General features: G+C 47.7%; 1 protein-coding gene across 1 annotated transcript; it reads left to right on the forward strand.

Annotated features, from left to right (window-relative positions):
- The first annotated feature begins 65,901 nt into the window (after positions 1-65,901).
- Positions 65,902-70,259, forward strand: LOC147959145 (uncharacterized). Its single transcript, XM_087532510.1, has 3 exons — positions 65,902-65,952; positions 66,135-66,438; positions 70,023-70,259. Exons 1-3 carry the CDS (start codon positions 65,902-65,904, stop codon positions 70,115-70,117), a joined length of 450 nt encoding a protein of 149 aa, XP_087388636.1. The 3' UTR covers positions 70,118-70,259.
- The last annotated feature ends 73,920 nt before the right edge of the window (positions 70,260-144,179 follow it).

A 144,179-nucleotide genomic window follows, 5' to 3' on the forward strand; every position in this document is an offset into this window, starting at 1 on the left:
GAACGTTTCTTACCTACGCAAAACCACAATGTGATATGCCAATTGCTATTTACCCTTCATAAGGACCCTTTTCATCGAATCCGTTCCGACTAAAGTGGGAGAGACAGACACCCGCCAGCCACCTTATGCAACTAGTGCATGTCAGTCTGTGGAACCGGTCTCACGTAAGCGTACGTGTAAGGTTGGTCCGGGCCGCTTCATCCCACAATACCGTCTAAACAAGATTGGACAAGTAACGGTAAGCATATTGAACAAAATCAATGCCCACAACTACTTTGTGTTCTACTCGTGCATAGAATCTACGCAATAGACCTAGCTCATGATGCCACCGTTGGGGAACGTAGCATAAATTCAAAATTTTCCTACGTGTCACCAAGATCTATCTATGGAGTCATCTAGCAACGAGGGAGGAGTGGATCTACATACCCTTGTAGATCGCGCGCGGAAGCGTTCAAGAGAACGGGGTTGATGGAGTCGTACTCGTCGTGATCCAAATCACCGATGATCCTAGCACCGAACGGACGGCACCTCCGCGTTCAACACACGTACGGAGCAGCGACGTCTCCTCCTTCTTGATCCAGCAAGGGGGGAGGAGAGGTTGATGGAGATCCAGCAGCACGACGGCGTGGTGGTGGAAGTAGCGGGATTCCAACAGGGCTTCGCCAAGCGCTGCGGGAGGAGGGAGATGTGTCATGGGAGGGAGAGGGAGGCGCCAGGGCTTAGGTTAGGCTGCCCTCCCTTCCCCCCACTATATATAGGGCCAAGGGAGAGGGGGGGGGCAGCCTTGGCCCTTCCTCCAAGGAAGGGTGCGGCCAGGGAGGAGTCCATCCTCCCCAAGGCACCTAGGAGGTGCCTTCCCCATTTTGGACTCTTCCTTTCCCTTATCTCTTGGCGCATGGGCCTCTTGGGGCTGGTGTCCTTGGCCCATATAGGCCAAGGCGCACACCCCTACAGCCCATGTGGCCCCCGGGGCAGGTGGACCCCCTTGGTGGACCCCCGGACACCTTTCGGCACTCCCGGTACAATACCGATAATGCGCGAAACTTTTCCGGCGACCAAAACAAGACTTCCCATATATAAATCTTTACCTCCGGACCATTCCGGAACTCGTCATGATGTCCGGGATCTCATCCGAGACTCCGAACAACTTTCGGGTTACCGCATACTAATATCTCTATAACCCTAGCGTCACCGAACCTTAAGTGTGTAGACCCTACGGGTTCGGGAGACATGCAGACATGACCGAGATGACTCTCCAGTCAATAACCAACAGCGGGATCTGGATACCCATGTTGTCTCCCACATGTTCCACGATGATCTCATCGGATGAACCACGATGTCAAGGACTTAATCAATCCCGTATACAATTCCATTTGTCTAGCGGTACGATACTTGCCCGAGATTCGATCGTCGGTATCCCGATACCTTGTTCAATCTCGTTACCGGCAAGTCTCTTTACTCGTTTCGTAACACATCATCCCGTGATCAACTCCTTGATCACATTGTGCACATTATGATGATGTCCTACCGAGTGGGCCCAGAGATACCTCTCCATTTACACGGAGTGACAAATCCCAGTCTCGATTCGTGCCAACCCAACAGACACTTTCGGAGATACCTGAAGTGTACCTTTATAGCCACCCAGTTACGTTGTGACGATTGGCACACCCAAAGCACTCCTACGGTATCCGGGAGTTGCACAATCTCATGGTCTAAGGAAATGATACTTGACATTAGAAAAGCTTTAGCATACGAACTACATGATCTTGTGCTAGGCTTAGGATTGGGTCTTTGTCCATCACATCATTCTCCTAATGATGTGATCCCGTTATCAATGACATGCAATGTCCATGGTCAGGAAACCGTAACCATCTATTGATCAACGAGCTAGTCAACTAGAGGTTTACTAGGGACATGGTGTTGTCTATGTATCCACACATGTATCTGAGTTTCCTATCAATACAATTCTAGCATGTATAATAAACGATTATCATGAACAAGGAAATATAATAATAACCAATTTATTATTGCCTCTAGGGCATATTTCCAACACGGCCATAGGGTCTATCATGTATGCTATGCTGTGTACCAGACCTGATATAAACCTTGCCGTAAGTTTGGTAGGAAGGTACCAAAGTAATCCCAACATGGAACACTGGATAGCGGTCAAGAATATCCTGAAGTACCTGAAGAGGACTAAGGATATGTTTCTCGTTTATGGAGGTGACGAAGGGCTCGTCTTAAAGGGTTACGTCGATGCTAGCTTCGACACAGATCTGGATGACTCTAAGTCACAAACCGGATACGCGTATATTTTGAATGGTGGGGCAGTAAGCTAGTGCAGTTGCAAGCAAAGCGTTGTGGCGGGATCTACATGTGAAGCGGAGTACATGGCAGCCTCGGAGGCAACACAAGAGGCAATCTGAGTGAAGGACTTCATTACCGACCTAGGAGTCATACCCAATGCGTCGGGCCCGATGACTCTCTTCTGTGACAACACTGGAGCTATTCCCCTTGCCAATGAGCCCAGGTTTCACAGGAAGACCAGGCATATCAAGTGTCGCTTCAACTCCATTCGTGAAAGTGTTCAAAATGGAGACATAGATATTTGTAAAGTACATACGGACCTAAATGTGGCAGATCTGTTGACTAAACCTCTCCCTAGAGCAAAACATGATCAACACCAGAACTACATGGGTGTTCGATTCATCACAATGTAACTAGACTATTGACTCTAGTGCAAGCGGGAGACTGTTGGAAATATGCCCTAGAGGCAATAATAAAATGGTTATTATTATATTTCTTTGTTCATGATAATTATCTATTGTTCATGCTATAATTGTGTTATCCGGAAATCGTAATACATGTGTGAATACATAGACCACAACACGTCCCTAGTGAGCCTCTAGTTGACTAGCTCGTTGATCAAAAGATAGTCATGGTTTCGTGACTATGGACATTGGATGTCATTGATAACGGGATCACATCATTAGGAGAATGATGTGATGGACAAGACCCAATCCTAAGCATAGCTCTAAGATCGTGTAGTTCGTTTGCTATAGCTTTTCCGAATGTCAAGTATCATTTCCTAAGACCATGAGATTGTGCAACTCTCGGATACCGTAGGAGTGCTTTGGGTGTGCCAAACGTCACAACGTAACTGGGTGACTATAAAGGTACACTACAGGTATCTCCGAAAGTGTCTGTTGGGTTGGCACGAATCGAGACTGGGATTTGTCACTCCATATGACGGAGAGGTATCTCTGGGCCCACTCGGTAATGCATCACATAATGAGCTCAATGTGACCAAGTGGTTGATCACAGGATCATGCATTACGGTACGAGTAAAGTGACTTGCCGATAACGAGATTGAACGAGGTATTGGGATACCGACGATTGAGTCTCGGGCAAGTAACGTACCGATTGACAAAGGGAATTGTATACGGGATTGATCGAATCCTCGATATCGTGGTTCATCTGATGAGATCATCGAGGAGCATGTGGGAGTCAACATGGATATCCAGATCCCGCTATTGGTTATTGACCAGAGAGTCGTCTCGGTCATGTCTGCGTGTCTCCCGAACCCGTAGGGTCTACACACTTAAGGTTCGGTGATGCTAGGGTTGTTGATACATTACTATACGGTAACCGGAAAGTTGTTTGGAGTCCCGAATGAGATCCCGTACGTCACGAGGAGTTCCGGAATGGTCCGGAGGTGAAGAATTATGTATAGGAAGTCCAGTTTCGGCCATCGGGAAAGTTTCGGGGTCACCGGTATAGTATCGGGACCACCGGAAGGGTCCCGGGGGTCCACCGGGTGGGGCCACCTATCCCGAAGGGCCCCATGGGCTGAAGTGGGGAAGGGAACCAGCCCCTGATGGGCTGGTGCACCCCCCTTGGGCCTCCCCCTGCGCCTAGGGTTGGAAACCCTAGGGGCGGGGGCGCCCCACTTGGCTTGGGGGGCAATCCACCCCCTTGGCCGCCGCCCCCCCTTGGAGATTGGATCTCCTAGGGCCGGCGCCCCCCTAGGGACCCTATATATAGAGGGGGGAGGGAGGGCAGCCGCACCCTAGCCCCTAGTGCCTCCTTCTCCCTCCCGTGACACTCCTCCCTCTCCCTGAGCTTGGCGAAGCCCTGCCGAGATCACCGTTGCTTCCACCACCACGCCGTCGTGCTGGTGAATCTTCATCAATCTCTCCTTCCCCCTTGCTGGATCAAGTTGGAGGAGACGTCTTCCCAGTCGTACGTGTGTTGAACGCGGAGGTGCCGTCCGTTCGGCGTTAGGTCATCGGTGATTTGGATCACGACGAGTACGACTCCATCAACCCCGTTCTCTTGAACGCTTCCGCGCGCGATCTACAAGGGTATGTAGATGCACTCCTCTCTCCCTCGTTGCTAGATGACTCCATAGATTGATCTTGGTGATGCGTAGAAAATTTTAAAATTCTGCTACGTTCCCCAACACGCCTCACCACAGGCGGCGCCCATCGGTGTTGTAGCGGCCCTTTACCGACGCGTTGTTGGTGGAGGCAAGCTGCTCCTCATGGCGGCGGCGGAAGTACGCCGTCCACCAGGTGTGGTTTCCGGTGGCGTACTCCGGTAGGGCCCGCACCTCCTCCAGTAGGGACGCTCGAACGCGCGCGATCTCGACGTCGCGGCGGTCGGCGTCGGTCGGTGGCGGGGGGACGGGGACGCCTCCGGCACCGAGCTTCCACGAGGCCGGCATGCGCCTGTCAGCCGGCGTCGGGTAGTTCGCCTCGTGGAGGAGGTACGCCTCCCACTCGTGAAGGTGACAGCGGCCGAAGCAGTTGGCTGCTGCTCCGTCGCCGAGGAATTGATGATAGCTACAGATGAGGAGAGAGATGGGGCGTCGTCGGCGAGACAGGGAGAGAGATGCGGCGAGGGAGTGTGCGGCAGAGCGGTACTTATAGCAGCATGCGGGAGGCGAGCAGGCGGCAACCTTGTGAACGTGTGGCGGCGAGCCTTCGTTGCGCCGCCCGTGAGGAGTCAATGGAAGGCTGACCGACGACAGCCTTTGCATTGATTCCCTGCGGGGAACCGAGTTGATGAGGACGACGAGCACGCCTGGTTGCTGACTCAGCGGGCCTGCCAGGCTTTCGCGCTAAAACTGTTTCCGCTGGCTCCCCCAGCGCTCCGGATTCGCCCTGGGTCCGCCGACGCCAAATTCGGGTCTAACTGACGAAAACTGGGTTTTTGGGGACACGACTGGGCCGATTTTTCGTCGCCGGCAATAAAAATGGCCTGAAGGGGCTTGTTGGAGGCGCGCGTGGAAATGCTCTAACACCCTACGAGTCTATCAGGCTCAATCCATCATTAAATGTTCAAATGTACGGCTCAGATGGTTAGATTGCTTACGGTGGAATCAACCCATCATAGTTTGCTGGATTTATTTTTGGTTTCCTGTTAATGTTCATTTAGTGAGGGGCGACATTTTTATCGATTATAAGACACTTGTGATGGCTTTCTCAACTTTAAGATTTGCCGGCTCTGCCTCTTGAAGGTGCTTATAGGTGTAAGGCGTGCGTGTGCGTGCGTTAATAAAGGTAAATGTTCATGTGTATATGTGAGTGTGTATGTTATACTGTGTTTTTTCTAAAGAAAAGGTCTCCACTGTCTAAAGGTTGGGGGTTTCCAGAGGGTGCTACATTGCTTCCAAGCAAGATCTATTTTTGGCTTAATAACTATACATATCAAGTTAAAGCAGCATACAAGTGGACCTAATAACTTCCTTAAGTGCGAAGGCTGATCGAAAGAAAGAACCAACTTTTGAGCTTTCCTCGAATTAAACTATAGTCACCAGGAGATTCGTTTCCTACGTGCAGATTCCGCTGGCGATTAGATCACCTGTAACCATTTCTTTTCACGCTAACCAAGCCTTTTCTTTTCTTTTAGAAAGAAGGCTGACGCAATGCATCAATATACAACCACAGTGCATATACAAAATGTTCCATCTAATTAACACTTCCTCGATCTTAAAATAAGTGTCGCTGATTTAATACAAAATCGAAGGGAGTACTATAATTGCCGGATGCTACTAGTATATCTTTGAACCTGGCTAATTTCTTAACAAATTATGTGTGTGCAAATGCTTCCAACCTAAATTAAGTATTTAATTATCTAAACGTTTTTATATTTCTTGACGGGGAGTAGATTTTTATTTCCTCCGTTTCTTTTTAGTCTGCATATAAGATTTAGTCAAAATCAAACTTTGTAAAATTTGATCAACTTTATTGAAAAAAATATCAACATCTATAATACTAAAGTTATATGGTATGAAAAATAACTTTATGATGCATTTAACAATATTACTTTCATATTGTGAATCTTCATATTTTTCTCTATAAACTCAGTTAAAGTTGACAAAATTTGATTTTGATCAAATCTTATATACAGACTAAAAAAACAAAGGGAGTATCAACCAAGGGAAGCACAGCGTTGCCGACGCAGGTGCAGGTTGTGTGTGACGGGGAGAGCTCCTGCATGCCATGTGCTTGGGAGGTGAGGCGGTGAGCTATTTAACCAACGCACGTTCTTTGTTGGATTAGCAAAGCTACCAGTTGCTCATCCACTCTCTCTTTGGCTGCCGGGCACGGCAGGTTTACGAACGCCGTCCGACCTGCACATCCCTCCCAATTGCACGTACGTACACACTGTGGCATCGTCTCCCTCGCTTTGCAGTACTCAGGGGACAGGGCGAGGGCGACGGAGAGGCGGGGTGGATATGGATCGATCATGGACGAACTGCGCGGGAGGAGAGAGAGCTCCGAGAAGAAGAGGGGAGGAGAGACGGGTCGAGGCTGGAAACGTGGTGCACGTATGGTCGTATGCGGACGGCCCAGGGCGCACCGAGGAGGAAAGCAAAGGGGACACCATTATTTGGTCGTCAAAGCTTGCCGGCCGTGGTCGTGCCAGTGTGACCGGGGAGGGCTGCGCCGGTGCCCCGGCGTGTGTGCGTGCCCGCTGGACCAGCACTAGGGGCGCTGCGCTAGCTGCCGTGCACGCTGCACGGGCAGCAGGAGCCAGTGGTCTCCGAGGCGGACGGGACCCGACCCAGTCACCCAGCATCGGTGGGGCTTGGGTGTGACGACCCTGCGAGCACCAAGCGAAAAACCATCGGCTAGCTACCTGGATGCAGCTAAAAGAAGTGGTAAAAGGTGTTTTGAGTAGATGGAAACTTACCTCCAAAACCTAGTGCAATGTAATTCTTAGAAGAAGGAAAAAATCATGAGAGCATCTACAATCGGACTTCCCATACCTACATCAAACGTCCAGCCGGGCTGCCCGATCAGTTTTCAAAAAAAAACACCACCCGAGTCCCATATCCAACTCAACGTCCGGACTGGCCGGCACACCCCATGCCCGACCCATATACAAGCCGGATATGCAGACACGCGAACACGCCTGAACACGCCCGCCACATAGAACCGAGCCAATTCACACAAATCCGCCTCCCATCTCCTTACCCGAGCAGCCCTCTCCTCTTCTTTGTTCGTCCTCCTCCGCACAGCCGCCACGGGATTTCCGCCGCTATGTGTGCTCCGCCGCCATGCCCAGCTCAGGGCTTCGTCACCGGACGCCCCAACACACACTACCGCCGACCAAGCCACCACCAGACAAGGTTGCCGCCACCGGAGGCCGGCCCGGTACGTCAAACACCCGCATATTTTTCACCCTACGCTCTACGTGTTCGATGAAATGTTCGAGCCGGTTTTTTATTCTTTCGTTCATTACTTCTAGGTCATTAATGGATTCAGCATGGAATGATGGCTATGAAAACGATGATCTTGATGAATTCATATTCAACGAGTTCATCGCGGCGGCGGATTCGGACAATGAGGATGCCGAAATGATGATGATCAGCATCCAAGAGGAGTTCGAGAAGACAGAGGGGCACGTCCTAAACTTCAAGGGTTCCATCAAGGGCTGGAGAGTTATTCTTTGTGATAGAATTGCCGATACACGGCTTATGTACACGGACTACTTCACAATTGTCCCAACATTTCATGACACTTTCTTTCGTCGTCGCTACCGAATGAGTAGAAACTTGTTCTTGCTGGTAGTGGAAGGCGTGGAGAAGGCATATGACAACTTCAAGCTGAGGAAGGGTTGTTGCGGAAAACTTCCTTCGCTCCTCTACAGAAATGTATGGCTGGTCTCACGATGCTTGCTTATGGTAAAGCAACAGATGCCACGGTCTTGAACACCACAGTGCAATTTGCACACACTGTGGTGAAGGTGTTCAGACCAGAGTACCTGAGAGAGCCAACTGTGGAGGACACATAAATATTGTTGGCAATTGGAGCAACAAGAGTATTCCCGGGTATGCTAGGTTAGTTGATCGCATGCATTGACACTGAAATGCGTGGGCAATACCAAGCTCACATCAAAGAAGGCACCATCATACTTGAAATAGCGGCATCTCAAGACTTGTGGATTTGGCATGCTTTCTTTAGCAGGCCAGGTTCATGCAATGACATCAACATGCTCCAATGATCTCCGTTGTTCAAGAGACTCTGTGATTGGGAAGTTCCACCGTGCAACTACACCGTCAACGGACACAACTACACCATGGGGTACTACCTTGTCGATGGTATCTATCCTCAGTGGACGGCGTTTGTAAAGACCACATCTAATCCCCAAGGCAACAAACAAACCCGCTTTACAACAATGCAAGAGGCACCTAGGAAGATGAAGGAAATATGCCCTAGAGGCAATAATAAAGTTATTATTTATTTCCTTATATCATGATAAATGTTTATTATTCATGCTAGAATTGTATTAATCGGAAACATAATACATGTGTGAATACATAGACAAACAGAGTGTCACTAGTATGCCTCTACTTGACTAGCTCGTTGATCAAAGATGGTTATGTTTCCTAACCATAGACATGAGTTATCATTTGATTAACGAGATCACATCATTAGGAGAATGATGTGATTGACTTGACCCATTCCGTTAGCATAGCACTTGATCGTTTAGTTTGTTGCTATTGCTTTCTTCATGACTTATACATGTTCCTATGACTATGAGATCATGCAACTCCCATTTACCAAAGGAACACTTTGTGTGCTACCAAACGTCACAACGTAAATGGGTAATTATAAAGGTGCTCTACAGGTGTCTCCGAAGGTACTTGTTGGGTTGGCGTATTTCGAGATTAGGATTTGTCACTCCGATTGTCGGAGAGGTATCTCTGGGCCCTCTCGGTAATGCACACCACCTAAGCCTTGCAAACATTGCAACTAATGAGTTAGTTGCGGGATGATGTATTACCGAACGAGTAAAGAGACTTGCTGGTAACGAGATTGAGCTAGGTATTGAGATGCCGACGATCAAATCTCGGGCAAGTAACATACCGATGACAAAGGGAACAACGTATGTTGTTATGCGGTCTGACCAATAAAGATCTTCGTAGAATATGTAGGAGCCAATATGAGCATCCAGGTTCCGCTATTGATTATTGACCGGAGACGTGTCTCGGTCATGTCTACATAGTTCTCGAACCCATAGGGTCCGCACGCTTAACGCTACGATGACAGTTATATTATGAGTTTATATGTTTTGATGTACCGAAGGAGTTCGGAGTCCCGTATGAGATCGATGACATGACGAGGAGTCTCGAAATGGTCGAGACATAAAGATCGACATATTGGACGACTATATTCGGACTTCGAAAAGGTTCCGAGTGATTCGGGTATTTTTCGGAGTACCGGAGAGTTACGGGAATTCGTCGGGGAGTATATGGGCCTTATTGGGCCATACGGGAATAGAGGAGAGAGGCCAAAAGGAAGGAGGCCTGCGCCCCCCTCTGGTCCGAATTGGACAAGGGGTGCAGCCCCCTTTTCCTTCTCCCTCTCCTTCTCTTTCCTTCTCTCCTACTCCAACATGGAAAGGAGGAGTCCTACTCCCGGTAGGAGTAGGACTCCCCCCTTGGCGCGCCCTCCTCCTAGGCCGGCCGCCTCCCCCCTTGCTCCTTTATATACAGGGGCAGGGGGCACCTCTAGACACACAAATTGATCAAGTTGATCATCTCTTAGCCGTGTGCGGTGCCCCCCTCCACCATAGTCCACCTCGATAATACTGTAGCGGTGCTTAGGCGAAGCCCTGCGTCGGTAGAACATCAACATCGTCACCACGCCGTCGTGCTAACGAAACTCTTCCTCAACGCTCGGATGGACCGGAGTTCGAGGGACGTCATCGGGCTGAACGTGAGCTGAACTCGGAGGTGCCGTGCGTTCGGTACTTGGATCGGTCGGATCGTGAAGACGTACGACTACATCAACCACGTTGTGCTAACACTTCCGCTTTCGGTCTACGAGGGTACATGGACAACACTCTCCCCTCTCGTTGCTATGCATCACCATGATCTTGCGTGTGCGTAGGATTTTTGAAATTAGTACGTTTCCCAACAATGGCATCAGAGCCAGGTTTTATGCATTGATGTAATATGCACGAGTAGAACACAAGTGAGTTGTGAGCGATATAAGTCATACTGCTTACCAGCATGTCATACTTTGGTTCGGCGGTATTGTTGGATGAAGCGGCCCGGATCGACATTACGCGTACGCTTACGCGAGACAGGTTTTACCGACGTGCTTTGCACACAGGTGGCTGGCGGGTGTCAGTTTCTCCAACTTTAGTTGAACCGAGTGTGGCTACGCCCGGTCCTTGCGAAGGTTAAAACAACACCAACTTGACAAACTATCGTTGTGGTTTTGATGCGTAGGTAAGAACGGTTCTTGCTAAGCCTGTAGTAGCCACGTAAAACTTGCAACAACAAAGTAGAGGACGTCTAATTTGTTTTTGCAGGGCATGTTGTGATGTGATATGGTCAAGACGTGATGAGATATAAGTTGTTGTATGAGATGATAATGTTTTGTTGAAATTATCGGCAACTGGCAAAAGCCTTATGGTTATCTCTCTATTGCATAAGATGCAAGCGCCAAATAACTGCTTCACTTTATCGCTATGCGATAGCAATAGTTGCAAGAGCAATAGTTGGCGAGACGACCATGTGACGACACATTGATATAGATCAAGATGATGGAGATCATGGTGTCATGCCGGTGACGATGGAAATCATGACGATGTTTTGGAGATGGAGATCAAAGGCACAAGATGATGATGGCCATATCATGTCACATATTTTGATTGCATGTGATGTTTATCTTTTATGCAGCTTATCCTGCTTTAATTGACGGTAACATTATAAGATGATCTCTCACTAAATTTCAAGATAAAAGTGTTCTCCCTAAGTATGCACCGTTGCCAAAGTTCATCGTGCCCAGACACCACGTGATGATCGGGTGTGATAAGCTCTACGTCCATCTACAACGGGTGCAAGCCAGTTTTGCACACGCAGAAATACTCGGGTTAAACTTGACGAGCCTAACATATGCAGATATGGCCTCGGAACACTGGAGACCGAAAGGTCAAGCGTGAATCATATAGTAGATATGATCAACATAATGATGTTCATCATTGAAAACTACTCCATTTCACGTGATAATCAGTTATGGTTTAGTTGATATGCATCACGTGATCACTTAGATGATTAGAGGGATGTCTATCTAAGTGGGAGTTCTTAAGTAATATGATTAATTAAACTATAATTTATCATGAACTTAGTCCTGACAGTATTAGCATATCTATGTTGTAGATCAATAGCTCGTGTTTAGCTCCCCTGTTTTATTTTTGATATGTTCCTAGAGAAAACTAAGTTGAAAAATGTTAGTAGCAATGATGCGGATTGGATCCGTGATCTGAGGTTTATCCTCATTGCTGCACAGAAGAATTATGTCCTTAATGCACCGCTAGGTGGCAGACATATTGCAGGAGCAGATGTAGACGTTATGAACGTTTGGCTAGCTCAATATGATGACTACTTGATAGTTTAGTGCACCATGCTTAACGGCTTAGAATCGGGACTTCAAAGACGTTTTGAACGTCATGGACCAAATGAGATGTTCTAGGAGTTGAAGTTAAATATTTCAAGCAAATACCCGAGTTGAGAGATATGAAGTCTCCAACAAGTTCTATAGCTAAAAGATGGAGAAGAATAGCTCAAGCAGTGAGCATGTGTTCAGATTGTCTGGGTACTACAATCGCTTGAATCAAGTGGGAGTTAATCTTCCAGATAAAATAGTGATTGACAGAATTCTCTAGTCACCATCACCAAGTTAGTAGAACTTCATGATGAACTATAGTATGCAAGTGATGATGAAAATGATTCCCGAGCTTTTCATGATGATGAAATCGATGAAGGTAGAAATCAAGAAAGAGCATCAAGTGTTGATGATTAACAAGACCACTAGTTTCAAGAAAAGGGCAAAGGGAAAGAAAGGGAACTTCAAGAAGAACGGCAAGCAAGTTACTGCTCAAGTGAAGAAGCCCAAGTCTGGTCCTAAGCCTGAGACTAAGTGCTTCTACTGCAAAGGGACTGGTCACTGGAAGCGGAACTACCCCAAGTATTTGGCGGATAAGAAGGATGGCAAAGTGAACAAAGGTATATTTGATATACAGATTATTGATGTGTATTTTACTAGTGTTCGTAGCAACCCCTCGGTATTTGATACTGGTTCAGTTGCTAAGAGTAGTAACTCGAAACGGGAGTTGCGGAATGAACAGAGACTAGTTAAGGGTGAAGTGACGAAGTGTGTTGGAAGTGGTTCCAAGATTGATATGATCATCATCGCACACTCCCTATACTTTCGGGATTAGTGTTGAACCTAAATAAGTGTTATTTGGTGTTTGTGTTAAGCATGAATATGATTTGATCATGTTTATTGTAATACGATTATTCATTTAAGTAAGAGAATAAATTGTTGTTCTGTTTACATGAATAAAACCTTCTATGGTCATACACCCAATGAAAATGGTTTATTGAATCTCGATCATGGTGATACACATTTTTATAATATTGAATCCAAAAGATGCAAAGTTAATAATGATAGTGCAACTTATTTGTGGCACTGCCGTTTAGGTCATATTGGTGTAAAGCGCATGAAGAAAATCCATGCTGATGGGCTTTTGGAATCACTTGATTATGAATCAGTTGATGCTTACGAACCATGCCTCATGGGCAAGATGACTAAGACTCCGTTCTCCGAAACAATGGAGCGAGCAACAGATTTGTTGGAAATCATGCATACTGATGTATGTGGTCCGATGAATATTGAGGCTCGCGGCAGGTATCATTATTTTCTGATCTTCACAGATGATTTGAGCAGATATGAGTATATCTACTTCATAAAACACAAGTCTGAAATATTTGAAAAGTTCAAAGAATTTAAGAGTGAAGTGGAGAATCATCGTAACAAAAATAAAAGTTTCTACGATATGATCGCGGAAGTAAAATATTTGAGTTACGAGTTTGGCCTTCAGTTAAAACAATGTGAAATAGTTTCACTACTCACGCCACCTGGAACACCACAGTGTAATGGTGTGTCCGAACGTCGTAACCATGCTTTATTAGATATGGTGCGATCTATGACGTCTCTTACGGATTTACCGCTATCGTTTTGGGGTTATGCATTAGAGACAGCTACATTCACGTTAAATAGGGCACCATCTAAATCCATTGAGACGACACCGTATGAACTATGGTTTGGCAAGAAACCTAAGCTGTCGTTTCTTAAAGTTTGAGGTTGCAATGCTTATGTGAAAAAAATTCAACGCGATAAGCTCAAACCCAAATCGGAGAAGTGCGTTTTCATAGGATACCCAAAAGAAAATGTTGGGTACACCTTCTATCACAGATCCGAAGGCAAGATATTCATTGCTGAGAATGGATCCTTTCTAGAGAAGGAGTTTCTCTCGAAAGAAGTGAGTGGGAGGAAAGTAGAACTTGATGAGGTAACTGTACCTGCTCCCTTATTGGAAAGTAGTTCATCACATAAATCTGTTCCTGTGACTACTACACCAATTAGTGAGGAAGCTAATGATGATGATCATGTAACTTCAGATCAAGTTACTACCGAACCTCGTAGGTAAACCAGAGTGATATCTGCACCAGAGTGGTACGGTAATCCTGTTCTAGAGGTCATGTTACTTGACCATGACGAGCCTACTAACTATGAGGAAGCGATGATGAGCCCAGATTCCGCGAAATGGCTTGAGGCCATGAAATCTGAGATGAGATCCATGTATGAGAACAAAGTATGGACTTTGATTGACTTGCTCAATGATTGGCGAGCCATTAAGATTAAATGGATCTTCAAGAGGAAGACGGACACTGATAGTAGTGTCACTATCTACAAAGCTAGAATTGTCGCAAAAAGGTTTTTGACAAGTTCAAGGTGTTGATTACGATGAGAGTTTCTCACTTGTATCTATGCTTAAGTCTGTCCGAATCATGTTAGCAATTGCCGCATTTTATAAAATATGGCAAGTGGATAAACAAAACTGCATTCCTTAATGGATTTATTAAAGAAGAGTTGTATATGATGCAACCAAAAGGTTTTGTCAATCCTAAAGGTACTAACAAAATATGCAAGCTCCAGCGATCCATCTATGGACTGGTGCAAGCATCTCGGAGTTGGAATATACGCTTTGATAAGTTGATCAAGCATATAGTTTTATACAGACTTGCGGTGAAGTCTGTATTTACAAGAAAGTGAGTGGGAGCATTACAGCATTTCTGATAAGTATATGTATGACATATTGTTGATCGGAGATGATGTAGAATTATTCTACAAAGCATAAAGGAATGTTTAAAAGGAGTTTTTTTTTCCAAAGAAAGACCTCGGTGAAGTTGCTTACATATTGAGCATCAAGATCTATAGAGATAGATCAAGACGCTTGATAAATTTTTCAATGAGTACATACCTTGACAAGATTTTGAAGTAGTTCAAAATGGAACAGTCAAAGAAGGAGTTCTTGCCTGTGTTACAAGGCGTGAAGTTGAGTAAGACTCAAAACCCGACCATGGCAGAAGATAGAGAGAGAATGAAAGTCATTCCCTATGCCTCAGCCATAGGTTCTACCATGCTGTGTACCAGACCTATTGTATACCCTGCCCTGAGTTTGGTAAAGGAGTACAATTGTGATCTAGGAGTAGATCACTGGACATTGGTCAAAATTATCCTTAGTGGAATAAGGATATGTTTCTCGATTATGGAAGTGACAAAAGGTTCGTCGTAAAGGGTTACGTTGATGCAAATTTTGACACTGATCCAGATGACTATAAATCTCAATTTGGATACATATTGAAAGTGGGAGCAATTAGTTAGAGTAGCTCTGTGCAGAGCATTGTTGACATAGAAATTTGCAAAATACTTACGGATCTGAATGTGACAGACCCGTTGACTAAATTTCTCTCACAAGCAAAACATGATCACACCTCAATACTCTTTGGGTGTTAATCACATAGCGATGTGAACAAGATTATTGACTCTAGTAAACCCTTTGGGTGTTGGTCACATGTCGATGTTGTAGCGACCAGACCTCAAATAGTATGATCTTTGTGCTCAGGTGTCATCCCTGGATCAGTAATGCTGACACCACATAGTACTTGAAGGATTTATAACAGAGTAGCAATCACACACTTATTACATTGAGTGTCTCAATAGAGAACTTATTACAATAAATATGGCTTAAGGCCATCTAATAACGATAACAGCGGAAGGCTTGGAAGATAAGTGAGTCCATCAACTCCAACGGCATCAGTGAGTATAGAACCACGACCTAAAACTCCTTGATCGTCGTCTGAAAAGTCTACAACATTAACATTGCAGCCCGAAACGGGTCAGCACATGGAATATGCTGGCAAGGTAACACATAGAGAGTAATGGAATGAAACAGCTATACTATATGCATATTTGGCTGGTGGAAAGCTCTATGGTTACAGTTTTGCGTAAAGCTAATTTTTCCCTACTGCAAAGGAATAAATTTTATTTAACTATCATGGTAGTTGTTAAACATTGAGAATGGTTGACAGCATTCTCAACCCCAATTAAGCATCATCATTAAGCAAAACCCATCAAAATTAAATTTTAGAGTAACATGTTGAGATTCACATGATAATCCAAGTACTAGATACTCAAGATGTCCATAACCGGGGACACGGCTAACCATGATTAGTTTATACACTGTGCAGAGGTTTGCGCACTTTTCCCCACAAGACTCGATCGCCTCCGTTTGGTTTCTCGCACTACACGGTGTTTGAGAAACGGATGACCGAGACATAGTCTTTCAGAAGCACTAGCACCTTACGATGGATAGACCATTACACCTACTTTTCCCTACATCTGCTAGTCTACCCTGTAAGAGTTCGCACGACTTAATCAACTATGCTAGAGCCCATAATAGCTTGTGGCTGCACACGGAAGTTTCCAGTATGAAAAATCTCATGATCCCTTTGGGCCTGGGTGGCGGTCCATAAAGAAAAACAGGCAATCCTGGAATACCCAGGTGCCTCAATCCACCCAGATGTGTGTTTAAGTTGCCACCTTAGATAAACCATTAATTAACAAACTCACATATGTCATGGATATCACTCACCCAATCCACGTCTACTAGCATAGCATGGCAATAGTAAGCAAACGTAGAAGTAACTCCCAAAGGTTTGATAATACAATAGGTAATAGGTACTACCTCAACTACTTCCCATCCCACAATTTAATTAGATCCTAATCATGCAATGTTTGAGGATTGATCTAATGCAATAAAACTGGGTAGTAGGAGGTATGATCAAAGTGTTACTTGCCTTACTAATGATCCGTGAAACCTAGAGATTCGAAGTAACAGGCGGCGCACTCCGGAAATTCTATCGCAGACAAACAAACAAGCATACAATAAGTATTCAACTAATGCACAGGTAAAACTCAAATAAGAGATCTAACCAGAAGGTTCAGCTTAAGAACTCCGGTTGGCAAAAAGAATCAAATCAAATGAAGCAACGAAAGTCAAACGGCAAAAGAAACAGGCTTCGTTTACTATTATGGATCTAGGGCAATTTTTACAGTGGCAAAAACTTGTTTAAGTTGGTTAAACGGATAGAGGGTTTCGAGAAGAAACTCCACGCGCTTGAATCGCCTGATTCCGATAAACGAGCGAAAAGTTATACTAAAACGAAAATCGGATAAGGAATCGCGATCAGAAAAATTGCGGATTTAATCTGAGAAAAGAAAAAACGACAAACGTTCGCTAGAACGAACGAACGCTCGCTATTTAAATAAATCGGAAAAACCGATCTATTAAAAAAACCGAAACTTAAAAAAATGAACAAAACCATTGGAAAAAAGAATGGTTTTCCAGAAAAAAAATCGGCGTCTAAAAAAAAACTACCCCGCAACTCCGGCGAGGCTCCGGCAGCGGTCGGCGGCGGCGGCGCTAGGGCGGTGGCGGCGGCGCACTAGGGTTTGTGGAGCATCCCGGGCTGGGCTCCCCGGCTTATAAAGCCTAGACGGGCCTAGTGTCCGGGTCGGACACGGCCCGTAGGTCGGTTGCGTTTTTTTTAATTCCGCGCAGAAAAACAAATAAAAGAAGTACTAAACGGACTCCAAAAATCCCGAAATAAATTTTCCCCGGCTTCTAAAATCAAGCCGCACAAGGTGAACATTTATTTGGGGCCTAAATACAATTTTGAAAAACGCACATTTTTCCTAAATTCAAATAAAATATCGAAAAACTCCGAAATAAAATCTTATTTGATTTTATTATTAAATCCTCAATATTTCTTTATTTTGGGAAAGTCATTTTATTCCCTCTCTCATATTTTTGTAATAGAAATAATTGATGATAAAATAATTAAAATCAAATGATCCTATTCTCAAAATTTGAGAAAACTCAAATATGAAAATAATGAAATCCCCAACTCTCCCCGTGGGTCCGTGAGTTGCGTAGAATTTCTAGGATCAAAACCAAAAGCAAATAAATTATGATATGCAATGATGATCTAATGTATAACATTCCAAATTGAAAATTTGGGATGTTACAAACCTACCCCCCTTAAGATGAATCTCGCCCTCGAGATTTGGATTGGCTAGAAAATAGGTGAGGGTGGTCCTTGAGCAAATCTTCCTCTCGCTCCCAGGTGGCTTCATCCTTCGTGTGGTGGCTCCACTGAACCTTACAAAACTTGATAACCTTGCTGCAGGTGACTCGGCTGGCAAACTCGAGAATCTTAACTGGTTTCTCCTCATAGGTCAAATTGTTATCCAACTGAATTGCTTCCAATGGCACTGTGTCTCTCAAGGGTATGTCAGCCATCTCCGCGTGGCACTTCTTCAGCTAGGAAACGTGGAACACATCATGAACTCTTGACAATCCTTCGGGCAATTCCAACTTGTAGGCCACTTCTCCCATACGTTCCAATACTCGGTATGGTCCTACAAATCGTGGCGCTAACTTTCCCTTAACACCAAAGCGCTTTATTCCCCGAAGTGGGGATACTCGAAGATAAACTCTATCTCCGACTTCGTAAACTGTCTCCTTGCGTTTCGAATCTGCATAACTCTTCTGCCTGGATTGAGCTACCTTGAGCCTATCGCGAATCAATTTCACCTTCTGTTCAGACTCCTTAATCAAATCAGGTCCAAACAACTGACGGTCTCCAACTTCATCCCAGGACAATGGGGTCCTGCACCTTCTTCCGTACAAGGCTTCGAAAGGGGCCATCTTTAAACTGGATTGATAGTTGTTGTTGTAAGAGAATTCTGCATATGGCAAATTGTCGTCCCAACTAGATCCATAATCTAGCGCACAAGCTCTCAGCATGTCCTCCAAAATCTGATTGACTCTCTCGGTCTGTCCATCTGTTTGTGGATGAAAAGATGTGCTGAACTCTAGCCTGGTACCCAAAGTTTCGTGCAACTGATTCCAGAACTTTGAGGTAAACTGGGTTTCTCTATCTGATACTGTACTCCTCGGAACTCCATGTAAGCATACAATCCTGGTCATGTATATCTTTGCCAACTTAGCACTGGTGTAAGTGGTCTTTACCGGGATGAAATGAGCTACTTTCGTCAACCGATCAACTACAACCCAAATCGAGTCATAGCCTGAACGAGTCCTGGATAATCCCGTGATAAAATCCATGCCTAAGTTATCCCACTTCCATTCGGGTATCGGCAATGGCTGTAGCAATCCTGCTGGCTTCTGATGCTCTGCCTTTACTCTCTGACATACGTCACAAACCGCTACATACTCCGCAATATCTTTCTTCATTCCGGTCCACCAGAAAGTATCCTTCAAATCCAAATACATCTTGGTATTTCCTGGGTGAATCGAATATGGTGAATCATGTGCCTCTTGCAGAATCAACTTCCTGATCTCCGGGTCATTGGGCACATAAACACGGTCTTCAAACCATAGGGTGTCGTGCTCATCCTCACGAAATCCTTTAGCCTTTCCTTCGCTCATTTTCTCCTTTATAGAGGCAATCTCCTTGTCAGTCTTCTGAGCTTCTCTGATGCTATCCATCAAAGTTGACTGAATCTCCAATGCTGCTACATAGCCTCTCAGAACTATTTCCAAACATAGCTCATGAAGATCCTCGGCTAACACCTTTGGTATTTCTCCCGTCATTAGTGTATTGACATGGATCTTACGGCTCAATGCATCAGCTACTACATTAGCCTTTCCGGGATGGTAATGCAATCTCATATCATAATCCTTGATGAGCTCCAACCCTCTCCTTTGTCTGAGGTTTAACTCCTTCTGCGTGAAAATGTATTTCTTGTGATCCGTGTACACTTCACAATGATTTCCAATGAGGAAATGTCTCCATGTTTTCAATGCACGCACTACGGCTGCTAACTCCAAATCATGCATGGCATAATTCAATTCGTCGGGTTTCAGTTGTCGTGAGGCATATGAAACAACTCTCCCTTCCCGCATAAGCACGGCTCCAAGTCCTCGTCGTGAAGCATCGCAATACACCTCATAATCCTTGGTCTGGTCTGGCAAAATCAACACTGGTGAAGTAACCAAGCGTTTCTTCAACTCCTGGAAACTAGCCTCACACTCCTCAGTCCATATAAACTCGGTATCCTTCTTTAACAACTCCGTCATAGCTTTTGCAATTTTGGAGAAATTCTTAATAAATCTCCGGTAGTATCCTGCGAGTCCAAGGAAACTCCGTATCTCTCCAACTGTTGCTGGTGCCTCCCACTTGGTCACGGTATCAACTTTAGTGGGATCAACTGCTATTCCTTCTCCGGATATAACGTGTCCGAGGAATCCTACTTCCTTCAACCAAAACTCACATTTGCTAAACTTGGCATATAGTTGATGTTCCCTGAGCTTTCCAAGAACCAAACGCAAATGTTCCTTATGTTTCTCTTCATTCTTCGAGTAAAATAGAATATCATCAATGAACACCACGACGAACTTATCCAAGAACTCCATAAACACTTTGTTCATCATGTTCATAAAATAGGCAGGTGCGTTAGTCAGACCAAATGACATAACGATATACTCATACAGTCCATACCTGGTGGTAAAAGCTGTCTTAGGTATGTCTTGCTCTCAAATCTTCAACTGATGGTACCCTGATCGCAAATCGATCTTGGAAAACACTTTAGCTCCTTGCAATCGATCAAACAGATCATTGATCATTGGTAGTGGGTACTTGTTCTTGATCGTTACTTCATTCAACCCACGATAATCAACAACCATCCTTAACGATCCATCCTTTTTCTCCACTAGAAGTACTGGTGATCCCCAAGGCGACGAACTTGGGCGAATGTAACCTTTATCCAGTAACTCCTTAATCTGCTTCTTAATCTCCACCAAATCCTTTGCGGGCATCCTATATGGTGTCTTTGATATTGGCCCTGTGCCCGGCAATAGCTCAATCAAAAACTCAATATCTCTATCCGGTGGCATGCCTGGCAACTCTTGGGAAATACGTCAGGGAAATCCCTTACCACTGGTACTTCCTCCTGCACAACTCCTGATAAGGAATTTACTTGTGTCCTATTTGGCGCATGCCGTGATACATACTTGATCCTTCTTCCTTCTGGCGTCGTAAGCAAAATTGTCTTACTGGCGCAATCGATGTTTCCCCCATACATCGGCAGCCAATCCATACTGAGAATTACATCCAAACCTTGGGATTTCAGAATAATTAAATCCTTTGGGAAAATATGCCTTCCTATACTTAATGGCACTTGGAAACATCCTTGACTGGCCATATACTCCGCTCCTGGTGAGCTTACTAGCATAGGTGTTCTAAGAACCTTAGTGGGCAAGTTATACTTATCCACAAATCCCCTTGATATGTATGAATGCGATGCACCAGTATCAAAAAGAACGAGTGCAGTAAATGACTTAACCAAAAACTTACCGATTACTGCGTCCGGCTGCTATTCAACCTCCTCCACATTAACGTGGTTCACCTGTCCCCTGTTGAAAGGGTTCGGCTTCTTCCCAGAGCTTCCATTGCCATTCTGGCCTTCAGGACATTCATTGGCATAATGTCCGGTCTTCTGACACTTAAAGCAAGTGACTTGGCTCAGGTCTTTCTTGGCTGGGGTTGATGGGTTGGTACGGTTCTGGCCGTTGCTTCCTCCCTTACCATTACCATTCTTGGTGCCATTGTGATTGTGCGAGCTATCTCCTCCATGGGTATGCTGAAAATGTCCTCCCGATCTAGGGGTAAATCGCGGCTTCTGCTGAGCTCCTGAATTGTACTTTCCTTGTGCATACTTCCTCTTGCGATTTTCAATTTGCTGCTGCTTCCCTTCAATCATAAGAGCACGATCTACCAACTCCTGGTAGTTGGTGAAGGTTGCTACCATCAACTGCATGCTCAACTCATCATTCAGTCCTTCCAGAAACTTCTCCTGCTTAGCTGCATCCGTAGCAACGTCATCTGGGGCATAACGTGCTAATTTACTAAAGTCCTCCACAAACTGGCCAACTGGCCGTCCTCCTTGGCGCAAGTTGCGAAACTCTCGCTTCTTCAAGGCCATAGCTCCTGCTGAAACATGGGCAGTTCGAAAAGCCTGCTGGAACTGGTCCCATGTGACAGTGTCGACAGGGAAAGTGGCTGTGAAATTCTCCCACCATGATGCTGCGGGTCCTTCAAGCTGATGTGCAGCGAACTTCACCTTTTCCGCATCCGTGCATCCTGCTGTGGTCAACTCCCTAGCTGTCTTGCAGAGCCAATCATCTGCTACTATCGGATTCAGCCTAAGAAAACGGGCTAAGTGATCAACGGGTGGTGGTGGTGGTGGTGGGTTGTTGTTGTTGTTCCCCTGATTCTGATTCTGGACTAGCAACTGCATCAATGTGTTCTGCTGCTGGATCAACTGGGTGAGCTCCGGTGGGAAGGTAAATCCGGGGTCACGTCTCGGAGGCATGTGAGGGTTTAGAAAAGATGAGATTTAAGAATAGAGGGGGGGTCTAAAGAGAAAACACTACCCATATGCACATGAGGCAAAAGCAAACAATTCACTTTATTCAATCAAACAAGGGCATACAATCGATCTAACTATCGCAAAAGTGCTCGGTCTACTTGTTGGAAATATGCCCTAGAGGCAATAATAAAATGGTTATTATTATATTTCTTTGTTCATGATAATTGTCTATTGTTCATGCTATAATTTTGTTATCCGGAAATCGTAATACATATGTGAATACATAGACCACAACACGTCCCTAGTGAGCCTCTTGTTGACTAGCTCATTGATCAAAAGATAGTCATGGTTTCCTGACTATGGACATTGGATGTCATTGATAACGGGATCACATCATTAGGTGGTTTCCTGACTATGGACATTGGATGTCATTGATAACGGGATCACATCATTAGGATAATGATGTGATGGACAAGACCCAATCCTAAGCTTAGCTCAAAGATCGTGTAGTTCGTTTGCTGTAGCTTTTCTGAATGTCAAGTATCATTTCCTTAGACCATGAGATTGTGCAACTCCCGGATACCGTAGGAGTGCCTTGGGTGTGCCAAACGTCACAACGTAACTGGGTGACTATAAAGGTACATTACAGGTATCTCCGAAAGTGTCTGTTGGGTTGGCACGAATCGAGATTGGGATTTTTCACTCCGTATGACGGAGAGGTATCTCTAGGCCCACTCGGTAATGCATCATCATAATGAGCTCAATGTGATCAAGTGGTTGATCACGGGATCATGCATTACGGTATGAGTAAAGTGACTTGCCGGTAACGAGACTGAACAAGGTATTGGGATACCAACGATCGAGTCTCGGGCAAGTAACATACCGATTGACAAAGGGAATTGTATACGGATTGATTGAATCCTCACCATCGTGGTTCATCCGATGAGATCATCGTGGAGCATGTGGGAGCCAACATGGGTATCCAGATCCCGTTGTTGGTTATTGACCGGAGAGTCGTCTCGGTCATGTCTACATGTCTCCCGAACCCGTAGGGTCTACACACTTAAGGTTCGGTGACGCTAGGGTTGTTAGGAAGACTTGTATGTGATTACTGAATGTTGTTTAGAGTCCCGGATGAGATCCCGGACGTCACGAGGAGTTCCGGAATGGTCCGGAGGTAAATATTTATATATGGGAAGTTGTCATACGGTCGCCGGAAAGGTTCGGGGGCATATCGGTATTGTACCGGGGCCACCGGAGGTGTTCCGGGGGTCCACCGGGAGGGGCCACCTCTTCCGGAGGGCCTTATGGGCTGTATGGAGAAGGGAACCAGCCCAAGTGGGCTGGGGCGCCACACCCCCCTAGGGCCCATGCGCCTAGGGTTGGGGGAAACCCTAAGGGAGGGGCGTCCCCTTGCTTGGGGGGCAAGCCCCCCTCCCCTTGGCCGCCGCCCCCCTCTAGATCTCATCTAGAGGGGGCCGGGCCCCTTCCCCCTTCCCCTATAAATAGAGGGGTGAGGGGAGGACTGCATACAACATCCAAGGCGCAGCCCCTCCCTTCCCCAACACCTCTCCTCCTCCATAAGAGCTTGGCGAAGCCCTGCCGGAGTACTGCAGCTTCATCACCACCACGCCGTCGTGCTGCTGTTGGAGCCCTCTTCCTCAACCTCTCCCTCCTCCTTGCTGGATCAAGGCGCGGGAGACGTCCTCGCTCCGTACGTGTGTTGAACGCGGAGGTGCCGTCTGTTCGGCGCTAGGATCTTCGGTGATTTGGATCACGTCGAGTACGACTCCATCAACCCCGTTCTCTTGAAAGCTTCCGCTCATGATCTACAAGGGTATGTAGATGCACTCCTCTCTCCCTCGTTGCTAGATGACTCTATATATTGATCTTGGTGATGCGTAGAAAATTTTAAAATTCTGCTACGTTCCCCAACAGTGGCATCATGAGCTAGGTCTATGCGTAGTTACTATGCACGAGTAGAACACAAAGTAGTTGTGGGCGTCGATATTGTCAATTTGCTTGCCGTTACTAGTCTTATCTTGATTCGGCGGCATCGTGGGATGAAGCGGCCCGGACCAACCTTACATGTACGCTTACGTGAGACCGGTTCCACCGACTGACATGCACTAGTTGCATAAGGTGGCTGGCGGGTGTCTGTTCTCCCACTTTAGTCGGATCGGATTCGATGAACAGGGTCCTTATGAAGGGTAAATAGAAATTGGCAATTCACGTTGTGGTTTTGGCGTAGGTAAGAAACGTTCTTGCTAGAAACCTATAGCAGCCACATAAAAACTTGCAACAACAATTAGAGGACGTCTAACTTGTTTTTGCAGCAAGTGTTTTGTGATGTGATGTGGCCAAAGGATGTGATGAATGATATATGTGATGTATGAGATGATCATGTTCTTGTAATAGGAATCACGACTTGCATGTCGATGAGTATGACAACCGGCAGGAGCCATAGGAGTTGTCTTTATTTATTTATGACCTGCATGTCAACATAAACGTCATGTAATTACTTTACTTTATTGCTAAAGCGTTAGCCATAGTAGTAGAAGTAATAGATGACGTGACAACTTCAAGAAGACACGATGATGGAGATCATGGTGTCATGCCGGTGACAACGATGATCATGGAACCCCGAAGATGGAGATCAAAGGAGCAAATGATATTGGCCATATAATGTCACTATTTGATTGCATGTGATGTTTATCATGTTTTACATCTTATTTGCTTAGAACGACGGTAGCTTAAATAAGATGATCCCTCGTAAAAAATTTCAAGAAAGTGTTCCCCCTAACTGTGCACCGTTGCGAAGGTTCGTTGTTTCGAAGCACCACGTGATGATCGGGTGTGATAGATTCTAACGTTCGAATACAACGGGTGTAAGCCAGATTTACACACGCAATACACTTAGGTTGACTTGACGAGCCTAGCATGTACAGACATGGCCTCGGAACACAGAAGACCGAAAAGGTCGAGCATGAGTCGTATAGAAGATACGATCAACATGAAGATGTTCACCGATGTTGACTAGTCCGTCTCACGTGATGATCGGACACGGCCTAGTTAACTCGGATCATGTTATACTTAGATGACTAGAGGGATGTCTATCTGAGTGGGAGTTCATTGAATAATTTGATTAGATGAACTTAATTATCATGAACTTAGTCTAAAATCTTTACAATATGTCTTGTAGATCAAATGGCCCACGTTGTCCTCAACTTCAACGCGTTCCTAGAGAAAACCAAGCTGAAAGACGATGGCAACAACTAGACGGACTGGGTCCGGAACCTGAGGATCATCCTCATAGCTGCCAAGAAAGATTATGTCCTAGAAGCACCACTAGATGACGCACCTATCCCACAGAACCAAGACGTTATGAACGCTTGGCAGACACGTGCTGATGATTACTCCCTCGTTCAGTGCGGCATGCTTTACAGCTTAGAACCGGGGCTCCAAAATCGTTTTGAGAGACACGGAGCATATGAGATGTTCGAAGAGCTGAAAATGGTTTTTCAAGCTCATGCCCGGGTCGAGAGATATGAAGTCTCCGACAAGTTCTTCAGCTGTAAGATGGAGAAAAATAGTTCTGCCAGTGAGCACATACTCAAAATGTCTGGGTTGCATAACCGCTTGACTCAGCTGGGAGTTAATCTCCCGGATGACGCGGTCATTGACAGAATCCTTCAGTCGCTTCCACCGAGCTACAAGAGCTTTGTGATGAACTTAAATATGCATGAGATGGAAAAGACCATTCCTGAGGTATATTCGATGCTGAAATCAGCAGAGGTAGAAGTCAAAAAGGAACATCAAGTGTTGATGGTGAATAAAACCACTAAGTTCAAGAAAGGCAAGGGTAAGAAGAACTTCAAGAAGGACGGCAAGGGAGTTGCCGCGTCCGGTAAGCAAGCTGCAGGGAAGAAGCCAAAGAATGGACCCAAGCCCGAGACTGAGTGTTTTTATTGCAAGGGAAGTGGTCACTGGAAGCGGAACTGCCCCAAATACTTAGCGGACAAGAAGGCCGGCAACACGAAAGGTATATGTGATATACATGTAATTGATGTGTACCTTAGTAGTACTCGTAGTAGCTCCTGGGTATTTGATACCGGTGCGGTTGCTCACATTTGTAACTCGAAGCAGGAGCTGCGGAATAAACAGAGACTGGCGAAGGACGAGGTGACGATGCGCGCCGGGAATGGTTCCAAGGTCGATGTGATCGCCGTCGGCACGCTACCTCTACATTTACCTACGAGATTAGTTCTAAACCTCAATAATTGTTATTTAGTGCCAACTTTGAGCATGAACATTGTATCAGGATCTCGTTTAATTCGAGATGACTACTCATTTAAATTCGAGAATAATGGTTGTTCTATTTATATGAGAGATATGTTTTATGGTCATGCTCCGATGGTGAATGGTTTATTCTTAATGAATCTCGAGCGTAATGCTACACATATTCATAGTGTGAATACCAAAAGATGTAAGGTTGATAATGATAGTCCCGCATACTTGTGGCACTGCCGCCTTGGTCACATAGGTGTCAAACGCATGAAGAAGCTCCATGCAGATGGACTTTTAGAGTCTCTTGATTACGAATCATTTGACACGTGCAAACCATGCCTCATGGGTAAAATGACCAAGACTCCGTTCTCAGGAGCAATGGAGCGAGCAACCAACTTATCGGAAATCATACATACTGATGTGTGCGGTCCAATGAGTGTTGAGGCTCGCGGTGGCTATCGTTATGTTCTCACCCTCACTGATGACTTGAGTAGATAGGGGTATGTCTACTTAATGAAACACACGTCTGAGACCTTTGAAAAGTTCAAGGAATTTCAGAGTGAGGTTGAGAATCAACGTGACAGGAAAATCAAGTTCTTGCGATCAGATCGTGGGGGAGAATACTTGAGTCACGAATTTGGCACACACTTAAGAAAATGTGGAATAGTTTCACAACTCACACCGCCTGGAACACCTCAGCGTAATGGTGTATCCGAACGTCGTAATCGCACTCTATTGGATATGGTGCGATCTATGATGTCTCTTACTGATTTACCGCTGTCATTTTGGGGCTATGCTTTAGAGACTGCCGCATTCACTTTAAATAGGGCTCCGTCGAAATCCGTTGAGATGACACCGTATGAATTATGGTTTGGGAAGAAACCTAAGCTGTCGTTTCTAAAAGTTTGGGGATGCGATGCTTATGTCAAGAAACTTCAACCTGAAAAGCTCGAACCCAAATCGGAAAAATGCGTCTTCATAGGATACCCGAAAGAAACTGTTGGGTATACCTTCTACCTCAGATCCGAAGGCAAGATCTTCGTTGCCAAGAATGGGTCCTTTCTAGAGAAAGAGTTTCTCTCGAAAGAAATAAGTGGGAGGAAAGTAGAACTTGATGAAGTATTGCCTCTTGAACCGGTAAGTGGCGCAGCTCAAGAAAATGTTCCTGAGGTGCCTGCACCAACTAGAGAGGAAGTTGATGATGATGATCATGAAACTTCACATCAAGTTGCTACTGAACTTCGTAGGTCCACAAGGACACGTTCCGCACCAGAGTGGTACGGCAACCCTGTCTTGGAAATCATGTTGTTAGACAATGGTGAACCTTCGAACTATGAAGAAGCGATGGCGGGCCCGGATTCGGACAAATGGCTGGAAGCCATGAAATCCGAGATAGGATCCATGTATGAAAACGAAGTATGGACTTTGACTGACTTGCCCGATGATCGGCGAGCCATAGAAAATAAATGAATCTTTAAGAAGAAGACAGACGCGGATGGTAATGTGACCATCTATAAAGCTCGACTTGTTGCTAAGGGTTATCGACAACTTCAAGGGGTTGACTACGATGAGACTTTCTCACCCGTAGCGAAGCTGAAGTCCGTCTGAATCATGTTAGCAATTTCCGCATTCTATGATTATGAGATATGGCAAATGGACGTCAAAACGGCATTCCTTAATGGTTTCCTTAAGGAAGAATTGAATATGATGCGTCCGGGAGGTTTTGTCGATCCTAAGAATGCTGACAAGGTGTGCAAGCTCCAACGCTCGATTTATGGGCTGGTGCAAGCATCTCGGAGTTGGAACATTCGTTTTGATGAGATGATCAAAGCATTTGGGTTTATGCAGACTTATGGAGAAGCCTGCATTTACAAGAAAGTGAGTGGAGACTTATGCTGACAAGTGGGAGCTCTGTAGCATTTCTCATATTGTATGTGGATGACATACTGTTGATGGGAAATGATATAGAATTCTTGGAAAGCATAAAGGCCTACTTGAACAAGTGTTTTTCAATGAAGGACCTTGGAGAAGCTGCTTATATATTAGGCATCAAGATCTATAGAGATAGATCGAGACGCCTCATTGGTTTTTCACAGAGTACCTACCTTGACAAGATATTGAAGAAGTTCAAAATGGATCAGTCAAAGAAGGGGTTCTTGCCTGTATTGCAAGGTACGAGATTGAGCACGGCTCAATGCCCGACCACGGCAGAAGATAGAGAAAAGATGAGTGTCGTCCCCTATGCCTCGGCCATAGGGTCTATCATGTATGCTATGCTGTGTACCAGACCTGATGTAAACCTTGCCGTAAGTTTGGTAGGAAGGTACCAAAGTAATCCCGGCATGGAACACTAGACAGCGGTCAAGAATATCCTGAAGTACCTGAAAAGGACCAAGGAAATGTTTCTCGTTTATGGAGGTGACGAAGAGCTCGTCGTAAAGGGTTACGTCGATGCTATCTTCGACACGGATCTGGATGACTCTAAGTCACAAACCGGATACGTGTATATTTTGAATGGTGGGGCAGTAAGCTGGTGCAGTTGCAAGCAAAGCGTTGTGGCGGGATCTACATGTGAAGTGGAGTACATGGCAGCCTCGGAGGCAGCACAAGAAGCAGTCTGGGTGAAGGAGTTCATTACCGACCTAGGAGTCATACCCAATGCGTCGGGCCCGATGACTCTCTTCTGTGACAACACTGGAGCTATTGCCCTTGCCAAGGAGCCCAGGTTTCACAGGAAGACCAGGCATATCAAGCGTCACTTCAACTCCATTCGTGAAAGTGTTCAAAATGGAGACATAGAGATTTGTAAAGTACATACGGACCTGAATGTAGCAGATCCGTTGACTAAACCTCTCCCTAGAGCAAAACATGATCAACACTAGAACTGCATGGGTGTTCGATTCATCACAATGTAACTAGAATATTGACTCTAGTGCAAGTGGGAGACTGTTGGAAATATGCCCTAGAGGCAATAATAAAATGGTTATTATTATATTTCTTTGTTCATGATAATTGTCTATTGTTCATGCTATAATTGTGTTATCCGAAAATCGTAATACATGTGTGAATACATAGACCACAACACGTCCCTAGTGAGCCTCTAGTTGACTAGCTCGTTGATCAAAAGATAGTCATGGTTTCCTGACTATGGACATTGGATGTCATTGATAACGTGATGTGATGGACAAGACCCAATCCTAAGCGTAGCTCAAAGATCGTGTAGTTCGTTTGCTGTAGCTTTTCTGAATGTCAAGTATCATTTCCTTAGACCATGAGATTGTGCAACTCCCGGATACCGTAGGAGTGCCTTGGGTGTGCCAAACGTCACAACATAACTGGGTGACTATAAAGGTACATTACAGGTATCTCCGAAAGTGTCTGTTGGGTTGGCACGAATCGAGACTGGGATTTGTCACTCCATATGACGGAGAGGTATCTCTGGGCCCACTCGGTAATGCATCATCATAATGAGCTCAATGTGATCAAGTGGTTGATCACGGGATCATGCATTACGGTACGAGTAAAGTGACTTGCCGGTAACGAGACTGAACAAGGTATTGGGATACCGACGATCGAGTCTCGGGCAAGTAACATACCGATTGACAAAGGGAATTGTATACGCATTGATTGAATCCTCGACATCTGGTTCATCTAATGAGATCATCGTGGAGCATGTGGGAGCCAACATGGGTATCCAGATCCCGCTGTTGGTTATTGACCGGAGAGTCGTCTCGATCATGTCTGCATGTCTCCCGAACCCGTAGGGTCTACACACTTAAGGTTCGCTGACGCTAGGGTTGTTAGGAAGACTTGTATGTGATTACCGAATGTTGTTCGGAGTCCCGGATGAGATCCCGGACGTCACGAGAAGTTCCGGAATGGTCCGGAGGTAAAGATTTATATATGGGAAGTTGCCATACGGTCGCCGGAAAGGTTCGGGGGCATATCGGTATTGTACCGGGCCACCGGAGGGGTTTCGGGGGTCCACCGGGAGGGGCCACCTCTTCCGGAGGGCCTTATGGGCTGTATGGAGAAGGGAACCAGCCCAAGTGGGCTGGGGCGCCACACCCCCCTAGGGCCCATGCGCCTAGGGTTGGGGGAAACCCTAAGGGGGGGCGCCCCCTTGCTTGGGGGGCAAGCCCCCCTCCCCTTGGCCGCCCCCCCTCTAGATCTCATCTAGAGGGGGCCGGCCCCCTTCCCCCTTCCCCTATAAATAGAGGGGTGAGGGGAGGGCTGCATACAACATCCAAGGCGCACCCCTCCCCTCCCCAACACCTCTCCTCCTCCATAAGAGCTTGGCGAAGCCCTACCGGAGTACTGCAGCTTCATCACCACCACGCCTCGTGCTGCTGTTGGAGCCCTCTTCCTCAACCTCTCCCTCCTCCTTGCTGGATCAAGGCGCGGGAGACATCCTCGCTCCGTACGTGTGTTGAACGCGGAGGTGCCGTCCGTTCGGCGCTAGGATCTTCGGTGATTTGGATCACGTCGAGTACGACTCCATCAACCCCGTTCTCTTGAACGCTTCCGCTCGTGATCTACAAGGGTATGTAGATGCACTCCTCTCTCCCTCGTTGCTAGATGACTCCATAGATTTATCTTGGTGATGCGTAGAAAATTTTAAAATTCTGCTACGTTCCCCAACACTACTGTATTTACATGGTGGACTACTACTACTGATGAGGTGGTCTACTAGAAATATTCTTCGGTTGCAGACTCCATGATATCTGCTCCGGCTTCATCAACATAGTCATCATCGCTATTATATGGGTCCGAGTCGGTGTCGTCGATGATGATGTAGTCTTCTGGGTGAATCTCCTTTGGTTCTTCGTCTTCATCTACTGGTGTAGGGCCTCCCATAAATATTCCGACCTTCATTGTTAGGTCGGCATTCTTATCCACTAATACTTCTATTTCTTCTTCATAATCTTCACGTGTAGCCTTGAGTTCTTCCTCCAGTTTCTTGATTCTTGTCCTTGCATTCTTCAGGTCTATCATGTCGGCGCACATCTGGTTCTCCCGACGTCGAATGTGCTGGTTTAATTCCTAGATAAAAGCTGCAATTGATCTATCCTTTCTGGTGCTGCTCATCTCCCAGTGCTCATCTCGGCGCCCACAAATCTGATAGATAGTATCCTTGAGATCATTGTGGTAGACTTCTCCAATGCGTCCCATGGCGATATGAGCTGTCATGCTCTTTCCAAAACTCCAAGTTGGTGCATCAAAAGAAAACTCTATGGGCTCAGTGACTGGCATGAACGTTCTTCCTGGAATTTGAACTTGAATCATCCAGCACTCTTCTTCAGGTAAGGTGGCGTTGTAGGTTCCGGTGAAGCTTGGTACTCCTATGTTCAGGTATCTAGTGACTTCCTTCAGGTAACATCCAAAGGGTGTATCTTCATCCGGTTGCGTGAACTTGTTCCTTGCATCCGCCATCCTAAAGAGTAGAAAAGATGAGAGGTCAGAAGAGAAGAGAGTGAATAGTGATCTAGGTCTTTAACTTAGTGGTCATGTCCTACAGTCGGCGTGTGCTCTGATACCATCTTTGTAGCGACCAGACCTCAAATAGTATGATCTCTGTGCTCAGGTGTCATCCCTGGATCAGTAATGCTGACACCACACAGTACTTGAAGGATTTATAACAGAGTAGCAATCACACACTTATTACATCGAGTGTCTCAATAGAGAATTTATTACAATAAATATGGCTTAAGGCCATCTAATAACGATAACAGCGGAAGGCTTGGAAGATAAGTGAGTCCATCAACTCCAACGGCATCACTGAGTATAGAACCACGACCTAAAACTCCTTAATCGTCGTCTGAAAAGTCTGCAACATTAACGTTGCAGCCCGAAACAGGTCAGCACATGGAATATGCTGGCAAGGTAACACATAGAGAGTAATGGAATGAAACAGCTATACTATATGCATATTTGGCTGGTGGAAAGCTCTATGGTTACAGTTTTGCGTAAAGCTAATTTTTTCCTACTGCAAAGGAATAAATTTTATTTAACTATCATGGTAGTTGTTAAACATTGAGAATGGTTGACAACATTCTCAATCCCAATTAAGCATCATCATTAAACAAAACCCATGAAAATTAAATTTTAGAGTAACATGTTGAGATTCACATGATAATCCAAGTACCAGATACTCAAGATGTCCATAACCGGGGACACGGCTAACCATGATTAGTTTATACACTGTGCAGAGGTTTGCGCACTTTTCCCCACAAGACTCGATCGCCTCCGTTTGGTTTCTCGCACTACACGGTGTTTGAGAAACGGATGACCGAGACATAGTCTTTCAGAAGCGCTAGCACCTTACGATGGATAGACCGTTACACCTACTTTCCCCTACATCTGCTAGTCTACCCTGTAAGAGTTCGCACGACTTAATCAACTATGCTAGAGCCCATAATAGCTTGTGGCTGCACACGGAAGTTTCCAGTATGAAAAATCTCATGATCCCTTTAGGCCTGGGTGGCGGTCCATAAAGAAAAACAGGCAATCCTGGAATACCCAGGTACCTCAATCCACCCAGATGTGTGTTTAAGTTGTCACCTTAGATAAACCATTAATTAACAAACTCACATATGTCATAGATATCACTCACCCAATCCACGTCTACTAGCATAGCATGGCAATAGTAAGCAAACGTAGAAGTAACTCCCAAAGGTTTGATAATACAACAGGTAATAGGTACTACCTCAACTACTTCCCATCCCACAATTTAATTAGATCCTAATCATGAAATGTTTGAGGATTGATCTAATGCAATAAAACTGGGTAGTAGGAGGTATGATCAAAGTGTTACTTGCCTTGCTGATGATCCACGAAACCTAGAGATTCGAAGTAACAGGCGGCGCACTCCGAAAATTCTATCGCAGACAAACAAACAAGCATACAATAAGTATTCAACTAATGCACAGGTAAAATTCAAATAAGAGATCTAACCAGAAGGTTCAACTTAAGAACTCCGGTTGGCAAAAAGAATCAAATCAAATGAAGCAACGAAAGTCAAACGGCAAAAGAAACAGGCTTCGTTTACTATTCTGGATCTAGGGCAATTTTTACAGTGGCAAAAATTTGTTTAAGTTGGTTAAACGGATAAAGGGTTTCGAGAAGAAACTCCAGGCGCTTGAATCGCCTGATTTCGATAAACGAGCGAAAAGTTATACTAAAACGAAAATCGGATCAGGAATCGCGATCAGAAAAATCACGGATTTAATCCGAGAAAAGAAAAAACGACGAACGTTCGCTAGAACGAACGAACGCTCGCTATTTAAATAAATCGGAAAAACCGATCTATTAAAAAAACGAAACTAAAAAAACGAACAAAACCATTGGAAAAAAGAATGGTTTTCCAGAAAAAAAACCGGCGTCTGAAAAAAAACTACCCGGCAACTCCGGCGAGGCTCCGGCGGCGGCGGCGGTCGGCGGCGACGGTCGGCGGCGCGGGGCGGCAGCGGCGGCGGCGGCGAAGGCGGCGGCGGCGCTAGGGCGGCGGGGGCGGCGTGCCAGGGTTTGGGGAGGATCCTGGGCTGGGCTCCCCGGCTTATAAAGCCTGGACGGGCCTAGTGTCCGGGTCGGACACGGCCCGTAGGTCGGTTGCATTTTTTTAATTCCGCGCATAAAAACAAATAAAAGAAATACTAAACGGACTGCAAAAATCCCGAAATAAATTTTCCCGGGATTCTAAAATCAAGCCACACAAGGTGAACATTTATTTGGGTCCTAAATGTAATTTTGAAAAACGCACATTTTTCCTAAATTCAAATAAAATATCGAAAAACTCCGAAATAAAATCTTATTTGATTTTATTATTAAATCCTCAATATTTCTTTATTTTGGGAAAAGTCATTTTATTTCCTCTCTCATATTTTTGTAATAGAAATAATTGATGATAAAATAATTAAAATCAAATGATCCTATTCTCAAAATTTGAGAAAACTCAAATATGAAAATAACGAAATCCCCAACTCTCTCCGTGGGTCCTTGAGTTGCGTAAAATTTCTAGGATCAAAACCAAAAGCAAATAAATTATGATATGCAATGAGGATATAATGTATAACATTCCAAATTGAAAAAATTTGGAATGTTACAGATGTGAACTATGGGTGTTAATCACATGGTGATGTGAACTATTGATATTAATTCACATGGCGATGTGAACTAGATTATTGACTCTAGTGCAAGTGAGAGACGTGAGGAAATATGTCCTAGAGGCAATAATAAAGTTATTATTTATTTCATTATATCATGATAAATGTTTATTATTCATGCTAGAATTGTATTAACCGGAAACATAATACATATGTGAATACATAGACAAACAGAGTGTCACTAGTATGCCTCTACTTGACTAGCTCGTTGATCAAAGATGGTTATGTTTCCTAACCATAGACATGAGTTGTCATTTGATTAACGGGATCACATCATTAGGAGAATGATGTGATTGACTTGACCCATTCCGTTAGCATGACACTTGATCATTTAGTTTGTTGCTATTGCTTTCTTCATGACTTATACATGTTCCTATGACTATGAGATTATGCAACTCCCGTTTACCAGAGGAACACTTTGTGTGCTACCAAAAGTCACAACGTAACTGGGTGATTATAAAGGTGCTCTACAGGTGTCTCCGAAGATACTTGTTGGGTTGGCGTATTTTGAGATTAGGATTTGTCACTCCGATTGTCGGAGAGGTATCTCTGGGCCCTCTCGGTAATGCACATCACCTAAGCCTTGCAAGCATTGCAACTAATGAGTTAGTTGCGGGATGATGTATTACGGAACGAGTAAAGAGACTTGCCGGTAACGAGATTGAGCTAGGTATTGAGATGCCGACGATCAAATCTCGGGCAAGTAACATACAGATGACAAAGAGAACAACGTATATTGTTATGCGGTCTGACCGATAAAGATCTTCGTAGAATATGTAGGAGCCAATATGAGCATCCAGGTTCCGCTATTGATTATTGACCGGAGACGTGTCTCGGTCATGTCTACATAGTTCTCGAACCCGTAGGGTCCGTACGCTTAACGCTACGATGACAATTATATTATGAGTTTATATGTTTTGATGTACCGAAGGAGTTCGGAGTCCCGGATGAGATCGGGGACATGACGAGGAGTCTCGAAATGGTCAAGACGTAAAGATCAACATATTGGACGACTATATTCGGACTTCGGAAAGGTTCCGAGTGATTCGGGTATTTTTCGGAGTACCGGAGAGTTACGGGAATTCGCCGGGGAGTATATGGGCCTTATTGGGCCATACGGGAATAGAGGAAAGAGGCCAAAAGGAAGGAGGCCTGCGCCCCCCTCTGGTCCGAATTGGACAAGGGGTGCAGCCCCCTTTTCCTTCTACCTCTCCTCCTCTTTCCTTCTCTCCTACTCCAACAAGGAAAGGGGGAGTCCTACTCCCGGTAGGAGTAGGACTCCCCCCTTGGCGCGCCCTCCTCCTAGGCCGGCCGCCTCCCCTTTGCTCCTTTATATACAGGGGCAGGGGGGCACCTCTAGACACACAAGTTGATCAAGTTGATCGTCTCTTAGCCGTGTGCGGTGCCCCCTCCACCATAGTCCACCTCGAGAATACTGTAGCGGTGCTTAGGCGAAGCCCTGCGTCGGTAGAACATCAACATCGTCACCACGCCGTCGTGCTGACGAAACTCTTCCTCAACACTCGGATGGATCGGAGTTCGAGGGACGTCATCGGGCTGAACGTGTGCTGAACTCGGAGGTGCCGTGCGTTCGGTACTTGGATCGGTCGGATCGTGAAGACGTACGACTACATCAACCGCGTTGTGTTAACGTTTCCGCTTTCGGTCTACGAGGGTACGTGGACAACACCCTCCCCTCTCGTTGCTATGCATCACCATGATCTTGCGTGTGCGTAGGAATTTTTTTGAAATTATTATGTTTCCCAACAGAAGAATGTGGATAGGGCATTTTGAGTGCTCCAACCTTGTCGGGGGTATTGTTCGTGGAGCTGCGATGATGTGAGATGAGCGGCGCCACGTTAACGTCGAGATGTAAGGCACCGTACTAGCGGGGGTTCTGAGCTGCATGGCGGCATATTAGTACAGAGACTTGTAAGGCTCCAGTCACGACGCCATCTGTACCATGGGGGGCCTGTCTGGACGCGTCCTCCTTTGCCACCATGACCGCCACGCCCAACTCCACCACATGGCCCACCGGCGGTCAATCGCTTCTTGGCTTCTCCTTTGTGGCATTCGCCTTGACGCGGTGAGTTTGTCGCGTAGACAAGCTGATCTTCCGTGGGAGCGTGATGCTCGGATCCTCCAGCACCTCCGCCGCCTCCATCTCCGACAGGTTCTCTGATGGTCCCATGCGTCAGCAGCGGAAGGAAGAAGAGGGTGGGAGAAAATAACGGGAATTGTGCGGAGTGCGGCGGGTAATGGAAGAAGAGAATGAGGGATTTTGACGCAAAAACAGTGTTGGATGCTACAAAAGTGCGAGCTCCACCTTCCTTTTGGGTGGGCCGGGATGCTACAAAAGCGCGTGATCCGCCTTCCTTTTGGGTGGGCCCGGGATAGAGAGCGACGTTTCGCATGTCCGGACTCCCGCAAAGCACACCTCATGTTTTAACTTCGGTTTGCGAGAGAAAACACGTCCGCACCACACCGTGGACCGATTCAGGACAACGTTAGATGACTTGTGCGGTCCGGACAGCTGCGGGCAGATTTGCGGGTCGCCCGTTGGAGATGCCCTAATCCTCGGTTGCTTCTATGCAAATCATTTGAACCAAAGAGGCCCTGAGACATCAATTGAGATTTAAGAGTATCTCCATCGATCGAGTTAGAAAGAACTGACAATGAAAATGCGCCTACAAACTGTTGCCACCTAAGCGTGTCCTGAGCTGTGCTAGAAAGCAAAATTAACATAACAACCGAGATCCCAAGTATAGTAACGGAGGATCCACTATGGAGTGCTGGTTTACGCGGGACCCAGATTAGACTTGGGTGCCGGGGATTACTCAAAGATCGCGACTGGACGGCGGCGATTAGATTCGGGCCTCGCGGTGAGCCTCGGAAACGATGGTGATGCGATGTGAAACGGGTGGGGTGGGGGGACTTGTCGCCACCCGGTCTGGTCTCGGGACCGTACAGAGTTAGGTGCGCCCGGCGCAGGTTCGTCTAGTTTTCTCACGCCTCAGCGGCACGCCCCCCTATGGCGGCCCGTGCTCCCGCCTCCGTCGCTATGGACCGTGCCCACCGACCGCCTCGTCCAACCTCATTCCATCACATGGACCCGGTGCACCGTTGAATAGAGGAATCCTGTGCCTAGTACTCCTCCTAGGCCTGTGCCCGGCGCCGGTCCACGGACTCGACATTCCACGGCCGGCCACCGCGTTGGTGGAGCCAAAAGGCAAGGCAGGGCGCCTCGATGGGCGAGCCGGGCCGCTTCTTTTCAGATCGGTAGACAGATCGGCGCCAAAACCTACCACCACCCTCCCCCTCCCTCTCCTCTCTGACTCCAGCTTTCCAACTTTGTTCCTTCTCGTCTTGTTCCACTCGTAGTACGTGACCGCTGACTACACATATGGTCTCGCAGGCCATCATGCCGCCGTCCCCAGGGAAGATTTTCTCAACGGCGACGAGGCCTCATCATGATGTGCGTTTTTGGGGAGGGCACGGGATGGCCAACTTTTCCCAGGCGCAGGGCATTTGAGGGCGGACGGATGGGGACGTGGATTCTGATTTTGTGATGGCACGGGACACATGTCTTAAGCCTGACTATTCGTGCCCCTCCGCATGTTACCTTGCCGCCGGCCTGGTACACGTACGCAGAAATATCCACGGAGGGAAGGAAGCCCCATGTGCGACGTGAAGATCGGCTACTCCCACGTTACGGCCATCACATCGCCTGCTTGGCTACGTGTGGCAACGATCCGTCCACATGCTCGACCCCAAAACCTTTTTTTGCACGTCACCGCATAAACCCCCACGAGTAGGTGCAAGAAATTATCGCTCCATGCAGCAGCTTATCCATATCCAGGAGAAGAACAAGTTGCCGGGTGATGATCGCGTCCCAACGGCAACAACCGTTGATCATCAAGAGCGCACCGTCCGGAGACATCAATGCAATGCAGGCTGCCGCGACGCGCACCGACCTTGGGCGGCCGGGAGTGGACGTCGCCTCGTCACGTTGCACGTCTCCACTCGGCCTTAATAATGGCGCCGCAAGAGGGTACCCCTACCCCTACCCATACCCCGAATGGAAAGGCACACTTTACACAGCTCGACGTATTTTTTTTTTCATCTTCTTGTATGCCAACAAAACAGACAACAAATGGCTGGTTCAGGGAGCAGACCTGGCTCACAGGAGACGTCCCTTTCAGCTCCCAAGTGAAACGCAACAAAAAATGGGCATTTTGTGTAGTATCTACCTTCTTCAATATAATAATCTGCAGACTCGGTAGTAGCATAGTAGGTTGTGAGATACTGTGCGTACTTATATGTTCTTTTTTATGTGCATGACAAAAGCAATTTGCGCATTTTGTGCCTAGTGTTCCCATCAGTGCATTCGGCACGTTGCTCGATCTATTCAACTTATTTATGCATGACAAAACAAGGGAGATCTTTCAATCATTTGTTTACGCACGACAAAACAATTATGATCTTTTAAGTACCGGACACTTGCGCATTATTGCAGGACATGGATGATCTCTCTCATCAGCGGCAATATGTGGAAGCAAGCACGCCAGAGATCTAATTGCGACCCCCCTTAATCTACCAGCATTTCGCCATGCGCCAAAGTTGATCCCTCGGTAAGCTAGTTAATTAGGGTTCCTAATCCAAAGCTAGCCCCCCGAGTGTATACATCCATCTGCATGGCATTGCGATGAAGACTGTGCAGTCAAAGCATCTGCATGGCACTGGAACGGGGTATATACTCCCCAAACACCGCTAGAATCCATCAGCCCGATACAAAACGGATGAACTACTCTTGGTAGCGGCAGGATCTACGACCAGTAATTAATCCGGCGCGCAAGTTGGACCGATATTCCCTTTTGCTCTTGGGCGCATCCCAGCTTGCCATTTTCCACGAGCTCGCTTTCACTTTCACCCGCCCTGGAACACTTGTCGTGGCCCCTCTTGTCTCCACCCCTCCGGTGACCACCAGTACTAGCTAGCACTCCTGAGCCGAGACCACCGATCGAGGGGACCAGCCCAGCCATCGGCCGGCCATGGATGATGGATGGACCGATCGATGCATGTGGAGAGAGTGGTAAAAACAAGGACGGGCTCGGCTCGCACGCGTACAAGGCGATCCCGATGAGGAGAGATCTGGCCGTGTAATTTATGGACGTGGGGTTGGAGCGATCGATCTGATCACGCACGTCGTCGGCCGGATCGGGGGGATGCTATGCTGGGACATCGTCGTGGCCGGTTTCATGTGGTCTTCCGGTCGCCCCTTGAGAAGTTTCCGTAATAATGATGATGCCGGTGCGTGCTAGATCGTGTGAGCAATGTGGACACGCATTGAAGGTGCGCAAAGAGAACGGCGAGGAATAAGGTTCCATGTGGTGATGTGGATGTGGTTGCTCAAAATATTCAGTCAGTATGTGGGAAAATATGTTAAAATTACTAATTGGCGGCACAAATCTGCTTAAATTGAGTAAAAATGTGAGTAAATAGGACAATTGTTGTCATAGAGATGAAACTATGGGTTAAAATGTGAAATTAACTGCCGATTTAATTGCTAATTAGTCGGCCCTGATTGGACTGCACCGGAGCGGCCCAGGGCAGCAGCTGCACTGCACATGGAGCTGGAACTTGTCAAGGAGATTTCAGGCCAGTCAGATCGACTCATGGCGTCCTTCCCGGACCCGTGCCACCACCCTCTCCTCTCTACCAGCTTCATCATCAACAAACCTAAGACAGCGCCACGATTGACGTGATTGATGATTAGACGGATCGAGTTCGATCAACCAACTGGTCCAGGCGCTCATCATCGCTAGTACGCAGTAGGAGTGTACATTTGACGCCACTTTTGTAGTAATCCTACATGCGATCCCGCTTTCCTGAACACGGCGTTCGACCATCTGGCCAGTACCTAGGGCAACAAACCAAACGACAAGCAGGTAGAAACAAGAAAGCCGCTGCCCTCCCCCGGTCGATCAACGACGCACCGTACTCACACGAATATGGCTGCAAACAAAGGAACGGCCAACAATAACCTACCGGTGGCATTGTGCAGCGGAAAGGCGATTAGCTCGGCTGTTTTTTTCTCCGAGGAGGGCAGCAAGTCCAAGCCGTAGTGGTTGTCGTGGTACCGCAGGGCGATCGCCTTTCTCTTTGTCGAGGGAAATCGGGCATCGTTCGGCTTTGGGCAGCGGCTCTCTTGATCGACTGCCACGGTTTTGTTGTCGCGCGCGCCTTCCCCGCTTGTCTTTTCACCTGCTGCCGGTTGACGGACGGCGTCCTCTCCCTCTCCCTCTCCCACTTTTTCACGGTGTCACGGACGAGCGGCCGGCCGAGCAGAGAGAGAGAGAGGGGGGGATCTATCTCTGCATGCATCGCATGCATTGGCGCACGCGACATAAATTTGGCAGCACGGGAAGGCATGGCATGCCCGTCCGTCCGTCCGGCCGGCCATCGGTGCTCGTGCTCCTGCTTTGATTAGGGCACTCGATGCCCTCCTCAGCCAACTTCACCGCGCGACTCTATTTTATCCGCCTTCATCGGTTTGGAGTAAAAGGGACAAACGAAATGGCTCAACACGCGGCCGCAAACGGCCAAATGTCCGGATTCCGTCCGCATTTGTCGGACGCACGCGGACGGCCTCGACGCACGCCCTTGTCCTCCCGTGGCCCACCTGTCGGGGACACTAGCAGTCCCTCCGCTCCCAACGCTTCACGCTCTCTTCCCGTCCCGCCCCGCCGCCGGCGCCGCCGCTATTCTCCGGCTGCCTCCTCACCGCGCAGCCCCCCGCCGTCCATACCAAACCACGTCTCGACATGGCCGCCACCACGCCCGCGCTTCCGCCGTAGTTTTGGTCGTCGATCGGAGGAGGTTTGGCCGTCGCCGTCCTTGCCGGTGGCAGAGGGGACACGACTGCCGGCGACGTACCACGGCGGCCGAGGCAGATTTCGACGAGAGCTCCAGAGCGGTCTGTAGCCGGCCGACAACCACCCTGCTGCGTCGAGGTGATCATCGCGGCCTCTTCGCCACCACGACCGCAAGGTGTTCGACCTTTTGCCAACAAAAGTATGGACAGTGGAGACGAGTTTTTCTTCCATCACCTCCTTTGTTCATCGGACGATTCGTCGTCGGATGATGACGATCTTGTGGTGGCTGCACTGGTCGTTCACGACCATATTCAACGGCAGCTTCCTCGGTACAGGGGGTCACTCCCTGGCCGTGCTCCCAACCTGAACCGCAACAGGGAGAGAGGCCACGCCCTGCTCTATGCAGATTACTTTGCCAACACCCCGCTCTTCAGGCCGGATAAATTTCGTCGCCGTTTTCGTATGGCAAGGCATGTGTTCAATCGTATCCGAGAGGGAGTGGTTGCTCATGACCCATACTTCGAGTGCAAGACGGATGCCCTTGGCAAGCTTGGATTCTCCTCCTACCAGAAATGCACCGCGGCCATCCGCATGCTTGCATATGGAATTCCAGGCGATTTGGTGGATGAGTATGTGCGTATGAGTGAGACAACATGTCTGATGTCAATGTACAAGTTTTGCCAGGCTGTGATCGAGGTCTTTGGCCCATAGTACTTGAGGCAGCTAACTGCCGTTGATACAGAGAGATTGTTGGCGACCAACGCAGTTAGAGGCTTTCCAGGTATGCTTGTCAGCATAGATTGTATGCACTGTGAGTGGAAGAACTGTCCATTTGCTTGGCAAGGCCAGTACAAGGGGCATGTTAACGGGTGCACTGTCATATTAGAAGCGGTGGCATCACAAGATCTTTGGATATGGCATTCTTTCTTCGGCATGGCAGGTTCTCACAATGATATCAACGTGCTACAGTGTTCTCCAGTCTTCGCGAGGCTTGCAGAAGGCCACTCCCCACCTGTCAACTTTGAGATCAACGGCCACCCTTACAACAAGGGATACTATCTAGCAGATGGTATATATCCTCAGTGGTCAACTTTTGTGAAGACAATCTCGAAACCCCAAGGCGAGAAGAGAAAGAGATTTACCCAAATGCAAGAGAGTGTTAGAAAGGATGTGAAACGTGCTTTTGGTGTGCTTCAATCCCGGTGGGGTATCGTTCGAAACCCTGCACTGTCATGGGATAAAGGGAAGTTTTGGGAGGTGATGACTGCTTGTGTGATCATGCACAACATGATCGTCGAGGACGAGCGTGATGACAGTATCTTCGACCAAGGATTTGATTATCAAGGTGAAAATATTGAACCCCTGCACCAAGACCCGGCCGCATTTGAACAATTTGCCGAACTACACCGTGAGATGCGTGATTGGCACACTCATGTGAATCTTCAAAATGACTTGGTTGAGCACGTGTGGGATCACATTGGCAACCAATAGATGTATTTGTCCATTTTATGTTCAGTCAAGACAATTTCAATTTGGTTGTAAAACTATTTTATTAAAAACAATTTTAATTGGGTTGTAAAACTATTTTAATTTTCAGACAAAAATTTGGGTTCGAAACTAGTTTTAATGCAAATTTGGGCATTTCTTGGCCCTGACGGACAGGATGGGGCAAAAGGATGCGGCAGCGCGCTAGGCGCACGGCCACTGCATTCCAGGATAGGCCCGGACACGACCCTAAATCTCTACCCAAAGGGACAAAAACGGAACAAAACGGACGTCCGTTTGGTGTCGCGCGGTAGAGTTGGGCTCATACGTGAGATAGAGAGCACACCTCCATTTTTTGTACGTACAGACAGGCCACGGAGGCAGGGTGGTAGGGGTGGCTCGCTCTGTACCGTACGACGAGATTCTCCTATACGCTAGCGTGGTTCGCGGTAGTAGCCGGCTAGCCGCTGCCCGCGCTGTTCTAGCTTCTGCTGTTGCTGCTGCTGCTGCATGCAGCGTTGCGTTCCTGTCAGCCATGCTGCGTGCAGTGTCAGCCTAGTAGTACTACGTACGTTCGCTCTACCTCTACAGTGCCTCTCTCGTCCGTCCCGCCTTCAAGGATTCGACCTTCCCGCTATGCTCCTACCACTGCCAGGCACCGGCCTGCTCTTCTCGTGCACACCCACAGCTAAAGAGACATCGGGGCGCAGAGCGCAGGAGAGGCTCGGCTGCTTGCGGCCAGGCTTCCCTTCGGCGCGGCGGGCAGCGTCGATCGGCACGCCCCTCGATGCGTCCTCTTCGTCGTCCTCGTCGTGGGCTCGCCCCGCGCGTGATGCCCTTTTGCCGCGCCACCGCACGCTAAGACGACCAGCACATGGTGCTAACTCGATACCCCACCTGCACTTGGCCTTGCCCGCCTCCGTGACCCCGGATCAAAACGCCGTGCTTAACGCGAGGAAGCCCCAAAAAGAAGCGCCCGCGCGCGTGCCAGCGGAGCTCGGCGATCACGGTGGTATGATTACCTCGTAAGTGGCGGTCAGGCAGGGCAGCGCGTGCTCGCAAATGGCATGATGTTCTCGTAATTGGGCCTGCCTGCTTCGCTGTTCCCTTGCGTACTGTATCCGGGGGGACAATAGGAACTATACTCGGTACGTACTCCTCCAGCGGCCGTGAAGAGCGTAGTTATGGACTACCGGCCGGCGTCTCTCTCGTCGACTTGCAGCAATGGTTGTACAGTAGTACTGCATGCGAGTGTAGACAGAGCGAGCGTACCGGGGTTCCTGCACCGTGGGAGTGGGCCGGCGCCATTTATGTAAACCTTGAGGGAGGACGGGGTTAGGGCATCTTCAAACCTAACCCGCAAATTTGTTCCGGCATCCGTTCAGGCTAGGGTTCATCGCCGATCCAGTTGATCTGCTCCCTAAAGAGTCTTTTGCTTGATCATTTAATTTGATTTTTTTCTCTTTCATCAGTCACATTGACCGGTGTCTCCTTTTTTTTCGATCCAAGATCGGTCTGCATAGCCAGCCGCTGCCGTCGACCCCGCGCGCCTCTACTCTAACACTGGAGCGACCACCCGACCTCCGACCCAACGGCCTCACGCGATGAGGCGGTCCGTCATGGCCATTGTCTGCACGTTAGTCCCCAGGGGCGGATCCAGCCCAACCCAATGTCCCGGGCCCCCTTTGTATACTATAGCAATTGCGACAGTACTTTACTACGTGTTAGGCTAATATGTCACGTATCATGACATATCTCCTAATCCCCTAAATCGAGGAGTATTGATATTATTATGATCTCCCATTTATAGTTAGGATTATAAATATGTCTATATATTAACATGCAATGGAAAAGCCCAAGTGTGGTAAATATTCCTAAGTTTTTCATGGTATCAGCCTAAGCACATCCTCTCGCTTCTGCTCTCCTCCTACCCTAGCGCTGCTGGCCTCCGATCTCGCGGCGCCGGCCACCAACTCCCTCCCCTCCCATGGCGCCCTCATAACCTCCTCCCCACCCCAACGCCGCCCTTTGGGCACAGGCCACCGCTATCCAGAGTGTTCGCTCCCTCGTCCCCGTCGTCCTCGAGTTCCAGAGCGTCGTCTTCCCCAAGTGGAGGACCTTCTTGACCATCGCCGTTACCACCTACGCCCTCAAGGAACACCTCACCACCGGGACGCCTTCCACCGACCCCACGTGGCTCCGCCTCGACGTCATGGTGCTTATCTGGCTCTACGGCTCCATGGCCATGGACCTCGTCGACCTCGTCATGCCTACCGACCCCGCCACCGCCACGGCGTACAAGGTCTGGACCTCCGTCCTCGCGCTCTTCAAAGACAACAAAAAGAGCCGCAAGATTCATCTCACCGAGGAGTTCCACAAACAACAAGCAGGAGGATTGGTCCATCACCGATTATCTTCACCTGCAAAAGACGGCGGCTGGCGCCCTTGCCGAGGTCGGTGCGCCCATCTCCGACCCCGAACTCGTCACCAACGTCATCAAGGGCCTTCACGAGCGTTTCGACAGCGACGCCGACATCGCGCCTCCTCACGTCGTTCCCTACCTTCCTCAACTTCCGCAACATGCTGCTGCTCCATGAGATGAAGGCCTCTCGGCGCTCCAACAACACCTCGGCCTCCGCCTTCTATGCTGCCAAAGGACCCGTCCCCGCTCCTCCCAGCGGCGGCGATTCGTCCTCCGGGGCCAGGGGCGGCGTTCCTTCCGGTGCGGGCGGCGGACAGCCATGGCGGGCTCCTCCCCCTCCCACAACCCTCATGCCACCGGCTATGGCAAGGGGAAAGACAAGAACAAGGGCTACAGGCCCGCCGGTGGTGCTCCTCCCATGGCGACGCCCTTCAATCCTTAGACCGGCGCCATCCAGATGTGGCCCATGCAGTCCCGCTCCAACAGCCCCGGCGGCACCGACGGCATCCTTGGACGGGGTTCGGGATCACGCGCCCACGCCTACATGGCCGCTCCTCCGGCTGCTCTCGGCGTGCCCTACGACGGCTATGGTCCAGCCTCATACGGCGCCGTGCCGCCCTACGCCGCACCCACGACACAGGCACCATCATGGGACACCGCCGCTCTCGCTCAACACTTCACCAACATGACGCTGCAGCAGCCCGCTCCCGAGTGGGTCATGGACAGCGGCGCGACCGCCCACCTTTCCTCCGACGCCGGTATCTTATCCTCTCTTTCTCCTCATCCTATATATCGCCACGTTGTTGTCGGTGATGGTTCCACCATCCCCGTCACCACATCCGGCCATTCTTCCCTTCCCTCTCTTCTTCCCAACAGACCACTTCACTTACGTCATGTCTTAGTCACACCAAGCATGATCAAAAATCTCATTTTCGTTCATCAATTCACTACTGATAACAATTGCATCATCGCTTTTGACCCTTTTGGTTTCTCTGTGAAGGACCTTCATTCCCGGTGAGAGATCCGTCGGCGCAATAGTACGGGGGAGCTTTACACGTTTACATGCCCTTCGCCTCCTCGCGCCCTCGCCACGCTCACCGCCCCTCATAACGTGTGGCACCGTCTCCTTGGTCACCTATGACTTGATGATTACCGTCGCCTCTCGCAGCATATTTCCCTCCCTTACATTAGACAAATAAACCACACCACTTTATGTCATGCTTGTCAACTAGGACGTCATGCATGTTTGCCATTTTCTTCTTCTACTACTCGTACCACTCGTCCATTCGAGTTAGTGCATTGTGATCTTTGGACTTCACCGATTTTGTGTGTTTCTGGGAATAAATACTTTTTAGTCATTCTTGATGATTTCACACATTTTCTATGGACTGTTCCACTTCGCCAAAAGTCTGATGCTTACGCCTCGCTCTCCGCTTTTCGCGCGTTCGCTCATACTCAGTTTGGCTTACCTCTCGTGTCCATACAATGTGACAGCGGTCGTGAGTTCGACAATAACAAACTCCACTCTCTCGCCGCCACGCACGGTATTCATATTCTCTTCTCTTGCCCATATACATCCCAACAAAATGGTAAAGCTGAACGCATTATTCACACTGTCAATGACATTGTGCATTCTCTCTTATTTCAGGCTAGCTTACCACCTCGTTTTTGGGCCGAAGCACTTCACACCGCCACTCACGTCCTCAACCGTCTTCCCACAAAAACAATCGGCGCCCCTTCTCCATATTTTGCCCTTCACAACACCCATCCCAATTACTCGTCACTACGTTTCTTCGGCTGCCTATGCTATCCCAACACCGCCTCTACTGTGCCTCATAAATTGTCGCCGCGTTCAAGTGCTTGCGTTTTTCTTGGCTATTCCTCTCATCATAAGGGACATCGGTGCATGGATCTCACTACCCAACGCATCATCATCTCTCGTCACATTGTCTTTGATGAGATGACTTTCCCTTTTGCCTCCCTACAGCCTACTGACGCCGCCACGTACGACTTTCTTGCCGACGATGACAACCTACCCATTGTTGTCCCACCCATTCCGATCACCACCCCTACACCTAACGCACCACCCTCCCATCCTCCCGCCCTCCCTCGCCGAGCGCCCCTCGTGCACCCACTCATCGCACGCGCAGCACCTCCGGCATCCACAGGGCCCTCGCGAGCGGCTTAACCTGCATGTTTCCTCTGCCAGCAGGTACTCCCCGGTTCCCACCTCCGCACGTGCAGCCCTCACGGATCCCATCTGGCTCGATGCTATGACTGCAGAGTACCGTGCTCTCCTCAGCAACAACACTTGGGGTCTTGTGCCTCCTCCTCGGGATGCCAACATCATCTCCGTCAAGTGGGTTTTTCGCCACAAGCTCAAGCCCGATGGTTCCCTCGATCGCTACAAAGCTCATTGGGTACTTCGGGGTTTCTCTTAGGAGCCGGGTGTCGACTTCGACGAGACATTCAGTCCGGTTGTCAAGCCGGCCACCATGCGGGTCATCCTCTCCATCGCGCTCTCTCTTAATTGGGAGACTCGTCAGCTCGACGTCAAGAACGCCTTTCTGCATGGCACACTTGCTGAGGTTGTCTACTATCATCAACCCATCGGCTTCATCGACTCCACTCGCCCCGAGCACGTCTGTCGGCTGAACCGTTCGCTCTACGGTCTCAAGCAGGCTCCTCGTGTGTGGTACCATCGCTTCACGTCTTTCATCACTTCGACCGGCTTCGTGTGCTCATGCTCGGACACCTCGTTGTTCGTCCTCTGGTGTGCGGAAGGCACGACCTTCCTCCTGCTATATGTGGACGATATCGTCCTCACCGCCTCGTCGACCGGCTTGCTCGACAGGATCACAACCTCTCTCCGCGCCGAGTTCGCCATGACGGACATGGGCAACCGCCACTACTTCCTCGGCATCGCGGTCACCCGGTAGCTCCTTCGGCATGCATCTTTCGCAAGCCAAGTACGTCGCGGAGATTCTGGACAGGGCCGGCATACTGCTTGCAAGTCGGCCACGACACCAGTTGACACGTCGTCAAAGCTTGCTGCTACTGCCGGTCCTTCAGTGGCCGATCCCACAGAGTACCGGAGTCTCGCTGGAGCTCTCCAGTACCTCACTTTTACGCGCCCCGATATCATGTATGCCATTCAGCAGGTTTGTCTTCATATGCACGACCCGCGAGAGCAGCACCTAGCGGCCATCAAGCGCATCTTGCGCTACGTCAAGGGCATGCTTTCTCATGGCCTTCGGCTCTACTCGGCTTCGCTGGACTTCATGATCGCCTACACCGACGCCGACTGGGCCGGCTGCCCTGACACATGGCGCTCAACGTCGGGCGTCTGTGTCTACCTCGGTGACAACCTCATCTCTTGGTCATCCAAGCGGCAACACACGGTCTCTCGCTCTAGCAGTGAAGCCAAGTACCGCGCTGTGGCCAACACCATGGCCGAGGCGAGTTGGCTTCGGCAACTTCTCCAAGAGCTTCATCGGCCATCTCCTCCTGCGACGATCGTCTTCTGCGACAACGTCAACACCGTCTACATGTCCACGAACCTAGTAAAACATTAGCATACCAAACACATCGAGATCGATCTCCACTTCATTCGCGATCGTGTTGCCATGGGTCGGGTCCCAGTGCTTCATGTTCCCTCGTCACGCCAGTTCGCTGATATCTTGACGAAGGGAATCCTGTCACCATTGTTTCTAGATTTTCGGTCGAGTCTCAACGTCCGCTCTCCTCCCGTTGTGACTGCAGGGGAGTGTTAGACTAATATGTCACGTATCGTGACATATCTCCTAATCCCCTAAATCGAGGAGTATCGATATTATTGTGATCTCCCATTTATGGTGAGGATTGTAAATCTGTCTATATATTAACATGCAATGGAAAAGCCCAAGTGTGGAAAATATTCCTAAGTCTTTCACTACGGTCTGCAAAGGAAATGGGCCTCACGCCTCGGGCCTGCCCCCCAAGCCCGGGGCCTAGATCTGCCATTGTCTATCCCGCCCGTCGCTCTGTGCCAGTCGTCAGTGCCCTGCTCCAAACGGGGTTCCTTCATCATCACCAGCTTCCGCTGCGTATGTATGTCTGCCTTCGCACGGCGCTGCGTTTGCCACTCGGGTCTTGCCGCTTGGGCGTCGGTATTGCGTTCGTCGCTCGGGCTTCCCTTCCCGAGCGCCGATGCCGACGAGCTCATTCGCACGTCGTCCCATGCCAGTCATCGTCGCTGGCATCAGCTCGGACTCCACCGAATGGCGTCCTCGACATCACGCGTGATCGTATTGATCACCCGCCCGCCAGCGATCCTCCCCATTTGCGTTGGGTGACCGATCTGGTATGTCGGTTGCGCGCGCCTCCACATGTCCCGTGAAGATTGTCCCCAAGTACAACGCGCCCCTCCATCGATCGAGCAACGGGCTACCGCTGCGTCGCCCCATCGGGCCGCAGCGCCGCCGCCCCGTGGTTCTTCACACGGCTGCACTGATCCTTGTGCCACCGCTGCATCGCCCCTTCCGACCGTAGCGCTGCGGCACGCGGTCCACTCCATCGTCCTCGTGCGTTGACTTCTACGTGGTATGCGCCATGCCGCCTTCCTAGGCGCTGGAAGCCCACTGTCCATGTCGATCTTTGTCACGCTGTCGAGTTCTTCCTCGCCTACTTCGAGCACCGCCGCCGTGCTTCTAACTTAGCCGCTTCTGCTCTTCTTCCTCGCACCCCCGCTGCTGCTACCCTCGTAGCCGCCATCGCCGTCCACCTCTTCGTCTTCGTTTAGCACTAGCTCATCTCTAGGGTCACCATTATCTTCCCCGACCACTTCATCTACTCCGACAACCGCGGGCAACATCGGCCCCCACGTCGATTGGCGCCGCAACCGTCGTCGAGTCCTCCTCTACTAGCCCCCTTGACATGGTGTACAATTCATGCTGGTCCCCTTCTACGCATGACCGGTGCTGGCAAGACCGACACGTGCCTTCGTCCATAATGTGTCATGGGCCTGGCAAGCCTGGAGCGGCGCTTCGTCAACATTGACTTCGTCCGTCTACGTATGCCAGGTACTGGCAACATTGACATGTGCCTTTGTCCACGACGAGTCCCCAGGCTTGGCAAACCCGGTGCGACGCCTCGTCAACACCGTCTTCTTCCTAGCGCACCACTACGTCGACACCACTGTGCCCATGACTAACTTGGCGCCTCCTTGTGCTAGCGGCTCCACGGCGACTACCTCGACACCGGCGACCCCAGACTCGACATCGACCACAACTAGCTCGCATGGCTACCTCGACCACGGCTACTCCACCTTGCGCTCTTGACTACATCGACATCGAACAAAGGACTATCACCTCAGTTGAGCAACTCTTCAGCTTCCTCTGCAGTCAATGCATCCGCGACACGGAATTGTCACGATGCTCCCACTACAACTGCGGGGATGTGATCCTGCCAGCTTCTACCTTCGGTTTCTCTCCAATCTGACCGTCCGAGATGCTACCGCTACGACTGCGGGGGTGTTGGAGTATAGATTATGATAGGCTAGGATTTGTTAAGATTGGTTGTATTTTTTCCTATATGCTCCCATACCTTACCTCTAGGTGAGGCTTCTTACCCTCCAAGTCTTGTACTCTATATATACTTTCCCTCGAGGCTCAATAATACATCCACTGCATTATGCCAATCCCTCTCTATTCCTTCTACATTTTTACATGTCCGATCACAAAAGAATATCTGTCTGACAGTCCGTGCAAAAAAATTAGATTTTCTGCCCTGCCAGACTGGCAATCCGAGTTTCCACGGTCATGGTGTTGTCATCGCCGCGTAGGTAGACTCCGCCTCAGCCTTGTTTTCTGTTGCCTCCATGTCCTACTTGTCTGCTGCCTCCAACTCATCATTCTACTGCCGCAACATCTTGTAGCGGACGGCTTGCATGATCATTCTTATGTCAGCATCTAACGCATCCAAATCCAAGGTTAACATATTGGCATCCTCCGCATCGGCTGTGATCTTCACCCTTTTTTCTTTGAGCATCGCCTTCTTCTCCTCGAGCATGTCCTTCTTCTCTTCAGTCATGGCCCTCTTCTCTTTGAGCTTGAGCTTCTTCTCGGTCGCCTCCATCAACACTTTGAACCTCTCTGCCTTTCCCCCCTTGATATCCGAGCGCTTGACGTATGCTTCCTCCTTCATAAAGATGTCCTCAAACATGACCGTCATCCTGGCCGCCGCACCTTCTCTCTTCGCCCCTCCCCCTCCCACTTCTTTCCCCGAAACCCCCTTCTAACCTTCTTGGTCGGTTCTTTTGTCAGGTCAGTTGGCTCACCGGTTTCTTTCTAGTTGGCTTGGGCGGCGGTCTTGGCTATGAATAGGTTCCACTTCGGTTACCCACTCAACCACAACGAACCATGCATCATGGTTGAAAGGATCGATATGGTCGACTAGAGAGGGGTGAATAGGAGACTACAAATTTTAATCTTACTCATCAATTTTAAGGTTAAGCGGATAGATATGGTTCAGTAGATATGCAACTAGGTGAATACAACCTATATGACAAGCAAGCTTAAAGCTAAATATGCTAGACAACAATATAATTAGCAAGCCCACAAGCATAGAAAGAAAAGTAAAGTGTGGGAAAGGATTAAACCACAAGTGAGACGATGACAGATATTTTATCCCGAAGTTCACTCTTCCTTGGGGAAGAGCTACTTTCAATTTAGAGCGGTGCCAGAGCCAAAGCTTGCGGAATTCCATGGAAGGCTCACCATATTCTTTTTCGAGTCACCCCCAATGGATGAGCCTCGAATCACTGGGGGGTGCTCTTGAAGGTGACCACCACACCTTTACAAACTTCTCCGAAGCACACCACAAGCAAGGAAGCTTCCAGAGGAACCTCTAACCGCCTAGGAGCCCAAGCTCCAAGAGTAACAAGTCAATGATGGACAAATATTGTGGGGACACAGATTTGGATTGGTCAAAGTGTAGATCGGGTCTTGCTCTCCCAATTCCCAAAGTTTCAACAAGTTTGGGTGGAAGAATTGAGAGTATTGAGCAAAATGGAGTGTAGTAATTGTGGCGCGCAATAAGACATTAGTTTGGGGATGGAGGTGGAAGAAGATGCTCTTCTATAGTGTTCTTGGCCAGGTGGGCATTTCTTCTTGTTGGACCCCGTGTGCATGATCTAAGTCAGCCACGTGCACACAGGGTACTCAGAGACTAAAACCCAACACCGTGCGCACGGGGGTCAAAAGACCCCATGCGCATGGAGTGTCCAGAAAGTTTCCGACCAGCCCATGCGCACAGGGGTCAAAGACCTCATGTTCATGGGGTGTCTAGAAAATTCCCGTTGGCTCTCAACGGACACTTCGCCAAAGCACGCAAAAGACACATAGAAGGTGATAGGTGTAGGAGGGTTGGTGTAGATGTTTCAGAAGCATTCCTACACGACGCCTATCCATGACGAACCCTCTTAATAGTGTGATTTTTCCTATGACTCACATCGAACCAAACACAAAAACCTTCGAGTCGCCGGTAAACCACGCCTTTGATCTTTTTGAATTGGGGGGGTCACACTAATCCAATACAATCTTCATGGAACCAATATCCTGGGTGAAAATTAGCAACCGATATTAGTTCCTCTAACCACATTGTCATCACACCAAAATATAAATAGTGCCACATGCACTTTCAATCTCCATCTTTTTGGTGCACTGATGACAACATGGTTAGGACATGTCATAAAAGATATATCAAAGATAATAGCCATGAAACAATAATTGATCACGAGAGCTCCCCCCTATGTGTGTGCAAGGAAAGTGCTTGATTATGCATCAAACACCCGCATACGAGGTTCCCCTAGATCAATATTGTCATAGCATGTGATCAACAAAAAAACCTACATGGTGCCTAGATCACATGCAAGAGTGTGGCGAGCAAATAGAGTGAGACTATAACATAATAAGATGATCATACTCCGCAAGATAGACCAAAAATAAGCATAGATGATCCATAAAGCAAAAGAATTCTCACACACAGATATGGTAGCTCATGACCACACAACGAAAAGCAAAGCAAACAAAGAGTATCTCGAGCCAAATAACCACACCAAATAGAAACGAGGCCTTGATATCTTAACTCAACTACAGACACTCCTAATAGACCACTTCTCCCCATTTGTCATCAAGACAACAAAAAGAGAAAAGGCGATGCTAACGAGACTCTAGACAAGAGGAGACACGCTCGAAGCATCATTATCATCATCAAAGCGCCATCCTGCCATGCATGGGAAAGGAACAAGCTGTGTCCACACTCTCATTGTCCTCAGACCCTGGGCCAACCTGTTGCAGCATGCTCAACCTTCTTTTGACACCTCTCTATCTTGCACTGTTGGACTCCTTGATCTGACTGTTGGAAAATTAGGCAAGTTCATGATTAATTCCAGTAAATAATTCATGACTAGAAGAGATACTAGCATGCAAAAATCTAGCAAACTAGAAGAACAGCAAGACATGCATAACAGCAGCAAACACGTAACAGTAGCTGTAGAAACAGACATGAACAGAGGATGTTGGACGTACTGATCGTTAGCTATTATGGGTGCGACAGTGTTGATGACGATGTTGGCGACGATCTGCTGCTGACGGCGATGAATACGACGATGAGTAGCACCGCCCGACTTGGACGGAAGACGACCCGTGATGACGAATTTGAGCAGTCGCGCACAGCGCTTCCCAAAAACCTAATTCGTCCTCTCCCAGTGCAGGATCGCAAAGACGAACGGTTCCGGAGACCTGCTCTCCCACGCGCCGATGCACGCCGGCGTTTGGGATGGAGTAGACTACGATGGCGGCGCAAGTTGTGAGATGAGGCAAAACCCTAGGTGTTTTTCGGTATCTCTCTGGCCGCAGCCGGTAGCTGTATATATATTAGGACCAGAGGCGGTATTGTGTCGCGACCATAATCCCAAACCGACTCGGTTTCTAATTCGTATACTTACCGGACAAGAAATCAAAAAAACTTGTCTGCCAAGACATAAAAATAAAACGGCAAAAGGAAGCTGCGCTCCTGCAAAGAGACGGACCGGATTTCGGCGGACCATTCACGCGCATGTCGCATGTACGCGCCGCCTCGCCACGGCCCGGCCAGGCCAGGCCAGGCGAGGCGAGGCGAGCGAGCGCGCGCGTGTGGTTTTCCCTTTCTCTTCTCACACATCACTTAGAGTGGTAGAGAGAACCCACTATATAAAGAGGTCCAACTCTTCTTCAACTTCCAAGGTGGGACTAAACTTAGCACCACCACTTGCCATTTTACACATGGGCTTTGAGATTTCAGAAATTGCTATGGGCCTAGCCCATTAATTCTAACAATCCCCCACCAGATCTCAAATACCCATTTAGAGATTTGCCTTCTCTCACCACTTGTTTAATATACCAGTGTTTCAGCAGAGACTGTTAAGTTGAACTTCTGCCTAGAACTTTAAGCTACATCCATTCACAACTTGACAATGGACTATGCCTTGAATTGCTAGTTTTGTGTGAACAGGTTTCACTCAAAGTCTTAACCAGTACCTGACCGCCAGTAGGCTACCCCGCGGTTTGGAGCTTATACGTCATACTCCCTGGTCTCTTCGTGAGTTTACTAGAGATCACCCAAATCTCATAGACTGCGACGTTTACAGTCAGAACTCATATAGGTGTGTTCTTTCAAGACTGCTCTGTAGGATAGCATCTTCGCTAATTATAGCCAATAGAACCACATTAAGGCATGTTGCCGACCTGCCTTACAGATCTGAGCCTTACAGCTCTGAGAGTTTTGCATCATCACTTGGAGACGATCATAAGTTATTACTCTCCTCAGTTAACCAATAGCTTGTTCTTCCCAGATCCTAATTCACGGGATCTCCGATCACAAAGGTTGGGTTACTACTATGGTGTAACATCTATGGGTCTCATACCCATCTCCCTCGATGCAATATCTATCACATTTCGTGATAGTCCCTTTGTAAAGGGATCTGCCAGGTTTTTGTCTGTTTGTATATACGTAACAGTTATTACTCCGGAGTTTCTCAACTTCCTGACAGACTTCAAACGTCTTCTCACGTGTCTTGATGACTTTGCATTATCTTTAGAATTGTTCACTTTAGCGATAACCGTTTGGTTATCACAATTCATAAGAATAGCCGGTACAGGTTTTTCAACAACCGGCAAGTCCATCAAGAGCTCACGCAGCCATTCTGCCTCAACAGTAGCTGTGTCCAAAGCAGTTAATTCTGCTTCCATAGTTGACCTCGTCAATATGGTTTGCTTGCAAGACCTCCATGACACTGCGCCACCACCATGAGTAAATACATACCCACTTGTTGCGTAAAGTACATCAACATCGGAGATCCAATTTGAATCACTATATCCTTCTAGCACAGCAGGATGCCCTGAATAAGTAATTCCGTAACTCATAGTACCTCTCAGATAGCGCAAGACCCTTTCTAGTGCATGCCAATGATCATCACCCGGGTTGGACATGAACCTACTCAGTTTGCTCACAGCAAAAGAGATATCTGGTCTTGTAGCGCTAGCTAAGTACATGAGTGAACCGACAATTTGAGAGTATCTTAATTGATCTCTCGTTTCTTTCTTGTTCTTTCTGAGTGTCACGCTGGGATCATAAGGTGTTGGAGAAGGCTTGCTATCCATAAAACCGAATCGGTTCAAGACCTTCTCAACATAGTGAGATTGTGTTAATGTAATCCCACTCTCATCCTTAATAAGTTTGATGTTTAGAATTACATCGGCTTCTCCCAGATCTTTCATGTCAAAACTTTTTGATAGAAAAGACTTGACCTCATTAATTGCATTAATGTTTGTACCAAAGATCAGTATGTCGTCCACATACAAACATAATATGACACTATTGCCCCCACCATGGCGATAGTAAACACACCTATCAGCCTCGTTAATGACAAATCCTGCAGAAGTCAAAGTTCTTTCAAACTTCTCATGCCATTGCTTAGGTGCCTGTTTCAGACCATACAAAGATTTTAACAACTTGCACACCTTTCTCTCTTCACCCTTTACCACAAACCCGTCAGGCTGATCCATATAGATCTCCTCTTCCAACTCTCCATTGAGAAAAGCTGTCTTTACATCCATTTGATGAATGATAAGACCATAAGAGGCAGCCAAGGAAAGTAACACTCGAATGGTGGTCATTCTAGCAATGGGTGAATAGGTGTCAAAGTAATCTTCGCCTTCTTTCTGAGTGTAGCCCTTGGCCACTAGTCGCGCCTTGTATTTATCAATAGTACCATCAGGCTTTGGCTTCTTTTTGAACACCCACTTACAGCCCATAGGTTTACAACCATATGGTCTATCAGTTAGTTCCCAAGTTCCATTAGAAAGAATTGAGTCCATCTCATTATGAACAGCTTCTTTCCAATCATCTACATCCGGAGATGCATATGCTTCTGCAATCGTCTTGGGTGTGTCGTCCACAAGGTATACAATGAATCATCACCAAAGGATTTTGCAATCCTTTGTCTCTTGTTCCTTCTAGGAACTTCATTGTTATCCTTCTCAAGGACTTCCTCATGTGATTGTTCGAAATATTCATCAGTTGTACTAGATTCAGGAATTATCTCAGAAGAAAATCTAGCAATGCTATGCATATCTTTCATAGGAAATATGTTCTCAAAAAATGTTGCATCACGAGATTCCATTATAGTATCAACATGCATATCAGGTACTTCAGATTTTACCACTAAAAACCTATAAGCAATGCTCCATTGAGCATACCCTAGAAAGACACAATCCACTGTCTTTGGTCCAAGTTTGCGTTTCTTAGGAATAGGAATATTGACCTTTGCCAAACATCCCCAAGTGCGCAAATAAGAAAGTGATGGTTTTCTCCCAACCCACTCCTCATAAGGGGTTTTCTCTTTATTATTGTTGGGAACTCTATTCAGGACATGACATGAAGTCGATAGAGCCTCCCCCACCATGCCTTAGATAAACCAGCAGTGTCTAACATGGCATTCACCAAGTCAGTCAATGTGCGGTTTTTCCTCTCGGCCACTCCATTTGATTGAGGTGAATAGGGAGGCGTCCTCTCATGAATAATACCATGTTCCTCACAAAATTCATCAAAAACTTTTGGAAAATACTCTCCACCACGATCGGACCTAAGACGCTTGATCTTTCTCTCTAGTTGATTTTCAACTTCAGCTTTATAGATTTTAAAGTAGTATAATGCTTCATCTTTAGTTTGCAACAAATAAACATAGCAAAATCTAGTCGCATCATCAATCAAAGTCATGAAATATCTCTTTCCACCTTTTGTCAACACACCAGTCATCTCACAAAGATCAGAATGTATGAGTTCTAGAGGTGCCAAGTTTCTCTCCTCGGTAGCCTTATGAGGCTTTCGAGGTTGCTTAGATTGCACACAACTATGGCACTTAGGACCTTTGGCAACTGTGAAGTTCGGAATTAAACTCATGCTGGATAGCCGAGACATTAAACCAAAATTAATATGACATAAACGAGAGTGCCAAATACTTGCATCATCATTAACACTAGCACAAATTTGGTTTATTGACTTATTGCAAAAATCTGAAAGAGAAAAACGGAACAAGCCTCCGCACTCATAGCCTTTTCCTATAAATTGTCCAAATCTTGACACGATTACTTTATTGGACTCTAAAACTACCTTAAATCCATCTCGACATAGAAGGGAGCCGCTAACTAGATTCTTGTTCATAGTAGGGACATGCTGCACGTTCCTTAGTTGCACGATCTTTCCCGAAGTAAACTTCAGATCCACCGTGCCAATGCCACGAACAGAAGCATGTGACCCATTCCCCATTAGGACAGAAGAATCCCTTGCGACCTGATAAGAAGTAAACAGGGAGATGTCAGCACACACATGAACGTTAGCACCCGAATCAATCCACCACGAAGATGATTGAAATACTGAAAGCACAATAGGTAAATTACCATACCCATCAGTATTGCTAGCGGTCACCATGTTGACAGTCTTGAAGCTTGTTTTCCCTCTGCGGTCTGCACGTTCAGGGCATTCCTTGGAAAAGTGTCCAGGCTTCCCACAGGCGTAGCACTCTAGCTCAGCCTTGTTGAACTTCTTCTTCTTGAAGGTAGTAGTCTTGGTAGGCTTGTTGACAACAGGTTTGTTCTTCCCTTTGTTCTTGTTCTGTGGGTATCTCTGCACCATGTTAGCAGTAGGCTGAACCTCACCTCCTTTTTCAGTGGTATCTTTAGCCCGAGCTTTTTCTTCAACATCAAGAGATGCAATCAGATTTTCAACTGATATCTCCTGTCTCTTATGCTTCAGAGTTGTGGCGAAATTCCTCCATGAAAGAGGCAACTTTGCAATCATGCACCCAGCCACGAATTTGTCGGGTAGAACACATTAAAGGAGTTCAAGTTCCTTCACAATGCACTGTATCTCATGAGCTTGTTCAACCACAGAACGGTTATTCACCATCTTGTAGTCATGAAAACTCTCCATGATGTACAGTTCACTGCCTGCATCTGTTGCACCGAATTTTGCATTCAGTGCATCCCACAGAATTTTTCCGTCGTTTATGTGCATGTACACATCACACAGACGGTCAGCAAGAACACTCAGAATGCATCCCACAAACATAGTATTGGCTTCCTGGAATTTTCTCCGATCTTCGTCGGTCATTCCCTCTGGAGCACCAATACTAGCGTGGAAAACTTTCAGAGCAGTAAGCCAGAGCGTGGTCTTCACCTGCCACCTCTTAAAATGCACACCGGTAAACTTATCCGGCCTCAGTGCATCAGCGAATCCAGCCATAGTTAACTCAGGAAATTGCCTATAATTAGGTTTTTGGATTGTTGGAAAATTAGGCAAGTTCATGATTAATTCCAGTAAATAATTCATGACTAGAAGAGATACTAGCATGCAAAAATCTAGCAAACTAGAAGAACAACAAGACATGCATAACAGCAGCAAACACGTAACAGTAGCTGTAGAAACAGACATGAACAGAGGATGTTGGACGTACTGATCGTTAGCTATTATGGGTGCGACAGTGTTGATGACGATGTTGGCGACGATCTGCTGCTGACGGCGATGAATACGACGATGAGTAGCACCGCCCGACTTGGACGGAAGACGACCCGTGATGACGAATTTGAGCAGTCGCGCACAGCGCTTCCCAAAAACCTAATTCGTCCTCTCCCGGTGCAGGATCGCAAAGACGAACGGTTCCGGAGACCTGCTCTCCCACGCGCCGATGCACGCCGGCGTTTGGGATGGAGTAGACTACGATGGCGGCGCAAGTTGTGAGATGAGGCAAAACCCTAGGTGTTTTTCGGTATCTCTCTGGCCGCAGCCGGTAGCTGTATATATATTAGGACCAGAGGCGGTATTGTGTCGCGACCACAATCCCAAACCGACTCGGTTTCTAATTCGTATACTTACCGGACAAGAAATCAAAAAAACTTGTCTGCCAAGACATAAAAATAAAACGGCAAAAGGAAGCTGCGCTCCTGCAAAGAGACGGACTGGATTTCGGCGGACCATTCACGCGCATGTCGCATGTACGCGCCGCCTCGCCACGGCCAGGCCAGGCCAGGCCAGGCCAGGCGAGGCGAGGCGAGCGAGCGCGCGCGTGTGGTTTTCCCTTTCTCTTCTCACACATCACTTAGAGTGGTAGAGAGAACCCACTATATAAAGAGGTCCAACTCTTCTTCAACTTCCAAGGTGGGACTAAACTTAGCACCACCACTTGCCATTTTACACATGGGCTTTGAGATTTCAGAAATTGCTATGGGCCTAGCCCATTAATTCTAACACTGACGACTCTAAATAGGTCGACACATGTTGAACATGTTGCTCACAATCTTTAGTAGAGACTTCTTCTTCTCTTTGGTGAAACTGGCCTCAGAAATGACCTTCTTGCCATTACCATGTGGAATCCGGGCATTGGAGGAACACCCATGAGTCTAGGTGGTACGCTCATGGGCCTCAGATTGCGCCCCTTCTTGGGAGCCACATAAGGAGTTGAATCAGCAGGAGTCCAGTTCATATTGCTCTTCGGAATGGATGTCTTGTATTGTGACATATACCTTGTTGGGAAGACAGACTCAATCAATGCATGGATGAATGGAGCATATATCAAGGAACTTGTTCTCGTGCACACACTGGCGAAGCTCATAGAACATGAAGTCCAAGCCATCCACTTTCTTCTTATCACAATTGTACACAAAGATATCCAACATGGAGCTCCTCAAGTTACGCCAGTCACCAGCCTTAGGATTGAGAGTGTACCTAAGGATGTGACACATAGTATCATACACCGGCGGCAACTCCTTGATAAGCCCGGTGACAAAAGACTTCTCTTGTTTGTAGGCAAACACAATCTCATCCCCGTGACGCTGCCCAACCTCACGGACATGGCCAAACTCTTCATTCTCTTCTTCAAAGAATGGATACAGAATGATATCACAGAACTTAGCCATGGACCAGATTGAGGCTAGTGGCCAACCATGCATTGCACAATAGCTCGCCCTCCCGCATTTTGAAGCACTCTCCTCTACCCCTCTTCTTCAGACCACTGGTTAAATCATCCAGATCTTCGTCCTCGTCCTCGTCCTCCTACTGTCCGAAGGCCCAATCATACAGTTGTGTGCTTGTGCCAGTCTAGGTGTAGCCCTGTGATACGTCTCCAACGTATCTATAATTTTTGATTGCTCCATGCTATATTATCTTCTGTTTTGGACATTATTGGGCTTTATTATTCACTTTTATATTATTTTTGGGACTAACCTATTAACCGGAGGCCCAGCCCAGAATTGTTGTTTTTGCCTATTTCAGAGTTTTGCAGAAAAAGAATATCAAACGGAGTCCAAACGGAATGAAACCTTCGGGAACGTGATTTTTGGAACGAATAAGATCCATGAGACTTGGACCCTACGTCAAGCAACCAACAGGGAAGCCACGAGGTAGGGGGGCGCACCTACCCCCCCAGGCGCGCCCTCCACCCTCCTGGGCCCCCTGTTGCTCCACCGACGTACTCCTTCCTCCTATATATACCTACGTACCTCCAAACGATCAGATACGGAGCCAAAACCCTAATTCCACTGCCGCAACTTTCTGTATCCATGAGATCCCATCTTGGGGCCTATTCCGGAGCTCCGCCGGAGGGGGCATCGATCACGGAGGGCTTCTACATCAACACCATAGCCTCTCCGTTGAAGTGTGAGTAGTTTACCTCAGACCTACTGGTCCATAGTTATTAGCTAGATGGCTTCTTCTCTCTTTTTGGATCTCAATACAAAGTTCTCCCCCTCTCTTGTGGAGATCTATTCGATGTAATCTTATTTTGCGGTGTGTTTGTTGAGACCGATGAATTGTGGGTTTATGATCAAGTTTATCTATGAACAATATTTGAATCTTATCTAAATTCTTTTATGTATGATTGGTTATCTTTGCAAGTCTCTTCGAATTATCAGTTTGGTTTGGCCTACTAGATTGATCTTTCTTGCAATGAGAGAAGTGCTTAGCTTTGGGTTCAATCTTGCGGTGTCCTTTCCCAGTGACAGTAGGGGCATCAAGGCACGTATTGTATTGTTGCCATCGAGGATAACAAGATGGGTTTTTTTATCATATTGCATGAATTTATCCCTCTACATCATGTCATCTTGCTTAAGGCGTTACTCTGTTCTTATGAACTTAATACTCTAGATGCATGCTGGATAGCGGTCGATGTGTGGAGTAATAGTAGTAGATGCAGGCAATAGTCGGTCTACTTGTCTTGGACCTGATGCCTATATACATGATCAAACCTAGATATTCTCACAACTATGCTCAATTCTGTCAATTGCTCAACAGTAATTTGTTCACCCACCATAAAATACTTATGCTCTTGAGAGAAGCCACTAGTGAAACCTATGGCCCCCGGGTCTATCTTTCATCATATTAATCTTCCAACACTTAGTTATTTTCATTGCCTTTTTTTACTTTGCATCTTTATCATAAAAATACCAAAAATATTATCTTATCATATCTATCAGATCTCACTCTCGTAAGTGACCGCGTAGGGATTGACAACCCCTTATCGCGTTGGTTGCAAGGATTTATTTGTTTTGTGTAGGTGGGAGGGACTCGCGCGTAGCCTCCTACTGGATTGATACCTTGGTTCTCAAAAACTGAGGGAAATACTTACGCTACTTTGCTGCATCACCCTTTCCTCTTCAAGGGAAAACCAACGCAAGTGCTCAAGAGGTAGCAAGAAGGATTTCTGGTGCCGTTGCCAGGGAGGTCTACGCAAAAGTCAACATACCAAGTACCCATCACAAACCCTTATCTCCCTTATTACATTATTTTCCATTTGCCTCTCGTTTTCCTCTCCCCCACTTCACCCTTGCCGTTTTATTCGCCCTCTCTCTCTCTCTCCGTCCTCCCTCTCTTTCTGCATTTGCCTCTTTTTACCCGTTTCTTGTTTGCTCGTATGGTTAGAATAGTTGTTTATTTATTAATAAACAGAGAACTTGAGATCTATGGATCCTCATCCGCTTGCTAATATTTTTAAGAGATCCAATTATAATGAACCAATTGCTAGTGAGTTTTGTGCACTAGATTATCTTTATGAAGTTTTGCTTGAAATTCGTGAATCTGAAATTGTGATAAAGTACCTTATGGAGTGATTCCCGATGGATCTTTGAATAAAAAGCATGATTGCAATGATGATAGTATAAATTCTATTGATATAAATTGTGCTAATAACATGCAAAACCCTAAGCTTGGGGATGCTAGTTTTGCTATGACCTCTACTTGTTGCAATGATCATGATTGGGGTGATTCTTCTTACAATCTTGAAAATTTATTTAAGCCCCATGATGAATATGAGATTGATAATAGTGTTTGCAATATTATTGAAAGTGGTTTTGGAAGAGTGTCAACTTTAGATCCCACATATTTGGAGAATGTTCAATCTGATGAATTTTTTGATAAAAGTGGGTTTGGAAAGGTCATGACTTTAGTTAATGTTAATCCCGCTATTTTGGAAGAGTGTCAACTTTGCATGCATGTGGATCGTATTGAAAATATTTTATGTGATAGCTATTTTGTTGAATTTGCTTATGATCCTACATGTAATTATCACGAGAGAGGAAAATATGATGGTAGAAATTTTCATGTTACTAAATTACCTCTCGTTATGTTGAGATTGCTATTGTTTCTTTCCGCTTCCTTGCATATGCTAGTTTTTGCTTGCCTTGATAATTTGTTTACCTATAAGATGCCTATGCATAGGAAGTATGTTAGACTTAGATGTGTTTGTCACGTGTTTTATGATGCTCTCTTTGTGCTTCAATTCTTGTCTTACATGTGAGCATCATTGAAATATTATGCCTAGCTATAAGGCTTTAAAGAAAAGCGCTTGTTGGGAGGCAACCCAATATTTTTCCTTGCTGTTATTCAATAAATAATTTATCTAGCCTCTGTTTTGGTTGTGTTTTTTGTGTTTAATTAATGTTTGTGCCAAGTAGAACCGTTGGGAAGACTTGGGGAAAGTCTTGTAAATCTTGCTGTAAAAAACAGAAACTTTAGCGCTCACGAGAACTGCTGGCATTTTTATTTGGAAAGTGCTATTTAGTTAATTATTTTCGCAGATGATTAATAGATAAAGTCCTTGCGTCCAGCACTTTATTTTAGAATTTTGGGGGTTCCAGATTTTGCGTTAGCTACAGATTACTACAGACTGTTCTGTTTTTGACAGATTCTGTTTTTCGTGTGTTGTTTGCTTATTTTGATGAATCTATGACTAGTAAAATAGTTTATAAACCATAGAGAAGTTGGAATACAGTAGGTTTAACACCAATATAAATAAATAATGAGTTCATTACAGTGACTTGAAGTGGTGTTTTGTTTTCTTTCGCTAACGGAGCTTACGAGATTTTATACTTTAAGTTTTGTGTTGTGAAGTTTTCAAGTTTTGGGTAAAGATTTGATGGATTATGGAACAAGGAGTGGCAAGAGCCTAAGATTGGGGATGCCCATGGCACCCCCAAGATAATTTAAGGACACCAAAAAGTCAAAGCTTGGGGATGCCCCGGAAGGCATCCCCTCTTTCGTCTACTTCTATCGGTAACTTTACTTGGAGCTATATTTTTATTCACCACATGATATGTGTTTTGCTTGGAGCGTCTTGTATGATTTGAGACTTTGATTTTTAGTTTACCACAATCATCTTTGCTGTACACACCTTTTGAGAGAGACACACATGATTCGAAAATTATTAGAATACTCTATGTGCTTGAGTTATATCTTTTGAGTTATATAGTTTTGCTCTAGTACTTCACTTATATCTTTTAGAGCACAGTGGTGGATTTGTTTTATAGAAACTATTGATCTCTCATGCTTCACTTATATTATTTTGAGAATCTTAAATAGCATGATAATTTTCTTAAATAATCCTAATATGCTAGGTATACAAGATTAGTAAAAACTTTCTTATGAGTGTGTTGAATACTAAGAGAAGTTTGATGCTTGATGATTGTTTCGAGATATAAAGATGGTGATATTAGAGTCATGCTAGTTGAGTAGTTGTGAATTTGAGAGATACTTGTGTTAAAGTTTGTGATTCCCGTAGCATGCACGTATGGTGAACCGTTATGTGATGAAGTCGGAGCATAATTTATTTATTGATTGTCTTCCTTATGAGTGGCGGTCGGGGACAAGCGATGGTCTTTTCCTACCAATCTATCCCCCTAGGAGCATGCGCGTAATACTTTGCTTTGATAACTTGTAGATTTTTTGCAATAAGTATATGAGTTATTTATGACTAATGTTGAGTCCATGGATTATACACACTTTTTTTCTTCCACCATTGCTAGCCTGTCTAATACCACACACTTTTTGCCGGTATCATACACCCATCATATACCTTCCTCAAAACAACCACCATACCTACCTATCAAGGCATTTCCGTAGCCATCCCGAGATATATATGTAACATCCCCAGCATCACACTACAGTAATCTCCCCTTAATGAAGGTCATGTCATCATGATCATCATGCCAAAATGCCACTTGTCCAAAATCTGCTTCAAATTCAAATTCTAATTGCATGTCAAATATTTGCTTCTTCTTTCATGCAAATAAAATAGTTCACACTATGGCAAATATTCTCTAAGTATTTGTCATGATGAAACCTACCTCTGTTGGATTCCAAAAATGCTCCTAGAAATTATTTAGGTGGTCCAACAACAATTAATTTGGCCTTTTCAATTTCTAAAAGTTCTTAAACATTTTCAAATGCTCAAAACAATTTTGTGCAACTTCACAATATTGCACAATATTTATTGTGGCATGTGGCAGATTTTTCAAGAGTCATATGGTGCTCGGAATAATTGCAAAATAGTAAGCTTTCCTTCTAATAATAAAAGAAAATAAAAAGAAAGAAAAAGGAAACAGGTATAAACAAAATAATAATAAAAACGGGCAAGGGACCCCGGGCCTGCTGGGCCTTGGCCCAACTGGCCGGCCCAGCCGCACCTCTCCTTGCCTATATGGCCTCTCTCCTGTGACCTAACCCCCACGAGCCCCACTCTCTCCCTCGTCTCTTCCACCCACTTGACTGGATCGGGATCAGGGAGGAGCCCGATTCCGCGCCGCCGCACCCGCCTCAACCGACTGCGCCGCTCCACGCTCAGACGCCGGCGCCCATCCTGGCGCCGCCCCTCACCGCATGCCTCGCCCTCCTCCCCGGAGCCTCCCTCACCGCGACGCCCTCCCCCGCCTCTGCGCCGACCCCCCCAGTGAACGCCGCCAGCGTCGTGCTCTCGCCGCCGTCCTCCTCCCGACGGGTCGCCCCTGAGCCCGCTGCCATGTCCCTCCCGCTCCCCCGTGAGCACCGCACCTGCCTCCCTTTTCCTCCCTTCCTCCTCTGTGCGCAAACACCGCTGTCACCGCGCGCCCGGCACCCCTGGCCGTCGCCCCGTACGCGCGCCGACCGCGCTCACCGCGCCCTGCCTCACACACAGGCTGCCTTTGGCCATGCCCTGCACGCGCCTCGCGCACGCCAGTGCGCGTGCCCATCTGTCCCGTTGCTCCCCGTGCAGCCCAAGACTGCCTGCGCCCATCGCGCCTGCTCCCCCCCGCGTGCTGCACCGCTGCCGCTACCATGTCTGGCCGCCCTGCTGGCTGCAGGTGCCCCGCCGCCCGCGCCCCCAGCTCACCTTGCCAGCGCGCGCACTCCGCCGCTCGCCCCGGCCTCCTGCTCTTGCCGCCCCGCTGATGCCTCGCCTACCGATGCCCCCCAGCGCCCGCGCGCCGTCGCCCTACGCCCGCCTCCGCCTGCTGCGGCCGACCGACGAGCCTCGCTGAGGCCACGGCCTCGCCACGCCGCGCCGGGCTTCGGCCCCGACGGGCGCCCACACTCGCCCGCGCCCGTTAACCCGCCCCGTTAAGCCCCCTGGGGCCTATGACATGGGCCCCACGCCCCAGAACGTTTTATATAAAAATATATACTTAAAATAAATAAATGATAATTAAATTAATTAATTAATTGATGAATTAGTTAAGTTAATTAATCTTATTTAATTAATCTAATTAACCTATTAGTTTAATTAAATAACAATTAATTAGCTAAACCCTAATTAAACTAAACAGTGTATGACATGCGGGACCCACATGTAGTTGACCCAGCCAACTGCACAGTTGACTAATGACGTCAGCATGATGTCATGCTGACGCCATCATTTACTATTCTGGATAATGTTGAAATAAATAATTAAATTCCAGAAGTTAATAAAAAGTTTAGAAAATCATATTAAATAAACCGTAGCTCGGATCGAAAAACTTTATATATGAAAGTTGCTCAGAACGACGAAACGAAGCCGAATAAGCTATCCACATACATGTCAGATGCCTCTAACTATCTGAACATGGAACATTCCCCCTCCAGTCATCTGTCTGACACAGGTCCGGAACCGGGAAAACATTCCCGGTTGAATTCCCCCTTCACCTATATCATGTAGCCATACGTTAGGTCACACCCGGCACATCTTATTGCCATGTTATGCTTTGTAGTGCTATGTTTGCTCTGTATTTACTGTTTCTTCCCCCTCTTCTCTCCGGTAGACCCCGAGACCGCTGCTGATGCCCCTCTGATCGACTGTGTCGACGACGACACTTCTTCCTTTTCAGTAGAGCTTCCAGGCAATAAAACCCTCCTTGAGCATTCCGATATCGCCCATTACTTTCCCTCTCATGCTTGCATTAGAATTGCTACTACTTTCTGTATGATCCTAATCTAATGCATAGCCTGTTTTTGTTACCTGCTTTCATACCTTACCTGCTTATCCTAAATTTCTTAGTATAGGTTGGTTAGAGATCCATCAGTGACCCCCACCTTGTCCCAGTTGCCTCGCTTGACTCGATCAACATGATCGACATCCAGGCCCCGACACCGCACATCACCCCGCTAGTTGTATGATTCTGCAGAGTTACCATCGAGTGTCGAGGGTGGAACCTCTTACATCACTCCTGATGAGATCTCTGTAGTGTAGCTATACGGCCGAGGTCATCGAGGGTGATTTCCTCCTTAACCACTTCTGTTACGGCTCCGTCGTGCAACCCCTCAAGTGTGAACCTTGAGGGTGGATCCTCTTATGTTCACCTTGATGATAACATCGAGTGGAATTCACCGGGGGTGATTCCTCGGGTTTTCCCCTTGGTGTTAGACACACAGTTACTATGGTTACTATGACTCTATACTAAACCATGTTACTAAAGATGGGTCGGCCCTGAGGGGTACCCGCGCGAGCTTAATAGCGAGTGATGTGGAGTTGGGTTGGCCTGGAAGGTGCCCGCGAGATACTTACGAGGTGTGGCCAGGCAAGCAAACCCTCCTTGAGCATTCCGATATCGCCCATTACTTTCCCTCTCATGCTTGCATTAGAACAACTACTACTTTCTGTATGATCCTAATCTGATGCATAGCCTGTTTTTTGTTACCTGCTTTCATACCTTACTTGCTTATCCTAAATTGCTTAGTATAGGTTGGTTAGAGATCCATCAGTGACCCCCACCATGTCCCAGTTGCCTCGCTTGACTCGATCAACGTGATCGACGTCCAGGCCCCGACACCGCACATCACCCCCCTAGTTGTATGATTCTGCAGAGTTACCATCGAGTGTCGAGGGTGGAACCTCTTACATCACTCCTGATGAGATCTCTATAGTGTAGCTATAAAGTCGAGGTCATCGAGGGTGATTTCCTCCTTAACCACTTCCGTTACGGCTCCGTCGTGCAACCCCTCAAGTGTGAACCTCGAGGGTGGATCCTCTTACATTCACCTTGATGATAACATCGAGTGGAATTCACCGAGGGTGATTCCTCGGGTTTTCCCCTTGGTGTTAGACACATAGTTACTATGGTTACTATGACTCTATACTAAACCATGTTACTAAAGACGGGCGGCCCTGAGGGGTACCCGCGCGAGCTTGATAGCGAGTGATGTGGAGCCGGGTTGGCCTGGAAGGTGCCCGCGAGATACTTACGAGGCGTGGCCGGGCATTCTTAGCCCTTGTCGCAAGTACTCGAGATGAGGCGACGGGGTCACATCTTTCGTGAGTCTCTGCTTGTTACCGCGCGTTACTAATCCACTACGATTTGGATATTTGATCCGAGGGGCCTCTCGCATAATAACACTAACCATCACGTGGGCATAGTATGAGCGTTCTGCGTCGTATACATCAGCCGAAGCTTAATAGACGCCAGCGACTGAGCGGCACGCGCCGGGCTGGACTGTGTAAGCTCCTGCCTTGTTGAAGGAGGTAGCTAGGTCTGCTCATCGGCCGCCCATGCAACATGCAGGAGTTCCCGGGGTGATGGCCCATGACCCATGGGGGCATAGGTTTAGTCCGGCGTGCTGGCCTCTCTATTAAGCCTAGGTCGGGATGCGACATATTGTTTGGCCGAGGCCGGGCATGACCCAGGAAAGTGTGTCCGGCCGGAGTTAATCGAGCATGGTGGGTAAGTTGGTGCACCCCTGCAGGGAAGAAAACATCTATCGATAGCCTGTCCTACGGTAACGGACACTTGGAGTTGTATCCCGATCGATACAACTAGAACTGGATACTTGTGATGAGAAATGGATAGCATGGCTCTGGGATTGCTTTCTCGCAGGGAGTCGAGAAAGGATCTCTGGCCGAGGTTGATAACACTACTACTACTTTACATTATGTTGATCTATACTCTTCTAAATGCTGCAAGATGCTTGATGATACTTGAAGATGCTAGTCTTCAATAGGCTAGGCTTTCCCCTTATTTCTGGCATTCTGCAGTTTAGTCCACAGATACAACCCATTTCCTTTGATACAGATGCATACTTAGCTTAGATCTGATGTAAGTCTTGCGAGTACTTTGGATGAGTACTCACGGCTGCTTTGTTACCTCTTTTCCCCATACCCGATTGTTGCGACCAGATGACGGATCCCAGGAGCCAGACGACACCACTGATGACTACTGCTACCCCAAGGGTGCCTACTACTACGTGACGGCCGCTGACGACTTGGAGTAGTTAGGAGGCTCCCAGGCAGGAGGCCTTGCCTTTTCGATCGTTGTTGTTTTTGTGCTACCCTTCTTAAGGCAAACTTGTTTAACTCATGTCTATATTCAGATATTGTTGCTTCCGCTGACTCTTGTGTTTTCGAGTTTATGTATTCAAGCCCTCGAGGCCCCTGGCTTGTAATATAAAGCTTGTATTATTTTAATTTGTGTCTAGAGTTGTGTTGTGATATCTTCTCATGAGTCCTTGACCTTGATCGTACACACTTGCGTGTATGATTAGTGTACGGTCAAATCGGGGGCGTCACAAGTTGGTATCAGAGCCAACTGCCTGTAGGATCCCCCCTTTCCAACTCCTTGGCCGAAGTTGAGTCTAGAAACCGAAAACCTTTTTACTAACTTGGCTGTGTGTCTTACGGGCCCACATCGCTAATTGAGTGGTATTAGGATCTTTTATTCCTCGTCTATACTCTGGGACTCTGATCTCTCTTCTATTCGGGTTAAAAGGTTTTACTAACTCGAACATTAGGATCTCATGCTCACATCCGCCCGGAGAGCCCCCTTATTTCAGATGATCGCCTGCTACATCAGAAGATTCCGAAGATACTCTACGATATTCTCTCGAGACTTTGTGCCTGTTGCCTTTGCAATTCCCTACCAGCGAAATATCCTTATGGATAACTACACACACTTGCCAATCTTACATTCTATCCCATTGATCTTGTTATTACAAGATGCCCTGAACTGCTCTCCATTTTCCGAGAATCCTTTGAGCTTACTACCTTGAAGTTCCTTGTCATCTGAATACCCCTACGGATAACTTTGTGCACCTATCGAGTATCCGCTCATCCTCAGTTGATTCTTGTACTTCAGAAAAGTCTTCGTAATACCATTCGTTCTTGTGAAAATCCTCAACAGCCTATTGTTCTTGAATTTCTTGCTTGCTTGCATTATGGTTAATACCATAAGTGTAATAATCTTATTGTCATCCTTTGTCATTATCATTTTGAGTCCGTTGATACAATATGTTGTGAATGCTCACAATCCTCAATCAGATCCTAGAATTCATCCTTCCGACTCAGACGTCATTTTAACATGAGCTGGATCTCGACCAATCTAATCTCCATTGATTGTACCCCTAAGGCTATTCTACCTATCCATTCCTAATCAGAGCATTGCTTCTGATCCCTTGTCTTGGAATTCATAATTCCTTTGCAATTGAGCTTTGAGTTAGTCAGTTGTTTCTATAATCTGATCTCCTTGCATTCTTTCTTCCTCTGGTTGAGTACTGATGCTCACATCAGATCCCTTGTGGACCGCCAGACCCCCTTTTTCGGATTTTATCCGACAACGTCCTTCATATTCAATAAGCTTGTGAGCTTTTCCTCGGATACATAATGCTTTTGGTAACTTGTATCCTCCGCTTTCTCAAGCATGCTCTACTACCGAGCTTGTGTTATTTATTCTTGGAATTTATGATATATGTTCCTAAGATGCCCCGATGGGTTGAACCTATGCCTTCCCTAATCTGTGTGAACTCGGAAGTTATGCGGGTTATACTCTACTGGCTTCTCGTCAGATAAAATTTCAATACTACAACTTCATCAAGAGCAAGAAATAAAATGGAAGGTTATGCATTGTAGAAGTGGGAGTGAACCCTGAACCTTTGTGTTCATGCCCACGGACATGGTGTGGAACTTATCATGAAAGCTTCTTGCAAGGATATTTAATCATTTGAATAATTCTTCCGGTATCGTAAATTGGATCCCTTGCAGTTATGGTCCTGGCCATATTTCCTCCCTGATCCCATTTACTGGGTAAGTTAAATTACTTATCCTCTAAAACTCATTTCCCCCATCCAACCTCTACTCTGATTTACCTTCTGGCATTGCACCTAGTACTTGATATTGGGAAGCTTTATGCCCCATCACATCATTCCTAGCCTGATTGGCTATATTTTTATCTTGTCAACTTTTTAACTGTGCTACCTGGTCCTTATGCCCGGAGCAACTTCCGACGATGAGCTAACCTTACGTCGATCTTCCTCATCTTATCATTTCACCTTGAACAACAAGCTTGACTTTGAGCTTGTGCCGAATCCGTGGTTCTCATAGCCTTTCACTTCATCCTTCCTTTTCTGCTCGGTGGTATCTTCTTAGAGTCTCTCAAAAAAAATTTGTCTTGATCACCGTCAACACTTTGGCTTCTTCAGAGATGTCAATTGAATTCATGGCTAGTAATACCATCCTTGCCTCTCGATGATTTGTGTCAGCATGAACAACATTCTTGTCTTCCCCCCAACACAAACTTGATCATATTACTTTTGGGGATACGTCCTTTTTGACATGTCGATGGATTGCTACTGAACCCATCGGCCACCTCCTCATCTTTTCCCTGATAAAATAACATGATATGTTCTAGAAATTCCTGATGGATCCATTGTGAATCCAAGGTCCGACCTTTACCTAATGACCATTTCAATGCTATCCCAAAGCATGATTGTGGTACTCAAACGTCAACAAGAACATTGGAAGCATAATGCTAAATGCTTCTTGTTCATTTACCAAACACCATTGTACGTGTAACATCATGAATTCCCTCACCCCTTTACCTAATTGGTTATCTACTTACTATCCTGTCATGGATATCATCCTCTGCTTGTCATTGGGAAGGATATACTCCTGATAATTGTGTTTAAACACATTTGCCTTTCCATTGTTCTGATTATTATACTAACCATATTTTTCCTTTCCATTCTTTTATTTAACCTTTTCGGTAAACTAACTTATCTCAGTAGAGATAATTTCCTGCTTAGGTAAACACCTCAATGTACAACTCTGTCAGTAAAGACCCTGTTACTATTGTTGTTGACATTCCGGTAGCCACCGATGGATGAGAACTTTGCCTATTGGCCCGCCTCGTTCAACGAGCAGGAAAATGGTTCTCTTCATCCCTCGCCCTTGGTACCAACGTTGTTACCGACATAACTGACATACTATCCTGTGACATGCCTTGCTATCATAACCGTGCAAGATGCCAGCACCCTTCCTACTTTTAACCGACATGGTGGGCCCATAACCCACAGTTCCACAGGATCGAAACCTGACTCTCCTGTACCCCTTGTTTCTAAGGTTATTCCTCACGCTTGGCTTCGTATCATGTCACGAGCCACCTTCCGAGAGATGATCTATTCCTGATGCTCTTAACCCCTTTCTCACACTCGGTTCAGGTATCGATCGTTTGTCCATTCGTTTGAAACTTCCTATTGTACCTTCATATTTTGCTCTCAATGTTTTCTTAAGTTTCAACTCGAGAGATACTTCTGACACATTCCCATTAGTCATCAGATAATTAACCCTATAAGGGTCAGTTCTCCCGAAGTTAATCTTTACTTCCCCACTTAAATCTCGGGACGAGATTTCTTGTAGTGGAGGAGATTTGTAACATCCCCAGAATCACACTACAGTAATCTCCCCTTAATGAAGGTCATGTCATCATGATCATCATGCCAAAATGCCACTTGTCCAAAATCTGCTTCAAATTCAAATTCTAATTGCATGTCAAATATTTGCTTCTTCTTTCATGCAAATAAAATAGTTCACACTATGGCAAATATTCTCTAAGTATCTGTCATGATGAAACCTACCTCAGTTGGATTCCAAAAGTGCTCCTGGAAATTATTTGAGTGGTCCAACAACAATTAAATTGGCCTTTTCAATTTCTAAAAGTTCTTAAACATTTCCAAATTCTCAAAACAATTTTGTGCAACTTCACAATATTGCAAAGTATTTATTGTGGCATGTGGCACATTTTTCAAGAGTCATATGGTGCTCGGAATAATTGCAAAATAGTAAGATTTCCTTCTAATAATAAAAGAAAATAAAAAAAGAAAAAGGAAACAGGTATAAATAAAAAAAATAAAAACGGGCAAGGGACCCCGGGCCTGCTGGGTCTTGGCCGAACTGGCCGGCCCAGCCGCACCTCTCCTGGCCTATATGGCCTCTCCCCTGTGACCTAACCCCCACGACCCCCACTCTCTCCCTCGTCTCTTTCCCCCACTCGACTGGATCGGGATCAGGGAGGAGCCTGATTCCGCGCCGCCGCACCCGCCTCCACCAATCGCGCCGCTCCACGCTCAGACGCCGGCGCCCACCCCGGCGCCGCCCCTCACCGGATGCCTCGCACTCCTCCCGGGAGCCTCCCTCACTACAATGCCCTCCCCCGCTGTCGGTGTCAAAACCGGCGGATCTCGGGTAGGGGGTCCCGAACAGTGCGTCTAAGGTGGATGGTAACAGGAGGCAGGGGACACGATGTTTACCCAGGTTCGGGCCCTCTTGATGGAGGTAATACCCTAAGTCCTGCTTGATTGTTCTTGATGATATGAGTATTACAAGAGTTGATCTACCACGAGATCGTAGAGGCTGAACCCTAGAAGCTAGCCTATGGTATGATTGTATGTTGTCCTATGGACTAAACCCTCCGGTTTATATAGACACCGAAGGGGGCTAGGGTTACACAGAGTCGGTTACAAGGGAGGAGATCTACATATCCGTATTTCCTAGCTTGCCTTCCATGCCAAGGAGAGTCCCATCCGGACACGGGACGAAGTCTTCAATCTTGTATCTTCATAGTCCAACAGTCCGGCCGAAGGATATAGTCCGGCTGTCCGGAGACCCCCTAATCCAGGACTCCCTCAGTAGCCCCTGAACCAGGCTTCAATGACGATGAGTCCGACGCGCAGTATTGTCTTCGGCATTGCAAGGCGGGTTCCTCCTCCGAATACTCCATGGAAGATTTTGAACACAAGGATAGTGTGCGGCTCTGCAAAACAAGTTCCACATACCACCGTAGAGAGAATAATATTTCCACAAATCTAATCCGCTGACACGTTTTGACAGCATGACATCACGCCATGGCCCAGTCATTATTTGAACCTTTTTCTCAACCAGCACCGCACATATCGCGAGGCGGTTTTCTTAACACGTCTTGTCAAAGTAGAGATCGTGTTCCCCTTATTACGGGATTCTCATCAATACGGACGTGGGTAACCCAACCGCGCCATCAATTACGGCGCTTGGGGAATAAGCGATTTTACCAGGCAAGTGGGGAGGCGCATCACCTCTTCCGCCCTTATAAAGGGATTAGGATTCACTCTTTTCACCCACACCTTCTTCCTCCTTGCTTACCCATTCTCTCACACTCGAGCTCCAGCGCCCAAGTTCGCGTCTTTCTCCTCAAACCACTCCAAGCATGTCCGGAGTAGGAGGCAAGTGGATGGTCTCCTCCATCACGGAGGAGAACATCACAAAGTTACGGGAAGCCGGATATCTGGCCGCGGATATCGCGCACCGGCTGCCAGATGCATGGTAGATCATCCCTATGCCCGAACCCCATGAGAGGGTAGTTTTTCTTACCCCACTTCGTCCGCGAACTGGGATCTCCTCTCCGCCAGTTTGCCCGCGGGCTCATGTTCTACTACGGGCTGGATTTTCATGATCTGGCCCCCAATTTCATCCTCAACATCTCGGCGTTTATCGTCGTGTGCGAGGCCTTCCTCCGCATCATGCCCCATTTCGGCCTGTGGCTGAAGACCTTCAATGTCAAACCGAAGGTGGTGGTTGGCCAGCAAACAGAGTGCGGAGGCGCCATGGTGGGTAAAATGCCTAACATCACCTGGCTCGAAGGCTCCTACGTGGAGACCATAAAGGGGTGGCAATCGGGGTGGTTCTACATCACCGAGCCGCGTAACACCAACTGGATTGCGGCCAAATTTCGATCCAGAATCCCCACGCGGGGCACTTCCTGGAAAGAGAAGGGCATGTCCTGGGGTTCTTCGGTAGAGCTGACCGGACTCCAGACCTGCATCAGGAACATGATGAGCAAGAAAATCAAGCTCGTCAACGTGGTCCAGGTCATGCTCTTCCGCCGGATTCTCCCGTGTCAACGACGGGCATTCAATTTGTGGGAGTTCGACCCGGCCAAACACCAGACGCTGCGAGAGCTCTACGACACGACACACGAGGACGTCTGGAGGGTGCTATTCAAGGGCGCTGAGGTACCTCCTTCCCTCACCGAGGACCGCGGATTGAGCGCAAAGCGCCATGCCAATCCGGTAAGTTTTGATATCTCACAGGGTATTTATTTGCCCCAGTTAAATCATGTGCGGGATCTAAGCTTCCATGTCATTAACAAGACTGGATAAAGACAGCGGAGGAGCTCGATTGCTGATAACCCATAAGTATAGGGGATCGCAACAGTTTTCGATAAGTAAGAGTGTCGAACCCAATGAGGAGCTAAAGGTAGAATAAATATTCCCTCAAGTTCTATCGACCACCGATACAACTCTACGCACGCTTGACGTTCGCTTTACCTAGAACAAGTATGAAACTAGAAGTACTTTGTAGGTGTTGTTGGATAGGTTTGCAAGATAATAAAGAGTACGTAAACAAAAAGTAGGGGCTGTTTAGATAAAGAAAAAATAAAGTAAATATAGCGAGTGTGGAAAAGTGGCGGTAGGAGTTGCGAAATTGCCCCTCAGCAATTGACTACTTTACTAGACCGATAGCAAGTATTATGTGGGAGAGGCCTTTGCTAGCATGTCATCCCTGACTTGGAATTCTATGCAATTATGATTGGAACTATTAGCAAGCATCCGCAACTACTAATGTTCATTAAGGTAAAACCCAACCATAGCATTAAGATATATTGGTCCCCCTTCAATCCCGTATGCATCAATTTCTATGCTAGGTTGAAGCTTCTGTCACTCTTGCCCTCCAATACATAGTCCTATCAACATACAACTAACCGTAGGGTGTGATCCACGCGCGCAATCATATGATGGGCACCAAAGGACAGCAACATAACCACAAGCAAATTAAATCAATCATAGCAATTCATCAACCACCAATAGGACAGCGAAAATCTACTCAGACATCATAGGATGGCAACACATCATTGGATAATAATATGAAGCATAAAGCACCATGTTCAAGTAGAGGGTACAGCAGGTTGCGGGAGAGTGGACCGCCATAGATAGAGGGGGGAAGGTGATGGAGATGTTGGTGAAGATGGCGGAGGTGTTGGAGTAGATCGCGGTGATGATGATGATGGCCACGGCAGTGTTCCGGCGCCACCGGAAGAGAAGGGGAGAGGGGGTCCCTTCGTCTTCTTCTTCCTTGACCTCCTCCCTAGATGGGAGAAGGGTTTCCCCTCTGGTCCTTGGCCTCCATGGCATGGGAGGGGCGAGAGCCCCTCCGAGATTGGATATGTCTCTCTGTCTCTCTCTGTTTCTGCGTTCTCAGATTCTTCCCTTTCACCGTTTCTTATATTCCCGGAGATCCGTAACTCCAATTGGGCTGAAATTTTGACACGATCTCTATCCAGAAATTAGCTTTATTGCGGCGAAAGAAGGGCACCAACCGCCTTACGGGTGGCCCGCGATGGTTAGGGGCGCGCCCAGGGGGGCAGGCGCGCCCCCCTGCCTCGTGGCCACCTCGGGCACCGTCTCACGTGGATTTTTCTTCCCAAAAAGCATATATATTCCCAAAAAAATCTCCGTCAATTTTTATCCCGTTTGGACTCCGTTTAATATGGATATTCTGCGAAACAAAAAGCATGCAACAAACAGGAACTAGCATTGGGCACTGGATCAATATGTTAGTCCCAAAAAATAGTATAAAAAGTTGCCAAAAGTATATGAAAGTTGAACAATATTGGCATGGAGCAATCAAAAATTATAGATACGACGGAGACGTATCAGCATCCCCAAGCTTAATTCCTGCTCGTCCTCGAGTAGGTAAATGATAAAAAAGATATTTTTTTGATGTGGAATGCTACCTAGCATAATCTTGATCATATGTCTAATCATGGCATGAATATTAAGATACGAGTGATTCAAAGCAATAGTCTATCATTTGACATAAAAACAATAATACTTCAAGCCTACTAATAAAGCAATCATGTCTTTTCAAAATAACATGGCCAAAGAAAGTTATCCCTACAAAATCATATAGTCTGGCTATGCTCCATCTTCTTCACACAAAATACTCACATCATGCACAACCCCGATGACAAGCCAAGCAATTGTTTCATACTTTTGACGTTCTCAAACCTTTTCAACTTTCACGCAATACATGAGTGTGAGTCATGGACATAACACTATAGGTGGAATAGAATGGTGGTTGTGGAGAAGACAAAAAGGAGAATATAGTCTCACATCAACTAGGCATATCAACGGGCTATGGAGATGCCCATCAATAGATATCAATGTGAGTGAGTAGGGATTGCCATGCAACGGATGCACTAGAGCTATAAGTATATGAAAGCTCAAACTGAAACTAAGTGGGTGTGCATCCAACTTGCTTGCTCATGAAGACCTAGGGCATTTGAGGAAGCTCATCGTTGGAATATACAAGCCAAGTTCCATAATGAAAATTCCCACTAGTATATGAAAGTGATAACTCAAGAGACTCTTTATATGAAGAACATGGTGCTACTTTGCAGCAAAAGTGTGGTAAAAGGATATTAACATTGCCCCTTCTCTCTTTTTCTGTCATTTTTTCTTTTTTTTGTAGGCTTCTTTGGTCTCTCTCTCTCTCTCTCTCTTTTTTTGGGGGCTTCTTTGGCCACTTTTATTTTGATAACCTCACATGGGACAATGTTCTAATATTGATGATCATCACACTTTTATTTACTTACAACTCAATATTACAACTCGATATCTAGAACAAGGATATGACTCTATATGAATGCCTCTGGCGGTGTACCGGGATGTGCAATGATCTAGCGTAGCAATGACATCAAAAAACGGACAAGCCATGAAAACATCATGCTAGCTATCTTACGATTATGCAAAGCAATATTACAATGAATGCTCAAGTCATATATATGATGATGATGAAAGTTGCATGTCAATATATCTCGGAATGGCTATGGAAATGCCATGATAGGTAGGTATGGTGGCTGTTTTGAGGAAGATATAAGGTGGGTTTGTGGTACCGGCGAAAGTTGCGCGGTACTAGAGAGGCTAGCAATGGTGGAAGGGTGAGAGTGCGTATAATCCATGGACTCAACATTAGTCATAAAGAACTCACATACTTATTGCAAAAATCTATTAGTTATCGAAGCAAAGTACTACGCGCATGCTCCTAGGGGGATAGATTGGTAGGAAAAGATCATTGCTCGTCCCCGACCGCCACTCATAAGGAAGACAATCAATAAATACCTCATGCTCCAACTTCGTTACATAACGGTTCACCATACGTGCATGCTACGGGAATCACAAACCTCAACACAAGTGTTTATACTAATCCACAACTACCCACTAGCATGACTCTAATATCACCATCTTTATATCGCAAAAATATTGCAAGGAATCAAACATATCATATTCAGTGATCTACAAGTTTTATGTAGGATTTTATGACTAACCATGTGAATGACCAGTTCCTGTCATCTCTCTAAATAGATATAAGTGAAGCAAGAGAGTTTAATTCTTTATACAAAAGATATGACCACGCTCTAACAAATATAAGTGAAGCAAAAGAGCATTCTACAAATGGCGGTTGTCTATGTAAAGAGAAACAGGCAATCCAAACTTCAAACGATATAAGTGAATCACATGAAGCATTCTATAAAGCCATACTCAAAAGATATAAGTGAAGTGCAAAGAGCATTCTATAAACCAACCAAGGAATATCTCATACCAGCATGGTGCATAAAAGAAAAGTGAAAACTAAATGAAAAAGACGCTCCAAGATCTGCACATATCGCATGAACGAAACAAATCCAAAAACATACCGATACTTGTTGAAGAAAGAGGGGATGCCTTCCGGGGCATCCCCAAGCTTAGACGCTTGAGTCTCCTTGAATATTTAGTTGGGGTGCCTCGGGCATCCCCAAGCTTGAGCTCTTTCCTCTCTTCCTTCTTCTCACGTCGAGACCTTCTCGATCATCGAACACTTCATCCACACAAAACTTCAACAGAAAACTCGGTAAGATCCGTTAGTATAATAAAGCAAATCACTACTCTAAGTACTATTGCAAACCAATTCATATTTTGTTTTTGCATTGTGTCTACTGTAATATAACTTTTTCATGGCTTAATCCACTGATATAAATTGATAGTTTCATCAAAACAAGCAAACTATGCATCAAAAACAGAATCTGTCTAAAACAGAACAGTCTGTAATAATCTGAACATTCACCATACTTATGATACTTGAAAAATTCTACAAAAATTAGAAAAAATAAAAAATTTGTATAGGAAGATAGTGCAAAAAGAATAAGAACCATTTGACGTTCCAGCTAAAAATGTAAAATCGCGCACTACATCCAAAGTTTCTATCCTGCACCATACAAACCATCAAGCAAATGTAAACATCCTAAAGGCAAACCTTGGCACATTATTTTTATAATACAATGGAATTGTACAAGGGGATAATTATTTTTATTGAAAATTTTCTGTAATCAAGATTCACAAAGTTTCCATGAGCATGAACAAAGTTCAAGGCTAGCTCCCACTTCAACAATGCTTGACTTTCTCACTTTCGCTTTCCTTTTTGAAAAAGTTTTGGGTTACCCTCTTTATTTTTGTTGTTTTTAAACTATATGAAAGCACTCAACAGAAATAAATGACTCCCTAAAACTTCCGGGTTGTCTCCCAGGCAGCGCTTTCTTTAAAGCCATTAAGCTAGGCATATAGTGCTCAAGTAGTGAATCCACCCGGATCCCAAGGTATATCAAAGCCAATTTTAATTAACAATGATTTATAATTTAGTAGTGAGCACAAGGTAACATATATCATGTAACTACGAAGTCTAACTCTCTTCCTATGCATCGGCATGCCATAAAAGAACAACTCATGCACATATAGTAAAGGCCGATGCATAGTATAAACGGTTTCTTGCAATTCTATCATATTGGAAACATAGAGAGGTGGAGATATAGTTACTCTCTCATAATAATTGCAAGTAGGAGCAGCAAGCACATGCATATTATATTCATCAAAATCATCATGTGTAGTAGTAAAAGGCAACCCATCACTATAATCCTTAATAAGTGCAAACTTCTCCGATATAGTGTAGTTTGGAGAATTCAAAAAGATAATAGGACTATCATGTGTGGGTGTGAGGGAGTCCTGGATTAGGGGGTGTCCGGATGGCCGGACTATACCTTCAGCCAGACTCCTGGACTATGAAGATACAAGATTGAAGACTTCGTCCCGTGTCCGGAAGGGACTTTCCTTGGCGTGGAAGGGAAGCTTGGCGATACGGATATGTAGATCTCCTACCATTGTAACCGACTCTGTGTAACCCTAACCCTCTCCGGTGTCTATATAAACCGGAGGGTTTTAGTCCGTAGGACAACATACAGAACAACAATCATACCATAGGCTAGCTTCTAGGGTTTAGCCTCTCCGATCTCATGGTAGATCTACTCTTGTACTACCCATATCATCAATATTAATCAAGCAGGACGTAGGGTTTTACCTCCATCGAGAGGGCCCGAACCTGGGTAAAACTTCGTGTCCCTTGCCTCCTGTTACCATCCGGCCTAGATGCACAGTTTGGGACCCCCTACCCGAGATCTCCTGGTTTTGACACCGACATTGGTGCTTTCATTGAGAGTTCCTCTGTGTCGTCGCCGTCGGGCTTGATGGCCCCTACGATCATCAATAACGATGCAGTCTAGGGTGAGACCTTCCTCCCTAGACAGATCTTCGTCTTCGGCGGCTTCGCACTGTGGGCCGATTCACTTGGCCATCTGGAGCAGATCGAAAGATATGCCCCTGGCCGTCAGGTCAGATTTGGAAGTTTAAACTACACGGCTGACATCCGCGAGGACTTGATCCTCGACGGATTCAGCCACTGCCGAGCGCGCCGCACTGTCACGACGAGCGTGATCTAGCTCTGCCGCCGAACATTGCCCTGGAGGCCGCACCCGCATCGTCTTCGACCCTTAATTCGGAGCCAACTGCGCCGATCGAGGATGGGTGGTTGGACGCTGCCTCGGGGGACGCGCCGATCGAGCCGAACACCAGCCCCGCACTCCGCGAGACTCGTGACTCCAAGGAGCCGGACTCCTCTCCGGACTCCGAACCCTCCGCGCCCCTGCCGATCGAATCCGATTGGGCGCCGATCATGGAGTTTACTACCGCGGACATCTTTCAGCACTCGCCTTTTGGCGATATTCTGAAGACACTGCAGTCTCTCTCTTTATCAGGAGAGCCCTGGCCGGACTACGGTCAGCAAGGTTGGGATACGGACGATGAAGAAATTCAAAACCCACCCACCACCCACTTTGTAGCCACTGTCGACGATTTGACCGACATGCTCGACTTCGACTCCGAAGACATCGACGGTATGGACGCCGATACAGGAGACGATGAAGAACCAGCACCTATTGGGCCCTGGAAAGCCACTTCGTCATATGAAATATACATGGTGGATACCCCAAAAGAAGGAGATGGCGATGGAACAGCGGAGGATGACCCCTCCAAGAAACATCCTAAGCGCCGGCATCAGCGGCGCCGCTCAAAATCCCGCCAAAGCAAATACGGTGATTCCAGCACGGGAGATAATAATACTCCGGAGAGTGCCGAAGAAAACCCCCACCAGCAAGATTCAGCACAGGAGGATGGAGGAGCCAGCCCTCATGAGAGAGCGGCAGACAGAGAGGTCGAGGACGATAATTGTATACCTCCCTCCGAAGACGAGGCAAGCCTCAACGACGACGAATTCGTCGTGCTAGAGGATCCCGTCGAACAAGAGCATTTTCAACGCAAGCTTAGGGCCACGACAAGAAGCCTCAAGAAAAAACAGCAACAACTTAGAGCTGATCAAGATTTGCTAGTCGACAGATGGACTGAAGTCCTTGCGGCCGAAGAGCATAAACTCAAACGCCCCTCCAAGAGCTACCCAAAGCGCAGGTTGCTACCCCGATTAGAGGAGGAAGCACTTAAACCTACATCACCAGCACTTGATACGGCCGATCGGCCACCTCGTGGCCGCGACAGAGAGGCCTCTCGACCCTCCACTCAAGCCGCACCCCGTACCAAGGCACGGGAAAATGCGCCAGACCTGCGAGATATGTTGGAGGACAAGGCAAGGCAGACAAGATCGATCTATGGATCGCGTGGGTGCCCCACGACTCGAGACGATAACCGTCATGCCGGACACAAATCCGGCAGGGCCAAACACAGTAGACAAAGCTCATTGGAGCTACGTCGTGATATAGCCCAGTACAGAGGCGCCGCACACCCACTATGCTTCACAGACGAAGTAATGGACCATCAAATCCCCGAGGGTTTCAAACCTGTAAACATCGAATCATATGATGGCACAACAGATCCCGCGGTATGGATCGAGGATTACCTCCTTCATATCCACATGGCCCGCGACAATGATTTTCACGCCATCAAATACCTCCCACTCAAGCTTAAAGGACCGGCTCGGCATTGGCTTAACAGCTTGCAAACACGATCAATCAGTTGTTGGGAGGACCTGGAAGCCGCGTTCCTCGATAATTTCCAGGGCACTTATGTGCGACCACCAGACGCCGATGACCTAAGCCACGTAATTCAGCAGCCAGAGGAATCGGCCAGGCAATTCTGGACACGGTTCCTAACAAAGAAAAATCAAATAGTCGACTGTTCGGACGCAGAGGCCCTAGCAGCATTCAAGCACAATATTCGTGATGAATGGCTGGCCCGGCACCTTGGACAGGAAAAGCCGAAATCGATGGCAGCACTCACGACACTCATGACCTGCTTTTGCGCGGGAGAAGACAGCTGGCTTGCTCGCAGCAATACTATGACCAAGAGCCCTGGTAATACGGATACCAGGGACAGTAGTGGCAGGTCGCGTCGCAACAAGCAGAGGCGCCGCATTAACGGCGACAATGCTGAGGATACGGCAGTTAATGCCGGATTCAGAGGCTATAAATCCGGTCAGCGGAAAAAGCCATTCAAAAGAAATCCTCGGGGCCCGTCCAGTTTGGACCGAATACTCGACCGCTTGTGCCAAATACATGGCACCCCCGAAAAGCCGGCCAATCACACCAACAGGGATTGTTGGGTGTTCAAGCAGGCAGGCAAGTTAGATGCCGAAAATAAAGACAAGGGGCTGCATAGCGATGACGACGAAGAGCCCCGGCCACCGAACAACAGTGGCCAGATGGGTTCTCCCCCACAAGTGCGGACAGTGAACATGATATACGCAACCCACATCCCCAAGAGGGAGCGGAAGCACGCGTTAAGGGACGTATACGCGGTAGAGCCAGTCGCCCCAAAGTTCAACCCATGGTCCTCCTTCCCAATCACCTTTGATCGAAGGGACCATCCCACTAGCACCCGTCATGGCGGATTCGCCGCATTGGTTCTAGACCCAATTATTGACGGATTTCATCTCACTAGAGTCCTTATGGACGGCGGTAGTAGCCTGAACCTGCTTTACCAAGATACAGTGTGGAAAATGGGCATAGATCCCTCGAGGATTAAGCCCACCAAAACAACCTTTAAAGGCATAATACCAGGTATAGAGGCCAATTGTACAGGCTCAGTCACACTTGAAGTGGTCTTCAGATCTCCGGATAATTTCTGAAGCGAGGAGTTAATCTTCGACATAGTCCCATTCCGCAGTGGCTATCACGCACTGCTCGGGCGAACCGCATTCGCCAAGTTCAATGCGGTACCGAATTACGCATACCTTAAGCTCAAGATGCCAGGCCCTCGAGGAGTAATTACGGTCAATGGAAACACCGAACGCTCCCTCCGAACGGAGGAGCACATGGCGGCCCTCGCAGCGGAAGTACAAAGCAGCCTCTCCAGGCAGTTCTCCAGTCCGGCCATTAAACGTCCGAACACCGTCAAGCGCGCTCGGAGTAACCTACACAAGACTGCCTGGCACGTTCCGAGCAGGCGTAGCAATGCGGCCCCAACCCCAGCCCTTGCAAAAATGCGACACCAGTGCTTCGCGTACATAACTACGCTCTAGAAATACCATGGGTAAAGGGGGAGGGGCACCATCACGGCACGCCCGAAAGACGTCTTAAACCACACCAGGGGCTGTCGATTTTTTAATTTTCTCTTACTTTTAGGACTCCATTCTTCGGAAGGCCTGTTCGGTAGTTCAATTGCCGCACAAACGATGCAAGAACCAGGGAAGCAGACAAGCCATGCCGCATTATGGAACTCCCAGGTGGTCTCTATCACGAGCAGTATACCCGTTTCGCATACCATTGTGCAGCCTGCCCCTTGAACGGACATGTTAAATAGTCCAACCTTTTGCTTACCGCATTATTTGTATCATTCTGCTTTCATCGCAGCCCTTTTTAATAAACAATGCATAGCTTTTGTCTATTTTTGCATTACCTTTTTTTTACAAATATATGTTCCTTAACGACATGTTGCACCCGTACACTTTGGTATGGCCAAAATACGCCAGGGGCTTTATGTACCCCTCAATATGGTGTGAGAAGTCTGAACACTTTAACAAGTGCGGCACCCCGAACTTATAGCATTATATGCATCGGCTCCGAATCATGTCTTGGGTCAATAGTTGGGTTTGCCCGGCTCCTATGTTTTGATGCCTTACGTTCCGCTCTATCGGCTAAGGTAGCACTAGGAGAACTACTGCGATTGTGCCCCAGTTGAGCTGGGTCCAGCACCTCAGTAGAGAAAGCTAAAACTGACTGTCATGATGAAGCAAGAGTTGGTCACTGTTCGAGAGGTTTTTCGAGTCCCTAAAGACTTATGCCGCTTCGAGCGAGGAGTCGGCTCTGTCCGGCCAAGGCGTGGATAGCGCTCCGAACTCGGTCTTCTGAATACCAGGGGCTTCGCCGAAATTTAAAATTATAGAATTCTATGGCTAAGTGAGAGTGTTCACGCATTATAGTCCGATTGCCTTGTTTGTTGTGCTGAGCGCCTCCCTCGAAGGACCCAAACATGGGAAAAAGAGCGCTCAGGTCTATCCCCGAACACCCCAGCACTAGCGGCAAGGGGGCAGAAGCCGACGACTCGCCATCTCTCAGAATTGATAAACAGCCGCACAGAAGGTAATATTTTAAATTCCAACAGCATTGCTTAGCGCATATGAACAAGTTTTCAGCGCACAGGATAAAATGAGCAAGTTTTACTCAAAAATTACATTCGTGGAACATTCATCCGCCATAAGGCAGGCACCCTTCAGAACATCCTTATAATAATTCTCCGGCTTGCGATGCTCTTTCCTCAGCGATGGCCCATCCTTCACAAGCTTCTCAGCGTCTAGCTTGCCCCAGTGCACCTTACCACGGGCAAGGGCGCCTACGGGTACCTTCAATGCAGACGGAGCGCTTGATGACTTCGAGCCTTGGACAGGCCCCCACCAGCCGCCGCACCAGCCCGAAATAGCTCCCAGGCAGAGCCTCCCCAAGCCACAGCCGAACTATGAGGCCCTTCATGGCCTGTTCGGCTGCCTTGTGGAGCTCGACCAGCTGCTTCAGCTGGTCGCTCAGGGGCATGGGGTGTCCGGCCTCAGCATACTGAGACCAGAACACCTTCTCTGTTGAGCTGCCCTCCTCGGCTTGATAGAAGGCGGCGGCACCGGACACGCTACGGGGAAGATCTGCGAATGCTCCTGGAGAGCTCCGGATTCGGGTAAGTAACAAGTAACTCACGTTTATGTGTTTGCTTTGCATAAAGAATGCCTTACCCGCCGCTATCTTTTTCACCGCATCCAACTCCTGGAGGGTCTTCTGGGATTCGGCCCTTGGCAGACTTGGCATTTTCAATAGCCATCGCAAGCTCGGACGCTTGCGTCTTTGAGTCAAGCTCCAAACTCTCATGCTTTTTCATGAGAGCCTGGAGCTCCTGCCGCACCTTGCCAACCAGGGCCTCATACTTCTCCCGCTCGGTGCGCTCCATGGCCGCCCTCTTCTCGGCCTCGACCATCGCTTGCTTAAGGGTCGCCACCTCAGACGTGGCCCCTACAATAGCCACGATAATCCTGTCATTTCTTGCAATTGCACCTTTTTTATATATATTTAAACAAGGTATTTCTGACCTTCCTTGTGCTCGAGCTACTTCTTGGCCCGCCCGAGCTCTTGCTCGGACTGCTCGAGGTTCTGCTTTAGCGTGTCCACTTCTGCAGTCAGTGTGGCGGATGCCAGCAGAGAAGCCTGCATACGCATATTGACTCTTTTTTGTTAGACTCCTGCGAATTTTATTGATCCTCTATTCGGCTTTTCTTCCCGAACGCCAAACAGAGCATCAGGGGCTACTGTCTATGCGGTAATATTATTTACACATTCTTTACTTACCTCAAAGCCTGTTAAAAGGCTAGTACAAGCTTCAGTCAGTCCGCTCTTGGCGGACTGAACCTTCTGGACCACCGCACTCATAATGGTGCGGTGCTCCTCGTCGATGGAGGTGCCTTTGAGCACCTCCAACAGATTGTCCGACGCCTCCGGTTGGACGGGGGTCACCGGCATGGCGGGCTTGCTCCTCTTGGAAGGAGGTCGCCCGCCAGACTATGGAACCTTTGAAGGTTCCGGAGCGGTGTCCGGCCTAGAGCCGGACTTGGAGCCGTGGGGGGTTTTATCCCCTTTACTCCTGGAGTCCGGGAGGTCGCCTTGCGGCGCCTCCAGGACCACCTCCTCCTGGCTTGGAACCTGTTGGGACAACACTTCGGCGTCGTCCGTAGGGCGGGGGGAGGTAGTCGTCGGAAGCGAATTCACATCCGACGAGTCCAGTGAACCGCTCGATGACGCGTCGAGCCGGTCTGTGTGTGGGCTGCATAATCATATTCGACATAAGGGAAAGCTGTGCAATAAAGGAATACTATGAATTACTCTGGTATCCGGATACTTACGATTTCGCCAGGGGCTTGGCCCTGAGAGGCCACTCCTCTCCGTCGTCGGGGTCGGTGGAGTAGTCCGGAGGAAGGGTTTTCCCCTTCTTGGACCCTTCGGCCTCCCCAGTAAGGGCGGCCTTCCTTTTCTTCTCTCCCCCCGCTGGAGGGGGAGAGGTCTCTTCTTCCTCTTCCTTGTTTTCGCGGGAGGAATGCGCCTTGGAGCCTCGGATGATGAACCCGACACCTCCTGGCGCCGGGCACTCTTTCGAGTCCCCATGGCCTTCTTCGTGGCCTTCGTCTCCGACACCACATGGGGTGCCGGAACCAGCAGCCTCGCCAAGCTGGCATCGGCTGGGTCTTCGGGCAAAGGAGCCGGACAGTTGATCTGTCCGGACTTTACCTGCCAAGCCTGTCAAAGGTAAGGGAGCTTAGATCCCGCATAGAGTCAAACTATGATAACCTAATACCCTGTAAAAGGTAGAAACAACTTACCGCGCTAGCATGACGCTGCGCGCTGAATCCGCGATCCTCGGTAGTAGATGCGAGAGCCTCGGCGCCCTTGAAGAGCACCTTCCAGGCATCTTCGTACGTCGTGTCGAAGAGCCTGCTCAGAGTTCGGTGCTGCGCCGGGTTGAACTCCCACAGATTGAAGGCCCGTTGTTGACACGGGAGGATCCGGCGGATGAGCATAACCTAGACTACGTTGACAAGCTTGAGCTGCTTGTCCACCAGGGTTTGGAGGCATGTTTGCAGTCCAGTCACCTCTCCTTTGCTGCCCCATGACAGGCCCGTCTCTTTCCAGGACGTGAGCCGCGTTGGGGGTCCGGACCGGAACTCGGGGGCTGCGACCCACTCAGGGTCGCGCGGCTCGGTGATGTAGAACCACCCCGATTGCCACCCCTTCAGGGTCTCCACAAAGGAGCCCTCGAGCCATAAGACGTTGGGCATCTTGCCCACCATGGCGCCTCCGCACTCCGCTTGGTTGCCGCGCACCACCTTCGGCTTGACATTGAAAGTCTTGAGCCATAGGCCGAAATGGGGGCGGATGCAGAGGAAAGCCTCGCACACGACGATAAACGCTGAGATGTTGAGGATGAAGTTCGGGGCCAGATCGTGGAAATCCAGGCCGTAGTAGAACATGAGTCCCCGGACGAATGGGTGGATAGGAAAGCCCAGTCTGCGGAGGAAGTGGGGAAGGAACACTACCCTCTCATGGGGCCTTGGGGTGGGGAGGAGCCGCCCCTCTTCGGGAAGCCGGTACGCGATGTCGTTAGACAAGTATCCGGCCTTCCTCAGTTTTTTGACGTGTCCCTCCATGACGGAGGAGACCATCCACTTGCCTCCCGCTTCGGACATGGCTGGAGAAGGTTGAGGTGGGAAGTGCGGACTTGGGCAGTGGAGCTCGAGTGCGCGAAAATGGATAGGCAAAGGAGGAAGAAGGCGTAGGTGAAAAGGTGGACCCTTATCCCCTTATATGGGTGGACGCAACTACGTGTCCCCACCAGCCTGATAAAACTCGTTTATCTCCAAGCGCCGTAATCAATGGCGCGGTTGGGTTACCCACGCCCGTATTGATGAGAATCCCGGAATAAGGGGATACGATCTCTGCTTTAACAAGACGTGCCAAGGAAACCACCTCGCATGACGCGCTGAGGTGGGATAATAAAACGACTCGGATAAAGGCTTGGCCGTGGTGTGTCACACTACGGAATACGTCAGCATATTAGATTTGTGTAAATATTATTCTCTCTATGGCAATATGTGGAAACTTATTTTGCAGAGCCGGACACTATCTTTGTGTTCAAAATCTTCTATGAAGTACTTGGAGGAGGAACCCGCCTTGCAATGCCGAAGACAATTTGTGGGCCAGACTCGTCGTCATTGAAGCCTGGTTCAGGGGCTACTGAGGGAGTGCTGGATTAGGAGGTGTCCGGATGGCCGGACTATACCTTCAGCCGGACTCCTAGACTATGAAGATACAAGATTGAAGACTTCGTCCCGTGTCCGGAAGGGACTTTCCTTGGCGTGGAAGGCAAGCTTGGCGATACGGATATGCAGATCTCCTACCATTGTGACCGACTTTGTGTAACCCTAACCCTCTCCGGTGTCTATATAAACCGGAGGGTTTTAGTCCGTAGGACAACATACACAACAACAATCATACCATAGGCTAGCTTCTAGGGTTTAGCCTCTCCGATCTCGTGGTAGATCTACTCTTGTACTACCCATATCTCAATATTAATCAAGAAGGACGTAGGGTTTTACCTCCATCGAGAGGGCCCGAACCTGGGTAAAACTTCGTGTCCCTTGCCTCCTGTTACCATCCAGCCTAGACACACAGTTTGGGACCCCCTACCCGAGATCCGCCGGTTTTGACACCGAAAGGGTGCAATAGCAACAATTTCATGTCTAACATAAGGAACTATAGCAAGTTCATCTCCATAAGCATAATTCATATTGGCATCTTGGCCACAAGCATAGCAAGCATCATCAAAAAGGGATATTTCAAAAGAATCAACGGGATCATAACAATCATCATAGCAATCATCCTCCGGTAAGCACGAAGGGGAATTAAACAATGTATGAGTTGGAGAGTTACTCTCATTAGAAGGTGGGCACGGGTGATCAATCCGCTCTTCCTCCTTTTGTTCTTCGCTCTCTTCCTCATCTTTTTCATCCAATGAGCTCACAGTTTCATCAATTTATTCTTCCATAGATTCCTGCAAAATATTAGTCTCTTCTTGGACAGCGGAGACTTTCTCAATAAGTGCATTAATTTCGGAATTGTATTCATAATTCTCATAGCAATATTTGAGGATTACTAAATTTTCAGATTTATAAACAGCATCATCAAAATCTTCAAACTCTTTACACATATATTCAATTTCATAAGCACCCATAAAAGCAACAAATTCTTCTATTTGTTCCACATCATAGTAATCATATATACCATTAGCATAAGAAGCTAAGGTTTTATTATCATTGAATTTGCTTGAAAAGGGAAGGTGTGGAGCCTTCATCCTAGAGCAACAAGTATAATCATAACTCACACATAATTGCCAAGCATACCACTTCAATATATGAATTTGATCCCATAATAGTTTCCCTTTTTGTGTCAAGCGATAATCCCTAAAGTATTCGCGTTGATCCAACGTTACTCCCATTACATAATTGAATGGGGTTTTCTCAGGATTACTAAAGTAGTACATAATATCTTTCACATAACCAGCATCGAGGGTTTTAGGAGGTTCCCCATCTCCATGAGTAGAAAGTACACCTAATTTTTTTGGTATTTCGTGTTCCATATCCATAACTAAAGATAGAGAACAACTAAGAACAGCAAATAAAAATTACTTAGTGATAAAGCAAACAAGCACACACGAGAATATTCACCCCACGCTATTGCTCCCCAGCAACGGCGCCAGAAAAAGGTCTTGATAACCCACAAGTATAGGGGATCGCAACAGTTTTCGATAAGTAAGAGTGTCGAACCCAACGAGGAGCTAAAGGTAGAATAAATATTTCCTCAAGTTCTATCGACCACCGATACAACTCTACGCACGCTTGATGTTCGCTTTACATAGAACAAGTATGAAACTAGAAGTACTTTGTAGGTGTTGTTGGATAGGTTTGCAAGATAATAAAAAGTACGTAAATAAAAAGTAGGGGCTGTTTAGATAAAGAAACAATAAAGTAAATATAGCGAGTGTGGAAAAGTGGTGGTAGGAGTTGCGAAATTGCCCCTAAGCAATTGGCTACTTTACTAGACTGATAGCAAGTATTATGTGGGAGAGGCCACTGCTAGCATGTCATCCATGACTTGGAATTCTATGCACTTATGATTGGAACTATTATCAAGCATCCGCAACTAATAATGTTCATTAAGGTAAAACCCAAAAATATCATTAAGATATATTGGCCCCCCTTCAATCCCGTATGCATCAATTTCTATGCTAGGTTGAAGCTTCTGTCACTCTTGCCCTCCAGTACATAGTCGTATCAACATACAACTAACCCTAGGGTGTGATCCACGCGCGCAATCATATGATGGGCACCAAAGGACAACAACATAACCACAAGCAAATTAAATCAATCATAGCAATTCATCAACCACCGATAGGACAACGAAAATCTACTCAGACATCATAGGATGGCAACACATCATTGGATAATAATATGAAGCATAAAGCACCATGTTCAAGTAGAGGGTACATAGGGTTGCGGGAGAGTGGACCACTGTAGATAGAGGGGGGAAGGTGATGGAGATGTTGGTGAAGATGGCGGAGGTGTTGGAGTAGATCACGGTGATGATAATGATGGCCACGGCAGCGTTCCGGCGCCACCGGAAGAAAAGGGGAGAGGTGGCCCCTTCGTCTTCTTCTTCCTTGATCTCCTCCCTAGATGGTAGAAGGGTTTCCCCTCTGGTCCTTGGCCTCCATGGCATGGGAGGGGCGAGAGCCCCTCCGAGATTGGATCTGTCTCTCTGTCTCTCTCTCTCTGTTTCTGCGTTCTCAGATTCTTCCCTTTCACCGTTTCTTATATTCCCGGAGATCCGTAACTCCGATTGGGCTGAAATTTTGACACAATCTCTATCCGGAAATTAGCTTTCTTGCGGCGAAAGAAGGGCACCAACCGCTTTACAGGTGGCCCACGAGGGTCAGGGGTGCGCCCAGGGGGGAAGACGCGCCCCCTGCCTCGTGGCCACCTCGGGCACCGTCTCACGTGGATTTTTCTTCCCAAAAATCATATATATTCCAAAAAAATCTCCGTCAATTTTTATGCCGTCTGGACTCCGTTTGATATGGATATTCTGCGAAACAAAAAACATGCAACAAACAGGAACTGGCACTAGGCACTGGATCAATATGTTAGTCCCAAAAATAGTCTAAAAAGTTGCCAAAAGTATATGAAAGTTGAATAATATTGGGATGGAACAATCAAAAATTATAGATACGATGGAGACGTATCAATTGCCCAGCTCCCCTGCCTGAAGATCCTGTAGATGCTCTCCTAACGAAGATGCTGGCTCCGGCACCTTACGAGGTGCCGGCGAAGAAGACCAAGAAGAAGGCCACGGGGACCCGAATGGGTCTCCGGCGCAAGGTTGTATCGGACTCATCGTCCGATGACTCCGACGCGCCCTCCTCCCATGAAAACGAGGAGGAGGAGGAAAGTTCTCCCCCCCAGCCGGGGGAGACAATAAAAGGAAGGCCGACCCAACCGGGGAGGCCGAAGTGTCCAAGAAGGGAAGGACCCTCCCTCCGGAATGCTCCACGACAGCCGCCTACAGAGGCGACGAGTGGCTTCCCAGGGTCAAGCCCCTGGCGAAGTCGTAAGTATCCGGACACCATAGTAATTCATGGTATGTTTTATTGCACTGCTTCTCCTCATGCCGAACATGATTATGCAGTCCCGAGTTCATCTCAACGTATCTTCGTCGAGTGGTTCATTGGACTCGTCGGATATGAACATCGGTTCTCTTCCGACCGCCTCCACCCCTTCCCCTATGGACAACGTTGAGGTGTTGTCTCAAAAGGCACCGAGCCGAGGGGAGGTGGTCCTGGGGGTGCCTCGAGGAGACCTCCCGGACCCTTGGCGCAAAGGGAGCAAAACTCCCACGGGCTCCGAGTTCGGCCCCCAGCCGAACACTGCGCCGGAACCTTCGATGGTTCCGGACTCCGGCAGGCGATCCCCCTTTAAGGGGGGCCAGCCGCCCGTGCCGATGTCCTCTGTCCATCCAGAGGCACCAGAAAACTTGCTGGAACCGCTTCGCGACGCTTCCATCGGCGAAGAGCACCGCACTATCATGAGTGCGGTGATCGAGAAAGTTCAGTCCGCCAAAAATGGGCTGACCGAAGCTTGCGCCAGCCTCCTAACAGGCTTTGAGGTAAGCAATCAAAATATAAGAAAATATTACCGCATAGATAGTATCCCCTGATGCTCTGTTCGGCGTTCGAGAAGAAAGGCCGAATATAGGATTAAATGATGACTCAGGAGTCTAATCATAATATATCTATGTGTATGTGCAGGCTTCACTGCTGGCCGCTGCCGCACGTACTGCGGAGGTCTCTGCACTGAAGCAGGACCTGGAGCGGTCCGAGAACGAGCTCGGCCTTACCAAGAGGCAGCTCAAGAAGAACAAAGGTAAGCAATACCTTATCTACGCTTTTAAAAAGAAGTTCGGTTGTAAAACAATAGGATCATCATGAATTTGCCAGGGGCCACGACTGAGGTGGTGACCTTGAAGAAGGCGCTGTCCAAGGCCGAAAACAAAGCGGCCAAGGAGTGCCTTGAGCGGTAAAAGCAAGAAGCCCGAGTAGGCGAGGTGTAGCAAGAGTTCGAGGCTCTCGCCAAGAAACACGAGTCCTTGGAGCTTGACTCTAAGACACGAGAGTCCGAGCTTGAGAAGGCGCTCGAAAGCGCCCGGAGCGCCAAGGCTGAAGCCCACAAGGCCCTCCAGGAGATTGATGCGGTGAATAAGATAGCAGCGCGTAAGGCATTCATTATGCAAAGCAAGCATGTGAAGGAAACTTTCCTTTTACTTACCCGAGTTCGGAGCTCTCCAGGAGCGTTCACAGATCTTCCCTGCAGTGTACTGGATGCCGCGGAGTTTTACCGAGCTGAGGAGGGGAGCTCGACGGAAAAGTTGTTCTGGTCTCAGTATGCTGGGACCGAACACCCAATGCCCTTGAGCGACCAGCTGAAGCAATTGATCGAGCTTCACAAGGCGGCCGAACAGGCCATGAGGGGCCTTATAGTCCGGATGTGGCCTGGCGATCGCCTGTCCGGCAGCTACTTCGGTCTGGTGAGGCGGCTTGTGGAGCATGCCCACGACTTGAAGTCATAAAGCGGTCCGTCTGCATCGAGGGTGCGCGCAGGGCTTTTGCCCGGGCGAAGGTGCACTGGGCGAAGCTGGACGCATGAAGCTGGTGAAGGAGGGGCCGCCGGAGGGCAAGGATCATCGCTGCCCCGAGATGTATTATGAGAGTGTCCTGAAGGGTTCCCGCCTTGTGGCGGATGAATGTGCCAGGGATGTAATTTTTGAATGAACATGCTCATGTGATCCTGTTATGTGAAACAAGTTCATCTGCGCTATGCAACGCTTTTTTAATTTAAAATATTACCTTCTGTGCGGCCGTTTATAACTTCTGAGAGTTGGCCAGTCGTCGGCTTCTGCCCCCATGTAACTAGTACTGGGGTGTTCGGGATAAACCTGAGCACTCTTTATCCCAATTTTGGGTCCTTCAAGGGAGGTGTTCAGCGCAATGAACCAGGCAATCGGACTATAGGGCTTTATCACTCTCACTTAGCCATAGAAGCCTACAATTTTAAACTTTGGCGAAGCCCCTAGTATTCGGAAGGCCGAATTTGGGGCGCTATACACGCCTAAGCCAGGCAAGGCCGACTCCTCGTCTGAAGCGGAAAAAGTATTTAAGGACTTGAGACCTCTTGAACAGCGACCAGTCTCTCGCCTTATCATGACAATCACTTTTCGGCTTTCTCTACTGAGGGGCTCGTCCAGAAGAACCGGGACACAATCGCAGTAGTTCTCCCACCGCTACCTTAGACGATATAGCGGAACGTAAGGTACCAAAGCATGGGAGCCGGGCAAACCCAACTATCGACCCAAGACATGATTCAGAGCTGATGCATATAGTGTTATAAGTTCGGGGCCGCACTGTCGAAAGTGTTCGGACTTCTCGCGCCGTATTATGGGGTAAACGAAAGCCCCTGGCGTACTGACCGTACTCAAATGCACGGGTACAAAATGTCGTAAATGAACAAAAAAAGGATGAACAATGCAATAATAGACTAATGCTATGCATTGTTTTTTTAAATAATACGTCGAAGCGTACTAGTACAAGTAGTGCAATAAGCAGAAAGTAGGACTATTCGAAATGTCCTATCCAAGGGCAAGCTGCGTATGGATAGTAGAAAGCGGGTATATCGATTAATATTAGAGACCACCTGAGGGTTCCCGTGTACATCTTAGCTTCTTGTCGCCTTGGTTGTTCCTTCCCGTAATGTGTTCGGCAATCGTACTGCCAGAAAAAGCTTCCAGGGAGTTAGGTCCTGAAAGAGAAAAAATGATAAAGTTATACAACCCCTAGGGCGGTTAAGCCGCATTGCGGGACATGCCCTGATCGTGCCCCCGCCTATGTCCATGGTATTTTTAGTGCGTAATTATGTACGCGCGGCACGGATTTTGTCGCTTGACCGGTGTGACTCCCCCGATTCAATCGTACACTAATCATACACGCAAACGTGTACGATCAAGATCAGGGACTCACGGGAAGATATCACAACACAACTCTACAAATAAAATAAGTCATACAAGCATCATATTACAAGCCAGGGGCCTCGAGGGCTCGAATACAAGAGCTCGATCATAGACGAGTCAACGGAAGCAATAATATCTGAGTACAGACATAAGTTAAACAAGTTTGCCTTAAGAAGGCTAGCACAAACTGGGATACAGATCGAAAGAGGCGCAGGCCTCCTGCCTGGGATCCTCCTAAACTACTCCTGGTCGTCGTCGTCGGGCTACACGTAGTACTAGGCACCTCCCGAGTAGTAGTAATCATCGTCGACGATGGCGTCTGGCTCCTGGGCTCTAACGTCTGGTTGCAGCAATCGGGTATAGGAAGGGGGAAAAGAGGGAGCAAGGCAACCGTGAGTACTCATCCAAAGTACTCGCAAGCAAGGAGCTACACTACATATGTATGCATTGGTATCAAATGGAATAAGGCTATCATATGTGGACTGAATTGCAGAATGCCGGAATAAGAAGGGGCTAGCTAGTCCTATCGGAGACTTCGCTTCTGGCCACCTCCATCTTGCAGCAGGAGAAGATAGTAGATGGTAAGTTCACCAAGTAGCATCGCATAGCATAATCCTAACCGATGATCCTCCCCTCGTCGCCCTGTGAGAGAGCGATCATCGGTTGTATCTGGCACTTGGAAGGGTGTGTTTTATTAAGTATCTGGTTCTAGTTGTCATAAGGTCAAGGTACAATTCCAAGTCGTCCTGTTACCGAAGATCATGACTATTCGAATAGATTAACTTCCCTGCAGGGGTGCACCACACAACCCAACATGCTCGATCCCATTTGGCCAGACACACTTTTCTGGGTCATGCCCGGCCTCGGAAGATCAACACGTCGTAGCCCTACCTAGGCACAACAGAGAGGTCAGCACGCCGGTCTAAATCCTATGGCGCAGGGGTCTGGGCCCATCGCCCATTGCACACCTGCACATTGCGAATGCGGCCGGAAGCAGACCTAGCATAGCAGGCGTTCCAATCCAATCCGGCGCGCGCCGCTCAGTCGCTGACGTCACGAAGGCTTCGGCTGATACCACGACGTCGAGTGCGCATAACTGTCCCCGCGTAGATGGTTAGTGCGTATAGGCCAGTGGCCAGACTCAGATCAAATACATAGATCTCGTGAAATGTGTTATCTTGAAATAACCGCAAACGCCGACCAGGGCCAGGCCCACCTCTCTCATAGGTGGTCTCAACCTGCCCTGTCGCTTCGCCACAAAGATCCACACAGAGGGCTGTCGGGAAAGTATGTCCTTCCAGCCCTCAATTCGTGAATCAACCGCGGGTACTCCTCGAGCCAACCCGACTTTATTCATCACATGTATCATGTATAAAGTATATAGTATATACCCATGACCACCTCCCAAGTGATCACGGCCCGATAGTATAGCATGGTAGACAGACAAGAATGTAGGGCCACTGATGATAATCTAGCATCCTATACTAAGTATTTAGGATTGCAGGTAAGGTATCAACAGTTGTAGCAACAATGACAGGCTATGCATCAGAATAGGATTGACGGAAAGGAGTAACATGCTACACTACTCTAATGCAAGCAGTACAGAGGAGAGTAGGCTATATCTGGTGATCAGGGGGGCTTGCCTGGTTGCCCTAGCAAGAAGGAGGGGTCGTCAACACCGTAGTCGATCGGGGTACCAGCTACAACATCAGTCTCGTAGTCTACCGGAGAGAAGAGGGGGAAGAAACAATGAATACAATGCAAACAGATGCATATTTGATGCATGACATAACAAGTAGCGGTGCCAGGTGTGCCCTAACGCGTTAGGAGGTGATACCGGTGAAGGGGGGAAACATCCGGGAAAGTATCCCCGATGTTTTGCGTTTTCGGTCAGATGAAACAGAGGGGGAAAGTTGTGTGTTCGCTATGCTAGGGATGCGTGGCGGGCGAACGGGCTGCGTTTCCGGATTCGTCTCATCGTTCTGAGCAACTTTCATGTACAAAGTTTTTTCATCCGAGCTACGGTTTATTTTATATTGATTTTAAAAGATTTAAATCATTTTAGCATTTATTTAATTACTTTAATTCAACATTATCCAGAATAGTGTTTGCTGATGTCATCATGACGTCAACATGACATCAGTGGTCAACAGGGTTGACTGGTCAACCTGACCAGTGGGTCCCACTGGTCAGTGACACATTTTATTTATCCAATTTTAATTAACCTAGTCAGGATTAATTAGAGGTGGGCCCCACTGTCATTGACTAAGACTAAACATGATTAATTAGTTTAATTAGTTGTCTAGTTTAATTAATCAACATTAATTAAGTTAATCAACTAATTAATTAATTAATTAATTAATATTTTTTTTTGTAAAACATTCTGGGGCATGGGCCCCCTAGTCAGTGGCTCATCCGAGCCACCAGGGGCTAACAGGCGCGGGCCAAACGGGGCTGCAGCCGAGCGGAGCCCCGGGGCGTTTGGGCGCGAGCGCCGGCGGCCAGGGGCCGCGACGGCGACCGGAGCGGGGCTGGGACGGCGACCGGAGCAGCAGAGGGCAGCAGGGGGTGGCGGCTGTAGCGAGTGGTGGAGACAGGGGCGCGGTTCACCGGAGCCAGAGGGAGAGGGTGCGTCACAGCGGGGGCCAGGGGGTGGCGGAGCCGCGCGTGGTGGCTCCGGCAACGGGTGCGGTGTGGCGGCGCTCTAGGCAGGCGGGACAGGGGTGAGTGGGGCGAGCGGTGTACGCGCGTGTGTGTCTGCAGGGGCATCGCGGGCAGGTGCGGACGGGCGCCGGGCACGGCGGTTGCGGGCTGTGGCGAGGGGGCCGAACAAGGGGCGCAGGCGGAGCGCACGGCGAACGCGAGGGGCGGAGCCCCGGGTGGCCACGGCGGAGCAGGGAGGCACGGTGGTCGGTGTGCGACAGAGGAGAGACGGAGGGGGGTGCTCAGAGGGGCGGTAGGGTTTAGGAAGTGGGGTCGAGGTGGTCCGGTGAGGGCGAGGCTGGAGACGACGGCGAGCGGCGACGGCGTGACGTCGGGGCTTGGGGCGCCGTGGGGTCGAGCCCCAATCCAGTACGGGTCGAGGGGGCAGGCGCCATGCAGGAGGAGACGGGAGGCGGGTCCGGCGATGGGGGCCGGGGAGTCGCGGCGTCGCGGCGTCGGGCGTGCGGCGAGGGGAACCGCAGTGCCCGATCCAGATCGGGACCGAGAGGTGGGGCGCGAGGGGAGAGTGGGGGGATCGGAGGAGAAGTGGGACGGCTAGGGTTTCAGTCGGGTGGACCGTGGGGTTAATGGGGGGGAGTGGGTGGCCGGTTGGGCCGGCCAGGCGGCCTGGTGGCCAGCTGGGCCATGACCCAGCAGGGAGGGGTTCCCTCTTTTTTGTATTGTTTTGTTTTCTGTTTTTATTATTTTATTTCTTTACTGTTTTCTTTTAAAGTTTTATTTAATTCTTGTTTCATGAAATACGAAGTGAGCAACTAAATTAGTATTACTAATTGGTCTACTGCCACAATTATTTTGGCACACTACTAAATTAGTTATATAAATGTAACTTTATAAAAGGCATTAAATTAATTATTATGTCCTCTGTTTTGGTTGTTTTAGTGCATTAAAATATTATAAGAAATGTTGGTTTCTCCAACATTATTACATAAGATTTATTTGACACAACCCGAACATTTTAGTTTTATTTTTTGAAAACTTTTGTTGTTTGCGTGATTTTTAAATTGAATTCAAATCGGTTTCGAACTAATGCGAGTATGCCACAGTAATCGAGGTGACGTGGCATCATTAGCGGAGGGTTACTGTAGCGTAACTATCCGGGTGTCACAATTCTCCTCCACTACAAGAAATCTCGTCCCGAGATTTAAGAGGTGGAATAAGGGGGAAAGGTCTGGTTACGAAAACCTAACGAATCTTCTCAGCCTTGGTTGCTCTTCTCGAGGTGGTCGATCCATAGCGCTGATTTCTTCATTCCTCTGCTTCAGGTCATCATGATGAAGTTGTCGTCCTTCCTTGAGGATCTTCACCGTACTTACGAAAGGGTAAGAAGGGAAAACTCTATATGGATGGACTCTAACAAGATGGAGCATCAGACGGTTAACTCAGGGAAGAAGCATACGTGTCTCTCGATTTGAAACTTAAGAAGATATCGAGAACAAAGTAAGAAGGTACCACGAGAAGTTTCAAACGGATAGGCAATCGTTCGATGTCTGAAACAACATGCGAAAGGGGTCCAAAGCAACGAGATTGAATATTGCGTCTGTTACCAGAATAGATCACTAGGATGGTGGTCCATGAATTATATATGAGGCCACGTGCGAGGAACAACCTTGCGAATAGGGGGTGTATAGAAGAGTCAGGTTTCGATCCTGTGGAACTGTGGGTTATGGGCCCACCATTTGGGTTAAAAGTAGGAAGGGCGGTGACGCCTTGCACGATCATGTAAGTAAGGCATGCCAGAGAGTAGCCTGCCAGTTATGTTGGCAACAACGTTGGTACCAAGGGCGAGGGACGAAGAGAACCATTTTCCTGCTCGTTGAAACGAGGCGGACCAATAGGCAGAGTTCTCGGTCATCGGTGGTTACCGGAATGTCATCAACAGTAGTAACACGGTCTTACTGACAAAGTTGTACACCGAGGTGTTTGCACAAGCAGGGAATTATTACTGCTTATATCATATAGATCATAGAAAGGGTTTAAACAAACCAATGGAAAGGGAAAAGTGTCTATCCTATTTAATCGGAACAATGGAAAGAAAAATGTTTTTAAACACATATTTCAAGGGTATATCCTTCCCAAGGACAAGCTGAGCATGATATCCATAACATGATATAACGTAGAAAACTCTTTAGGTAGGGGAGAGAAATTTCATGACATTACCTATACAACGGTGTTTGGATAATTGAGCAAGAATCCTTTAGCATTGGGCTTCAAATGTTCTTATCGATGATCAGAGTACCACAGACATGCTTCGAGATAGCATTGACATGGTCTTCAATCAAAGGTCAGACTCTGGATACACGAAGGGATTCATCATTAGGCCAAGGAGAGGATGAGGAGGTGGCTGATGGTCTCAGCGATAATTCAACGAGGTATCCAAAAAGATGGATTTCCACAGTTATGTGAACAAGGAGATAACATTTGTCGGATCAAATGATATAATGATGTATGCTCAAGGAAAAACATACACAATTAAACTACATTAGTTGAAAAGGGTGCCCAAAGTAGAGCCTTAGGTAGCATGATCAAATGTTAGAATGGTGATTCAGTGATCAATAGTCTAAGAATGAACGTTCGACCATTAACTTCAAAGCAATAGGGTTGCTAGAAGGGCAGAATCCAAACAACACCGCTCACCTGTTGGTATCCCGGTTAGAACCAACACGGGGACCAAGAAAGAAAGGTGATATTTAGACGTATTACTATACCAAGAATTCTTAAGAGGTGGAGTAATCCTCATGACATTCTTGACATAAGAGATGGTAATACTCCAAGGTAAAGAAGATCAAATGCTGGATAGCAAGGAACTCAAGGTATAACACAAAACACGATCAAGTTTGTGTTGGAGGGGAGGCAATAAAGGGGTCGATGATAACACAAATCATCGAGGGCAAGGATGGTATTTCTCATCAAGAATTCGATAGATACCTTGGAAGAGCTCAGAATATTAATGATGATCATGACACATTTGTCGAGAGGTTTCATGAAGATGTAATCGTTCAATGATGACATCAAGTCAAAGGAATGATGAAGCGAAAGGTAATTGGAACCAAGGGTACGACACAAACTCGAAATCAAGTCTGCTGTTCAAGGAGAAACGATAAGACGAGGAAGGTCGACGTAAGATTAGCTCACCATCGAATTTTGTGCTACGGAAGAAGGACCAGGTAGCATAGTTAAATCCATCACGATAATGATATAGCCAACCAGGGTAGGAAGGACGTGATCGGGTACAAACTCATAAGCAAAGAAGATTTATAATAGTTGTTGAACCGTAGTGTGGACTCGGTTCAGTTATCGGTTTTTGAGTTTTTAATAACTCAAAGCCCGTGAAAAATTGGAATTAGTGAGAATGTAGTACTTGATGAAGAAATCATAAGAGGTTATGTAGTACTTGATATTATTGAGGTACCATGGTGTAATACTCGACGGAAGATCAAAGTAAAGGTTGGACAGGTGTATTGATCCACAGAAGACAAGTGCTTAAACTTGCCCGTGAAATGGGGTCAAAGAAGAACATATGGTCGAAACCACGATTGCAAAAGGCCGGATCCCAGATATAAGAACTTATACCAAGAAAAAAAAATTAATTTAAGAGAAGCTTTAATGATAATATCGACATCGTGTCCATGGGCATGAACACAAAGTTCAAGGTCGACTCCCACTTCTTCAATGCATAACCTTTTCATTCACTGCTCTAGATAAAAATGATTTTAGTGTCAAAACCTACCTGGTGAATTACCAGAGGAGTATGACCCGTGAAAACTTTCGGGTTCACACAGATTAAGAAAGGCATAGGTTCAACCCGCCAGGGTATCGTGGAAACATATACCACAAGCTTCAATCGTAGATATCACCAGCTCGAAAACAGAGCATGGTTGAGAAAACAGAGGATACAATTTACCAAAAGCATTATGTATCCGAGGAAAGGCTCACAAGGTTATTGAATAAGGAGGACACTGTCAAATAATAATCCAATAAAGGATCTGACGGTCCATAGTGGAGCTGATGTGAGCATCGGCACACAATCAGTTGAAGAAAGGATGCAAGGGCATCAGATTATAGAACACCTGAATGATTTGATGCTTAGATATCAAAGGAATTATGATTTCCAAATAGAAGGATCAGAAGCAGACGGTCTGATCAAGGGTGGATAAGTTCAATAGACCTAAGGGTACAATTTACGGCAAACAGATTGGTCGAGAACAAGCTCATGTTCAAAAAATGACGTCTGAGTCAGAAAGATAATTTGAAAGGATCAACTGATGATTGCGTGCATTCGCACTCATGTTGAATCAATAGGATCAAAATGACGGTGTCTAAGGATACTGACAAATATTGCCAGACATATGGAAAGCATCCATAATGCAAGCAGACAAGTATTGCAGAGCAATAAGCTACTAAGGATTTTTGGAGGATCGAATACTATTTCGAAGACCATTGTGAAAGACATGAACAACTATGGGGATGAGCGGATATTCTATAAGTGCGAGAATTATCCATAGGGGTATTCAGGTGACAAAGAACAACAAGGCAGTAAGATTAAAGGATTATCGAAACAACGGCGAGTATTTCGGGGTATCTTGTAATAACAAGACCAACTGGGAATGAATGTAAGAATAACTGCAAGTAGTTATCCATAAGGGTTGACGGTGGAAGGGGCATTGCAAACGCGATGAACACAAGTTCTCGGGTTAACAGCGGAGAGTACCTTCAGGGTCATCACGTGCAGCAGACGATCATCAGTAATAAGGGGCTCTCCGGGTGAAAGTGATAACGAGATCCTAATGTTAGATTTAGCAAAATTCATTTAACCCGAATAGAAGAGAGATCAGAGTCCCAGAGTATAGACAAGGAGTAAAAGATCCTAATACCACCCAATGGCGACGTGGGCCCGTAAGCCACACAGCCATGTTAGTAAAAGTTTTTCAATGACTAGACTCGACTTCGGCCAAGGAGTGTGGAAGGGGGATTCCTACAGGCAGTCGGCTCTGATACCAACTTGTGACTCCCCCGATTCAATCGTACACTAATCATACACACAAACGTGTACGATCAAGATCAGGGACTCACGGGAAGATATCACAACACAACTCTACAAAAAAAATAAGTCATACAAGCATCATATTACAAGCCAGGGGCCTCGAGGGCTCGAATACAAGAGCTCGATCATAGACGAGTCAGCGGAAGCAATAATATCTGAGTACAGACATAAGTTAAACAAGTTTGCCTTAAGAAGGCTAGCACAAACTAGGATACAGATCGAAAGAGGTGCAGGCCTCCTGCCTGGGATCCTCCTAAACTACTCCTGGTCGTCGTCTGCGGGCTACACGTAGTAGTAGGCACCTCCCGAGTAGTAGTATTCGTCATCGACGGTGGCATCTGGCTCCTAGGCTCCAATGTCTGGTCGCAGCAATCGGGTATAGGAAGGGGGAAAAGAGGGAGCAAGGCAACCGTGAGTACTCATCCAAAGTACTCGCAAGCAAGGAGCTACACTACATATGTATGCATTGGTATCAAATGGAATAAGGCTATCATATGTGGACTGAATTGCAGAATGCCGGAATAAGAAGGGTCTAGCTAGTCCTATCGGAGACTACGCTTCTGGCCACCTCCATCTTGCAGCAGGAGAAGAGAGTAGATGGTAAGTTCACCAAGTAGCATCGCATAGCATAATCCTAACCGATGATCCTCCCCTCGTCGCCCTGTGAGAGAGCGATCATCGGTTGTATCTGGCACTTGGAAGGGTGTGTTTTATTAAGTATCCGGTTCTAGTTGTCATAAGGTCAAGGTACAACTCCAAGTCATCCTGTTATCGAAGATCACGGCTATTCGAATAGATTAACTTCCCTCCAAGGGTGCACCACATAACCCAACATGCTCGATCCCATTTGGCCGGACACACTTTTCTGGGTCATGCTCGGCCTCGGAAGATCAACATGTCGCAGCCCTACCTAGGCACAACAGAGAGGTCAACATGCCGGTCTAAATCCTATGGCGCAGGGGTCTGGGCCCATCGCCCATTGCACACCTGCACGTTGCGAACGCGGCGGGAAGCAGACCTAGCCTAGCAGGCGTTCCAGTCCAATCCGGTGTGCGCCGCTCAGTCGCTGACGTCACGAAGGCTTCGGCTGATACCACAACGTCGAGTGCCCATAACTGTCCCTGCGTAGATGGTTAGTGCATATAGGCCAGTGGCCAGACTCAGATCAAATACCAAGATCTCGTTAAACGTGTTATCTTGAAATAACCGCGAACGCCGACCAGGGCCAGGCCCACCTCTCTCCTAGGTTGTCTCGACCTGCCCTGTCGCTTCGCCACAAAGATCCACAGAGAGGGCTGTCAGGAAAGTATGTCCTTCCAGCCCCAATTCGTGAATCAACTGCGGGTACTCCTTGAGCCAACCCGACTTTAGTCATCACATGTATCATGTATAAAGTATATAGTATATACCCATGACCACCTCCAAAGTGATCACGGCCCGATAGTATAGCATGGCAGACAGACAAGAATGTAGGGCCACTGATGATAATCTAGCATCCTATACTAAGTATTTAGGATTGCAGGTTAGGTACCAACAGTTGTAGCAACAATGACAGGCTATGCATCAGAATAGGATTAATGCAAAGCAGTAACATGCTACACTACTCTAATGCAAGCAGTATAGAGGAGAGTAGGCGATATTGGTGATCAAGGGGGGGGGCTTGCCTGGTTGCCCTGGCAAGAAGGAGGGGTCGTCAACACCGTAGTCGATCGGGGTACCAGCAGCAACGTCAGTCTCGTAGTCTACCGGAGAGAAGATGGGGAAGAAACAATGAATACAATGCAAATAGATGCATATCCGATGCATGACATAACAAGTAGCGGTGCCAGGTGTGCCCTAACGCGGTAGGAGGTGATACCGGTGAAGGGGGAAACATCCGGGAAAGTACCCCCGGTGTTTTGCATTTTCGGTCAGATGAAACAGAGGGGGAAAGTTGTACGTTCGCTATGCTAGGGATGCGTGGCGGACGAACGGGTTGCGCATCCGGATTCGTCTCGTCGTTCTGAGCAACTTTCATGTACAAAGTTTTTTCATCCGAGCTACGGTTTATTTTATATTGATTTTAAAAGATTTAAATCATTTTTAGCATTTATTTAATTATTTTAATTCAACATTATCCAGAATAGTGTTTGCTGACATCAGCATGACATCAGCGGTCAACAAGGTTGACTGGTCAACCTGACCAGTGGGTCCCACTGGTCAGTGACACATTTTATTTAGCCAATTTTAATTAACCTAATCAGGATTAATTAGAGGCGGGCCCCACTGTCATTGACTAAGACTAAACATGATTAATTAGTTTAATTAGTTGTCTAGTTTAATTAATCAACATTAATTAAGTTAATTAACTATTTAATTAATTATTATTTTTATTTATTTTGTTTTTTTATAAAACGTTCTCGGGCATGGGCCCCCTAGTCAGTGGCTCATCTGAGCCACCAGGGGCTAACTGGCGCGGGCCAAACGGGGTTGCAGCCGGGCGGAGCCCCGGGGCATTTAGGCGCGAGCGCCGCCGGCCAGGGGCCACGAGCGCGACTGTAGCGGGGCTGGACGGCGACCGGAGCAGTAGAGGGCAGCAGGGGGTGGCGGCTGTAGCGAGTGGTGGAGACAGGGGCACGGTTCACCGGAGCCAGAGGGAGAGGGTGCGCACGCCGGGGGCCAGGGGTGGCGGAGCCGTGCGTGGTGGCTCCGGCGACTAGTGCGGTGCGGCGGCGCTCTAAGCAGGCGAGACAGGGGTGAGTGGTGCGAGCGATGGACGCGCGCGCGTGTGTGCAGGGGCGTCGCGGGTAGGTGCGGACGGGCGCCGGGCACGGCGGTTGCGGGCTGCGGCGAGGGGGCCGAACAGGGAGCGCAGGCGGAGCGCACGGCGAACGCGAGGGGGGGATCCCCGGGGCGGCCACGGCAGAGCAGGGATGCGCGGTGGTCGGCGTACGACAGAGGAGAGACGAAGGGGGGGTGCTCACAGGGGCGGTAGGGTTTAGGCAGTGGGGTCGAGGTGGTCCGGTGAGGGCGAGGCCGGAGACAACAGCGAGCGGCGACGGCGTGACATCAGGGCTTGCGGCGCCACGGGGTCGAGCCCCAATCCAGTACAGGTCGAGGGGGCAGGCGTCGTGCAGGAGGAGACGGGAGGCGTGTCCGGCGTGGTGGCTCCGGCGACGGGGGCCGGGGAGTCGCGGCGTCGCGGCATCGGGCGTGCGGCGAGGGGAACCGCAGTCCCCGATCCAGATCGGGACCGAGAGGTGGGGCGCGAGGGGAGAGTGGGGGAATCGAGAGTTGAAGTGGGACGGCTAGGGTTTCAGTCGGGTGGATCGTGGGGTTAATGGGGGGGGAGTAGGTGGCCGGTTGGGCCGGCGAGGCGGCCTGGTGGCCAGCTGGGCCATGGCCCAGCAGGGAGGGGTTCCCTCTCTTTATTTTGTATTGTTTTGTTTTCTATTTTTATTATTTTATTTCTTTACTATTTTATTTTAAAGTTTTATTTAATTCTTGTTTTATAAAATACGAAGTGAGCAACTAAATTAGTATTACTAATTGGTCTACTGCCACAATTATTTTGGCACACTACTAAATTAGTTATATAAATGTAACTTTATAGAAGGCATTAAATTAATTATTATGTCCTCTGTTTTGGTTGTTTTAGTGCATTAAAATATTATAAGAAATGTTGGTTTCTCCAACATTATTACATAAGATTTATATGACACAACCCAAACATTTTAGTTTTAATTTTTGAAAACTTTTGTTGTTTCCCTGATTTTTAAATTGAATTCAAATTGGTTTCGAACTAATACAAGATTAGCCACAGTAATCAAGGTGACGTGGCATCATTAGCGGAGGGTTACTGTAGCGTAACTATCCGGGCGTCACAACCGGGACTCGGACGGGGGCCGATTTGCTAGGCGAGCTTTGCGGGTGCCGGGTGATTCTGTTGCAGCTTACTCCAGACTCGCTTGAAAGTGTCCGGGGGCTGTATCACCGAATTAGTGGTTTGCCTTAAAAGGCTGCTTTGTGCTTCTGCTGCGAGGGTCGTAGTGTGCTCCTCCGTGCGATCCAAACCCGCGTAGTAGTGTGCTCGTCCATGTGTCGGGGGTGCCGTGGATTTGACACGAGCGATCCAGTATGCGATCCAAACTAGACGGAGCCAGAGTACTTCTTTTAAATGGCTTTTTCCGCTGACCGGATATAGAGCCTATGAATCCGGCATTGACTGCTGTATCATCGGTGTTATCACCGTTGTTGCGGCGCTTTGGTCTGTTACGACGTGGTCTGCCGTTGGCATCTTTGGTATCCGGAGTTCCCGGATTCCTTGATGTGTTGTTGCTGCGAGCTAGCCAGCTATCCTCACCCGCGCAAAAGCGGGTCATGAGTGTCGTGAGGGCTGCTGAGGGAGTCTTGGATTAGGGGGTGTTCGGGTAGCCGGACTATACCTTCAGCCGGACTCCTGGACTATGAAGATACAAGATTGAAGACTTCGTCCCGTGTCCGGATGGGACTTTCCTTGGCGTGGAAGGCAAGCTTGGCGATGCGGATATTCAAGATCTCCTACCATTGTAACCAACTTTATGTAACCCTAACCCTATCCGGTGTCTATATAAACCGGAGGATTGTAGTCCGTAGGCAATCAACTCCATACACAACAATCATACCATAGGCTAGCTTCTAGGGTGTAGCCTCCTTGATCTCGTGGTAGATCTACTCTTGTACTACCCATATCATCAATATTAATCAAGCAGGAGTAGGGTATTAACTCCATCGAGAGGGCCCGAACTTGGGTAAAAAACATCTTGTCCCTTGTCTCCTGTTACCATCCGGCCTTGACGCACAGTTCGGGACCCCCTACCCGAGATCCACCGGTTTTGACACCGACATTGGTGCTTTCATTGAGGGTTCCTTTGTGTCGTCGCCTTTAGGCCCGATGGCTCCTTTGATCATCAACGACGATACGGTCCAGGGTGAAACTTTTCTCCCCGGACAGATCTTCGTCTTCAGCGGCTTCGCTCTGCGGGCCAATTCACTCGGCCATCTGGAGCAGATCGAAAGCTACGCCCCTGGCCATCAAGTCAGGTTTGGAAGCTTAAACTACACGGCTGACATCCGCGGAGACTTGATCTTCGACGGGCTCGAGCCACGGCCGAGCGCGCCGCACTATCTTGAGGGGCATGATCTAGCTCTGCCCCCGGACAGTGTCCTGGAGGCCGCACACACATCGGTTCCGACCCCCAACTCGGAGCCTATTGCGCCAATCGAGGATGAGCGGTTGGACGTCACCTCAGAGGCTGCGATCCCAAAAGCGATCGAGCCGAACGCTAGCCCCGCACTCTGCACGACCCGTGACTCCGAGGATCCGGACTCCTTTCCTGACTCCGAACCCCCGCGCCCCTGCCAATCGAATCCGATTGGGCGCCGATAATGGAGTTCACCACCGCAGACATCTTTCAGCATTCGCCTTTTGGCGACATCCTGAATTCTTTTAAGTCTCTCTCTTTATCAGGAGAGCCCTGGCCGGACTACGGTCAGCGAGGGTGGGATATGGACGATGAGGAAATTCAAAGCCCACCCACCACCCACTTTGTAGCCACTGTCGACGATCTAACCGACATGCTTGACTTCAGCTCCGAAGACATCGACGGCATGGACGACAATGTAGGAGACGAACAGGAACCAGCACCTGTAGGGCGCTGGAAGGCCACCTCATCATATGACATATATATGGTGGATACTCCAAAATATGGAGATGGCGATGGAATAGTGGGGGATGACACCCCCAAGAAACAGCCGAAGCGCCGGCGTCAGCGGCGCCGCTCTAAATCCCGCCAAAGCAAAAACGGTGATTCCGGCACGGGAGATAATACTACCCTGGATAACGCCGAAGAACACCCACCTCAGCAAGATTCAGCATAGGAAGATGGAGAAGCCAGCCCTCATGAGAGAGCGGCAGACCGAGAGGTCGAGGATGATAACTATACGCCTCCCTCCGAAGACGAGGCAAGCCTCGATGACGACGAATTCTTCATACCATCAGACCCCGCCGAACAAGAGCATTTTAAACGCAGGCTTTTAGCCACGGCAAGCAGCCTCAAGAAAAAGCAGCAACAGCTTAAAGCTGCCCAAGATTTGCTAGCTGACAGATGGACTGAAGTCCTTACGGCCGAAGAGTATGAACTCGAACGCCCCTCCAAGAGTTACCCGAAGCGCAGGCCGCTACCCCGATCAGAGGAGGAAGCACCTACATCACCAGTGCATGACATGGCAGACCGGCCAACTCGCGGCCGCAACAGAGAGGCCTCTCGGCCCTCGACCCAAGCAATGCCCCGACGCCGCTCAACTAAGGCACAGGAAAATGCGCCCGACCTGCGAGACATACTGGAGGATAAGGCAAGACAAACAAGATCGATCTACGGATCGCGCAGGCGCCCTACGACATGTGGCAATGATCTTCACTCCGGATACAACAAATCCGGCCGGGCCAAACACAACAGACATAGCGCTTCTGAGCTACGTCGTGATATAGCCCAGTACAGAGGCGCCGCACACCCGCTATGCTTCACGAATGAAGTAATGGATCATAAAATCCCAGAGGGTTTCAAACCCGTAAACATCGAATCATACGATGGCACAACAGACCCGGCGGTATGGATCGAGGATTATCTCCTTCACATCCACATGGCACGCGGCGATGATCTACACGCCATCAAATACCTCCCGCTCAAACTTAAAGGACCGGCCCGGCATTGGCTTAACAGCTTGCCAGCAGACTCAATCGGTTCTTGGGAGGACCTGGAAGCCGCATTCCTCGACAACTTCCAGGGCACTTACGTGCGACCACCGGATGCCGATGACTTAAGCCACATAATTCAGCAGCCAGAGGAATCGGCCAGACAATTCTGGACACGGTCCTAACAAAGAAAAACCAAATAGTCGACTGTCCGGACGCAGTGCCCTAGCAGCCTTCAAGCATAACATCCGCGACGAGTGGCTTGCCCGGCACCTGGGGGCAGGAAAAGCCGAAATCCATGGCAGCCCTCACGACACTCATGACCCGCTTTTGCGCGGGAGAAGACAGCTGGCTAGCTCACAGTAACAACTTATCAAAGAACCCTGGTAATTCGGATACCAAGGAAAAAAGTGGCCAGACACGTCGGAGTAAGCAAAAACACCGCGTTAACAGCGACAGCAATGAAGACACGGCAGTCAATGCCGGATTCAAAGGCTATAAATCCGGTCAGCGGAAAAAGCCATTCAAAAAGAATACTCATGGCCTGTCCAGTTTGGACAGAATACTCGATCGCTTGTGCCAGATACATGGCACCCCCGAAAGGCCAGCCAATCACACTAACAGGGATTGTTGGGTGTTCAAGCAGGCAGGCAAGTTAAGGGCCGAAAACAGAGACAAGGGGCTGCACAGTGACGACGAGGAGCCCAAGCCGCCGAACAACAATGGACAGAAGGGCTTTCCCCCACAAGTGCGGACGTTGAAGATGATATACGCAACCCAAATTCCCAAGCGGGAGCGGAAGCATGCGCTATGGGACGTATACGCGATAGAGCTAGTCGCCCCAAAGTTCAACCCATGGTCCTCCTGCCCGATCACTTTTGATCGAAGGGACCATCCCACTAGCATACGTCATGGCGGCTTCGCCGCATTGGTTCTCGACCCATCGTCGGATTTCATCTCACAAGAGTCCTCATGGGCGGCGGCAGTAGCCTGAACCTGCTTTATCAGGATACAGTGCGGAAAATGGGCATAGATCCCTCAAGGATTAAGCCCACAAGAACGACCTTTAAAGGCGTTATACCAGGTGTAGAAGCCAACTGTACAGGCCCAGTAACACTTGACGTGGTCTTCGGATCCCCGGACAATTTCTGAAGCGAAGAGTTAATCTTCGATATAGTCCCGTTTCACAGTGGCTATCACGCCCTGCTCGGACGAACTGCATTTGCAAAGTTCAATGCGGTGCCGCACTACGCATATCTCAAGCTCAAGATGCCAGGCCCTCGAGGAGTAATTACGGTCAACGGAAACACCGAACGCTCCCTCCGTACGGAGGAGCATACGGCGGCTCTCGCAGTGGAGGTACGAAGTAGCCTTCTCAGGCAATTCTCCAGTCCGGCCATTAAAAAGTCAGACACTGCCAATCGCGCCCGGAGTAACCCACAGCAGGACCGCCTAGCACACTCTGAGAAAGCGTAGCAATGCGGCCCCAACCCCAGCTATCGCGACATAGCGAAACCAGTACCTCGCATACATAACTACGCCCTTGAAATACCATGGGCACAGGGGAAGGGGCACAATAGCGGCACGCCCAGAATACGGCTTAAAACGTACTAGGGGCTGCCAGATTCTCTTTTTAATTTTTTTCTTACCTTGAGGACTCTATACTTTGGACGACCTGTTCGGCAATTCGACTGCCGCACAAACGATGCAAGAGCCAGGGAGGCAGACAAGCCATGCCGCACTATGGAACTCCCAGGTGGTCTCTGTTACGAGCGGTATACCTGTTTTAAATACAATTCCACGGCCTGTCCCCGGTTAGGACATACTGAATAGTCCAATATCTTTTGCTTACCGCACTATTTGTATCATTCGGCTTTGATAAATAGCCTTTATATAAACAATGCATAGCTTTTGTCTATTTTCTGCATTACTCTCTTTTATATATGTTCATTAATGACATGTTGCACCCGTACACTATGGTACGGCAAGTACGCCAGGGGCTTCAGTACCCTTTAATATGGTGTGAGAAGTCCGTACACTTCCACAAGTGCGGCACCCCGAACTTATAGCACTATATGCATCGGCTCCGAATCATGATTTGGGTCAATAGTTGGGTTTGCCCGGCTCCTATGTTTCGGTGCCTTACGTTCCGCTCTATCGGCTAAGGTAGCACTAGGAGAACCACTGCGATTGTGCCCCGGTTGAGCTGGGTTAAGCACCTCAGTGGAGAAAGCTAAAACTGACTGTCATGAAGAGGCGAGAGACCGGTCGCTGTTCGAGAGGTTTTTCAAGTCCCTAAAGACTTATGTCGCTTCGAGCGAGGAGCCGGATTTGTCCGGCCAAGGCGTGGATAGCGCCCAGAACTCGGTCTTCCGAACTAGGGGCTTCGCCGAAATTTAAAATTATAAAGTTCTATGGCTAAGTGAGAGTGTTCAAGCATTATAGTCCGATTGCCTGGTTCGTCATGCTGAACGCCTCCCTCGAAGGACCCAACCATGGGAAAAAGAGCGCTCAGGTTTATCACCGAACACCCCAGCACTAGTGGCATCGGGGAAGGAGCCGATGACTGGCCATCTCTCAATTTTTGATAAACGGACACATAGAAAATAATGTTTTAAATTCAATAAGCATTGCTTAGCGCATATGAACAAGTTTTCAGCGCACAGGATAAAAACGAGCGAGTTTATTCAAAAATTACATCCTTGGTACATTCATCCGCCACAAGGCGGGCACCTGCAAGAACATACTTGTAATAGTTCTCGGGCTTGCGATGCTCCTTCCCCGGCGGCGGCCCGTCCCTCACAAGCTTTTCACCATCTAGCTTACCCCAGTGCACCTTTGCACGGGCAAGGGCCCTACGGGCACCTTCGATGCAGACGGAGCGCTTGATGACCTCGAGCCTTGGACAGGCCTCCACCAGCCGCCGCACCAGCCCGAAGTAGCTCCCAGGCAGGGCCTCTCCGGGCCACAGCCGAACTATGAAGCCTTTCATGGCCTGTTCGACCGCCTTGTGGAGCTCGACCAACTGTTTCAGCTGGTCGCTCAAGGGCACAGGGTGTCCGGCCTCAGCATACTGAGACCAGAACACCTTCTCCGTCGAGCTGCCCTGTTCAGCTTGGTAGAATGTGGCGGCGTCGGATACGCTGCGGGGAAGATCTGCGAATGCCCCTGGAGAACTCCGGATTCGGGTAAGTAACAGGTAGTTTACTTTTATATTTCTGCTTTGCATAAAGAATGCCTTACCCGCTGCTATCTTCTTCATATCCTCCAACTCTTGGAGGGCCTTTTGGGCTTCGGCCTTGGCAGACTTGGTAGTCTCAAGGGCCGCCACGAGCTCGGACGCTTGGGTCTTTGACTCAAGCTCCAAACTCTCATGTTTTTTCATGAGAGCCTGAAGCTCTTGCTGCACCTCGCCGACCTGAGCCCCAAGTTTCTCTCGCTCGGTGCGCTCCGCAGCCGTTTTCTTTTCGGCCTCGGACAGCGCCTGCTTGAGGGTCGCCACCTCAGTCGTGGCCCTATAATAAGCAGTGCAATCCTGTTATTTTTTGCAATCGCGCCTCTCTATAGGCACTTTTTCTGTAAGGTATTTTCTTACCTTCTTTCTCCTCGAGCTGCCGTTTGGCAAGGCCGAGCTCTTTGTCGGTCTGCTCGAGGCCCTGTTTCAGGGCACCCACCTCCGCAGTCAGTGCGGCGGTGGCCAGCAGCGAAGCCTGCATACGCATATTGACTCTTTTTGTTAGACTCCTGTGAAATTTAATAGATCCTCTATTCGGCTTTTCTTTCTGAGCGCCAAACAGAGCATCAGGGGCTACTGTCTATGCGGTTATATTTTTACATTTTTTACTTACCTCGAAGCCTGTTAGGAGGCTAGCGCAAGCTTCAGTCAGTTCGCTCTTGGCGGACTGAACCTTCTGGATCACCGTACTCATAATAGTACGGTGCTCCTCGTTGATGGAGGCACCGTCAAGCACCTCCAGCAGATTGTCCGGCACCTCCGGTTGGACGGAAGTCGTCGGCTCAGAAGGCTTGCTGCTCTTGGAAGGAGTTCGCCTACCGCGGTCCGGAACTGTTGAAGATTCCGGCGCGGTGTCCGGCACAAAGCCGGACTTGGAACGCTGGGGGGTCTTGTCCCCTTTACTCCTGGGGTCCGGGAGGTCGCCCTGCGGCTCCTCCCGGACCACCTCCTCCTGCCCCAGAGCTCGTTGCGACGCCACTTCGGCGTCGTCCGCAGTGCGGGGGGAGACAGCGGGCGGAACTGAGTTCACGTCCGATGAATCCAGGGAGCCGCTCGACGACTCGTTGAATTCAGCCCGGGGCGGGCTGCATAATTATGTTCGACATTAGGGAAAGCTGTGCAACAAAAGGAATATCATGAGTTACTCTGCTATCCGAACACTTACGATTTCACCGGACGCCTGACCCTGTCCGGCCACTCCTCTTCGTCCTCGTCGGCGTCGGGGGTGTAGTCCGGCGGAGGGGTTTTCCTCTTCTTGGACCCTTCGCCCCCCCTACTGGGGCGGCCTTCCTCTTCTTTCCTCCCCCCGCTGGAGGGGGAGAGGTTTCTTCTTCCTCCTCCTCGTCTCTACGGGAGGAGTGCGTCTCGGACTCATCGGATGACGAATCTGACACCACCATATGCCGGGAACTCTTTCGAGTCCCCGTGGCCTTCTTCTTCTTGGCCTTCTTCTCCGGCACCACATAAGGCGCCGGAACCAGCAGCTTCGCTAGTAGAGCGGGGGCTGGGTCTTCGGGCAAGGGAGCCGGACAGTTAATCGATCCGGACTTTGCCCACCAAGCCTGTCAAAGGTAAGGGAGCTTAGATCCCGCATAGAGTCAAACTATGAAAAAACTTAACATCCTGTAAAAGGTGAAAATAGCTTACCTCGCTAGCATGACGCTGCGAGCTGTATCCGTGGTCCTCGGAAGCGGATGTAGGAGCCTCTGCGCCTTTGGTTAGCACCTTCCAGACATCTTCATACGTCGTGTCGAAGAGCCTGTTAAGGGTTTGGTGCTGCGCCGGGTTGAACTCCCACAGATTAAAGCCCCGTTGTTGACACGGGAGGATCCGGCAGACGAGCATAACCTGGACTACATTAACGAGCTTGATCGGCTTGCTCACCAGGGACTGGATGCATGTCTGCAGTCCGGTCACCTCTTTTTCGTCGCCCCATGACAGACCCGTCTCTTTCCAGGACATAAGCCACGTGGGGGGTCCGGATCGGAACTCGGGGGCTGCGATCCATTTCGGATCGCGCGGCTCGGTGATGTAAAATCACCACAATTGCCACCCCTTCAGGGTCTCCACGAAGGAGCCCTCGAGCCATAGGATGTTGGCCATCTTGCCCGCCATGGCGCCTCCGCACTCCGCCTGGCTACCGCGCACCACCTTGGGCTTGACGTTGAAGGTCTTGAGCCAGAGGCCGAAATGGGGGCGGATGCGGAGGAAAGCCTCGCACACGAGGATAAACGCCGAGATGTTGAGGACGAAGTTCGGGGCCAGATCGTGGAAATCCAGGCCATAGTAAAACATGAGCCCCTGGACAAATGGGTGGAGTGGAAAACCCAGTCCGCGGAGAAAGTGGGGAAGGAATACTACCCTCTCATGGGGCCTTGGGGTGGGGAGAAGCTGCCCCTCCTCGGGAAGCCGGTGCGCGATGTCTTTGGACAAGTATCCGGCCTTCCTTAGCCTTTTGACATGGCCCTCCGTGACGGAGGAGACCATCCACTTGCCTCCCGCTCCGGACATTGCTGGAGAAGGTTGAGGTGGGAAGTGCGGGCTTGGGCGCTGCAGCTCGAGTGCGCAGGAGATGGATAGGCAAAGGAGGAAGAAGGCGTAGGTAAAAAGGTGGATCCTTATCCCCTTATATGGGCGGATGCGGTTGTGCATCCCCACCTGCCTAGTAAAACTCGCTTGCCTCCCAAGCGCCGTGATAAATGGCGCAGTTGGGTTATCCACGTCCGTATTGATGAGAATCCCGTAAAGGGGGGTACACGATCTCTGCTTTGACAAGACGTGCCAAGGAAACCACCTCGCAAAACATGCTGAGGTGGGAAAGTAAAAACGATTCGAGTAAAGGACTTGGCTGTAGTGTGATGGCGCACTGCAGAATACGTCAGCAGATTTGATTTGTGTTAATATTATTCTCTCTATGGCGATATGTGGAAGCTTATTTTGCAGAGCCGGACACTACTATTGGTGTTTACAATCTTCTATGAAGGACTTGGAGGAGGAACCCGCCTTGCAATGCCGAAGACAATTTGCGCGCCGGACTCATCGTCATTGAAGCCTGGTTCAGGGGCTACTGAGGGAGTCCTGGATTAGGGGGTGTTCGGGTAGCCGGACTATACCTTCAGCCGGACTCCTGGACTATGAAGATACAAGATTGAAGACTTCGTCCCGTGTCCGGATGGGACTTTCCTTGGCGTGGAAGGCAAGCTTGGCGATGCGGATATTCAAGATCTCCTACCATTGTAACCGACTTTATGTAACCCTAACCCTATCCGGTGTCTATATAAATCGGAGGGTTGTAGTCCGTAGGCAATCAACTCCATACACAACAATCATACCATAGGCTAGCTTCTAGGGTTTAGCCTCCTTGATCTCGTGGTAGATCTACTCTTGTACTACCCATATCATCAATATTAATCAAGCAGGAGTAGGGTATTACCTCCATCGAGAGGGCCCGAACCTGGGTAAAAAACATCTTGTCCCTTGTCTCCTGTTACCATCCGGCCTTGACGCACAGTTCGGGACCCCCTACCCGAGATCCGCCGGTTTTGACACCGACAGCTGCCATAGACTTCGGCTTCTCCTGGCCAAGGTGGCGGGCAAGCCACTCGTCGCGGATGTTATGCTTGAATGCCGCTAGGGCCTCTGCATCCGGACAGTCGACGATTTGGTTTTTCTTGGTCAGGAACCATGTCCAGAATTGCCTGCCCGATTCCCCTGGCTGCTGATTTATATGGCTCAAGTCATCAGCATCCGGTGGTCGCACATAAGTGCCCTGGAAGTTGTCAAGGAAAGTGTCTTCCAAATCCTCCCAACTGCCGATGGAGTCTGCTGGCAAGCTATTCAGCCAATGCCGAGCTAATCCTTTAAGTTTTAGTGGGAGGTACTTGATGGCATATAGATCGTCACCGCGAGCCATGTGGATGTGAAGGAGGAAATCCTCGATCCATACAGCGGGATCTGTTGTACCATCGTATGATTCGATATTTACGGGTTTGAAACCCTACGGGAATTCGTGATCCATAACTTCATCAGTGAAGCATAGGGGGTGTGCGGCGCCTCTGTGTTGGGCTATATCACGACGCAGTTCATATGAGTCTTGTCTGCTGTATTTGGCCCGGTCGGATTTACCTTTGGTGTATCTGTCGCAACGATCATCGTCCCGTGTTGGCGCACGCGCCCGTGACCCGTATATTGACCTTGCAAGTTTTGCCTTGTTGTCCAATACGTCTCGCAGGTCCCGTGTGTTGCCCCGGGCCTTGGTATTTTTGATTGAGTGGTGGCGGGGTGCAGGCTGAACTTCAGGCTGAAACGCGTCTCTGGCTCGGCCACGCGGTGGCCGATCAGCCGCATCGTACACTGGTGATGGAGGTTTTAATGCTTCCTCCTCGAGGTGAGGTAGCAACCTGCGTTTTGGGTAACTCTTGGAGGGGCGCTTGAGTTTGTATTCCTTGGCCGCAAGGACTTCGGTCCATCTATCTGCTAGCAAGTCTTGATCAGCTTGGAGCTGTTGTTGCTTTTTCTTCAGGCTATTTGCTGTGGCCATAAGCTGGCGCTTGAAGCGCTCCTGCTTGACGGGATCCTCCGGCACGATAAATTGTTCGTCGCCGAGGCTCACCTCGTCTTCAGAGAGAGGCATATAATTGTCCTCCTCTAGTTCTCCATCTGCTGCCCGCTCTGGAGGGCTAGCTTGTTCACCCTCCTGCTCTAAATTGTGCTGGAGGGGATTATTGTCATCTTTGGCACTATCCGGAGTGTTATTGTCTGCTGTGCCGGTATCACTACTTTTGCTATGGCAGGACTTAGAGCGGCGCCGCTGACGTCGGTGCTTGGGTTGCTTCTTGGAGGAGTCTTCCTCTGCTGTCTCGTCGTCGTTGCCTTCTTTGGGGGTGTCCACCATGTATATATCATATGATGAGGTGGCGGTCTAGTGCCCTGTGGGCGGTGGTTCCTGTTCGTCTCCTACATCGTCGTCCATACCGTCGATGACTTCGGAGTCGAAGTCGAGCATGTCGGTTAAATCGTCGACAGTGGCTACTAAGTGGGTGGTGGGTGGGCAGCGAATTCCTTCATCGTCCGCATCCCATTCTAGGCGGACATAGTTCGGCCAAGGCTCTCCTGACAAGGAGAGAGACCTTAATGAATTTAGCACCGGAGAGGGCTAGGTTTATATAGACATCGGAGGGGGCTAGGGTTACACAAAGTCGGTTACAAGGGAGGAGATCTACAGATCCGTATTACCTAGCTTGCCTTCCACGCCAAGGAGAGTCTCATCCGGACACGGGACAAAGTCTTCAAACTTGTATCTTCATAGTCCAACGGTCCGACCAAAGGATATAGTCCGGCTGTCCGGAGACCCCCTAATCCAGGACTCCCTCACCGGCCTCTGCGCCGACCCCCCTATGAATGCCGCCAGCGTCGTGCCGTCGCCGTCATCCTCCTCCCCACGGGTCACCCCTGAGCCCGCTGCCATGTCCCTCCCGCTCCCCTGTGAGCACCGCACCTACCTCCCTCTTCCTCCCTTCCTCCTCTGTGCGCACACGCCGTCATCACCGCGCGCCCCGGCACCGCTGGCCGTCGCCCCGTACGCGCGCCGACCGCGCTCACCACGCCCTGCCTCGCGCACAGGCTGCCTTTGGCCTTGCCCTGGACGCGCCTCCCGCACGCCAGTGCGCGTGCCTGTCTGTCCCATGGCTCCCGGTGCGGCCCACGGCTGCCCACGCCCATCGCGCCTGCTCCCGCCCGCGTGCTGCACCGCTGCCGCTACCGCCTCTGGCCGCCCTGCTGACTGCAGGCGCCCCGCCGCCAGCGCGCCCAGCTCACCTTGCTGGCGTGCGCACTCCTCCGCTCGCCCCGGCCTCCTACTCCTGCCGCCCCGCTGATGCCTCGCCTGCCGACGCACCCCCAGCGCCCGCGCGCCATTGCCCTACCCCCACCTCCGCCTGCTGCGGTCGGCTGGCGAGCCTTGCTGAGGCCACTGCCTCGCCGCACCGCGCCGGGCTTCGACCCCGACGGGCGCCCACACTCACCCGCGCCCGCTAACCACCGCGCCCGTTAACCCGCCCCGTTAAGCCCCCTGGGGCCTATGACATGGGGGCCCCACGCCCCAGAACGTTTTATAAAAAAAATATATATAGTTAAAATAATTAATCAATTAATTTTCATGTCAGCCCGGGTTCTTTGTCATATGGATGCTAGCGACACTATCATATACGTGTGCCAAAAGGCGCAAACGTTCCCGAGCCATGGTAAGGCGACACCCGTGGGAATACCGCGCGTCAGGCCGCAAAGTGATATGAGGTGTTACAGGCTAGATCGGTGTGACCAAGAATCGGGGTCCTGATAGCTTTGGTATCAGAGCCTGACTGCCTGTAGGATTACCAAGCCAAGCTGGTCGAAGTCGTGTCTAGAAATGCTTTAGTTATATAAGGGAATTGATTGTGGAAGGGAACGTAAGGCTCTTTTTACTCCTTATCCTCATGACCTTCTGATCTGAGTCATCTTATCTTTTCTACGGGGTTAAGAACTAGGATTCTCTTCTATCTCTCACGATGACGTGTTACTAAACCGTAGTTGCCTAGGATTGTTGAGTTCAAGCCTCAGTTCAGTTCCTACTACTTCCACATGTTCATAGATGGCCTCAGAACCTTGATATTGTGATGTTGAGTTGTTCTGCCACCATTTTTGCAGGTTGTCTCAAATCTTTTGAGCAATTATAGCCGTTATGCTGTCCGAGTCATCCCATGTTTCTAAACAGTTTGATGCATTTCCAAATCTCTTCATCCCGTTTCCGATGTCCTTTGGGCCAGATTAAGCACACTAATCGGTCTGTTGAGGTACTCCATTGCCTTGACATATATGTTGGAGCTAGTATTATGACCCTAGGCATTCTAGCGAACCACCCACTAATCTAGCAATTCTTTATATCTGAGATTCACCCTACTTACTTCATGTTGATAGTGTTTGCTAGTTCCTTTAGGATATTAGTAATCTTGCGATAGTCCTCGAGGTTCTGGTATTTCCTTCTTCCAAAATTCTACGAACTACTTATGGCAGAAGTTCCTTGTTGAACCCAATGATCACAACAAGAGTGCTCTTGATGAGTTCTCCATTCAAAAATTGTGATTCTGCCAGTTGTTCCTCTTCTGCATGGGTTATCCGGAAGAAATATGTTGAACTTGTTCGACATACTAATCTATGCCTCCACAACTCAGATAATCATATATTCCTTTGAGTTGTCTCTCTTTAGTTGTATTCCAACCTTCATCTATCAATTGATAGTCAAGAGTATGTGAGCATTCGTTCATCGGTGCCTATCGTTCTTGTGGTCCGTCAAGCCATTCTAGTTCAGAATGACTAGGAGAAACAAACTCCGGTACCTCATCCATTTCTAGGATTGGGTCAAAGCAGTTGTATTTCGCAGATCAAATGCAATCAAGCTATTGGTCTGTTCTACCCTGAAGTATTATCCACTTTATGTCAGGAATATCATGAGATTTGCACCATCTCTTATGAATTCTTGTTGCAGTGATACTTCTTGCCATCATTGTTCATTCCTCGGTTCCCGTGTTATTGTAACCGGAATGCGAACAAGTGAATCGTGATGTGTGAAATCAATACTCCGAGCAACTCGTTGCTTGGTAGTAAATGGACAATATTCTCATTCTTAGCGTGTTGGTTATTGAACTACCATTCTAAGATTGATCTTGCTACCTAGTCCATATTTCCTGGTGCACTCTTCGATCAATGAGTTAGGATTGTGTCAATCCCTCGCTCCCTTGATCATATCGTCTTGCCCTGAAAAGCAAGATTGATCTTGAGCTTAGTAAGATATCGGTGGTTCGTGATTTTTCGAATATCTTCTTGGAAGTATTACCTGGTTATCACCTGAATGCTATGTTGACCTCGTGATCAAGTTGATTTTTCTATAAACCGTTATTTCTCCAAGAGTCTGTGTTGGATACCCTGAAATAGTTGGTTACGCTAAATGACAACTTGGAGAGTTGGAATATGATAGCTTGTCCGACTTAGTTCATCCCAAAGGGATATCCTTGTGTTTTGATAGTTGTTGAAGAAAGATGATATCTTCATTAATTGGTCCTCGTGATCAGTTGCTGGGTCTATCACCTTGTCAAAACTTTGACTTGAGTATGGGCTATCGTCAAGTCAAATCAGAACCAACGATGTTGTAATGTTGTCTTACTCGTGGTTGATCCCTCGAGCATACACCATTACATCTTTTGGTCTGACCAATGCTATCACCGTGTTCACATGATGGTGGAAGTCCAGTGATATGGAAATTCCGATGAGTTCCTGTTGAGCCCATCAGCAGCATTTTGTCTCCCCCATGATTCATGTTGAACATCAACCTAGTATTGGAAACTTTGTAAGCAATGCCTTCGTGTTCCGTTCATGAAGCTTATGCTTGGATAGAAGAAGTGACTTCCTCAAATTCATGTGCATTCGGAGCAAGTTGCTGCCATGAGTTCGAGAAAGATTGTTTTGTTTCCTCTGGTACCATCCCAATTCAGTCATGCATATGTGCGAAGTATTCTATGGTTTGGTAGATTAATTACCTCCACTCCATACGTATTCCCTAGCACCCCAAGCCACTGATTGATTTGTTCAAGGAAAAGAAGCTCCTTCTTAAGACCCGGGGCTCATATAAGGACTTCGATATCCTCGATGATGGCTCCCCACCTGAACTCGGTAGTGTTTTATTATAGGACTACTACGTGGTCATGCTTGTCTTGGACAGCGTGTTCACAGGTTTCTAGCAGAACCAACTCATGTTTTGGGGCTTGCTATCGTAATTCATTTCCCGAGAATCTCGCAATGTTATCTCATCGATTTGTGTTGCAACTTTTCTTTCAGACATGTTGAGTCTGAAGTATCTATTACCAACCAGATCTGAATCTCAGGCAGATATGATGGTTGGAACATTCCCAACATTTGCATTTTGTTCCTAGCTTGCATCTCAGTAGTTGTTGTTCAGGATCATCTTCAAAAGTGGACTTACCGTGGGTCCCATCCATTTCCGATGATAAGCAAAAATCACTCATTGCGTTGTCTTCAACAAGGTAGTCCACATCATCCATTCTGGTGTGAGTATGCCATCCTTTTCCGACTCCTTCAAATGATCGATTGTGATTACCTTAGGCTGGTATAAAGAGTTTCAATGATCTTTGTATCAAAAGTAATTCTTTTTGCCACTTAAGGGGATAATTCTATGAGTCACCTTCCTTATGGTATCACGTTACGAAATCGTGGCAATTATCTCCTTGCTACTTTGAAATTCATGCTCCATCTTAGTCAAGTGTGGAATTGTAGCCTGCCAAATTGAAACCTCGTCATATGTTTCTTTCCTCCCCTCTCGATATGTGTTTTGTGTCTCAGCTCGAGAGATGTTCCTACATCTCACCCCATAAGTTGATCGTGAGTTGTTCGATCTTTGAGAAGATCGATTTCGGTAGAGAGTCTCTTTCCGTCATCATCATGTTGGATGAAGATCTCGAAAGCAAAGACGTCAAGATCAATTGGAGCAATGAATCAACATCTCCGAGAAGGGAAATTGGATCATGAAGATCAGGTCGGCTTTGTGTTCCCTCTGTCTTCTTACCTCACGTCTTGAATCTCGGGATGAGATTCTTGTTTAGTGGGCGTGAGTTGTCACAGCCCTAGATTTTTTTTGTAATTAGTTGCATTTGAGAGCATCATGCATCATGTCTAAATTCTGAAAGTTGAATTTAGGTTAGTTGAAACCCTCAGGAATCACTTCAGAAATAATCAACATTAAAATCTTTTCAAATGAGTCCAAGAAAATGTTCTTGTTATTCTATAAAAATATTGACAAGAGGTAAAATTCAAACCAATATTTTTGGAGACTCAGAGATATTTATTTTGGGCCTCTGAATTAAATCAATAGCTATTTGAATTAGATTTATATCTACTATTAAATAAATATATGTCCAATAATTCTGAAATATTTTGTGGAGCTTTGGTTTAATTCTTTTAGCTCCCACAAAAATTTTCAGAAGCAACAAAATAATTTGGTTAGCAAACCAAGTTCAAACAGAGGCAAACAATAGAAAACAGGAACTAGAATAAAGGAAAGAGAGAGAAAGAGTTTACCTGGGCCTTACCTAGCAGAAGCAGCCCAGCCCACCAGGGGCAACGCTGTCTTCTAGCTCCTGCCAGTAGGAGCAGCTGCGTGTCCGGCATGCCGCAGCCGCGCCACCTCCTGCTCCAGCGCGACACCCCGGCTCTTCCAGCCACACCAGTGAGATGCCCAGACCCCCCGGATCCTTCCCCCCTCTCAGCGCTCTCTCTCCCCTCGCCTGGACCCCTCTTTCTCACCCACCCGAGCACGGCCGTCGCCACCATCGCCGACAACCGCGGCCACCTCCCGTCCCTCGACCAACCGCCGTGTCCATCGGCTCCGCCTCATCGTCTTCATCATCCCAGACGAGCCACGCATCCTCTGGCACCCTACAACGTCGCCATCGCCGTCGTCTTCCACCTCGGGCTCCGATCACCGCCGCCGTTGATCCATCGTCTCCGATACGTTCTCGAGCCTGCTGACCTTCTCTGCCGCATCCTTGTGAGCTCCTACACCTCGCTCCGTGCTCGCCCCCTCTGTTCTCGTCCTCTATCCGCAGCCCCGCCATGGCCGAGCAATCGCTGCCGCCGCCGCGAAGCTCACCGTCGCTGGCCGCCCCGCCTGACCAACCCAAGCATGGAGTCGTGCTCTGGGCTTCTCCAGGAACCTGTAGTGCGCCTCAGGTCATCCGCTCGTGCACCGTGGCCCTCGCACCCGTGCAAGCCGCAACCGCGCCGCCGCGGAACTCGACGCCGTCGACATTCCTGGCCACCCTAGCATCGCCTAAGGCCACCAACCGACGCACCTCCTTGCTCCGGTTCCAACGCGCCCAGCCACGCGAGCTCCCGTCGCCGGAGTTGGCCAGACGGATAACGCCACCACGTCCTGGTTACGCCGGCGATTAGCCGCCGGTGATAGCAAACAGTTAGGGGTTAATCACCCCACTAACTAAGCCCCTATGCCACCGACAGCTGGGCCCCACCGGCTTAGTTAAACCACTAACAAAATTAGTTAGACTTAACTTAATCCCGGTGGACCTAGGCATCAGATTTGACCCTGCCGACGTGGCCGTTGACCAGGCCCACCTGTCAGCCACACAACACAGTCCTAGGTCACTGACCAGTGGACCCCACTGGTCAGGTTTGACCTGGTCAGTCACAGTTGACTTGCTGACGTCACAGTGGCGCAATGCTGGCACAGTTATTAATTTTCTGGATTTAATATAATTCAAAAAATTCCAGAAAATATCCAAAACTTTGAAAAATCATAGAAATTAATCTATAGCTCCAAATGAAATAAATTATATATGAAAAATGATCAGAAAAATCCAAAGAATCTGTTTATGTCATTTTTATGCATGTTTGAGAAAGTTAACCTCACTCTTTAGGATGAAACATGATTAGGGCATATTTGAAAATAGGTTTGGAGTTGGAATTTGATGTAGTTTTGAATTCCACTTCAATTAAAATGACTTTCTGTTGCATTAGCCCAAATCATAGCATATTGCCATGTCATGATCATGCATCATATTGTTGCATTGCATTGATTATGTTTCCTCTCTATTGCCGGTATTTGTCCCCCTTCAGTAGATGTTGTTCCGACGATGAGATCGATGACACCGTTGAAGAACTATACTATCTTCAGAAGTGCCAGGCAAGCAAAACCCCCTTGTTCATTCCGATACAATCCCACTCTCTCGCTCCTGCTCTCTTTTACTGCATTAGGACAACAACGATTCAACTGTTACATGCTGCGGTAGCTGAACCCCTTTCCTCTGCATGACCTGTCATTGCCACAGTAAATAGATGAAACCCACTAGCATGAGTAGGATTTGTTTGAGCCCTGATGTGCCTACTCATTCATGCTCGTTTGTCATGCCTGCTATTGCTTAGAGTTGAGTCAGGTCTGATTCATCAGGGATGAATTGGAATGTGGTGAACATGTCCTACCGTTGAGAGCTAAGTGTGTGAACACGATTTGGTAAAAGTAGCGGTGAGAGGCCATGTAGGAGTACATGGTGGGTTGTCTCATTGCAGCCGTTCTCAGGAACTAAGTTCTGTGTTTGTGATCCATGAACAGTTACTACCACACATTGGGCTCCGGGCGCTCCAAGCTCTCTCGACTTATTAATCAACCTGATCTCTGTCCAGGAGTTGCAACTAGTTTCTGGTGTTTGTAGGTAGTGTTAGTAGTCTACCAAGTGGCACCCGGTACAGGGGGCTTGGGACAGACTAGGCACAGTGGCACGATGTACCAAGTGGCACCCGGATGGTGGGCTTAGGGACCCTGCTCACATCGTTTGGGGCCGTGAGCGACACCCCGGCCGGATCTCCTTGCGGATGGAACCCGAATAGGCGATAAACCTGGAGTAGAGACTTGTTGGTTAGTCAGGTCGTGGCCGACTCCGTCGCCAGGCTTCTGCTTGAAGGTTGCCGAGATACACGATGTGTACATGGTGGTAAGTGGCGAGAGCGTGTGTGAAGAAGTACACCCCTGCAGGGTTTTCATTATCTATTCGAATAGCCAGATTCCTCGGATATGGAAACTTGGACCCCTTGCATAGTTCATAGACAAGTGAAAGTGGATACTCTAAAATGCGCAAGATAAGCGTGAGTGCTATGGATGGACTTCTCGTAGGGAGACGGGAGCGGATCCATAGTGGAGTATTGATATGGTGAATATGTGGACTCGTGTGCGCCACCTCAAAAGAGTTACTTGAAGTCGTAGTTCAGGTTAGCCACTGAGTCAAAAGCTGGCTTGCTGCAGTTAAACCCCACCATTCCTTTTGTTGATAACGATGCATATGTAGTTAGTTCTGATGTAAGTCTTGTTGAGTACATTTGTACTCACGTTTGCTTAATTTATGTTTTGCAGAGAGACTTCAGTCTCGCTAGTAGTTCCACGTGGACTTCGACGTTTAGCTTGTTACCTCAGCTACGATCTTGTACCCTTGGGAGGGTCTTGTAGATAGTCAGGCTCCTCAGCCTTCTTCATTTTTAGTTGTCTGTACTCAGACAAGTTAAGCTTCCGCATGTGATTTGACTTGTATGCTCTGAATGTTGGGTCATGAGACCCATGTTTGTAATATCTCGCTCCTCGGAGCTTAATGAATAAATACTTGAGTCGTAGAGTTATGTTGTGATGCCATGTTGTATTTACACATATCGAGCATATTGTGTGTATGATTGAAATGCTTGGTATGTGTGGGATCCGACAACCTAGTTGTTTATCCTTGGTAGCCTCTCTTACGGGGAAATTTAGTATTGTGCTTCCATGAGCCATAGTAGTCCGCTACAGCCCGATTCATCGGAGTCCTGCTAGCCCAGCACTACTGCTCCGGAACACTTGGCTGGCCAGCATGTGATCCACTTCGTTCCTGTGTCTGTCCCTTCGGGGAAATGTCACGCGGCGACATCCGGAGTCCTGCCTAGCCTGCTACAGCCCGGGTTCCCGGAGTCCTGTTAGCCCAGTGCTACAGCCCGGATTTGCACGCTGCTAACCGACATGCTCGATGTTGATTCATGTATGCTTGTCTCCGTAAGTTAGTGGCACTTTGGGTTCACGACTAGTCATGTCGGCCCGGGTTCTTTGTCATATGGATTCTAGCGACACTATCATATACGTGTGCCAAAAGGCGCAAACGGTCCCGGGCCATGGTAAGGCGACACCCATGGGAATACCGTGCGTGAGGCCGCAAAGTGATATGAGGTGTTACAGGCTAGATCGGTGTGACCTAGAATCTAGTTAAGTTAATTAATCCTATTTAATTAATCTAATTAACCTATTAGTTTAATTAAACAGTAATTAATTAGCTAAACCTAATTAAACTAAATAGTGTATGACATGCGGGACCCACACGTAGTTGACCTAGTCAACTGCACAGTTGACTGCTGACATTAGCATGATGTCATGCTGACATCATCATTTACTATTCTGGATAATGTTGAAATAAATAATTAAATTCCAGAAGTTAATAAAAACTTTAGAAAATCATATTAAATAAACCGTAGCTCGGATCGAAAAACTTTATACATGAAGGTTTCTCAGAACGACGAAACGAACCCGAATAAGCTACCCACATACATTTCAGATGCCTCTAACTATCTGAACATGGAACATTCCCCCTCCGGTCATCTGTCTGACACAGGTCCAAAACCGGGAAAACATTCCCGGTTGAATTCCCCCTTCACCTATATCGTGTAGCCATACATTAGGTCACCCCCGACACATATTATTGTCATGTTATGCTTTGTGGTGCTATGTTTGCTCTGTATTTACTGTTTCTTCCCCCTCTTCTCTCCGGTAGACCCCGAGACCGCTGTTGATGCCCCTGTGATCGACTGCGTCAATGACGACACTTCTTCCTTTTCAGCAGAGCTTCCAGGCAAGCAAACCCTCCTTGAGCATTCCGATATCGCCCATTACTTTCCCTCTCATGCTTGCATTAGAACAACTACTACTTTCTGTATGATCCTAATCTGATGCATAGCCTGTTTTTTGTTACCTGCTTTCATACCTTACCTGCTTATCCTAAATTGCTTAGTATAGGTTGGTTAGAGATCCATCAGTGACCCCCACCATGTCCCAGTTGCCTCGCTTGACTCGATCAACGTGATCGACGTCCAGGCCCCGACACCGCACATCACCCCCCTAGTTGTATGATTCTGCAGAGTTACCATCGAGTGTCGAGGGTGGAACCTCTTACATCACTCCTGATGAGATCTCTATAGTGTAGCTATAAAGTCGAGGTCATCGAGGGTGATTTCCTCCTTAACCACTTCCGTTACGGCTCCGTCGTGCAACCCCTCAAGTGTGAACCTCGAGGGTGGATCCTCTTACATTCACCTTGATGATAACATCGAGTGGAATTCACCGGGGGTGATTCCTCGGGTTTTCCCCTTGGTGTTAGACACATAGTTACTATGGTTACTATGACTCTATACTAAACCATGTTACTAAAGACGGGCGGCCCTGAGGGGTACCCGCGCGAGCTTGATAGCGAGTGATGTGGAGCCGGGTTGGCCTGGAAGGTGCCCGCGAGATACTTACGAGGTGTGGCCGGGCATTCTTAGCCCTTGTCGCAAGTACTCGAGACGGGGCGACAGGGTCACATCTTTCGTGAGTCTCTGCTTGTTACCGCGCGTTACTAATCCACTATGATTTGGATATTTGATTCGAGGGGCCTCTGGCCTAATAGCACTAAGCATCACGTGGGCATAGTATGGGCGTTCTACGTCGTATACATCAGCCGAAGCTTAATAGACGCCAGCGACGGAGCGGCGCGTGCCGGGTTGGACTGCGTAAGCTCCTGCCTTGTTGAAGGAGGTAGCTAGGTCTGCTCACCGGCCGCCCACGCAACATGCAGGAGTTCCCGGGGCGATGGCCCATGACCCCTGGGGGCATAGGTTTAGTCCGGCGTGCGGGCCTCTCTATTAAGCCTAGGTCAGGTTGCGGCGTATTGTTTGGCCAAGGCCGGGCATGACCTAGGAAAGTGTGTTCGGCCGAAGTTAATCGAGCGTGGTGGGTAAGTTGGTGCACCCCTGCAGGGAAGAAAACATCTATCGATAGCTTGTCCTACGGTAACAGACACTTGGAGTTGTATCCCGATCGATACAACTAGAACTGGATACTTGTGATGAGAAATGGATTGTGATGAGAAATGGATAGTATGGCTCTGGTATTGCTTTCTCGCAGGGAGTCGAGAAAGGATCTCTGGCCGAGGTTGATAACACTACTACTACTTTACATTATGTTGATCTGTACTCTTCTAAATGCTGCAAGATGCTTGAAGGTACTTGAAGATGCTAGTCTTCGATAGGCTAGGCTTTCCCCTTGTTTCTGGCATTCTGCAGTTTAGTCCATAGATACAACCCATTTCCTTTGATACAGATGCATACTTAGATTAGATCTGATGTAAGTCTTGCGAGAACTTTCGATGAGTACTCACGGCTGCTTTGTTACCTCTTTTCACCCATACCCGATTGTTGCGACCAGAAGACGGATCCCAGGAGCCAGACGACACCACTGATGACTACTGCTACCCCGAGGGTGCCTACTACTACGTGACGGCCGCTGACGACCTGGAGTAGTTAGGAGGCTCCCAGGCAGGAGGCCTTGCCTTTTCGATCGTTGTTGTTTTTGTGCTAGCCTTCTTAAGGCAAACTTGTTTAACTCATGTCTGTATTCAGATATTGTTGCTTCCGCTGACTCTTGTGTTTTCGAGCTTATTTATTCGATCCCTCGAGGCCCTTGGCTTGTAATATAAAGCTTGTATTATTTTAATTTGTGTCTAGAGTTGTGTTGTGATATCTTCCCGTGAGTCCTTGACCTTGATCGTACACATTTGCGTGTATGATTAGTGTACGGTCAAATCTGGGGCGTCACAATATTGCCATGTAACTTACCACCGTTCCGATTATTATGACACGCTCCATCATTGTCATATTGCTTTGCATGATCATGTAGTTGACATCGTATTTGTGGCAAAGCTACCGTTCATAATTCTTTCATACATGTCACTCTTAATTCATTGCATATCCCGGTACACCGCCAGAAGCATTCACATAGAGTCATATTTTGTTCTAAGTATTGAGTTGTAATTGTTGAGTTGCAAGTAAATAAAAGTGTGATGATCATCATTATTAGAGCATTGTCCCAAGTGAGGAAAGGATGATGGAGACTATGATTCCCCCACAAGTCGGGATGAGACTCCGGACTGGAAAAAAAGAGGCCATAAAAAGGGAGAAAAGGCCCAAATAAAATAATAATAATAATAAATAATAGTAAAAAATGAGGGAAAAAGAGAGAAGAGACAATGCTACTATCCTTTTACCACACTTGTGCTTCAAAGTAGCACCATGATCTTCATGATAGAGAGTCTCCTATGTTGTCACTTTCATATACTAGTGGGAATTTTACATTAGAGAACTTGGCTTGTATATTCCAATGATGGGATTCCTCAAAATGCCCTTGGTCTTCCTGAGCAAGCAAGTTGGATGCACACCCACTAGTTTCTTTTGTTTAGCTTTCATACACTTATAGCTCTAGTGCATCCGTTCCATGGCAATCCCTATTCACTCACATTGATATCTATTGATGGGCATCTCCATAGCCCGTTGATACGCCTAGTTGATGTGAGACTATCTTCTCCCTTTTTGTCTTCTCCACAACCACCTTTCTATTCCACATATAGTGCTATGTCCATGGCTCACGCTCATGTATTGCGTGAAGATTGAAAAAGTTTGAGAATGTCAAAAGTATGAAACAATTGCTTGGCTTGTCATCGGGGTTGTGCATGATTTAAATACTTTGTGTGGTGAAGATAGAGCATAGCCAGACTATATGATTTTGTAGGGATAACTTTCTTTGGCCATGTTATTTTGAGAAAACATAATTGCTTAGTTAGTATGTTTGAAGTATTATTATTTTTATGTCAATATTAAACTTTTGCCTTGAATCTTTCGGATCTGAATATTCATACCAAAATTAAGAAGAATTACATTGAAATTATGCCTAGTAGCATTCCACATCAAAAATTCTGTTTTTAATCATTTACCTACTCAAGGACGAGCAGGAATTAAGCTTGGGGATGCTTGATACGTCTCCAACGTATCTATAATTTTTGATTGCTCCATGCTATATTATCTTCTGTTTTGGACATTATTGGGCTTTATTATTCACTTTTATATTATTTTTGGGACTAACCTATTAACCGGAGGCCCAACCCAGAATTGCTATTTTTGCCTATTTCAGAGTTTCGTAGAAAAAGAATATCAAACGGTGTCCAAACGGAATGAAACCTTCGGGAACGTGATTTTTGGAACGAACAAGATCCAGGAGACTTGGACCCTATGTCAAGCAACCAATAGGGAAGCCACGAGGTAGGGGGCGCCTACCCCCCAGGCGCGCCCTCCACCCTCGTGGGCCCCTGTTGCTCCACCGACGTACTCCTTCCTCCTATATATACCTACGTACCCCCAAACAATCAGATACGGAGCCAAAACCCTAATTCCACCACCGTAACTTTTTGTATCCACGAGATCCCATCTTGGGGCCTGTTCCGGAGCTCCGCCGGAGGGGGCATCGATCACGAAGGGCTTCTACATCTACACCATAGCCTCTTCGATGAAGTGTGAGTAGTTTACCTCAGACCTACGGGTCCATAGTTATTAGCTAGATGGCTTATTCTCTCTTTTTGGATCTCAATACAAAGTTCGCCCCCTCTCTTGTGGAGATCTATTTGATGTAGTCTTCTTTTGCTATGTGTTTGTTGAGACCGATGAATTGTGGGTTTATGATCAAGTTTATGTATGAACAATATTTGAATCTTCTCTGAATTCTTTTATGCATGATTGGTTATCTTTGCAAGTCTCTTCGAATTGTCAGTTTGGGTTGGCCTACTAGATTGATCTTTCTTGCAATGGGAGAAGTGCTTTGCTTTGGGTTCAATCTTGTGGTGTCCTTTCCCAGTGACAGTAGGGGCAGCAAGGCATGTATTTTATTGTTGCCATCAAGGATAACAAGATGTTTTTTTATCATATTGCATGAATTTATCCCTCTACATCATGTCATCTTGCTTAAGGCGTTACTCTGTTCTTATGAACTTAATACTCTAGATGCATGTTGGATAGCAGTCAATGTATGGAGTAATAGTAGTAGATGCAAGCAGGAGTCGGTCTACTTGTCTTGGACGTGATGCCTATATACATGATCATACCTAGATATTCTCATAACTATGCTCAATTCTGTCAATTTCTCAACAGTAGTTTGTTCACCCACCGTAAAATACTTATGCTCTTGAGAGAAGCCACTAGTGAAAAATATGGCCCCCGGGTCTATCTTCCATCATATTAATCTTCCAACACTTAGTTATTTTCATTGCCTTTTATTTTACTTTGCATCTTTATCATAAAAATACCAAAAATATTATCTTATCATATCTATCAGATCTCACTCTCGTAAGTGACCGTGTAGGGATTGACAACCCCTTATCGCGTTGGTTGCGAGGATTTATTTGTTTTGTGTAGTTGCGAGGGACTCGCGCGTAGCCTCCTACTGGATTGATACCTTGGTTCTCAAAAACTGAGGGAAATACTTACGCTACTTTGCTGGACCACCCTTTCCTCTTCAAGGGAAAACCAATGCAAGTGCTCAAGAGGTAGCACCCTGCTGCGTGTGGGTGTAGTTTTTGGAGTAGGTGGGATCCGAGTCTTCCACTTGCCCATCCTCATAGCCTCCTCCTATTCTTCTCCCTCCTCATGGATCATGTCGAACATCTCCATGTCCACATTGTTGTACGCTGGCTCCTCCGCTTTAGGCACAGTAGTATATAGCGTGCGGGCACCCATCTGCTCCGTGCTTGCCGTCTGTTCCCGAACAAATGATACATCTCCAACGTATATATATATTTTTTATTGTTCCATGCTATTATTTTTTTGAAGAAAAGACAGTGGGAGAGGCTCCTACTGTTTTGTATATATTTCTCCCTTTTGTAAAGATTACATGTGAATTATAGAAGTGTTACATGAATGTGCTACCATACTCCCACCCCTGGGGGGGGGGGGGTTGTGGAGGAACACTAAGTGGTTACTTTTACAAAGTTCAAGGAGGGGAGTTAGGCTAGTGAGTTACAAAAAGTAGTTACAAAAGACCTTTGCGCCTCCTTCACCCTGTATTGGAGGAGGCCAAAATCTCCCTTGAAACATGTCAACCAGGAATCAGTACTAGGGTTGACCCCTCTGAAGTGTTTGTTATTGCGTTCTTTCCACAAACTCCACGCTGTCGTGAGAAAAATTTCCATGAAGAGAGGTCTATGCTCAGACTCATTGGTTTGTGCGATCAGATCAAGTCTGGAGTCAAACTCCGGCCAGGTAATGTCAATCTTCTCCCAACAAGCTATACTGAAGGGGCAGGCGAAGATCATGTGGTCCACGGTTTCTTCAATATGTTGTCCATGCTATTATATTATCTGTTTAGAATGTTTTATATGCATTAGTATGCTATTTTATATGATTTTTGGGACTAACCTATTAACCTAGAGCCCAGTGACAGTTTCTGTTTTTTTCCTTGTTTTAGAGTTTTGTAGAAAAGGAATACCAAACGGAGTCCAAACGGAATGAAACTTTTGCGATGATTTTTCTTGGACCAGAAGACATCCAGAGGACTTGAAGTGCAAGTCGGAGAAGCCACAAGGTTGGAGGGCGTGCCCCCACCCTTGTGGGCCCCTCGTGACTCCACCGACCTATTTCTTCCGCCTATATATTCTCAAATACCCCAAAACCTTCTAGGGGAGCCACAAAACCACTTTTCGACCGCCGCAACCTTCTGTACCCGTGAGATCCCATATATGGGCCTTTTCCGGCATCCTGTCGGAGGGGGATTCGATCACGGATGGCTTCTACATCAACACCATTGCCTCTCCGATGAAGCGTGAGTAGTTTACCACAGACCTACGGGTGCATAGCTAGTAGCTAGATGGATTCTTCTCTCTCTTTGATTCTCAATACAAAGTTCTCCTCGATGTTCTTGGAGATCTATTGGATGTAATACTTTTTTGCGGTGTGTTTGCCGAGATCTGATGAATTGTGGATTTGTGATCAGCTTATCTATGAATATTATTTGAATCTCCTCTGAATTCTTATATGCATGATTTGATATCTTTGCAAGTCTCTTTGAACTATCGGTTTGGTTTGGCCAACTAGATTGGTTTTTCTTGCAATGGGAGAAGTGCTTAGCTTTGGGTTCAATCTTGCGGTGCCCTTTCCCAGTGACAGTAGGGGCAACATGGCACGTATTGTATTGTTGCCATCAACGATAACAATATGGAGTTTTCATCATATTGCTTGAGTTAATCCCGCTACATCATGTCATCTTACTTAATGTGTTACTCTGTTCTTATGAACTTAATACTCTAGATGCAAGCAGGAGTCGGTCGATGCGTGGAGTAATAGTAGTAGATGTAGAATCGTTTCGGTCTACTGGACACGGAAGTGATGCCTATATTCATGATCATTGCCTTAGATATCGGCATAACTTTGCGCTTTTCTATCAATTGCTTGGCAGTAATTTGTTCACCCATCGTAATATTTTCTATCTTGAGAGAAGCCTCTAGTGAAACCTATAGCCCCCGGGTCTATTTTCCATCATATAATCTTCTATTTTCCATCATATAAGTTCCCAATCTACAATTTTAATTTCCTATTTACTTTCTTTGCAATCTTTTACTTTCTGATCTATAAACCGAAAAGCCAAAAATATTACTTTACCGTTTATCCATCTATATTAGATCCCACTTTGCAAATAACCGTGACGGGATTGACAACCCCTTTGTCGCATTGGGTGCAAGTTGGTGTTTGTTTGTGCAGGTATTCGCTGGCTTGTTGCGTTGTCTCCTACTGGATTGATACCTTGGTTCTCAAAAGCTGAGGGAAATACTTGCTCTACTTTGCTGCATGACCCATTCCTCTTCAAGGGAAAAACCAACGCAAGATCAAGAGGTAGCAGGGAGGATTTCTGGCGCTGTTGCCGGGGAGATTTACGCCAAGTCAAGTCAAGATTTGATCTCCCGTCAACTTGCCGATTTCTGGCGCCGTTGCCGGGGAGATCTACGTCAAGTCGAGACATACCAAGTACACATCATAAACTCTCATCCCTCGCATTAGATTATTCGCCATTCGCCTCTCGTTTTCCTCTCCCCCACTTCTAAAATGATTTTCGAAAAGATTCGCCTTTTCTTCGCCCCTCTTCCCTTCGTCTTCTTCGCTTGCTTTTTGTGTGCTCGTGTGTTGGATTGCTTGATTTGTCGCAATGACGCCTCCTAAGAACGTTGACCCTCACCTTAGGAGGTTAGACGAAATTGAGAATAATGTTAGAAGATTCATGTCTTTGCCATTTGAGCATAACAATTTCTTTAGAAATGAGCTCAAGGAGCAGAAAAGCTTTATGGGATACATGAATAAAGAGCTTGATGATATGTCTAAAGAATTTTCTGGTTTGAGATCACAGTTTGCGCATCTTGAAAATTTAGTAGGTCAAATTTCTGTTAAACAAGCTACTTTAGTAAACAATATGGCTGCGAAACCAGAGGCTTTAAATAATGATGAAGATCTTAAAGTGATTGATGTGACTCCTATTGAATCTTTGTTTTCCAATGTAAATCTTGATAAAGATGGGACTGGAGATGGGTTAACTTTAGTTAAAAGGCATCCCAATGATTCAGAGTTTGATCTTAATGCAAGAATTGATAAAAGTGGGATTGGACAGGTCAAAACTTTAGGTAGCAATGAACCCACTCTTTTGGATTTCAAGGACTTTAATTATGATAATTGTTCTTTTGTAGATTGTATTTCCTTGTTGCAATCCATGTTGAATTCTCCTCATGCTTATAATCAAAGCAAAGCTTTTACTAAAGATAACTTTGATGCGATGATGCAATCTTTTGAAGAAAAGCTTGAATTGGAAGTTTCTATCCCTAGAAAACTTTATGATGAGTGCGAACCTACTATTAAGATTAATATTAAATATTATGAATTCTATGCTTTGTGTGATTTGGGTGCTAGTGTTTCCACGATTCCAAAAACTTTATGTGATGTGTTAGGTTTCCGTGAATTTGATGATTGTTCCTTAAATTTGCATCTTGCGGATTCCACTATTAAGAAACCTATGGTATGGATTAATGATGTTCTTATTGTTGCAAATATGAATTATGCGTCCATAGATTTCATTGTTCTTGATATAGATTGCAATCCTACATGTCCTATTATTTTTGGTAGACCTTTCCTTAGAACGATTGGTGCAATTATTGATACGAAAGAAGGAAAATTAGATTTCAATTCCCCTTAAGGAAAGGCATGGAGCACTTCCCTAGAAATAAAATTAAATTGCCTTATGAATCTATTATGAGAGCCACTTATGGATTGCATGCCAAAGATGATAATAGTTAGATCTATTCGTGTTTTATGCCTAGCTAAGGGCATTAAACAATAGCGCTTGTTGGGAGGCAACCCAACTTTATTTTGTTCTTACTTTTTAGGTCCTATTTTGCATTAAATAATTCATCTATCATCTGGCTAGATGTGGTTTTATATTTTAACTAGTGTTTGTGCCAAGTAAGACCTTTGGGATAGCTTACAACGATAGTTTATTTGATCCTGCTAAAAAACATAAGCTTTTGCGCCCACGAGATTAGTTCTCAATTTTAACAGAAGTGCGATAAAATACTGATTCTTTTTGTAGAGTATTGATAAACAAATTTCGTAGGACTTATGCCCAAGGAACCCCAAGGTAATATTCAAGGATGCCAAAGAGCCTAAGCTTGGGGATTGTTGGAAATATGCCCTAGAGGCAATAATAAATTGGTTATTATTATATTCCTTGTTCATGATAATTGTTTATTATCCATGCTAGAATTGTATTGATAGGAAACTCAGATACATGTGTGGATACATAGACAACACCATGTCCCTAGTAAGCCTCTAGTTGACTAGCTTGTTGATCAATAGAAGGTTACGGTTTCCTGACCATGGACATTGGATGTCGTTGATAACGGGATCACATCATTAGGAGAATGATGTGATGGACAAGACCCAATCCTAAGCCTAGCACAAGATCATGTAGTTCGTATGCTAAAGCTTTTCTAATGTCAAATATCATTTCCTTAGACCATGAGATTGTGCAACTCCCGGATACCGTAGGAGTGCTTTGGGTGTGCCAAACGTCACAACGTAACTGGGTGGCTATAAAGGTACACTACAGGTATCTCCGAAAGTGTCTGTTGGGTTGGCATGAATCGAGACTGGGATTTGTCACTCCGTGTAAACGGAGAGGTATCTCTGGGCCCACTCGGGAAGACATCATCATAATGTGCACAATATGATCAAGGAGTTGATCACGGGATGATGTGTTACGGAACGAGTAAAGAGACTTGCCGGTAACGAGATTGAACAAGGTATCAGGATACCGACGATCGAATCTCGGGCAAGTATCGTACCGCTAGACAAAGGGAATTGTATACGGGATTGATTAAGTCCTTGACATCGTGGTTCATCCGATGAGATCATCATGGAGCATGTGGGAGCCAACATGGGTATCCAGATCCCGCTGTTGGTTATTGACCGGAGAGTTGTCTCGGCCATGTCTGCATGACTTCCGAACCCGTAGGGTCTACACACTTAAGGTTCGATGACGCTAGGGTTATAGGGAAAGTATGTACGCGGTTACCGAATGTTGTTTGGAGTCCCGGATGAGATCCCGGACGTCACGAGGAGTTCCGGAATGGTCCGGAGGTAAAGATTGATATATAGGAAGTATGGTTTGGGCCACCGGAAGTGTTACGGGCATCACCGGTAGTGTACTGGGACCATCGGAGGGGTCCGGGGGTCCACCAGGTGGGGCCACCAGCCCCGGAGGCCTACATGGGCCAATACTGGGAAGGGACCAGCCCCTAGGTGGGCTGGGGCGCCTCCCACCAAGGCCCAAGGCACCTCCAAGAGGGGAAGGGGGTAAACCCTAGGCTCAGATGGGCCTAAGGCCCACCTAGTGGTGCGCCCCCCTCTCTTCCCCCTTGGCCGCCCCCTAGATGGGATCTAGGGCTGGCCGCCACCCCTAGGGAGGGAACCCTAGGTGGGGGCGCAGCCCCTCCCCTCCCCCTATATATACTTGAGGTTTGGGGCTGCCCAACACATGTGATTTGCTCTCCCTGTTGGCGCAGCCCTACCCCGCTCCCTCCTCGTCTCTCGTAGTGCTTGGCGAAGCCCTACTGGAGTCTCGCGCTCCTCCACCACCACCACGCCGTCGTGCTGCTTCTGGATGGAGTCTTCCCAACCTCTCCTTCTCCCCTTGCTGGATCAAGGCATAGGAGACGTCACCGGGCTGTACGTGTGTTGAACACGGAGGTGCCGTCCGTTCGGCACTAGGATCATCGGTGATTTGGATCACGACGAGTACGACTCCATCAACCCGTTCACTTGAACGCTTCCGCTTAGCGATCTACAAGGGTATGTAGATGCACTCTCCTTCCCCTCGTTGGTAGATTACTCCATAGATTGATCTTGATGATGCGTAGAAAATTTTGAATTTCTGCTACGTTCGCCAGTAGGGATGCCCCGGGAAGGCATCCCCTCTTTCGTCTTCGTCTATTGGTAACTTTACTTGGCACTATATTTTTATTCACCACATGATATGTGTTTTGCTTGGAGCGTCTTGTATGATTTGAGTCTTTTCTTTTTAGTTTGCCATAATCATCCTTGCTGTACACACCTTTTGGGAGAGACACGCATGAATCATGATTTATTAGAATACTCTATGTGCTTCACTTATATCTTTTTAGAGAGCACGGCGGTAGTTTTATTTTATATAAATTGTTGAACTCTCATGCTTCACTTATATTATTTTGAGAGTCTTGAAAAACAGCGTCGTAATTTGGTTTGGCTATAAAATTAGTCCTAATATGATAGGCATCAAAGAGGGATATGATAAAAACTTTCATATAAAGTGCAATGAATATTATGATAAGTTTGATTCCTTATGATTGTTTTGAGATATGAAGATGGTGATATTAAAGTCGTGCTAGTAAGTAGTTGTGAATTTGAGAAATACTTGTGTTATGGTCTGTGAGTCCCGTAGCATGCACGTATGGTGAATCGTTATGTAATGAAGTTGGAGCATGAGATATTTTTTATTGTCTTCCTTATGAGTGGCGGTCGGGGACGAGTGATGGTATTTTCCTACCAATCTATCCCTGTAGGAGCATGCGCGTAGTACTTTGTTTCGATGACTCATAGATTTTCGCAATAAGTATGTGAGTTCTTTATGACTAATGTTGAGTCCATGGATTATACACACTCTCACCTTTCTGCAATTGCTTGCCTCTCTAGTACCGCGCAACTTTCGCCGGTACCATAAACCCACCATATACTTCCTCGAAACAACCACCATACCTACCTATTATGGCATTTCCATAGCCATTCTGAGATATATTGCCATGCAACTTTCCACCGTTCCATTTATTATGACATGCTCCATCATTGTCATAGTGCTATGCATGATCATGTAGTTGACATCGTATTTGTGGAAAAGCCACCTTTCATCATTTTTTATACATGTCGCTCTTGATTCATTGCACATTGTAGTACACCGCCGGAGGCATTCACATAGAGTCATATTTTGTTTTAGTATCAAGTTTTAATTTCCGAGTTGTAAGTAAATAAAAGTGTGAGGATCTTCATTATTAGGGCATTGTCCCATGTGAGGAAAAAAAGAAAAAGAAAGGTCAAATATAAAAAAGGCCCCAAAAATGAGGAAAAATAGAGAAGGGACAATGTTACTATCCTTTTGCCACACTTGTGCACCAAAGTAGCACCATGATCTTCATGATAAAGAGTCTCCTATGTTGTCATTTCATATACTAGTGGGAATTTTTCATTATAAGAACTTGGCTTGTATATTCCAACGATGTGCTTCCTCAAAATGCCCTATGTCTTCATGAGCAAGCAAATTGGATTCACACCCTCTTAGTTTTTTTGAGCTTTCATAAACTTATAGCTCTTGTGCATCCGTTGCATGGCAATCCCTACTCACTCACATTGATATCTATTGATGGGCATCTCCATAGCCCGTTGATACACCTAGTTGATGTGAGACTATCTCCTTTTTGTATTCTCCACAACCACCTTCTATTCCACCTATAGTGCTATGTGTCGTGGTTCTAAGTCTGACAGTAGAATGGGGGGTAGGAATGTAGAGGCAAGATCCTAGCTATGGAGGAGTTGTACACGCAAGTTTTACGAGTTCAGGCCCTTCTTAGAGGAAGTAATAGCCCTACGTTTAGGAGCCCGGAGGCGGTCGACTGGATTATGAGCGTGTGAGTTACTGGGGTGCAAACCCTTGTCCCAGAGGAGGGGGTGGCTTATATAGAGTGCGCCAGGACCCCAGCTCCCCTCCGTTACATAGGATTCAATGTACATAAAGAGGTGGCGTTACAGGTAACGCCTGTATTGAAGTGATACAAATGATCATTAAATATATGAGTAAATACCCGACCATTGCTGCGTAAAGCGGCTTTAGGTCTTCTTATATGTCGAGTGGTTTCATGGTCGAGTGACCTGGATAAAGAGAGGTCTCCGAGTGAATGGTAGGTCAAGTGGGCTTCACTCGACACCTTTGCTGGATCCCTTCTTCTGATTCTTGAACTTCTTTGTTCTTAGGACAAGGACCTTAGGTAGGACGTATAGGTCAGGCCTATTACCCTACCCCAGGTTCGTGTCCTCATCATTAGCCCCCGAAAGGATCGAGGTTTGAGTGAAAAAGAAGGATGGAGTTGACCTTGCTTCTGCTCTGGCTTTGCCTTGTCTTCATCTCCCGGTGGAGGCCAGTTGTTAGAACTTCAGCTTCGTTTCAGCTGCCTTGATCGATTCAAAAATTGCCGACTGGCTTATACAATGACATCCGTCAAGTGACATCTTTGACATGAAATCTTTGGCGTGATCGGTTGTAGAGGATCCCGGATTTCACGGGATTCGAAATTTTGGTGGAAGCGCGCGAGGCTGAGCGCTCTGCGGTAAGTGGAGTAGATAAATAGGATGTTTCGATTTCTGCGCCACCTTTTTGGCCACGTATCTCGTGTGCGACTGTTGGGGGGATTTGACAGGATCGCTCGGGCCCACACGTCAGCCACTCGAAAGTAGGCCTTTAAAAGCGGCGAGGCCGAGGCATTTGCACTATGCGCATCCATTTCCCTTCTTCATCCCGTCGCATCTCCACTCCGTCCAGCCCAACCACTCTCGACGCCGCTGCTCTGCCGCTATGGGGAAGGATAAAACGGCGACGCTAGAGTGTGCGAAGAAGGCGACGGGGGCGGCGAAGAAAAAGAAGATGAATGGGGGGTCTTCATCGCGCTCGGGGCTGCCGTCGGGTTTGATCCAAGGAGACTGGATCTGATCTTCGCTTCAGCAGGAGGACTTGGATGATATGGGCGAGTTAGGGCTGATCGTCCATAAGTCTGCGCGTCTGCCGAGGGGGGAAACGGAGCCGCAGCCGCGACCGGGTGAGTGTGTTCTCCTCGCGACTCATGTCGGCCGCGGCTTCTCGCTTCCACCACACCCCTTCTTTTGAGGTTTCCTGAATTTCTTTGGTGCCCAACTCCACCATTTTACTCCCAATACCATCACATATCTTGCTGCATTCGTCTCCATTTGTGAGAATTTCCTGGGGTGCCGACCGCACTGGGGTCTTTTCAAGCACATTTTTACCATTCGATCCCAAACTGTGAAGAAACCGAACTCGAATGATGAGAAGACCCACGTTATCCAGATGTGTGGGGGTCTGGGCATTCAGAAGAGGAAGAGGAGTTCTTTTCCCCCGATGACTCTTCCGGAGTCGGTCAGGCGCTGGCAGTCGACCTGGTTCTACTGCCAGGATATCACGACCCTAGGCCAGTCGACCGGGCTCCCCCCTTTCTCTTTTGACCGTGTTCGAACTCCATCTTCATTGAAAGTGGCCGCTGCGGAGAAGGCGGAGACAGGCATGCTAGTCGAGAAAGTAGTCCAACTGATCAACCAAGGTGTCACCGGTATGGACCTGCTCGAGGTGTTCCTCAGTTGGCGGATCCAACCTCTCCAAGCTCGTGACCACTCTATGTGGATGTACTCCGGGGCTGGCGACACTGCTCGGGTTCATCCGGAGGAGGTGGAGGCCAAAACAGTGGCCGAGTGGTTGATGGGTATCACTGGAAACAAGGACAGCCCAGGGGTGCTAGGAGAGTCGACCCTTTCAGCAACAACAACCTGCCAGACAAGGTCTGGTCATCATAACTGAGTTTTTGAACGCATTTTCTGACTGACTGTTGATCCGACTGACTTATGATCGGTCCCTTGTTTTGCAGATCTACATGGAGATGTATTCAATGCCCAATGGTAAACAAGCTCTGGAGCAAGACCAAGAGGGCGAGGACAGTGCCGAGGAGAGCGGCGAGTGGGAGTTCCCTGCTGACGATGGTGAAGACGAGAGCGATGAGTTGGACGATGAGGAAGTGGCCGACTCACCGCCTCGTTCTGAACGTCGATCGAAGCTGCGCCATGATCCCGCGAGCAAGCGTGGCAAAGTTGTGGTGTCGAATGATCCAGCTCACAAGCGCGCCCGGTCCTCGACTCCAGAATTGACTGAGAAGGTCACCAAGCAGCCCAAAATTAATCCTTCGAAGGCTCGGAAGACCTTGCCTAGAATCAAGATGGACGTCCATGTTGCCTCTGGGTAACGTTCTTCTCGTATTTTCTTGTTCCGACCGATTTCCTGTTCCGACCGGTTTTCTTGTTTCGACCGAGTGGATGATGAACTTGTACAGCCTGACCTCTGCTGCGACTGATATGGATATTGACAAGACTCCAGCTGACGAGGAAGCCGACGACGCCGTCACCTCCAAAGCCAGTAAGTCTGCCTGATTCGAATTCATTAGGTCGACTGGTCGGTTTGTGAGTTATCCTTATGGCTTTCTCTGTTTATTGCAGTTCCACGAGACGTTGTTGTGCTCCCGGACGATGAAGAAGAAGTACCGCTGAGAGGGAGGAGGATGAAGGACAAGGAACTGGGCGGGAAGGCGCCTGAAGTCCAGGTTCTTCGGTCGACTATGACGCCTGGGACGACGGTCGAGCGCTCGACAGATCCGGCTCGAACCAACGTCACCTTCGCTGCTCCGCTGTCGACTGATTGCCCCTCAGGATCAGCTGCTCAGACTTCTGCTGCGACGATACAACTCTCTGCTCCAGATCCGGCGACTGCTTCGATTGCTCTGCCTTCATCAAACTCCGGACGATCCACCGGCTGCTGCCAAGGAAGCCCTTCTTTAGTTGAATCTTGTGATGGGGCAAATGAAAGTGGTGCATGAGGCTAGTCAGGTAGCCTTCAACGCCGGAGCTGCTCTGCAAGCCAATGTCCAGGTTAGTTGATTTTCTGATCGACCGTATTTCTTGTCTGATCACCCACTGGGTGTGACTGTTTTGAAATTGTATGTCTCTTTGTGTCGATTCAAGCTGAATCTTTGCACTAGTGGGGGCACGCTGAGTGCACCCACTGGGTGTAGTCCCCGAGACCATAGTTGACTGTGGGCAGTCGACTGTGGTCTGAGAATAGGAACTTTCTGGGCAGGCCACGCCGAGTGGAACCAAAA

The sequence above is a fragment of the Triticum urartu genome, chromosome 7A (assembly GCF_056163025.1).
Source record: "Triticum urartu cultivar PI428250 chromosome 7A, HENAU_Tu73, whole genome shotgun sequence".
NCBI classification, from domain to species: domain Eukaryota; kingdom Viridiplantae; phylum Streptophyta; class Magnoliopsida; order Poales; family Poaceae; genus Triticum; species Triticum urartu.

What these genes read in the sequence shown, in the direction of transcription:
- LOC147959145 (XM_087532510.1), top strand. Translation starts at nt 65,902, where the DNA reads ATGTGGCAGATTTTTCAAGAGTCATATGGTGCTCGGAATAATTGCAAA. An exon ending in CTCGGAATAATTGCAAAATA is followed by an intron (nt 65,953 to 66,134) that starts GTAAGCTTTCCT and finishes AACCCCCACGAG; the next exon opens with CCCCACTCTCTCCCTCGTCT. An exon ending in CATGTCCCTCCCGCTCCCCC is followed by an intron (nt 66,439 to 70,022) that starts GTGAGCACCGCA and finishes TGTTGCGACCAG; the next exon opens with ATGACGGATCCCAGGAGCCA.